The sequence below is a fragment of the Mobula hypostoma genome, chromosome 16 (genome assembly GCF_963921235.1).
Source record: "Mobula hypostoma chromosome 16, sMobHyp1.1, whole genome shotgun sequence".
Lineage (NCBI taxonomy): Eukaryota > Metazoa > Chordata > Chondrichthyes > Myliobatiformes > Myliobatidae > Mobula > Mobula hypostoma.
Window position 1 is genome coordinate 33436357 of NC_086112.1, and position 144179 is coordinate 33580535.

The 144179-nt window shown below is 40.2% G+C and overlaps 1 protein-coding gene across 8 annotated transcripts; it reads left to right on the plus strand.

Annotated features, from left to right (window-relative positions):
• Positions 1–26123: 26123 nt before the first annotated feature.
• On the plus strand, positions 26124–110161 carry znf608 (zinc finger protein 608). 8 transcript variants are annotated; one of them, XM_063068724.1, is made up of 11 exons: positions 26124–26469; positions 28434–29527; positions 50306–50558; positions 92144–92231; positions 93868–96358; positions 99368–99785; positions 100297–100469; positions 101087–101188; positions 106535–106694; positions 108196–108277; positions 109259–110161. In XM_063068724.1, exons 2-11 carry the CDS (start codon positions 28610–28612, stop codon positions 109263–109265), a joined length of 4692 nt encoding a protein of 1563 aa, XP_062924794.1. In that variant the 5' UTR covers positions 26124–26469; positions 28434–28609; the 3' UTR covers positions 109266–110161. The 8 variants fall into 8 exon arrangements, with proteins under 8 accessions (XP_062924794.1, XP_062924798.1, XP_062924799.1 ...); XM_063068725.1 differs by lacking the exon at positions 26124–26469 and adding an exon at positions 27083–27218; XM_063068728.1 differs by lacking the exon at positions 28434–29527 and having other exon boundaries at positions 26127–26469.
• Positions 110162–144179: the final 34018 nt, after the last annotated feature.

Consider the following 144179-nt stretch of genomic DNA (forward strand, 5'->3'; position numbering starts at 1 on the left):
GGAACCACTTTGGTCCAAAACTGAAGTTAAAAGCAAATTCCTCATCTGCATTTCAAACAAGGTCTTCATCTCTAGATATGAAGCTCCTTAGTATGATACTCTTTCATTTTCAATTGTTGTAGTTCTGAGTTTTATGTAGGGAATAAAGTTGACCTCAATTTCCTTGCTCTGTGGGATTTGTCCACTGTATTGTAATGCAGTATATGGATAGAAACTGAAACACTTTGGCTTCAGTGCTTCTTTGTTGCATTTTCTTGATTTCTTCTTTGGAGGGTCACTCTGTTAACCATTTTGATGTAGGAAGAACAGAGTAGATTTCACATCCTTCATGTCATCCAATTTTGCAAAATCCTCAAATTCCACATGTGAATCTACTTACATTGTCCAATAGTAACATGTTAGGTAAGCAGTGAATATTTGGTGTTGGTAGTGTCTCAGATGGTGATGGTGAGGTGTACACAAGTGAGATAAATCAACTGGTTGACTGGTGTTGCAACAACACCATCACACTCAATGTCAGTAAGACCAACGAATTGTTTGTGGATTTCAGGAAAGAAAAGTCAGGAGAGCACACATCTGTCGTCATTGAGAGGTCAATGGTGGAAGAGGTGAGCAGCGTCAAGTTCTTGGCTGCTAACAGCCTCGGCCCAGTACTGATCCAATCATAAAGAAGGCATGCCAGCAGCTCTACTTCGTTAGAAGTTTGAGGAGGTTTGGTCTATCATCAAAGACGCTTGCAAATTTCAGTAGTTACACAGTGGAGGCAATTCTGATGGGTTGCACTACAGCCTGGTATGAAGGCTTCATATACAGGACTGCAGGACACTGTCATCATCATAATCATGTGCCATGTCGTATGAAGTGGTCTCAAGACCATGATTGTTCTTGGCAAATTTCTCTACAGAAGTGGTTTGCCTTGCTTTCCTCTGGGCAGTGTTTTTACAAGACAGATGACCCCAGCCATTATCAATTCTCTTCAGAGATTGTCTGTCTGGCACCAATCGCCACATACCCAAAATTTGTGATATGCACCTGCTGCTCATATAGCTATCCACCACCTGCTCCCTTAGTGACACATGACCCTGATTGGGGGACTAAGCAGCTGCTGTACCTTGCCCAAGAGTGACTTGCAGGCTAGCAGAGGGAAGGAGCGCCTTATTGCTCATTTGGTGGAGACGTATCTCCACCCGGCCACCCAAAGAGACTATACAGGATTGTATATTCAGCCAGCCCCTTCATGGTACACCCCTCCCCACCACTAAGGACTTCAAGAGGTGATGTCTTAAGAAGTTGGCGTCCATCACTAAGGACCCTCACCACCCGGGACAAGTACCATCAGGAAGAGGGTACAGGAGCCTGAAATCCAACACACACTGATTCAGGAACAGCTTCTACCCCTCTGCTATCAGATTTCTCAATGAACACTACCTTGTTATCGCTTTTTCTTTCTTTCTTTTTTTTTTTTTGCACTATTTATTTATTTATTTATGGTAATTTATATTTTTGCACTGTTCTGCTGCTCACGTCATATAAGGCAGTGATAACAAACCTAATTCTGATTCTGATTTCAGCCCTTGATGTTGAAGTATCCATGGTACATACCCGTATGTTCATTGACTTTGAGTGATCATTACTTGTCAGCAGAAAATCTGTCCAAAGGAATATACAGTGTGGTCAAGATGAACTCTCTTTCAAGGTGCTTGGGCCACTCCCATAAGGATCCACAAGTACATAGTTGGCACTTGGTACTTGGCACTAAGACTGGACTCCTTGTTCCTTGTGAGTGTCTATTTCAGATCACCACATGACAAATCTGGCTAACCCCTTTACCCTAGTAATTCCAGAGTGTAACTCATGTAATTGTTTCAGAAGCAATAATGACCTCATTGGAGCATGACAAATCTAGTTCACCATGTACTGTATTCCTTAAACTCAGTTCTGCATTCACAATATTTTAGGGCATTAGCTTTGCTTTTTCCTCTCTCTCTCTCTCTGTGGGCCTCCATTTCGTGCCATACTCAAAGATTGAAGGAATGCATGGTCTTTGCACAGTACTAGCAAGCAAGGTGTCCAGTGAATCCATTTTTCAGCATTTGACTATGTGTTCCTGCTACAGCAGTTACCGGTGACACTAGAACATGACCCAGAGAGTCTGCATTTCCCATCTTTAAAGTCAATACCATATTCCTACCCTCTCAAGGTCAAAGCTCCTCTTGGAACCTTTTGGGAAACAACTTAAAGCTCTGGCTTCATTTCATGGAACAGGGAAATCAGGACTTTGTGATGTGGTAAATAATGAAGTGGCAACCATAAGTAGTATACTTATGGAACCATTATTCTACAAATATGGTGAGTAAAATTCCTTTATCCGAGTAAGGTTACTTGTTTTACAACTGCTCTCAGAGTCTATAAATAAACCTTTTAAAAAATTTTAATTAAACATAGAAACATAGAAACATAGAAAATAGGTGCAGGAGTAGGCCATTCGGCCCTTCGAGCCTGCACCGCCATTTATTATGATCATGGCTGATCATCCAACTCAGAACCCCACCCCAGCCTTCCCTCCATACCTCCTGACCCCTGTAGCCACAAGGGCCATATCTAATTCCCTCTTAAACATAGCCAATGAACTGGCCTCAACAGTTTGCTGTGGCAGAGAATTCCACGGATTCACCACTCTCTGTGTGAAGAAGTTTTTCCTAATCTCGGTCCTAAAAGGCTTCCCCTCTATCCTCAAACTGTGACCCCTCATTCTGGACCTCCCCAACATCGGGAACAATCTTCCCGCATCTAGCCTGTCCAATCCCTTTAGGATCTTATACGTTTCAATCAGATCCCCCCTCAATCTTCTAAATTCCAACGAGTACAAACCCAGTTCATCCAGTCTTTCTTCATATGAAAGACCTGCCATCCCAGGAATCAATCTGGTGAACCTTCTTTGTACTCCCTCTATGGCAAAGATGTCTTTCCTCAGATTAGGGGACCAAAACGGCACACAATACTCCAGGTGTGGTCTCACCAAGGCCTTGTACAACTGCAGTAGTACCTCCCTGCTCCTGTTCTCGAATCCTCTCGCTATAAATGCCAGCATACCGTTCGCCTTTTTCACCGCCTGCTGTACCTGCATGCCCACTTTCAATGACTGGTGTATAATGACACCCAGGTCTCGTTGCACCTCCCCTTTTCCTAATCGGCCACCATTCAGATAATAAATCTGTTTTCCTGTTTTTGCCACCAAAGTGGATAACTTCACATTTATCCACATTAAATTGCATCTGCCATGAGTTTGCCCACTCACCCAACCTATCCAAGTCACCCTGCATCCTCTTAGCATCCTCCTCACTGCTAACACTGCCACCCAGCTTCGTGTCATCCGCAAACTTGGAGATGCTGCATTTAATTCCCTCATCCAAGTCATTAATATATATTGTAAACAACTGGGGTCCCAGCACTGAGCCTTGCGGTACCCCACTAGTCACCGCCTGCCATTCTGAAAAGGTCCCGTTTATTCCCATTCTTTGCTTCCTGTCTGCTAACCAATTCTCCACCCACACCAATACCTTACCCCCAATACCGTGTGCTTTAAGTTTGCCCACTAATCTCCTGTGTGGGACCTTGTCAAAAGCCTTTTGAAAATCCAAATATACCACATCCACTGGTTCTCCCCTATCCACTCTACTAGTTACATCCTCAAAAAATTCTATGAGATTCGTCAGACATGATTTTCCTTTCACAAATCCATGCTGACTTTGTCCGATCATTTCACCGCTTTCCAAATGTGCTGTTATCACATCCTTGATAACTGACTCCAGCAGTTTCCCCACCACCGACGTTAGGCTAACTGGCCTATAATTCCCCGGTTTCTCTCTTCCTCCTTTTTTAAAAAGTGGGGTTACATTAGCCACCCTCCAATCCTCAGGAACTAGTCCAGAATCTAACGAGTTTTGAAAAATTATCACTAATGCATCCACTATTTCTTGGGCTACTTCCTTAAGCACTCTAGGATGCAGACCATCTGGCCCTGGGGATTTATCTGCCTTCAATCCCTTCAATTTACCTAACACCACTTCCCTACTAACATGTATTTCACTCAGTTCCTCCATCTCACTGGACCCTCTGTCCCTTACTATTTCTGGAAGATTATTTATGTCCTCCTTAGTGAAGACAGAACCAAAGTAATTATTCAATTGGTCTGCCATGTCCTTGCTCCCCATAATCAATTCACCTGTTTCTGTCTGCAGGGGACCTACATTTGTCTTTACCAGTCTTTTCCTTTTTACATATCTATAAAAGCTTTTACAGTCCGTTTTTATGTTCTCTGCCAGTTTTCTCTCATAATCTTTTTTCCCCTTCCTAATTAAGCCCTTTGTCCTCCTCTGCTGAACTCTGAATTTCTCCCAGTCCTCAGGTGAGCCACTTTCTCTGGCTAATTTGTATGCTACTTCTTTGGAATTGATACTATCCCTAATTTCTCTTGTCAGCCACAGGTGCACTACCTTCCTTGATTTATTCTTTTGCCAAACTGGGATGAACAATTGTTGTAGTTCATCCATGCAACCTTTAAATGCTTGCCATTGCATATCCACCGTCAATCCTTTAAGTGTCATTTGCCAGTCTATCTTAGCTAATTCACGTCTCATACCTTCAAAGTTACCCCTCTTTAAGTTCAGAACCTTTGTTTCTGAATTAACTATCTCACTCTCCATGTTAATGAAGAATTCCACCATATTATGGTCACTCTTACCCAAGGGGCCTCTCACGACAAGATCGCTAATTAACCCTTCCTCATTGCTCAAAACCCAGTCCAGAATAGCCTGCTCTCTCGTTGGTTCCTCGACATGTTGGTTCAAAAAACCATCCTGCATACATTCCAAGAAATCCTCTTCCTCAGCACCTTTACCAATTTGGTTCACCCAGTCTACATGTAGATTGAAGTCACCCATTATAACTGCTGTTCCTTTATTGCACACATTTCTAATTTCCTGTTTAATACCATCTCCAACCTCACTACTACTGTTAGGTGGCCTGTACACAACTCCCACCAGCGTCTTCTGCCCCTTAGTGTTACGCAGCTCTACCCATATTGATTCCGCATCTTCCCGGCTTATGTCCTTCCTTTCTATTGCGTTAATCTCTTTTTTAACCAGCAACGCCACCCCACCTCCCCTTCCTTCATGTCTATCCCTCCTGAATATTGAATATCCCTGAACGTTGAATAAATAAAACTTATAAATAAATAATTAAATAAAACTTTTAGAGCCATCTTTCATTTGATGGGAAAATAATTACAAACAAGAGACAAGCAGCAAATGCTGGAAATCCAACCAACACACATAAAATCCTGGAGGAACTCTATAGGCCAGCCAGCATCTCTGGAAAAGAGTGCAGTTGGCGTTTCAGGCTGAGACCCTTCAGCAGGATTGGAGAAAAAAGGATGAGGAGTAGAGTTAAAAGTTGGAGAGTGGGGAAGGAAAATAATTTGTTGGGTTGCACAAAAGCTTTCACATATCTTTTTCACAGCAATTGCTGAAATAAAATTAAAACTGTTGCTAGATTTGACAGGAATTTCTATCAACAGTTTAGCAATTATGACCTCAATTTAGTTATTTGAGCTGGAAGAGAAGTATTGGTAATAGCTTTTACCAGAGAGAGACTGACAATTGAGTCAAAAATGCAGAGCGGTTTCAGAAGCTTGAGATAAGTAGGAAAGAATTACAGGAAGCAGCAGAGTTGGCTGAGATCATGATCAGCCTTGATAATGAGAAGTTCACTAAAAATTTGGATTTGCTGTTTGAGGTGAACAATGTGAGGCAGTGTTTAGTGTTAAGAAGTAACTGAGGAACAAAGTATTATCAAGGTCACTGGCCTTTTGCCTCTTCTCATCTGCCTAACTCCTCCCCCGGGTCCCTTCTTCCTTCCTTTTTTCCTATGGTCCACTCTCCTCTTCTATCAGATTCCTTCCTCTCCAGGCCTTTACCTTTCCTATCAACCTGGCTTCATCTATTGTCTTCTACCTATCCTCCTTCCCTTCCCCCCCATCTTTTTATTCTGGTGTCTTCCCCCTTTCATTCCAGTCCTGAAGACCGGTCTCGACCCGAAACGTTGACTGTTTATTCACTTCCATAGATGCTGCCTGACATGCTGAGTTCATCCAGCATTTTATGTGTGTTGCTTTGGAATTCCAGCATCTGCAGAATTTTTCATGGTTATCGTTGTTCTATGCAGTGATACTGGAGTACCAGGCAGCATTAGTAGAAACAACAAAGGTCTACAGGGTTTGATGCATTCCATCTAGAACAGATGATTGTTATGCTGTATATGCACTAATATGTGGCTTTAGATGTTTAAGAGCAGAATATTAATACCTTACTCAAATAGATGACAAGGATGTGTGACAGTGAAGGTTCCAACGAAAATAAGCATTTTGAGAGCATTTTGAACAATTCTGCTTTGTTCCATTATGAGTGGATGAACAATGAAAGTTCAAAGGTTAGATAGTTATGAATTAGAGCATGCAGTCATAAAAAATGGCAAGAACTCAGAAAGGAAATTTCAGGCCACAGGAAGATGTCAATGGACTAGTTAAATGTGCTCAGAAGTGCCAAGTGGTTTTAAATCTAGAGGTCTATGAGGTGAAGATTCTGGGGAGGAGAAAAGAGATAACAACAGACACCTGAAATGTTAGGATACTATGAGGTCTGCAAATTCCTATATATATAGTCTAAGGTAGGATAAATAGATAGGATCTATTTGGCATGACAAAGAGATCTGCAACTTGGAGAGTGGAGGTGGAGGGGAGATTTAATATCTTTGATAGAAGGATGAGAGAGGAGTTGAGAAAAGAATTATTTGACTCAGTAAGTACCAAGGGTCCAGTACTATTACCTAGAAAGGATGGCGAAGTCAGAGTTCTTTATCATATTTTAGAAAATACCTGGATGAGCACTTAGGGAGCCTTAAACTCAGAGCCACAGAGTAAGCTTGGAAATTGGATTAACCTAAATTCCATTCTTAGCCAGCGGATACAATAGGTCAAACAGTTTCCTTCTATAATATATAATCTCCCATTTTAATGGGAAAAGTTCCTAAAGAAGTGAGACCGAATTTGGGAGAAGTATGAGAGCAATGTGTGAGTATATGATGATAACCGTAATGGAATTGAGAAGCCACAGGAGATCCTGAGAGTGGCTGTATAAATTAGTAGAAGGCTTTAGATGGAAGAATTCCATTTAATGATTTCAATATTATTCACACAATCACACTCTTTTAGAAATATATTGGAGTTTTTTAAATCTTAATTTAGTATTTAAAAATTTCAAGATCAATGCTTAATTCATTAGAAGTGACTTTATTTATGAATTTCAGCACCCTCCCTCTTGAACTATATCTATTCTGCCTGAATTAAATCAGTTCTCTCACTTACTGCAAGAATATAAAACAAAGCTATTAATATAGTAAAAAATAGAATACAATTGTAGGCCTTATCTCGGGTAATGATGAGTTTGAGTACAGAGAGGTAATTAAGAACCTGGTGGCATGGTGCGAAGACAATAACCTATCCCTCAATGTCAGCAAGACGAAGGAATTGGTTGTTGACTTCAGAAGGAGTAGCAGACCGCACGACCCCATTTACATCGGTGGTGCGCAAGTGGAACAGGGCAAAAGTTTTAAGTTCCTCAGAGTCAATATCACAAATGACCTGACTTGGTCCAACCAAGCACAGACCACTGCCAAGAAGACCCACCAGCGCCTTTACTTCCTGAGAAAACTAAAGAAATTTGGCCTGTCCCCTAAAATCCTCACTAATTTTTAAAGAAGCACCGTAGAAAGCATTCTTCTAGGGTGCATCACAACCTGGTATGGAAGTTGTCCTGTCCAAGACCGGAAGAAGCTGCAGAAGATCATGAATGCAGCCCAGCACATCACACAAACCAACCTTCTGTCCTTGGACTCACTTTACACCGCACGCTGTCGGAGCAGAGCTGCCAGGATAATCAAGGACTCGACCCACCCAGCCAACACACTTTTCGTCCCTCTTCCCTCCGGGTGAAGACTCAGGAGCTTGAAGACTCGTATGGCCAGATTTGGGAACAGCTTCTTTCCAACTGTGATAAGACTTCTGTATGGATCCTGACCCGGATATGGGCCGTACCCTCCAAATCTCCGGACCTGCCTCTCGGTTTTTTTGCCCTACCTTACTTTCCCTTTTCTATTTTCTATTTATGTTTTATAATTTAAATTTTTAATATTTACTATCGAGTTGTACTGCAGGGAGCACGAAGCGCAGAATCAAATATCGCTGTGATGATTGTATGCTCTAGTATCAATTGTTTGGCGACAATAAAGTATAAAGTACAAAGTATAAATAAGAATGGTGGAATGGGATAAATCACACCTCAGTGAAGCATGAAATGTCAGTGCATAGATAGAATACTAAATTTAAAGAAGTTGCTTATGCTTTATTATCATTCACAATTATGATAATTTAATTATATTCTACTCTACCAATCACAAATTAAGTGTAGTTGAGTATAAATGCACACGTGGGAAATTGAGACAAATATCAGGATGTTTTTTGGCTCAAAAAAAAAGAAATTCAGGAAAACTATTGCTAAATTACTGATATATGGAGATTTGCTAATATTGTATGTACAGTGCCATTTTTCTTAATAAAACAGTGATTAATAATGGTAGAGTCAGGGCAAAACAGGCATTAACCATAGTCTAGTGAGCAAAAACTAGTGCTTTAAGGTAAATTTTCCATAGAAACGGCTCTTCCTGGTTTCAGACAAGTGTCTTGGAACAAGACTATACCCCTAATCATATTTCGTAATGATGTGAATTTATTATTCTGACTTATGTACAAATGTGCAAATGATTTTTTAAATGATACTTATACAAAAGTTAAAATGAAGTGAAATTAGAATCAAAATCCGAATCAGGTTTAATATCATTAGTATATGTCATGAAATTCATTGATTTGCGGCAGCATCCCGTGGCAATATATAATTAAAAAACTATAAATTACAGTAAGAAATATGTTTTAACATTTTTAGTTAAATAGGTAGTTCAAAAAGAGAGCAAAAAAAAGTGGTAGTATGCATTGTCCATTCAGAAATCTGATGGTGAAGTGGATGAAGCTCTTCCTAAAGCGCTGAGTATCTGTGTTCAGGCTCCTGTATTTCCTTTTTGATGGTAGCAATGAGAAGAGGGCATGTCCTAGGTGATGTGGGTCCTTAATCATGAATGACACCTTTTTGATGCATTGCCTTTTGAAGATGCTGAGGAGGCTAGTGGCCACGATGGAGTTGGCTGAGTTTGCAAACTTCCTGCAGCTTTTTCCAATCCTGTGCAGTGGCCCCTCCATACCAGACAGCGATGCAACCAGTTAGAATGCTCTCCACAGTACATCTGTAGAAATTTGCAAGAGTCTTTTGTGTCATATGAAGTCTCCTCAAACTCCTGATGAAATATAGCCACTGTCATGCCTTCGTTGTAATTGCATCAATATGCTGTGCCCACATAGATCTTCAGAAATATTGCCACCCAGAAACTTGAAACTGCTCAGTGTTTCCAATGCTGTTACCTCAATGAGGACTGGTGTGTGTTCCCTTATCTTCTCCTTCCTAAAGTCCACAATCAATTCCATAGTCTTCCTGACATCAAAGTTGTTGTTACAACACCACTCAACCAGCTGATCTATCTCACTACTATATGCCTCCTCATCACCATCTAAAATTCTGCCAATAATAGTTGAGTCATCAGAAAATTTATAGATGATACGTGAGCTGTGCCTAGCCATATTGTCATGGGTATAGAGAGAATAGAGCAGTGGGCTAAGCATGTATCCTTGACGTGTGCCAGTACTGATTTTTCACAAGATGGAGATGTTATTTATGATCTGTGCTGACTGTGGTCTCACAGTGAGGAAGTCAAGAATCTAGTTGCAGAGGGAGGTACAGAGGCCCAGGTTTCGGAGCTTATTGATTAGTACTGATGGTATGATGGTGTTGAATACTGACTGAGCTGTAGTCAACAAACAGCAGACTGACATAAGTATTGCTATTGTCCAGGTGATACAAGGCCGAGTGCAGAGCCGGTGAGATTGCATCTGCTGTAGATCTAGTGAGGCAATAGACAAACTGGAGCAGGTCTAGGTCTTTGCTCCGGCAGGATTTGAATCTGGACGTGACCAGTCTCTCTAAAAATATCAGAATCAGAATCAGGTTTAATATCACCAGCATGTGATGTGAAATTTGTTAATTTAGTAGCAGCAGTTCAATGTAATACATAATATAGAAGAAAAAATAAGATAATAATAATAATAAATAAATGAGTAAATTTTATTCAGTATACTTTATACAGTATACATATATTGAACAGACTAAAATTGTGCAAAAAACAGAAATACTATATATTAACAAAAAGTGAGGTAGTGTCTAAAGTTCAATGTCCATTTAGGAATCAGACGGCAGAGTGGAAGAAGCTGTTCCTGAATCACTGAGTGTGTGCCTTCAGGCTTCTGTACCTCCTACCTGATGGTAACAGTCAGAAAAGGGCATGCCCTGGGTGCTGGAGGTCCTTAATAATGGATGCTGCCTTTCTGAGACACCGCTCCTTGAAGATATCCTGGGTCCTTTGTAGGCTAGTAACCAAGATGGAGCCGATTAAATTTACAACCCTCTGCAGCTTCTTTCAGTCCTGTGCCCCTGCCCCCATATCAGACAGTGATGCAGCCTGTCAGAATGCTCTCCCCAGAAACTTGAAACTGCTCACTCTCTCCAATGCTGATCCCTCTATGAGGATTGGTATGTGTTCCTTTGTCTTACCCTTCCAGAAGTCCACAATCAGCTCTTCCGTCTTACTGACACTGAGTGCCAGGTTGTTGCTGCGGTACCACTCCACTAGTTGGCATACCTCACTCCTGTACGCCCTCTCGTCACCACAATGGTTGTATCGTCAGCAAATTTATAGATGGTATTTGAGCTATGCCTAGCCACACAGTAGATGTGAGTGTAACTAGACATAGTTGTTGAGGCTGCTCACCCTGCTCTTCTTGGGCACTGGTAGATTGTCACCCTTTTAAAGGAGACGGGAACCTCTGATTGAAGCAGTGAGAGATTGAAGATGCGCTTGAACACTCCCAACAGTTGGTTGTCACAGGTTTTCTCTGTCCTACCAGGTAGACCATCAGGGACTGATGCCTTGTGAGGATGCATCCTCTCAAAAGATGTGCTGATGTCGGCCTCTGAGACAGAGATTACAGGGTCACCGGGTGATGCAGGGGTTTGCATAGGTGTGGTTTTATTCTCCCTTTCAAAGTTTACATAAATAGCATTGAGCTTATCTGGAAGTGAAGCATCAGTCATTCATAATGTTAGATTTGCCTTGTAGGGAGCAATGGCCTGCATTGACGTTTACTCAATTATATCTCTAACTTCAATCAGAATTGTTTCATTTTCACTCATAAAATAGCCTTCCATAGATTGAACCTGGACTTCTTGTATAGTTCTGGATCACTGTCCTTGAACACTACAGATCTAACCCTCAGCAGACTATGAATTCCCTGGTTCATCCATAACTGATGAGTATTTGAGCATCCTCTTGTTGAAACAATTGACATCACTGAAACTGTCACGGTCCCGACCGTTAATTCTTCTTATTCTCCTCATTCCCTTTTCCACATGTTCTCCTGGGCTCCTTGATTTCGGTAGCTGATTCTCATCTAAACCTGCAGCATAAAAACCCAGGCTTTGCATCCACTTGTTTCCAGACCATTGCTTCAGCAGTGTGGTAATGCACGTTCCCAGCCACCTAGAATGGTGTATTTTAAGTTTTGCTTCAGTACCAAGGTTTACCTGTGTAACTCTGTCTCTCCGTGTCAAAATAAATATTGCCTGCTGTTTGTCTTTTCATTTGCCTCTTCGTGTCAAGAAAAGTATTGTCTGCCATTTGCCTTTCCATTTAACGCTCCATGTCAAGATAGGTCTTGCCTGCCACCTGCCTGTCCCCTGTTTGCCGTTCAGCTCCAGCAACGCCCTGTGTCAAGAAACGTACTGTCTGCCATTTGCCTTTCCATTTAACGCTCCGTGTCAAGATAAGTGTTGCCTGCCACCTGTCTCCTGGTTGCTGTTCAGCTCCAGCAATGCCCTTTGTCAAGAAAAATTTTGCCTGCCTCCTGCTCTTCCGTTCATCCACGCTGTTTGCCTGTGTTAACCCTGTCTATTGGCCGCTTAGAATCGTGTATTCTAAGTTCTGTTTCCGCGCTGTTGTTTACCTGTGTTAACCCAGTCTCTCGAACTCTTAGAATTGTGTATCCTAAATTCTGTTTCCACGTTGTTTGCCTGTGTTAGCTCTGTCTCTCGGCCGCTTAGAATTGTGCATTCTAAGTTCTGTTTCCACGCTGTTGTTTGCCTGTGTTGACTCTGTCTCTGTGTGTTAACAGGGGCATGGCATGCCGCCCACCATTCTCCTCCAGCCACACTCATCCCCTTGTCTGCATCCCTGCTCTGCCTCATCCCGCCGTCCGTCTACACTCTCCGCTGACTCAGTGGTTAAACGCCGCGTTCTCACCGAAGCGACCCGGGTTCGATCGCCGGCCCAGCCTCGCTCACTCCTCGGCTTTCCTCAGCCTAATCCTCGCTCCTCGGCCTTCCCTGCAACTATTAATAAACACTGTTCTGATTACCCTACCTCCGTGTCAGTGTCCTGCGTTTGGGTTCACCCGTTCTCCTCGCGACAGAAACGGTTTGTCTGAGTTTGCTATGCCTATAATATTATGCATCTCAAATTTTACAATTGTGACAACACTTCTTTGGGTGGGAGGCACTTCAGAAGTTTTAAAAAATTGTAAGCCTTTGTTTCTTCAATGCTTTGAGTCCAAGGGCAGTCATATACCCTCAACAACAAGGCAGATACATGGGCATCTCAATCTCCAAAATCTGTCCTCTCTGCGAATTGAAGCCAAGTTTCTATACACTACTTCATAAAACTTGATGGAAAACTACAGACCCACTTTAAAAATTCTATTTCACTTTAATAATTTTTATAAAGGTACTTGAAATATGGATGCAGGCTGATTGACTGGATGACATGGCGAAGAAACCTCCAAAAGTATGTCAACCAGACACGGGGAATAAAAAAGTTTGTAGAACCCCGAAGTAAATCTTTACACAAAATCCATATAATCTCTAAGGAATTAAATAGACAGGTAATCTTCCACTAGAACCCTTGACAAGGCAAATTGATTTCTACAAATTTAAATGGATGGAAAATGACTTGCATTTATATAGCACCTTTCAGAACCTCAGGAAATCCCAAAGCAATTTAGAGCAAATTATGTCCTTCTGATGTGCAGTTAGTTTTGGAATGTAGGAAACTTCGCAGCTAATATTCAGCCCTGTGTACAATCTGCAGTGCAATAACCACTGTTTTAAATAATGATGTCTGAACAAAATGTAGGATAAATTTTTTGTGACTTCTTCAGACAAAGTGCTCTGGTTTTATATACATCTGAGGGAGCAGCAGGATCTTGGTATAATGTTTCATCTGAGAGATAGTACCTCTGCCAATGCATCATCCATTTGTACCGTAGAATTTTTCTGGATGTCAGGCTACTGCTAGAGGTGATGTAAAAGATGATTTGAATGACAATATGAAGAGTGATTTCCCGATCCACTCATGTAGATGTTAGAAATGTGGCGATATACTCAAGGAAGGAGGGCATGCACCACAATGCCCCAACAATTCTCATTCAGGAATCACAACAACGGAAGAACAAACGCAGTGAATACCCTGTCATAATTCTGTAGTTAAATGTTTTTAATGGTTGGATGTCTTTGTGCTGATAGATAAATAAGCTTTGTGTTTAGTGGCTCCTGACATGGGATAATGAATGAGAGTGCATTTCGGGAAAAAAAATCTAGCAGCCTGTGATTTTCAGTTCATTAATTTTTGAAGGATCACACACTGCTAGAGGTGATGTTTGCCTTGCAGGAGTTCTGTGCAAAGATTCAATTTTGACCCTTCCTGCATCTGTATGCTCCTAAAACATTGCTACATACCACTTTCATACAGTTTTCCAAGAGTCATCCAATTAGAGCAAACCTGTACCATGAAACAAAGTTAAAAAGGTGCAATAAGTAGTTGTGAAGAGAGAAATGTGCTTATGTCATGCTTGTGACAGAACTATGTTAGCACATAGCTAGAGTTCCTTAGGACAGCAGGGAGCTCGAGAGAATTACATTGGTTAATACTGCAGAAGCCTGTCCCACTAGAGAAATCTGCTTGTCGTAGGTGTGCTTATTTGTGTGAGCTGTGGCTGCTTTAAGTGGTCTTGGCTCCCTAGGAAAAGAAAACTTCCCAGCCTTGTCAGTGTCAGATATAGTACAGTTTAGAGTATGTGGGTGGTCAAGATAAACATGCCACAAAATGTGCGGACCCACTCAGACCACTTTAAGGTGCCAACCATCGGTTCTGCAACATAAGACAGGTTATAAATGCAACTTCAGTCAAAGCTCTTGAAACACCAACAAATTAAGAGGAATTTATCCAAGAATTTAAGACAAAACCGAGCAAGAATTTATGCGCTCAGGATATCCTGCAGATCCAGCAAGAGGATTGTTCTGATCTGAAATATTTCCAGCCATTGATTTCATTCCTATTTCTGGAAATTTAACCATACTTTTTACAAACTTGGTATCATGACCTCATATTCATATTCTTAAACAGCCTGTTCTCACTTATGTAATATTGCCTCACTCACTTGTTCCCTGATTCTGTTGAACTCTTCAGCCATTGGCCTAGATTATCCCAGCACACTCCTGGCTCAGCTTCCTTTTCCTATGTTCTGTAAATCTAAGGTCAACTCTTTTGTTCCTCTTCTAATGAAGGAAAGAAAGATTAGCTTAATTTGTCACGTGTGCTTATTGAAACATCAAAACATACAGTGAAATGTGTTGTTTGCATCAAAGACCAACACAGCCTGAGGATGTGCTAGGGGCAGCCCGTACATCTTTTTGGAATGTTTGAGGAAACCGGAGCACCCAGAGGAAACCAGTGGGGAGAATATACAAACTCCTTGCACAGAGCAGCAGGAATTGATCTCCAATCAGTCATTGCTATGCTACCGTGCTACAATGAATAACGTACAGCAAATCCTGGTCACCCAATATCCCATCTAAACATCAGCCCAATTTTAAAAGTCTCATCTTGTTCTGTTGTCTTGTTCACTTCTATCCCTGTGATTTCCTTTAATTCATAGCATACCAAGGTACGTGCTCTTCTCCAGTTTTCCAATTCTGATTTCTTTGGTCCTTTAGTATAATCTCTCTTGCGTTGCAGCCAGCTGGCCTAAACTGTGAAATTCCTTCTCCAAACTTCTCTTCCTTTCTTTCGTCTGTTAAGATGTCCTTTAAAACTAACTTTTTAAATCTGTTATCTTCTCCAATATCACTTCAGGTAGAAGGTATTAAATATTTAGTTTACTTTCCTGCAAATTTTGGAAAAATGGGTTGAGTAAACCTGCACGCCAAATTGTGGTAGTACCTAGAACATTACAGCACAGTGGAGGCCCTTCAGCCCACGATGTTCTGCTGACCCTTTAACCTGCTAGGTTATTGTGCATGAATCACAAAAGGTTGGTTTGCAGGTGCAGCAGGCTATCAAGAAGGCAAATGGAATGTTGGCCTTCATTGCTGGAGGGATTGAATTTAAGAGCAGGGACATTATGCTGCAACTGTATGGGGTACTGATGAGGCCGCACCTGGAGTACCGCGTGCATTTCTGGTCTCCTTACTTGAGAAAGGATAGACTGACTTTGGAGGCAGTGCAGAGGAGGTTCACCAGGTTGATTCCAGAGATGAGGGTCTTAGACTAAAGCAAGAGATTGAGTCGCCTGGGACTGTACTCCCTGGAATTCAAAATAATGAGGAGAGATCTTATAGAGACATATAAAATTATTAAAGGGATGGATAAGATAGAGGCAGGACAGTTGTTTCCACCAGTAGGTGAGACTAAAAATAGGGGACATAGCCTCAAAATTTGGGGAAGTAGATTTAGGACGGAGATGAGGAGAAACTGCTTTTCCCAGAGAGTGGTAAATCTGTGGAATTATCTGCCCAATGAAGCAGTGGAGGCTACCTCAGTAGATATATTTAAGACAAGGTTGGATAGATTTTTGCATTATAGGAGAATTAAGGATTATGGGGGAAAGACAGGCAAGTGAAGAGTCCATGGCCAGATCAGCCATGATCTTATTGAATGGTAAGCAGGCTTGATGGGCCAGATGACCTACACCTGCTCTTACTTCTTACGTTCTTATGTTCTTTAAAGGGCTAGATCAATCTAACCCTTCTCTCTTATAAAGCTCTCCATTTTTCTATCATCAAGCAGAATAGTTCTTATATCATCATGTAACCATCGGGTGCGAATCTCAAGATACTACTTGGAATCAAAATACACTTAAAAATATATGCACAACAGAAATAGGATTAGGAGTAGGCATTAAGCTCCTCTTCCCATGCCTGCTGCAATGTTCAATAAGGTTGCCTAAGATCACTTGGTCTTTCATAATTTCAGATTTATTATCACCTCCTGCTCTTTCTAACTCACTTACTGATGGACTTGAAGACTTATCATTTTAATTACACCATTGCACAGTTGTATATTGTATATTGTTTGATAACTTCCCTCTAAAACACCTTTGATGATTTTTTTGCCTTGTTAAGTACATTATATAAATGAAAGTTTTTGGTATTTGTGCCTTGTAGGTTATATCTAAATATATGTCCTGATGAAGATCGTGCAACCAAATGTCAATAGCATCAAATTTCCAGTCCCTATGTGCATCCCACAAACAAGCAACCACAGATTCTAATGCCTCCCAAGAAGCCTGATACTTGTGGCTTCCTATCTTACTGGCTCCATCAGTTTCAAATCCTAGTATGGTTTTCATTAATGAGTTTGACAGTGGATCACTGGATGACTCACGGCATGAATAAGCAGGAGCAGATGCAGGTAGATGAGTGGTGCAGAGATATTGCTGCTTGCAGCAGAGCTTCTAGCTTTCCATTGCTGAGCCAAAGATTTATACCTCAGAAATCCTATATAGTTACAATCTAAATAGCCCCATTTTATATCATCATTTGAAATAATCCGAGTTATTCTCCAAGTTTTGTCAGTGACTCTTGAGGAGTCCACTGTCAATACCAATGCAGCTGTGAATTGCAGCATCATAAAACTCAGTCACTTTTCAATAAATCTTCAGGCCTCAATCTCCAAATATTGTCTAATATTGTCTTAGGTAAATCAAAATATCTTGTGAGAAGGAAGGAACAAAATTGATTGTCATCAGCTCCCACATGCCTTCCCTCAATTCCTTGCTAAATAGTCTGCCGGCTTTCTGTGTTACTAGGTTAGAGCCAAGTTTACTCCCTTAACCGTTCATTTAAAAACTGCCCCTTTCCTCCCACAAAGCGCACCTAATACCACTTGTATCTCCTTCTCACTTCTACAAAGGCTGTAATTCATGCCCTTGTCACACTGAGTCTTGACTTTTTCTGTGTCTTTGGACGTGGCCTTTGCACTTCCGCTCATATTTCTAAATTCATTCATCAGAATCTTGATAAACCTCATTAACTCTGTGAGGCTCTTTGAATCCATTTAACAATAATTGACCTCCATGATTTTGTCCTATTTAATGTATTTTTAAGAGCTTTGGGAATTTGTACTGAGGTAAGGAAGGCACATAAATGCAAGATGTCGTTGCTGTTGTTAAAGTGTAATATTGATGTAAGATACTATTATTGGCTGCTTCATCCAATAGATCCCAGAGGGGTCATACCCCTTTTTTTTGCTTAGACCCTGGTCTACTCCTTTATTGCCATCTGTTTTGCTTCCAATTCTTTCAAACTTTCTCTATTCTTCTTCCTCCCTATTTTTGAAAGAATTGCAAAAATATTTCAATCAGATTGTTTGTTTGGTCGCTAATTCCCTTTTACTTCCTCTCCCTGACACAGTGCACGTATTCTACATTATTTGGTTAAATGCACTTCAAGACATCTCAGATTACTTGCCTCAGTTCTTTATTGCCTCCAGAATTAATACAGACTTGTCTCTACTCCATTTGAATTAGGGTTGATATACATTGACAAAATTCAGATCGTAACTTATTGTCAAACAACTTACAATATATTTCAAAAATCACATAATCAAGCATTGTAGGATGAAGAAAGCTACTGAATAATTAATTTCATTAAGATACAATGGTATAAAGCCCCTATCATTTACTTTACCACTTAGCAGATTAAAATGCTTCAGTGAAAGGAAACTAGTTTTCAAATACTGTTCACACCAGTCTACATCAAACTAATACATCCTTTTCTTTGCACATGCATATACCATATTCTTTATATCAGTATAATTGGACCTTGCTAACTGAGATAGGTCTATTGATTGGAACAAACACAAAATGCTGGAGGAACTCAGCAGGTCAGGCAGCATCTATGGAAATGAATAAACGGTCAACATTTTGTTCTGACACCCTTCTTCAGGACTGAAAATGAAGGGAGAAGACTGCAGAATAAAAAGGTAGGGGGAGAGGAAGGAGGATAGTTCAAGGGTGATAGGGAAAGCCAGGTGGGCTGGAAAGATAAAGGGCTGGAGAAGAAGGAATCGGATTGTTTGTATTGATGCTGGGAATAACAGAGTTGAGAGAAGGAGACTGTGAATTTGTAGTTAAGTTTTCTGCCAAGTTTGGAACTGCAGCAGGGATAAATAACTACTTCAGAAAACTTGCTATTTTTCAATGAGTAGTGGAATGTGGAGTAAGTAGATGATAAGGTGGGGAGAATAAAAAGCATTAGACTAATGTATGACTGGTGTAATGGGTAGCTAATGGTCAATGTGGACTTAGTGGGCAGGAATAACTGTTTCTGTGTTTTATCTCTCTATGACTTTTGGAAGTTTAATTGTCCTGGGCGATGTTTATCACTGGATATTCTTCATCCATATTTGTTCCAGAATGAAGGATACATCAAGTGTCTGGAGTCACCCATAGTCCAGATCTGGTAAGGCTGGCACTTTGTCTTCCCTCATATCTTATTATAACATTTGGGTAATATTATGGTTACATTACTGACATTAGTTGTCTTGGTCCAATCACGTAGATGCTATGGCAAAGAAAGCACACCAGCAACTCTACTCCCCCAGGAAGCTTAATGAAATTTGGCAGGCCCTCACTGACCCTCATCGATTTTTATAGATGCACCTTAGAATGCATTTTGTATGGATGCTTCATAGCTTGATATTGCAACCCCTCTGCCCAAGCCTGTAGGAAATTAGCAAAGAGCTGTGAACACAGTTCAGTCCTTCATGAAAACCAGCCTACTCTGTTTACTCTGTCTGCACTTCTCACTGCCTTGGAAGAACAGCCAGCATCCCCACCTTGCTCATTCTCGTTTCTCTAGCCTTCCATCGGGGAGAAGATACAAAAACATGAAAACACACACCACCTGGTTCAAGGACAGCTTCTATCCCACTGTTATAAGAACCATTGAACGGACTTCTTTTACGATAAAGATGAACTCTTGAATTCACAAATCTACCTTGTCATATCCATTGTATTTTATTGTCTACCTGCACTAAACTTTCTGTGTAATTGTAACACTATATTCTGCATTCTGTTATTGCTTTTCACTTGCACCACTGTGATGTACTTTTGATTTGAAATTACGTTTAAGGATGGTTTGCAAAACTAAGTATTACACACTGTACCTCAGCACATGTGACAATAATAAACCAATTCCAGTACATTGTGCTTTCAATTTACATTCCACCATTGCCATGGAATTCAAAGCAATGTACTAAAATCAATGGTCTAGCAATCTGGCTAACTTTCCAGTAAATATACAAAAGTATTTTTTTTTTTCAGTAACACACAAAGGAGCTGCAAGAGCTCAATGGGCAGGCAGCAATTATGGTGGAAAATGGACAGTTGACCTGAAACATCAATTGTCCATTTCCCTCCATAGATGCTGCCTGACCTGCTGAATTCCTCCAGCTCCTCTGTGTGTCGCTCCAGATTTCCAGCATTTGTAGTTTCTTTTATCTCCTCTTTTGCCTTTAGCCCCCTATGTTTTATAAAATACCTTGAAATTCTTGTTGCTTGTGTTACATCATCAGCAACAATGAATATATAATTGAGTCAGGTTTTATAAACAAACATAAACATTTATTAAACTCTGATCAACAATAGTGAAAAGTATTCAAATGACTAACTTAACCAGAAGTTAACTGCTATATGGCAACTCTGGAACAGTTCTTAAAGTGGTAAATTCGAAAGTGATTTATACAGTCAGTAAGGAGAGACTTTCCTGAAACTGATTTCTTCGAAGACATGATGTTACTGCTGATCCCAGCTGAGAGATGCCTTCCAAAGAATTCACGACAAAGGAAATAAAATGGCTTAAAGGAACTGACCTTTTTCTGGCATGTGAACACTACACAAACTTTCCTGATCTTGCTAGGGTTATTTCAGATGCAGGCCACTATTCCTGAATGAAGATTCAATAAGGTCAATCCTTTATGAAACCGCTGAACTACACCAACTTTACCCAGTTCTTCAGGTTCCCATACTTTAGTAAGGTCGTCACTCTCCAATACTAGACTGTAAAGGTAAGTCAAAGGGGCACCACACCTAAACTGGCAGCGATTGGCGAAACTGCAGGCACAATGATTTTACCTTACAATAGAAAGTAAAACTCCACTTTAAAACGAAACTGCGTCATGAGATGAATAAGCAGCATAATGATGTAACTGACGAACTAAACTGCGTGACATCAGGGGGTTCCCTTTATATACCTGTAGGGAACATGTCATCACGTAACCTCACATTAGTGGGAAAATTACATCATCCCACCATCACAAGATCATTACATCATGCTCACAAGATACTCAATTACATCATGGTCATAAGACAGTCACAAGATACCCACGAAGTATGTAACACTTGAAATGTGACACTATATTTGAAAATTGTTCGTCCTCCTCTGTTAATACATTTGTGCAGAGAATACGTGTGTTAACTTGACATCTTTCCATTTCTACAGCCCATGATTACTTACCCAAGTGGGCCTTAAGGAGAAAAGTCCCAGATTAAGAGTGAAAAATCACCAAATGTTATTGATATGGGAAGTTTAGATTGTGAAGACACGTAGTCCTCTTTTATTGTCATTTAGTAATGCATGCTTTAAGAAAGATACAATATTTCCTCCGGTGTGATATCACAAAACACAGGACAGCCTAAGACTGAAAAAACTGACAAAACCACATAACTATAACATATAGTTACAACAGTGCAACAATACCATAACTTGATGAAGAAGTCCATGAGCACAATAAAGTTAAAGTTAAGAAGTTTGGGTGGATAATGCTGAAAATTATTTTCTATCAATGTGCTGCAGCATTACTGAAACGAAGTAAAATCAATTCTGTTGTGTATTTGGCTGCACTGCAGTGTTCATGGTCAAGCCAAATAGCGGTAGTGGGAAAAGTAACACAGGCAAAGAAAGTATAGGTAAGAAAAACATTGGGTGTAATGCACCATGCAGTGTGTCAATGAATTCATACAGCAATTACAGGGCAACATGCGTTAACAATTTAAAATGTGGTTGGACGTGAACTGGCAGGAAGAAACGTGGGGTTCAAATACCATTTACACTGGTTTGTTTCAAATCAACAGACTTCAAGCTTGTTAAATTAGCTTTGCAATCCGCCTGATCTTTCTCAAAGCCAAACTCTGAATTTGCCTGTTGCTAACATTTCCAGGAAAAAAAATGAAATGATGTTTTAAAATATTCAACTGAAAAAATTAAAATTATCCCAGGAAAATATTATTTCTACTATTAAATATTTACATTATTCTGGAGTGACATGTATTAAAGCAGTGATGCATAAAATTAGACAGGTTTTTTATATTTTTATTTACCTGTTTAAAAGACAGCATTGTATTAATAAAAACACTTCTGGTTGCATCTGTCAATGACAGTTTATGAGAACGGAAGGGATTTTTTGTTTCAATTACATTGAACCTATTGACAAAGCCAGCGAGATGTGCTCAATGTAGGTGTCACTGGGGACGCCAGATTACTGAGTCACCCTGCTGGTGCATAAATCTGGTTTTTGAACTCTGTCCAGTGCATTTACTTGGAATCTCAACCACTGCAGGAAGCAAAACACAGACATGCAAATGTAGACTTTTTAATATGAATCAGGAAGAATGATATTTGGGCCTGAAACTAATATATATTGGCTTGGATACCTTGGTTCAAAGACTACAGCCCCAGTGCAAATGCTGGTACAATGACTTCAGACTCAAAGGAGGGGGCAGGGAGCCAGGACTTCAGTTCTTTCTCTGGCAGGTGCGGTGAAGCTCACTAAAAGCAAAGAGACAAATGAGAGCATATGATGAGTTACAGGCTAGTTTATGAACCATATTCTCTATAGAGAGGGTGGTCAGAATCTGGATCTGTCCGGCACAAACTATTGTTGAAATTATTTATGAATTAAAGAAAATGGCTGCCTGTAAAATAAAATATTATTAATGAATAAGGAGTGTGAGCAACTAAGAACAGAGATTAGACTGGAGACTTATATGGAGGAAAGAACTGATCTCCGCTGCTGAATGGAATTGTAATTTCCTTTAAACTACAGCATCCTTTGGTTCAATAATCTTCCATATTATTGCTGTAAACTTCCACATATATTGTGACACGTAAATATCCTGTGAGGAAATATGTTAGATGACCAATAAGAATCTGCTATCTATCCAGAATGAACATTGTTGAACATGATTTATCTTCATTTACTGTATATGTGAAGCATTAAATAAACAAAAATATGGTTATATTATTCTGGTACTTTGTGGTATATTATTTAAAAATTGTTAATGTTATATTTGAAAAAAATTGTAATGAGCAAATATAGTCTAGTCTAAGCGAATGGCATCTTATTTTCTGGGTCATGGAAACTAAAATTTACTGATTCATGTACTTCACAAATGATGTTTTATTGCTTTATTTTCTTATTATCATAAAGTGACCTATGCCTTTCTCTCAAATCATTATTGTCTCTATTCATAGTCAAACAGGGAAAGGATCTACGCCTGTATGATGTATAAGATAACTTTGTAATGAAGTAATTATGTTTTACACCACAGGTTGAATTTCATTGGCTAGACAAATATCACATTTTCAAATTAAAACCGAAAGCTTCAGATGTTCTTTTTTGCGAATGTTTTGTTTTCGGAAACAAGAAAGGACCAGCGTTAAAACCATTCTGGATGTGATTTTTCCGGACATCAGTAAGGTTATTGTGAAAGCTTTGTTGCTCCCCATCCCCCACTCCGCCGTCCTTTGTAGTAAAAACTCAGTGGAAGGAAATGATCGCTGTTTACTGCCGTGAGCTCAAAATAAAACACGACCAACACGTCCAAACAGAAACATTGTTATCAACCACACACATAGGGCAAAAAAACCTATTACGAAACAGACTATGACCACTGCAGAATGTGCTGATGACTCCATGTGAGTGAGGCATTAAGTTTGCACAGTTCGGCTAATCGCTAGCTGCCGTTTGGTTGCAGACATTGAGGGCGATCGTATGTTTGTGTATGTCCACACTCGCCGTATCCTGGCCACCAACCTCTTTTGAAATGTAAAAGGCACACGAAGGGCAAGGGCAAATAGCGAAGAGGGAAACACAAGCACACACACAAACACACACACACACACAATGTTGTCAGAGAAAAAACACCATATGACATGGGTTCACTTTGCACAAAAGCACGCACATTACACACCACAGATAGCTTACATTCTGCAGAGACGCAGACAACACACCATCCATCAGAGAGGCATTTAACTCATTACTCAGGTGATTGAAAACGTTCATACTTGATTCTCGGCACACTGAATTTATAGATTTAAATCAGGTTATCCTTTGCGCTCTGATAGAATAGGCACCCAAACAGGATACCAAAAAGGTGTAGCCACAATGGGATTGATCCCACTAGCAGTGAAAGGAGGGAGGGACCCTGAGAGAAACACGAGCAAAAAGATTTACATACATCAATAAACACATAGACATTTACAAAGACATGTACCAAATATAAATGCAAATACATCTTAGTCGAATCCACCAACACGCATGAAAGTCATCAGCCAGCTAGAGGAACAGAAACGTACACCACTAAAACGATACAGCACGGAGACCCGCACAAAAGTAAAAAAAAATGCATATACATATCAGGCACAAATATGATAAATGATGCATGCACAAAATAAATACCACAGCTCATACATCATTCAGAGACATAACAGGCACACATTTTCTATATGTATACACAAGGGAAGAAGTAACCTCCACAAATGTAAGCAGGCGTATTCACCATCCATACATGGACACACTTAATAAACATTGGCCCAAAGAAAGAAATATTGATAGAAATGAATAATCTGAAAGTAGTTCAGACAACTATATTTTAAGGCATCGCATAAATTGTTTCTAACGCTATAAGCACTGCTGAATGGCACACCGACTTGACCCACGAGATAATGTTTAACCTCTTTTTAAAATTCAATATCTTTTCTCAACAAAAACTATCTGAAGGAAAACATTTTAAAGAGACGTTTCCTATGGACTCTTGTTTCAAGCACTCTTCATTTTATGCTCTCCATATTTATTGCTTATTTATTTATTATTATTTATTTTTTCTCTTTTTGTATTTGCACAGTTTGTTGTTTTTTCTCATTAGTTGCCCGTCCTTTTGGGGTGCCGTCTTTCATTAATTGATTCTATTGTGTTTCTTGTATTCACTGTGATTGTAAGAAAATGCACCTCAGGGTTGTATATGTTGACATATACATATACTTCGAAAATCAAATCTACTTTGAACTTTGACTTTGCTGTTCGGATGCACACAGTTCCTTCTCTTCACAACTACTGCGCATTTAAATTAGGAACACTAAAGTGCTAACAGTTGTAATTTAGGGTCAACAAAAAATACCATAGAGGGAAATAATCCCATTACAAAGTAAAATGTATGCTTCCAGCCATTGTGGATTCAAAGTAGTTCCAATGAGTAGTCATTTCATAATGTGTTTACTGATTCATGAGAAATAGTGATTCGTAATTGTGACGTTCAACATTTAAAACTAAAATAATCAGAAAAATTGGGTAACACACATCAAAGTTGCTGCCTGGCCTGCTGCGTTCACCAGCAACTTTGATGTGTGTTGCTTGAATTTCCAGCATCTGCAGAATTCCTGTTGTTTGTGCAGAAAAATTGGGTGATGCATTGTTTTCATTGTGACATTAGAGCGGAGGGCAGTCAATCAAATCCTCATCAGTAATCATAAACACAAGATATTCTGCAGATGCTTGAAATCCAAAGTTACACACACAAAATACCGGAGGAATTCAGCGGGTCGGGCAGCATCTATTGGAGAGGAATAAACAGCCGACGTTTCCAGCCAAGACCCTTCATCAGGATCATCTGTAATCTGGATTTTCTGGATGAATAAGGGAAATAATCAAAAATGATTTGGGGAAAGTCAGTTTGCTGTTACTTTAAGAAGGTGTGATTACATACGATTTTGATGGAGGATGCATTTATTATAAATTTAAATACCATGACCTAAATCTTCTGGATGAATAGAGAAACAAATTTAAATGTGTGCTGCTTTGTACTAAAGTGTTTTGGGTTTAATCATTGTAACCCTTTGTTTTAAGCAGTGGTTGGCGGACTAAATACTTGGAACTGGTTCAGCTGGGTGCCTGGTTCAAGCTCTGCTGGCTGCCGCAGGCTGTGACGAGAGAAGGGTGAAAGTAGCTGTTTTTTCTGGCTGTGTTGGCTAAACGCTCTACTGCTGGGAGTTGAACGCTCCAGTGCTGGCTCTGCTGGAAGCTCCTTTCACACACACAGACTAACTTGACTCTTGTGCTGCAAGCTCGGCTCTCTCTCTCGCACACACAGATGCGAAAATGCACAGCCAATGGCTGGGCTGAGTTTCATAAAAGCTGCGCTCTGAGTGGCTGCAGGGCGAATGGCTGTGAAACAAAGGAGCGGAGCCGGGTCTGGAGCAGAGAGAGAGAGAGAGACAGACAGAGAGAAATGCACAGCAAACACATATACACATACACTGTGAGGACAAGTCAGTACAACCCAGCCAAACAGTGAGGACAAGCCAGTGCACCCAGTTAAACACATAGGCATACTGAGGGCTAGCCAAAGCACCCAACAAAACACACCGATAGTCACACAGGCACGAGGAAGAACAAGCCAAGCAAAATACACCGCCACAGAAGGACACAAGCAGTCACACCAGTGCAAGATCCGATTTAAAAACAAAACAAAAAAATATGCATTTCATTTCACACGAAGACCAGGGCAAAATCGAACCAGTACTGATCGTAAGTATATTATACAATAATATTTGATAAAGTTTTATCAATCACACCAGAGATCGCATTTTAGCAAGAGAATTCTCTTTTCATTTTACTCACCCTCCAGAGTTTTTATTTTTGGATAAGATGGAGCTATGATGGAATAGAAATTAGGTTTGATTCACTTTGCTGATTTAAAAGTTATATCCAGTGCTATTTCCCTATTTATTTTACGATCACGATTTAAATAAACGATTAAATACAAAATTCTTCGATTTTCGTTTTTGGTTCCTCGGGAAATTAATCGTGCTAACTTGAGCTTGTAAATAGCGACAAGTTTTGCTGAAGTTGACTTTAATAAGCAGTTACGACTGTCGATCATGAATGCTTCCCCCTCCCGTTTTATTGCTGATATGAAAGGGGAACGCAGCGCTTTCTAAAGATCTGTGCTTATTCTGACCAAGTCGATAACAGCCCCCTAAGAGATTTTTTTTCGCCCCTATTCAAAACTGCAGACCCCCCCTCTCTTTTTTTCTCTAAGGCAAGATCAGTTTTCTGATACGCTTGTCACCGATTTTTGTTCTCACGTCAAGCTACAGGGAATCTTGGATTCACGTGATTGAAGCTCGAACTGTAACAAAATAGCTGCTTTTAGATGGTTGGTTGTTGCAACCACCCCCTTCAAATCCATCAACAATTCATTACAGCTTTTAGCTCTAAACGCCAGCTAATTAAACTGTGTAGCTCCTAATCCGAGTACAAGATGACAGAAAATGGTAAGCAGACAATCGTCAACATTTGCAGCAAACCGGTCCTAGTTGTATAAGATATTTTTCCCCATTCCTCCTCCACTCCCTCTCCCTTCCCCCATCCCTCAGGTCCTTGCTTTGTTGTATTTGAAACTGTCGATTATGAAATTACCACTTGATTGACTGGCGTCGTTTCCCTCGCTTAATTTGTGTGTTTGACACTGTTTTGAGAGACGATGGTGCCACGTCCGGACAGAATGTGTAATCCAGTCCAGGTTTCTGCTATTTTTTTTCCCTTCACTAATTTATCCCAGGGTTAGCATATTCTCTCTTGTTTCAACCGGACGCCTGTAGATTTTTTTTCCTCCCCCCCCCCCACTTCTCTTTATGGCATAATTATTTACTGATCACGAAAGTGTGCGGTTAAAATGGAATCTGAAGTTTAAAAACTTTTTAATGTTTTTTTTGGATCCGTGCACAATTCTTGCAATTAAATTTATATTCCCATACAGTTTTTATGCTGTTAGTCGCGACGCGTGTGTGGACTTTTAAGATATATTTCGTTTGCTGGGAAAAGGGGAAGAATCCGTTCTGTGTGCCAGGAGAAAGAGGAGGAGGGGAAAGAAGTGAAACATTTATTTGGCGAGGAGGTTTAAAACGTTTCTTCTATTTCGTGTTACTCATATATGAGCATAAGTTGTACAGGATGTATGATGTACGGCGAAAAGATTTGCGTGTGGAGGGGTGGGGGCAGCTAATACGGGGAAGAGATGTTTAAATGAATGATTTAAAGGTAAGAGTTGCAGCTACCCATGATGCATGCTCTTCAGACTTTGAATGGCTACACTGATCTTTGTCAAATAACCTCATTTGCGGTCACTGGGGCCACCTTGGTGCAGGGCTGATGGAGCGCGAACGAGTGGTGATACATTTCAGCAATTTTTAAACGCGTCTATTTTGCACTATGATAACTTCCTCATATGTTAGTTTTTCGCAAGGAAGATTTCAGCTCCGAGTTTTGCTATTGCTGTCGACTACCATTTGGGTCGGTATGAAATTACAAAGGTCAACAGGGGAAATGCGACTCGAAAGATCTACATTTTTTTAGAAAAGCATGTAATTGGATTTTTTAATTAAAATATTGGAAAGTTCAAACCAGACCTACATGCAGAAGGATTTTTTAATAGAAGAAAAATGTTGGTCGTACCCAACAACCGATTTATTAGTCTTATCTTTTTACAGGAAGTAATTTATTCGTGTGTGTGGATCGTGTGACTCGAAAGTAAGGGGAATATAGATATAAATATATAAAATAAACATTTGAAAGGGGTGAAACACGTGGCGGAGAAGCGAATGTCCTCCCAGATCCAAAGCAGTGAAGTTCATCCAATTTTTATCCAAGAGATCTCATCTTCAGGATGTCAGTGAACAGTTCCATTGCTACTGGTAAATGTGTTGATTCAAACGCGGTTGATACTTACGACAGTGGCGATGACTGGGAAATTGGAGTGGGAAATCTGATCATCGATTTGGAGGCCGATTTGGAGAAAGACAGGCAGAAATTGGAAATGAATAATTCGAGCAGCAATAACAACACCATTGCAACCAACACCACCAAGGACTGCGGGGGTTTGGCTCCAAGTGGTGCTAGTGCAGCGGCAGCCCTTTCCGATAGCCTCAAATTCACCTCCTCTTCCGTCCAGCCTCCCCAAGGAAATTCCCACAAGGAGACTGGCAAATCCAAAGTGAAAAGAAGCAAAACTTCCAAGGATGCTAATAAATCTCTCTCCTCTGCCTCACTGTATGGGATTCCTGAAATTAGCAGTGCTGGCAAGAGGCAGGAAGTTCAAGGGCGCCCTGGAGAGGTTTCTGGCATGAATTCAGCCCTAGGTCAAACAGTTAGCAGCAGCAACAACAGTGGTTGCAATAATATTAATAATAACAATAACTGCAACAACACAATTGGCAATTGCACTAAAAACAAAGAAGAGAAACCGGGCAAGGGCTCGGGCAGGGGAGGCTCTAAACGGGATAAAGAGGGTGGCAGATCTCGCAAGGATAACACTAAACACGATGTGGGGGTGCACTCGGTACCGGGCCAGCCCCCCATGTCGGTAGCGGGTTCAGCCGCCGCGCACCTCTTTAATTTCGGCCCCAAGGGCGGCAGCAGCTCCCTGCAGTGCGGCGGAGGCGCCGGAGAGCCCTCGCCCCGGGTACAGGACATCAAAACTACTCTGGAGCCGGGGAGCCTCAGCAGCCCTATCGTGGCCAAGAAAGAGGATGCAGAAAATGACGGAGACGCTGCCCGACCCATCAAGAAACTGAAAACCGAAAAGGTAACTCATATTTACTTTCCCCTGTCTTGTTTGTTGGTGAATTCTTTGCATTTAAAAACAAAATTTTTGTGGATGTAAATGATGTATGATGATGAATAATGCAAGAGGAATGATAATGCTTGCCTTTTACATATCTGCTATAATTTGAACGCACCTCAGTAATAAACTGCGGATGACGACGGTATGAAAAGGGTTTGTGGCTATATTTCTTAATTGTTGACAACTGTCTTAACACGAATTATGAGCATTACTTTGCGTCGGTTTATCCAACATTGCTTCAGAGCTCTCCAAATAAGTGAGAAACCATATTTTCGCTCGTTTTTGTGAAATAGCAGGCTGGTGTTACGATCATAACACACAAACAATGGAGTAAGATCCGCAGCTGGAGAGAAATGAGGTTATTGTGATCACTGCTGTTTGCCTAAAGGGTGGGGGAGGTGCTTTGTAATCAAATAGCACACTAAACGCCTTCATAAAGGCTGCACCAGACTTGCCTTTTATGAATGCAGGGTTGGCCGAATGGTGCCTGATATTTTATTAACATCAGTGCGGGCACGGTGATCTCTGTTTTGTAGATTCAGTGTGAAAAGGAAGTTTGCCCTTGCCTTGCATTGTTGGTGTGTAACCAGGCTTCTGGTATGTTGATAATTATCCAAAGACTGTGGAGTTTCTCAGGAGGCTCGGATCTATTGTTTGTTGGATAATTATGAGGTCAGATGAATTATGCCATTTTAAGAAGCTGACTGATTATTGTTGATGCCGGTTTGTGAAACAATGTCTGTGCCATTCCTGAAACAAAATCCTAACAATTCCTTATTTCTGATAAGATATACAAAATGTTTAAACCACTGTTCAGAACTGCTTTTTGATGTGGCGCCTAGCGAAGGTTTTCTGCTCTACTTAAGTTTTGGTTTTAAAAAATTGAATAATTTAGTCCTTTCAGAGTAATTACTTCCTTTTAATATAGTTTGCTGAGCACCTTGTGATCTACTTTTCAACGTTTCCCTTCCCATTCAACTCAATAAATTGATTCCCTGTGCTGGAAGTGGTCAGTTGAGCTGGAGAGGATTTTGTCTCAGTGCATAATAGAGTAAAGTGAATTCCCAGCTTGTTGAGGTGGTGACCTTTGCATTTCTGCTGATGCTATTGTTGGGAAACTTTAGACAGCAACAAGACTGGCTGGTGTGGAAGACAGTATTTTATCTGATTAATTTTATTGCTGGGGAAACAGTTCAAGGAGACATTGAGATGTTAATAAAGATTTAAACAGCAAGGAGCAGAGGCTAATGTTGATAGTCTATTAGTCACGAGAAGGGTATCTAAACAGATTTAGAATTAAAAAGAGGATCGGCAAACTGTTTGACATGTTTGACAATTCTCCAATCAAATTGCTTTACCTTGGTTTCCAACAGTAAGCAAATTGGGAACAGTTTTAATCTCCTTTAAATATCAAGATAACTTGTTCTAATCCATCCTACACAATAGCTGTGGTTAAGGTTTCAGGACCATTTGATTGGATTCACAGGCTGTATGCAATGCAAAAAGACATTGCTACCTGCACCTCTAAGCTTATTTTTAATCTTTCAGCCAAATGTTCAGATTCAACAGTTTTGTTTAGCAGGCAGCCTGTACACTTTCAAATCTTAGAAGCAGGTGTCATGGCAACAGAGATTAGACTGGTGTGGTTTCACTACTCCAATTTCTTCCTTATTTATACCTCAAATAGTCTCTTGGGGAAACTATTTCAATGTGCCTATTTCTCAAAAACAATGGAGAATATGTGTGTATATGTGCTTGTACAAAAGCTGAGTCTGCTGATAATCAGTGAGTCATAGAGAAAAATGTCCAGTATGGTACTGCTGCTTGCTTGTCTTGATTCTTCCCAGATATAATTGACAAGCAGACTCTATTCATTCTAGCACAGCCTGTTTTCCTGTTGACTGCTCCAGAGATCGTTCAGACTTAAACCTTCAACATACACAGCATATGGCTTGAAGGAAATGAATTGATATCTGATATGGAACCCATGATATTAATGTATACACTAGTGTCTTGCACTTGTTATTTATTTGAAAGGTGAAGGCACTTTCTGTTAAACAGGCTGTGAAATATTTATATAGTTGTCTGGTTTAAATGAGGTTGAAGACAAATGTGTCCAGCTGTACTTGTTTGAGTAGCAGGATGCTAAAGGTGTAAGTTAAATCCTCAAGAGTCATAGTCATTGTTTAATCTCTGCAGTGTGTTTGCAGTTTTAGTCTTGATGTGGGCATTCTATTCGTTTGGTGCAGTTAATCATGTAAAAACTTGGTAAATTAGATCCTATTAAAACCAATTATTTTTCCGACTCTGTTTTTTCCCTGTCTTTTAAACAGAGAACCGCAAGTATGTTGTAAAACTTGCCACTCCCTGCATGTATGGTACGCGTAAAATGCAGACTATAATTTGAGTTGTTTGTGCTATTTCTACGTGGCCCATTTTTTGTGGTTTATCTGTTACTAACATGACTGACTTATGGAGACTTGGCAAGACAAATAACCACTCCTAGGAGTTTGCAAAAGCCTTCCAATGTAGGATTACCTAACAAAGGCTTGTTAGCACCCAATCCATCACTAATATCAAATAAGATTTTATGATTTATTTTGTCCAATAAATGAATCAGAACTGAGTTGAGGTATTAATGATATAACCAATTGGATTCAATGGTTTATCTTGTAAATTGCTATTAATTGATTTAACTGGTATGTTGCAGGACTAGAAAGTATAGTACACACTGGCAACCCTATTCATTGCTTGTTATATTTCGTGCTGGGCTACTGCAAAGAACATGCTGCTGATGTAGGACTGAGAGCCCTCATCAGACCTGTTAATATCCCAGGGAAGAATTTGTCACCTTTTGAAAATGATGCAGTGATAAATTTCACAGCTGAGAATTGGGTCCACAAACCATTTGATGGATCATTAATGCTAGCAACTATTTTCAGTCGCAACAGGCCAATAAATAGAAAGGAATTGCACCGAAAATGAGTAGCAGGCAGAACCACATTTTCTGCTGGGTCTTTTGTGCTTGTTTTTGGTCATGCTGGCGATTTGAATGGAAACATCCACATACCTTCCTGTTCTTTGTACTTGCTTGTCTGTTACAGTCGATGGTAAAAGACTGTAAGTGGTAAGCAGTCATTAAAGAAGAAAACAAAGGGCAGATTTGTACGAGTGTGAGCAGTTTAAAAAGCTGACTCAAACTCTGCAAGATGAGTTTTGGCTGGTGAATGGTACCACAAACTAGCACGAGTCCCAGTAGAACAAAAAACTCTTCAGTCTACTTAATGCTTTGTAACTTTGAATAGTGTTACCAGAGCCCTTTCAAAGTCAACGAATGAGCTGCTGCCCTTTGACTGCTGAGAACTTTCTGGTCGAACTTGTAGTGACCTCCCAGGAACTGTGAGACTAGAATTTCTATTGATTTTTTTAACCAATAACGAGTTGAATTACTAATCTCATTTGTAAGGCCATATAGTTCTAAAGGCCACTAAAATTCTTTCTTGAATTATATTAATGTGTGTACCTTGAAAAAGACTCAAGACAACAATATAATCAATTACTTATGTTTTCATAAAGCTATTTTACTTGTTTAGTATTTGTGTCTTAATGTTTATTTACAAAAATTTTAATGAAGTCATTTTTGGGATCTGGGCATTGCTAGCAAGGCCAGCACTTACTGGACGTCTCTGATTGCCCCTGAGCCACTTTCTCGACGGTCTCAGGCCCTTTTGGTGAAGATAGTCCACAGTCCTGTTCAGATAGGAGTTCCAGATTTTCATTGTGACAGTAATGAAGGACTGGTGATCTATTTCCAAGAAAGGATAGTGTATGACTTGGTGGAGAGCTGTTCTTCTTTACTATCCTTGTCTTTCTTGGTAATAGAATTCACAGGCAATGAGGTGCTGTCTTGGCATTTAACAGTTGATGTTACCACACTACAGCCACTGTGCACTGGTGGCAGAGGGTATGATGCTTAGAGTGCTAGATGGTGTTTCAATTAAGTGAGTGCTCTGAACTAGGTGGTGCCAAGGTTCTAGAGGGTGACTGATGCTGGAGAGAAAATTTAGCAGACTCCTGATTTGTGCCATGTAGATAGAGGAAAGGTCTGGATTGTTGGGAGGGGAGTTACTTTTGCAGGATACCCAGCCTCTTACCTGATCTTATAGTCGTGGCCTGTCCTCTTTGAGTTTCTGGTCAACAACAAGCCATAGGAATATCTATGTTAAAAAGTGCTCTTGGCTCTGGACTCCTTTGGGATGTCCTGAAGTAGTTAAGTAATACAAATGCAAGTTAATCAAAATTGTGACTCCAAGAGTTCCAAACAGAATGTAGGAGAAAGCAAATCATATTGGTAGTAACACACACAAATCATATTGATAACCTGCAGGACAAGATGAAAACATACTTTTTAAACATAATTGACTTTATGAACATTGGAATGCAAATACTGTGAATGTGGGACCATTGGGCTTGGTAAAGGATTTCCTTGTATAAAGTTAACATGTTAAAGGGAGAACCAATATGATAGCTAGTGAGCATTTGGCACATTGTATGTGAGTGTGTGTATTTACATTCCAAAGTGCACAACAGAGATTAGGAGATGCAGAAACAGTTAGGATTCTTGTGGAGATTTGTTAATGGAATATTGTGCTGCACATATCTTTTACCCAGGGATAAACCATCATTTACATGGACAAAATCTTAAATTCATTCAACTTAGCTGATGAATTATTCTCAGATTTGTTAAAACATCCAAGCTGGAGAAAGCCATTTGGTTCCGCAGTTGTCCTTTTCCACGACAGTACCTTAACTTCATTTAGTTGTGCACCTTTTATTTTGCATCTCTTCAGACCATCACCAACCCAAGACAATATCTATTTGTGAAAAATGTTGTACTTATCAAAAGTAATTATAAAATTAAACTGAAAAGCAACCAGACTGGAGATGCTTTGTAGGATTGGCGGATGAATGTTTTTTGCTTGCCCCCTTCATCAGAATGCTGACTAGCCTGTTTTCTCCAGCAGTGCTGACTGACCTGCTGAGTATCCCCTGCATTATATCTTCCTGTTTAAAATTAAATTCTATTGACTGGTAAAGTGTTTAAGGCCAGTGCTTTATGTGGTTGCCTTAATCATCTACAGTAATCATACAGTAAGTCAGGCAAAAATCTTGCTTCTGGTTGGAGTGTGTATAAATAGCACTTCAGCATCTCCACATCCCCTTTCCCTCAATGAAATTAGTTTTTTTTTGGCTGTAGACCCTGAGCAATGGATAGCAATCACAGCTCTTTGTTCGAGGTCTTTTTATTGAGGCTAATGACTGGTCTTGTGCCGCTTAGAGATAAATGACATTATCTCTGAGTGGTCTGACAGGAAACAGACATGTTAATAGTGAAGCTGCAGGGAGGATCTTCCCTGTTCCTTGCAAAAGAAAAGCCAGGACCTCTAGTTGTGATCATTAAGACATAATGCATTCCTGCTTTTCCCATGTGGGTCAAGATAATTAGAAGCATAATGGTGTGTTTTCATATGGATGTCAAACCACAGCAATGACATTCTTAATTCCAATTTATTGTGGATCGTTTTTGGAATGGTTAGTAAACCACTTTTTTTTCCTGTAGGATGGATCAGTTTGAAAAGGATATTGCAGGTCAGTTAGTCACCTCACACTTCTGTTTTTATCAAACTGCACAAATAATTCTGTTAAAGAGCCTTAGTTGACACCCACTCTCAGTACAATAACTATAGTTACACCCAGAGGAATTATTTGATCTGTAAAGTTTGGAATTTCCTGTGTTATTTTAAAGACGATTCTGTGTTTAATGATTTATTTTTCATGACTTACACTTACAGACTAATTTGTGTCCATTTTCATGCAGTGTGTATTTGCTGTCAGTACAAGCTGTAACTTAAATGTTGCAGAAGGTGGCCCTGATGGAAGAAACTGCAGTTTTAGTTGAACACAGGATCTGAAATGAAGTGAGATAGGAAATCCATCTGTGTAATCAAACCTCGTAGCCATCTAAGCATAAAGCTCGTCCTTGAGCTTAGATAAACCCTGTCAAACACGAGTTTTCCAATCCCTCTAGAAAGCCGAAGGCTGAGACTGTCTTTCAGTACTGAGCTTAACTCCATAAGTAAAATAAAAACTGTCAAGTTTTCAAGTACGGGAATGGTAATCTATTAAAATGCCAGAGCTAACTGTTCACTATCATTTAACTGTATTAAGTTAACATAATACATGATTTATAGTGTTTCAGTTTTTCTCAATGGACAAGTTCTGTTTCCCAAAAACATGATGGAATTGCTCGAGGTCTTCAGAAATGAATGCTGTGGTTGGCTTCGTTTTTAAATCAGCCTTTCTTCTACAGTGAGACTGTGTGGGGGATAAAAACACTAGAATGAAGAAAGCACTGTGCGTGTGCTTTTGACCAGCTGAAATGCATGAATTCTATTTTTAAAGAAACCTCAAATTAAGCATTGTGAAAAATGTGCCCAAAAAGCGTATTCGGTAGGTTAAATAGATGCTTGAACCAGCATTTTAATTCAGCAGCTTGGAACATTAACTGGGACGAGATCCTCAAATTGGATAACCTTTGTTAGTGAAGAACAGAAGATCAGGCCAAGCGATAATTTGCCACTAAAGGGTATTAAAGGAGAAGGACAGCAGTAATACCAAAGGCTGCTTTGTGCCTGTGATGGTTTTTAGTACAGTGTGTCTGTTGCTTTTTTTCCCCTTTAATCCAAACTAAATGGTCTTGGCAAGTTGAACAAAGCCTTTGCATTTAAATGAAGGGTTGTAAAACTATTCAGACATTAATGCATGGATTAAACGTGGATTGGCTGACAATAGGACTGTTTGTATCATTTTTGAGAGCTGAAAGCAGATTTGTGAGGGGAGGGGTGATGCATTTCTCCAGGGTCACATGTCAGGATTGCTGTTTCATTTGGATGTCAGAACTAGAATAAGGTTTATGTGAATTATATCTATTTTTTAACTGAATTATGTCCATTTGTTTTGATAAATTATGCTCTTTTTCTGGCACTGGTCAATTTTTATATGCTTATTTAGAATAGAAACCTTGTGCTCTGCCAAAAACCTATAATAAAAGTAATAAAATTCATAAGGAAGCTATGTTAAGTCACTAAAAACAAAAGTAGAGAATATATTTCCTCAGGCATTCATTTCACCACTGCGACTGCAAATAAAAATAATATCTTGACATTCTTAATTTGCTTTTTCTGTAAGAAATGGAGGGCTTAGTTGGTGGCCCCTTAGTAACCAGGCACGTGAATCTTTCTGCTTTGTCGTCTTCCTTCCATTTCCATGACTATTTAATGGTATCACGAGTGCACATGAATCCTTGCTACATATCAGGGTATGGTCAAGAACTCTGCTGAACTTCCTAAAAGCATGAAATCTAAATTAACTCTCTTCTACCATTGAATGGCTCGCTTTCCCCTCATGATTTGTTCTTTGTAAAATAGCCTTTTCAAGCAATTAAACCCTTTTAAACGTAACAACATTAGGAGAGGCTGATTTGGAATAAAATATTGTTGTAACATACTGGATAGTGTCTTCCTTGTCTTCATTGTGGTATAAAGGGAGGTGTTTCTTCAAAGATAACAGGTTTGCCTCGTAAACATCTTGATAGCTGTAATTTTTCTAATTTGACTCCTCTAATTGAAGCAGATGGGCTTGCACTGGTTTAGCTTTATTAAAGGGTGTATTTCATTTTTTTTCAACCTTCTCCTGAAGCTTTCACATATGGTACACTTAGCACTGAATATTGACTAAGTGGATTTGCATTGACAGGTGAAGCATTTCATTAAATCCTTATGTAGGCCACTGCTTTCAGGGTAAAGGCAGGGAGTGTGTGAAGTGATGTACCTCTGATGTTGTAGTTAGACTCACCACATCACACCGTGTATTTTTAAAGTGTGTTTGTTATTTCTTGTCAGTGCCCCTCTACAATACCCAAACCCGACAGAGCATTTTATTTCAATCCACAGCCTTCCAGTAGCATTTCCCAGTTACTGCATCAGAACTCAGCCCTGCTGGAATTTGTTTTCTCATTCTTTCACCATATTTCTGAAGAGATCATCCAGCTCTTTGTCCACATTCTGCATCCTGCTGCTTGGCTAGTTGTCTGAATTTATATTTGTTGTCGAAATCCTAAACCAACCTTTCCCATGATGCTGTAGCAGATGCCAGACAACGGAGTATAAAACAAACAGCTGTTTCCATTACACCGTTGCTATATTATCCTACACAATCTGTTTCCTCTGTAAGAACCTTCCTTGCTGACATTAGCATTCTTTCCTGCCTCTCTGTCTTTGTAACTTGGGGAATGTCAGTGTATTTCTAATCTTGATAGCAACCCTTCTTTGATTAATAGTCTTCATGCATTTATTTCAAATAAACAACTCCGGCCTCCCGTCTTGACTTCCAATGTAAATTCCTTCTTTGTCCTGCACCTCTAGCTTTGGGACAATCTTGCCTTTGTAGAGAGCAATGTCAGAAGTCTTCTGAAAAGCCTGCTTGGTTTTTATCTTTGCACCCTTGATCTTTGCTTACTAGTCTTCTATTTTAAAGTAATAGATTACTAATGGACAAAGAAAACTGTCCCACTGAACAATTGCATTCCAGACAGCAAAATCTTGGAGGAAATTCTAATAGTCTTTATAACAATTGGAGGGAAAAATAATCAGAGAATTGTATATAACCTTGCTTTAAAAAAACTAGTTCTTGAAGGTGAGCTCATGTCACAATAGAAATAAATCCTATTTTCTGTTTCTGACTTATACGAAATAGTGTGCAGACACTTGACTAGGGAACTAGAGCAGCAGTATGCAGTGGTCAAACATAAACGGAATTAAAACAGAAGCAGGTAACCCTGCAGGTCAGGCTCATCAGAGAGGTCCCTGACCCAAACTGTTGACCCTGTTTTGTCTTCCCACAGATGTGGCCTAATCTGCTGAGTATTTCCCGCATTTTCTGTTTTTGTTTTAGATTTCCAGCATCTGCAGTTTTTTTTAAAATTTTCAGAAGTGAAATTTAAAACGTTTTGTCTTAAACACAAGAGATTCTGCAGATGCTAGAAATCCAGAGCAACACACACAGGAGGAACTCAGCAGGTCGGGCAGCATCAGTGGAAATGAATAAACAGTCGATGTTTGGGGCTGAGACCCTTCATCAAGACCAGCTTTGTCAAATCTAGAGTTTGTCTTTCCTGTTTTAAAAATCAGCCATTGTACCTTTGTAGCAGAGCACTGATTCCTTTCTAACGCAAATGCACTCCATCTTTTACCTGCAACATTTGTACTCCATTTCTAATTTTATGGAACTAAAACATCAAAAGATGAGAATCCCAAATATTGCATCAACTCCTGCTAAAAGGTGAAAGCTGAGTTGGTGTGCAGTACAAAATATTGACCCTGGAAGTTCCTGTACTAATACAGCTTCAGAGATAAAAGCCAAGGACATCAATTTTGATAAAATTAAAGACTACGTTGTGCAATTGATGTTCCAAGGTTGTACCACGAAAGTCAGATTAGACACTGAATGCTCATCAGGAGGTAAATGACCGACATGTTCCTTTTTAATAAAAATATTCAAACAAAACATAGTTATTATTGGTCTGTAATGAGAGAAGTCATGTGTGATTAGTGTAGCATTTTTAATTCCAATCCCAGGGCATTTCAATTGCCTCTGGGCCTTTAACGCTGTCAGTTGCCTTCTTCCCAAAGCATCTTCTTTAATGTCACCGGTGTTGCTGTCTTTAAACTCCACTTACATATACGAATAAGCTCCGTTTACATATACGAATATGTAAACGTCTAAGGTGCACCGCTGTGTGACAGGAGGTGTAGGTAAGGAATGGAATGTTGGCTTGGAAACTTTTATTTCTAAGTATAACATCTATATCCGTGTGAAATAAGAGTTTTGTATTGTGCTCTTGTAGTTTGCAGCATGCAAATTTGGATTGTTGATGCACCTCTAAACAACAGCGTTTTGGTTAGTTTGATGCTTCACAGTGCCAGTGACATGGATTCAGTTCTGTCTCTGTCTGAAAGGAATTTGTACTCCGTGACTGCGTGGGTTTCTCCCACATTCCAAGACATATGAGCTCGTAAGTTGTGGGCATGCTATGTTGGTACCAGGATCAGGATGACACTTGCAGGCTGCCCCCAGCACATATGTACTGGTTGTTGTGGTCGTTGATGCGAGCGACACATTTTACTGTATGTTTCAACTTATATGTGACAAATAGAGCTAATGTCTTTAAAAGATCAAAGTCTGGACTCTTTGGAGTCATTAGATTCCCATTGACATCAAAGGGAAGATAAAAGGTCCTTTTGATATCACTTCCCTAAAATTGTACCTTGGAAATTAGTAGGTCTTAGGTCATCTGACTTGATACAAGTTGAATTGGCCAAACCTGCTTAGGACTCCTGCTTTAGTGTATTGTAGGGAAGCCCATGGACGTGTCCCATGGAATAGAGAACTAAGGATTTAACTTCTAAGACAATCCCACAAGGGTGAGGATGGCTTGACTCTATATGACTGCTCCATCCATGGGTTCTAAGTTGGCTTATTGGAATCGGTTTATTATTGTCTCAAGTACTGAGGTAGAGTGGAAAAACTTGTGTATTGTTCATGTAGATCAAGTCATTACACAGTATAAGGTAAAACAGTAACAGAATGAGGTCATTGCGTGTGTGGGCATTCTTCCTGCCATTTGCATGGGGCTTCTGAAGTCATCCTGACTGTATCCCCATGAGCTGGTCACCTTGTTATACTTTTACAAAGAAGTTTTGAGAAGTGTTTCCTCTGTCCACCTATAATGTGTTGCTGTAGTAAGACCCTGGAATAGAATGTCTGCATGAGAGGACAGCAGAATTCCAAAGGGCTCAATTTTATGACTGTTAAGTGTAAGGCCATTCTTTACTGGCATGCTTCAGTGAATGAGTTAATGAAACCTGCAGCTGGCGCCCAAAACGTGCACGTAACTTGTCATTGTCTGTACATTGTAGTTTGATGACTCAAGTTGGAGAGACTTTGGTCCTGCAGTCCACTTAAGTTGAGCAATTTTCTTTTTCAACACAAAATGCTGGAGGAACTCAGCAGATCAGGCAACATCTATGGAAATGAATAAAACAGCATTTTGGACTGAGACCGTTTTTCAAGACTCAGTTTCTATTCGTCTTCTTGGGGATGGATTACAGTATTGTAGCAAGTTTGAGGATAATGTTGGGGATGACGTCGCAGCCTTGCTTGACACCAGTCTTCACGAAGGTGGAGTCGGTTGTGAACCCAGTAGTTAAGATCATAGTTTGCATGTTACCATAGAGTAAACATGAGATGGCAACTTCTGTGGACAGCTAAATTTAAAAAGGAGTTCCCCTCAACGTAACGGAATCAAAGTCTTTTAAGAGGCTGTATATAGTGGTTATTATTGCTCCCTGTATTCTTCTTGACGTTGACATGTGGTAAAGTTGTGTTCACCGTGCCTTTAAATGAAAAGGTGTGATAGACTCCTGCTTATTAGTTACCTACGGGTTTTGAACATTTTTGCTGATAAGTCTATATATACTTAGAAAGCTGGGCGCCATGGATATCTGTACCTTTGTCTTGGCTCACTTGAGATAATATCACGAAGGAATGAAAGTCTTGGCTAAAAATCTTTAGAGAGCGATGCATTTAATAGTCAACACAATTGTGGTCATTACGTGGATGCAGTTCTTATCGCACTGTTGTATGTAGCTGAAATTCAGTTATTACAGTTTTAACCACACTTAATATTGGTAGAGGCAGTGAGTTTGTTGTTTGGCTTAGAGCCAGCAGGAAAAAAAATGTATGACTGGTTTAAATGTCGAACAAATCATTTATTTATAGAGAGAAGGTGAAATTTGTTAGCCAAATGTTGGCTTGGGGTATCAGGCGAAAGAATTAGATGCTGTAGGCCAGAAATGAAATAGCATTTTCTTATTTCAGTTAAATTGCCTTGTCCTCCACCCCTCAGTGAAACAGAGGTAAAATGCATTCTTAATAGGGAAAGGCAACTCTGCTGAGCACAATAAGTGCTTAAGGCAGGCAGAGGATGGGGGATGGGCAGTAGCAGACTGTCAGAAATTTGACAAGGCAAACTGCTTCCAGCTATTGGGCACCAGTTGTTGGTAGAGTAGTTTTACAACCACTGTGGGCAGCATGGTGGGGGAAGGGACAGAGAGAGAAAAGCATTTCACTAAATCAAAGCAAAATCCTTAAGATTTGAACTTTGTGTGAGTGGGAAAAAATTTGCCTAGTGTGCTGCAAGTCTGCCATTGTTTCTGCATCCTAATTAATTAGTGACCTGTGTTAATGGGTAGCGAGAATCTGAAGCGATTAATTTGCTGTTGCCTGGCATTTTGTGAAAGGTTGGGCTGGTGCGTTCTGAGGGACCATTTGCTTTGTCAGGTGGGCAGTTACTAAGATTGTTAATGACACGCAGAGGCTCGAGAAGTGAATACTAGGTAAATTCTGAAATCACATGGATGCTAGACTTCACTGCCATGTTAAGCAATTTGGCCTTACATCTCTGTTACCCTATTTTATTTACTGATTGGGGTGGAGTGGTATTTCAGTGGCGGTGTGGAAGCTGAACTGCAACGATCTATTTCCCACTTGATGTTGCTCACACAAACTCCTGCTCTAAATTTTCTTACGCATAGTGTCACCTGTGCAATTTTGCATTTTCTAATTGGTTGCACTTGGCTTACATTGCCATAAATCAATGGCTTACTTACTATGTAAACATTAATTTGTGTTCTGAAATACTACTGAGCATTTGTGCAATTATCAAACTATTAGTACAGTGCTCTCACTTTAATGTTTTTATTCAAAAATCCCAAAGGCAAAGTCTCATTGTTACAACCTACTGTGCAATTGTTGATGCTCAAATGACTGGTATTTTAACCTTAGCTGTTATGGACAATTTGAATGCTGTGTCTGTAAACAATACTTCTTTCAACGTGCCCTTCAACGCTGTGTAGAATGTTTTTTCTTGTGTTTGGGTTTCCAGGTGCTGTTATTCATTTTAAACACGATTGTTGCCAGTTCAAGAGAAATGACAACAAATTAAACTGTGCTGATGACACAGCTGTGAGGCAAGATTCCACCATTACCAGGGTTCAGATCGACAATGGAGACCTGCATGTCATTCTTTGAGACCAAAGCTTATCCATCCATGCAAGCAAGAATTTCTGAGGCCAGAGACCTCAGAGATTGTTTCAGTGCCTAGATCCTACAATCATAAACAGGAGAAATTCAGCAGATGCTGGAAATCCAAAGCAACACACAAAATGCTGGAAGAACTCAGCAGGTTGGGCAGGATCTATGGAACTGAGTAAACAGACAACATTTCAGGCTGAGGTCCTTCTTCAGGTCTGGAAAGGAAGGGGGAAAGACACCAGAATAAAAAGATGGGGGGGAGGGGAAGAAGGATAGCTGGAGGGTGATGGGTGAAGTCTGGTGGGTGGGAAAGGTAAAAGGATGGAAAGGAAGGAATCTGCTAGGAGAGAGAATGGACCATGGGATAAAGTGCAGGAGGGGCACCAGAGGGAGGTGATAGGCAGGTGACAAGAGGTAAGGGGCCAGAGTGGGAAATAGAAGGGGGTGGGGAGAGGGATTTTTTCCACTGGAAGGAGAAATCAATATTCATGCCATCAGGTTAGAGGCTACCCAGGCAGAATATAAGGTATTGCTCCTCCATCTTGATGGTGGCCTCATTGTGGCACAAGAGAAGGCCATGGAACATTCTGCAATGTTTGTGCTTGCCCACTGGATTTAGTGATGGCTATATAGCTGGGATCTTAATTTGTGTTGTGTTACTTCTACTCGTGTTAAATTCCGGAGTTCCGTTTCCGGCATCCTCCCCGGTAATGCTTGGGTTTTCTTTGGGTGCACCGGTTTCCTCCAACATTCCGAAGACGTACCAGTTATTAGGTTAATTGGTCTTTGTAAATCGTCTTGTGATCAAGTTAGGATTAAAGTGGGGTGTCAGGGGTAGCTAGGACAGAAGGGCCTATTCCATGCTGTATCTCTATATAAATAAGATAAGCAATAGAATCACATTTGGGCATTCCTTGGCTCTCTCATTCACTGTGCTTTTTGTACCCTACTATCGAAAATTGATTATGACATTTAAACTGGCATAAGCTGTTGTCAAAGTAGCTGGTATCAGAGGAATTAGTGACCTTATTCTGAAGAGTCAAAGAATTTCACAAAGAGAAGAGGGTTTCTTGTTCAGTTATTTTTTTCCTCTTTTATTGTCAGTGGTTGTGAGTGACAGGATTAACGGGATATTACGCCATTGGATCAAGTTTTATGATTGACCCTACCTTGGACGCTGGTAGGATCCCTTGACTTAGGTTTGGGGGAAGAGGGCATTTGCTTCCACCAAGACGTGTACTGTTGGAGTGAAGACGTAAGAGAGACTGCTGGAAACCTACATCAACACACAGAAAACTGGAGGAACTCGGTGAGTCTGGCACCATCTATGGAGGGAAGTGGACAGTCGATGTTTTGGCTGACAGGTCTCGACCTGAAACTCTGACTGTCCATTTCCCTCCATAGAAACTGCCTGACCTGTTGAGTTCTTTCAGCATTCCGTGTGTTACTGCTTGAATTGAACTCCCACCTCCTTGAAGGAAACCTGCCCACCCTCAGCAGATATAGAAAACTGGCCACTCTGCCCTTGATTCATTAAGAACTCAACACCTGTCATTCTCTGGAGTTTTATCACATCCCCTGAGACCTTCTATAATTTTATTTTTAAATGCCTGCACAAAAACAGATATGTTGAAAAAAAGATTGATCTGCCACTTGGCAAAATCTGTCAATTGTAACCGTGCAAAATTTGCATTTGGGCATTTTACTTAGTAACATGCACGAGAGGCAGTGAAACAATGATAACAAGCATGAAACAATTAAATAGCTTAGATCTGCTTTAAAGATGTGTCCCATGAAATATTGGTAAAGCAGGTTAATTGAAAATGTCTCTAGTTTCTTGTCACGAACATTTATCCACTCTGTCTGTTCCCTCCCCCCACCAAACCAAGTAACGCAGAATAAAGGCAAGTAACTTTATATGTTATTTTAGTGTGCACAGAAAAGGCCATAAAGGGATCAGGAAGAGAGGGTTTGGTGGCTTTATTGACCTTTGAAGCTGAAACAGGGTGGCAGAGTTTGCTTTAAATAAAATCCCACTAAAGAAATATGATTCATTTCTAAACAATCTTCCAGGAAATGTCCCAAATACTGTATTAACTCAACACAGATATTGAAAGTGGTATTATTAATCACAAAGTGGGCTGAATGAAATATTGGAAGACTTGCTGGCTGACTGCCAGGAACAAATAAAACCATTAGACACCACACTGCACCCTCAATAATGTAGATACTCAGTGTTTGGAGTGTAGTATTAAAAAAATGAGAACAAATATCTGCAACGTTATCACAAGTTTAAATATCCCTGAGTTCAAAAGGCAGTAGTGTTATGAGAGACCTTGTAATCAGTGGTTATAATGCATTACCAAGGACAACAGAGCTTAGTTTTTTTTAAAGTTAATGAACTCTGGACCCCATGGTGTACTTTCTCCTGATGTGGGTGGCTGTGTTTCCTAGAAGTGTTATCTTTTCAAATACATGAAAAATGCTGGAAACACTCAGTAGGGCAGGGAATATAGAGAGAGAGAAACAGAACTTGTGCATTAGGTTAATGACCGTTCCTCAGAACTGGAGAAAGTTAGAAATCAACCGTGTTTTCAGTTGTGGAAAGAAAGGGGGAGGGACAGGGAGAGAAGAAGAGTGACAGGAAAAGGAGAGGGTAGTGAGAACTGAAACATTGGTGGTTTCTAGAGGAATTGCATATAGCAATTAAAGATATCCCTTTGGCTCAGAGGCTTCAGTTCTCATTCCAGGCCAACACTGACCTTGTTTAATTTGGTCGGGTACTTTACCATAGTTTCTTTCAATGTCCGTAAAGAGAGGGGAAATCACTTGAGGCTTCCATGCTGAATGAGACTTCCCCTCTTTCTCTCCCAAGCCCCCCACACAAGACACCACAAGGATTAGGTTCAATTGTGAAGCCTTCCTCTTCCAATAGCTGCTTTAATGTATGAGCACTTGAGAAGCACGGTCTGTAACCCTTGTAACCCTGCAGGAATCTGGAGGTTTGATAGGTGGGGGTAAATTTAGAGTAGTGTGGTGGCAGCTCTTTTTTTTCTTCTGTAAACTAACTTTACAGAAATTTTTTTAAAAACTCAGAATAAGCTACACTTTCATTCCGCACTTTAGTTGGGTGACATTTATATCGATTTCTTTTGTGGCATGAGTGAGTCTTTTGCCGCATCTCCATAGCTTACAGGAAACATGAAACTGGTTGGACTAATTATGCCCAAGTACAGGTGCCCTGAAAGACATTATTGTTCTTGATTCATTCCTTTTCTGACAGTGAGCTTACTTGAAGGTTTTATGCTGAATCCATTCACATTTGGAAGAGGGAGAAGAGGGGGTAAAATAGGTTTGTGCTTACTGGCTGTGCAAGCATAGTGGGAAGAATTGAGTTTGTGGTGTGATGCTTGTGACTGTAAATCCTTGGGATGAGCAGCATTTGCTTTCTCAGCTTACCAACAACGTCTGTGACTAATTGAGTGAATGTGAAGATTGCATCCATATGTTAATTACAGATACAGGAGCCATCTACTAGGCACGGACTAAACGACACTGCAGCTCACATTTTTTACCTGTTTTGAATATTTGCTGGTCTAACCTAATTGAAGCTTGTTCATAGTGAGCAGGCTGGACCCATAGATCATCCTTTGCTTTAGTGACTTATGGATGGAGCTGGAAGAGGAGAGGTAAAGTTCCTCCTTTAATGGAACATTGGGGATTGCCCATTTATTTGTACAATTATTGGTTTGCTAATGAAATTTAGGACTGCTTGATTGAAACATATCATGTTTGAGAGTAGTGTTTTCGTTATGTGTTATTAATTGCTGAAAGGAAAAAATGACATGGTTATATTCTCTGTTAAAGGAAAGAAATAGCTTCCTTATACATAAAATATGAGGATTTGTTTTTGAAATGATTCTGTAACTACATGCCATGGGAAATAATGCACTCCATTTTATATAGTTCTTTCTTTTAATCCTCCCCCTTTGGCTCGATTTATGCTTTTCTATCTGTAGCATTCCAGGCCTCTTAAAATCTCTGCATGTTTAATGCTGACTGATGCCATTGACCTTGTAAATCTGTTGCAATGAATTCAAAACAGGAGGTAACTGTGCAGAGCAGGTTTTTTCAGTCCAGGTCATTAGAGCTGTATTAGTACTAGGATTTAGGGCAGGGAGTGGAGAGAGGGAAAAAACACAATAGTGTGTGTCCTGCTGGGAATTACCGCTGGTATACTGCTTGACAGTAATAGATTTCCAGAGATTTTGATAATACTGTATTCAATAGTTTACATTGTACTACTTGGAGTTGTCTAGAAGAGCTTTAGTAGATCTTGAGGCTATAATTATAAAAAAAAGTCTTTCTGCATTTGGAATTATTGTTTCAAACCAACAAAAAAAGACCTCACCTTTAAACCACCCTCTTGTGTGCATGAGACAAGTAATTCTGCATGTATGATCCAGTTTCAAGTATAATGGACGCATATCGGTGATAAAAATATCCCTTGTGTATTAAATAATAAAACTTCAGCACTGTAATGCATCTAGATCTCAGCACACCCTGTGTGGATTCTGCTATATTTGTACATGGAAGAATTTTGCTTTGATGTAATTCCAGTTGTCTTGCAATATTTAAGGCTAATTTTGATAAATTTGGTTGCTTTAGTAACAGAAGAGTGGAAATGAGAAGATATTGAACTGATGCTTTTAAAAGTACCAGGGGCCTAAATACTTGTCAGAACAGCAGGATGAAATTAATTCCAGATTTCTTACTTTCCTAAATGTTACAGTGATCCACAACAGTGCTTTTGAAAAGGTAGCGGCAAGAGACTTTGTATTTGGTGCCAGTTTCTTTCATGGAATAGTTTCATGAAAAAAAAGACTGGAAGAAATGCTTACATCCATGGCTGAATCAGCCTGACAAGCTCTCACACCACCCCCTCCTCTTATTAATATTCTTTTTGATGTATGCTTGTAAAACAGAGGATTGCCTGTTAATCTGCTGGATCTCTGGAGCTTTTGGCACTTGCCCATAATTGATGTGTTCACATGACTGCTGCTGGAGTACTAATGATTAGGTTGGTGGCGGTGCTGTAATATCTTTCCGTAAATCAGTGTCAATTTTTTAGAATTCTTTCTACATAGGGCTTGCTGGTATATACTGGAGTAATTACAAAATGCCCAAATGCTTTTCTAACACTCAGAACGCAAGAATTCAGCAGAATAACTTTCTTGATTTGAGAGAAACATTCAAATCAAGCAAGTTAATGGAGAATTCTGACAATATCTGACTTGCAGGATTAGTAAGGCATAGAGTCAGATCGTTCTATAAATAATTACTTTTGTAATGTTTCTGGGATTTAATTAAAAAAAATCTTCCCTCTCTGGAAGTCTTATTGCATTGGAGCATTATGAGCACCGATCAGCATTCATCATACAGTCTATTGCAAAAGAAGCTGAAAAAATATGCACAGAAGATTTACATTGTGAACATAAATAGCTAATGGCCAACTGCCTTTGAAAAGAGCTGGCTTGCATATAAGAGTTGGGCACAGTTTTAGTTATGTGTGTAAATATCTTTGCAGAGTAGATAGTACGTTCTTTCTCCCTGCTCTGCTTTCTGTGATGAATTGCCAGAATTCTGATCAGCACACATAAACACCTGGGAATAATCACGCTCGAGTAACGCTGAAGAAAGCAGAGCGTCTGTTTCTGACATATATTTTCCCCACTCTGACAGACTGCCATGTCCGGCTGTTAAGTCTTGTGCACCCACTGTTTTCTATCCCTTTTTCAATGTGCTCCTTCTCTGCCTGAAAAGACTGTGCCTTTAATTCCCATCACAATAGAATGGGCATGAGAGTAGGTTGTGGAAAAGTGTGTGGGGGAGGAAAGCAGTTATTTGATCCTCCAAAGCAAATACTTTATAAAATAAAATTGGTATCTTCCTTCTTTTAGTGTGATATATGATTTTGTGAGGGCTGGGGAAACAGATGGTGTCAGAGCGTTGCTTAATGGAAAGAGGCTCATTGGCGTCACATTGTTAGCCTTTTAACACTGAATAAGATTTTGTGTCTCTTGTTTTTATTCTCATTCAGTTTGAATTTTTGCTACGTGCCGAGGAAAAATATATCCTGTAATGTGCTCCACGGGGCTACATTTGATTACAGTCTTTTGCTTGTGGTAAGATTTGAAATAGGTTTTCAATAAACAACAAAGGAAGGTTTCATCAAAGAATGTGTCTTTCAGTATTAAAGCAGTCACTGTCTTTCCCTGGAGCTTTATGTCTCAGCAGATCTTGCATTGTTAGGAAAGGAGAGATACTATCCTGTTATCAGGGCTTTTTAAAGGTATTACATTACAAAGTACAGGATTGGTATGGTGAGAATGTAATACCTTTTGCCTATCAGCAGTTTCATTTCGTGTGAGCCACATGAATTGGATTCTAGTGATGTGCCCAAATATCCACTGAGCTGTTACCCACTGAAGTCCTGACTCTTGAAAAGCTTCCGAATCTGAGTGGGCAAGTAGCAGACCTACTGGCTGATCCATTAAATAGGATGTCACAATGCTCTTCATTATGTGTTATTCCACGAGATGTCGAAATCTATGACAATGGCACTGGTTTCACTTCTTTAATGCAAAAATATAATGACTGTGTCAGAGTAGTGGAATGATAATGGAAAGGCACATGCTGCGTTTTCTTTGCCCAGGTGCGGAGTCTTTGCCTGGCAGTCAATGGCAGAGTTAAAGCTGTGTCGCATTATGATTGTGTGCTTATCCTTTAGGTGATTATTGTAAATCATTTGAAAGTATTGAAGCAGTTAGGCTGTGCTTAGCTTGCAATTTGGTGCATGTGTTGCAGCTGATTCAAACGCATAACAAGTAAATCAGTCTTGTCTGTGTGCATTTTCCTAAGGCTTGTTAAGATGTGCAAGGCAAGTACAAAAGGATGGTCTAACCATTACCTACAAAGCTCACTATCACAGTGTAGACTAACAAAATGACCAGAAAAGGGAACGCCTTGTGCAGCAGGTTTGTTCGAAGCATTAGTTTATGATGATCACCCAACAGTTATCCCCTCCTCAAGATTACAGTGTGCCTTTGTAACTTCCTCTGCCCTCTTATGCAGAAACCACATGGAGCCTATCTATAGCAATATTAATTTTTACCCATTGAACTTTCTCTGGGATGATTAATGCTTTGCACATGCTCATTAATGTGTGACATTTTGTACAATATCCTTTTCTTTGTTGAAGGATAATGGATTATTTCTAATAGCTCCTATCAATATATTGCACATTCTTTCTAAAGGCATTCTTAAATGGCATTTGTTGTATTATTAAGGGCTTAAACAACATAATGCTTGACCAGAGGTATTCACTCGTAATGAAATTAAACTGAAGGTTGAATGAGATTTCAGATTTTGTTTTACCAAAAATTATTATGGGAAAGATATTGAGATTTAATTTATTTCCAAGGACAATGAAGGTTATAACGTTTTCCCTTTTTTTTTGCTTTGCAGGTTGATCCTTTGTTCACTGTGCCTGCCCCTCCGCCCCCGATCTCTGTGAGCATGCCACCTCAGATTCTGCCTTCCTACTTTCCTCCTTCATCTAGCATTGCTGCGCCAGTTGAACAGCTGTTAGTAAGGACTCGTTCAATGGGAATAAATACTTGTGAGGTTGGAGTAGTGACTGAGCCAGAATGCCTTGGACCATGTGAACCAGGAACCAGTGTAAACCTGGAAGGGATTGTGTGGCATGAAACGGAGGAAGGTAAACACCTAAGCAAATATTTATGTGTGTGTGTGTGTGTGTGTGTGTGTGTGTATATATATATATATCATTTGGGTAAAAATATGAATTGCAATGTTTAGTTACCCCTATGAGGTTTGAGAGACATTTGGAACAAATAAACGATGGATCTATTAAAAAAAAACTAGATAAAGCACGATAGGATCAGGGTTACGCTGAGAAAGTTAGATTGAAGTGAAGTACGATACTAGATGAGGAAAAGTTTTCCCCAGTTCAACATTATCATGACAGAAGTAATTTTCTTCGTCCCTCTGCATTTTCGTGATGCATTTCCAATTCTGCAATTATCCAAGTAGGCCCAATGTTTCAACTTGTTCTTACCCAACTGAATTCGTATCTCTCTCTCACTCCAGTTGCCCACGTCCGGACCTGTTTTGTTTCTGGTTTTACAGTCATATCTGAACCCATGTTGAGCACAGACCTTCTGCCCATTTCATCTTTTAAAACCACTTCCACATTTGCCAGACTACCTTTTGTCGAGAGCTGGAACACACATCATATTCACAGTCCTAAACCTATTCCAGGGCATTTCTCCAACTGCGTTAATGTTGTTTGAGGAGAAGTTGTCTTCCTGACAGGGTCACCTTAGTTAGTTAAATCTAGCAAGTCGATTTTCATTTGCCCTCATCTGGTTGCACCAACAGCACAACATTAGAGCAGAGAGAGTCCTGAGGAATGGTCTTGCATAAAAAAAAATGTGAATCAGTTTCTCTTTCCACAGTTGCTGTCTGGCCTGCTGAGTGCTTTTAGTATTTTCCGTTCTCATTAGACCAGATGAAACACAAAACCTGCATCAGATGGAGAGCCCCTACAGTGTTTAAGGACCATAACTAAACCAGGCTGTCAACTCTTGACATTTATCATTCAAGTATTTTTGGTGACTTTGAGTAACTGAGAATTTGAACACCTGTGGGGTCAGGGAAGGTTAAAATTCAGTTTGTCTGAAGAGTCTTATTCCTCCCCTTTGCAGTTAGGGTTTCAGGCTGAGATGGAGCAGTTTTATTTGTTTACATTGAAAGTCACTGTTAACCATTGAGTTCCCTTTGATTTTAGCTGGAATAGTAATTTTTATTGCTGCTGGTCAGGAAATGAATGTTCCAGTTCTCCCCAATAGGTTTCAATGGCAATACAATGGTGGAGGAAAAGATTGCTATCAGCACTACTTGTTTTCTAATTTCTTATGTTTCCCGTTTTCTTAATGAGCTTGAAGAGTTAATATTCATAGAACATACTCATGGTCATTCACTCTAATTTAATGCTTGATTTTCTTTCAGCACTTACTCCTTCGTGTAACAAATAGATAGAAGTTTTCCTTTTAACCAGGCAATGACTAATGCTAAAAATAGCTGGGGGCTTTTATGAATTCAATACAAAATGTGGTGAAGTGTATGGAATAACTAGGCTCCTAGAAATGACTGCCCTCCAGCACCAGAATGTGTGGCTGTTTGTGATGCAGTAAGAGAGCCTGTGGTGACCTTAATAGAGTTATTCATGGTGAATCAAATACCCTTCTGACCCAATGAATATTTTATGCCTGAACGGAACAAATAGTTCAGGAAAAAATAATTCTTGTTTATTGCTGTATTTCTACCTAATTTTGTTACGTTTTTCTCCCAGTTGGCAGCAATTGAGAATATTTTCTCATAAAATATTTGCCGAATCCCCTTTGCACACACAAGGTTGAATTGAAAACCATCTAAATCAGTGGACAAATAGTAATAATCAAGAACAATGTTCCCTATTTTTAACAAATGATGACATTACATACTTAGCTAATTAAAAATTGCAAGCGTGAGGTCTGTTCTCAGTAGAGAGCAGTGATTTTTAAAAATGTGAAACTGGTGTTTAGGATTCAGTTGCAAAATAAAGATGTTCTTAGCTTTGTTTTTATTCAGAAAAAAATAAGGCCAGGAAGCTGAAGGCTAAACAAAATCAGGTGTAATATACTAGTTACAAAATTGGTGCATATTTCTGTAGACCCATTCTGTTTTTACCTCTTCCCCCCTTCTTTAGAGTAGAATGGAGTGCCTCTCTGGGATTGGTTAAGATGTTGCTAACCCTCTTGATTGTTTGTAAGTGGCCATTCGCTTTCCTTTGTGCTAATGGGTCCTGAGTATTTGCTCATAAAAAGTGCAGTGTAGGCAGAAGAAAAGGGTGCCAAGTTTTATCCTGTTAACAGTGGAACAGAAAAGAGTCCTGCATTCGAAATGAAAAGATGATCACTTCTTTCCTAACAGCAGCAAAGCAGGGTTTATTATTATGTGAGAGTTCCAATCATCAGAAGTGATAATTTGAAGGCTGGTTGAGACTATTGCCTAAGGGTTGAATTGCTAAGAGAGCCAGAACAATGGACACGTAGAACCAGCTGAATGAAAGGCAATTCTTTCTGCAGTGCTGTCTGGTAAACTATTTGCACACAGCAGAAAGGAAACAAATGGGCTACTAAGCTCCTGAAGATGGCTAATATCTGGCGTGACAAATTGCCTCAGGAGACCATTACGTAAGCTGTCAGAGTTTTTCTGGCTGTGATTATCTAGCATGAATAGAGAGGAAAGGCAGGATTTTCAAAGGCATTTATAAAAAATAAAGGAAGAAAGATCAGGGCTTACTGTAGGGGCAATCTATCCACAGCACAGACATACCTGACTATAGCAAAGGATCTTTTATGGCATGCTAAGTTTCGCAATCCCCATTAATGGATTTAATTGGGTCAAAGAAGGAGCCGCAATGTGTTCATGGAATGAGAATTTAGTCTGTGCTTTACCATATATAAAACAGATTTAATCTGTAATAAATTAGTTGTGTATGTTAAACTCTTTTGCTGCTAACATTTAAACTGCTTACCGGACTTAAATGTATAAAACTTATGAGAGATACAGGGGTTGGAGGTCAGTGTGATGAGGTTAGAGGGAAGTTGAATTTTCTTTCCGTCACAGTGTTGATACTATTTGAATCTGTCTGGTTTTCTGACTCTAAAGTCGATAGACCAGCTCATGTTTCTGCCCAGGCCAATTGATCAAAACTGTAGTTGTGCTCATCAGTGCCTGGGGGATGATCTTCAAGGTTTAAATGTAACCTGCAAATCTGAGCTCCTGCAGCCAGGTGCTGACGTCCAGACACAGCCAGTTCGGTTTATTGGAAACAGTAGCTTGTGGATTTTCATGATGAGTACAACTTCCTCCAGTCACAACCTCTTACCACTGGTACAAGGAATGCTACCTCGTGTAGATGCATATCATAATAGTTCTATTTGTACACAAACATCACGTGAATGAAGGGGGAAGCAAAATTGAGAGGGCAGGGGTGGCAATAGTGTGACCATCTCTTGCTGCAAACCCTCGTTGTTTTTAGCTTGAAAAGAATGATAAAAGCTCAGTCGGGGGCAGGGGAGGAGGGAAACAGAGAGGCTCTAGTCTGAAAATAGATTCAGAATCGCAAAAGCCCAAAATTAAATAGGCAGATTAGGGTGCTAAGTGGTGAAAGATGAGACTGCTAGCCTGTTGTGAAGAATAGTAAATGGGCATGGAAAGATGTAGGGGGAATTTGCTGCTGAAATTATAGCTCAGAGTTTCTCACTGGCAGTTGAACTAACAGAACCCTGTCTTGAATAATTTATGGCTGATGTCTGAATTGGTTTACAAATGCTGTGATATTATTATAGCTTCACACTGTGGAACGTATCTGGTTATGCTGATGGCACAGGAAGCCAAGATGTCAAAAGGCAGAGGTCAAAAACAGAAAACCTGGCGTCTTTATAACAACAACAAAAAAAATCATTCTGCAGTCTGCTCCTTTACAGATGCAAGAAACCCTCCTGGGAGCCCCAGCCAAATTTGCTTTGAAATGTAGATAAAATAACAGGCAGTTAATGGCCCCTGCCTAGGGAAGGCCAGTTAGAAAGAGGCAACACAAGGTCATTGAAAGCCTCAGTGTCATTTGCCAGCTTGCTTTCAGAAGGAAAGTGTCGATTGGCTGATTTGCTGGAAGGCAAGTTGATGTTCAGTTTACAAGTACAAAATTCTTCACTTTTTCTTTTTATTAATTTAAGAATTTGAGATATAATCTATGGTCATCAGTGTGAAAGATGACATGCTATTGATCACTGGCGGGCCTACTTTTCTAAATTGGAGCAAAATCACATCCAGCTACTGATGTTACGATTTCAGGAACAATGTATGTGTCTAAGTTCCCGGTTCGATACTTTTGCTAAGTGGCCACATAATTGGTTGTGAAATGAGTGGTGGATGGATATCGAAGTTGTATGCAGCTTTTCTCTTTTCCGTTATGCTTATTGTGATTATTTTTTACGCTGCATCAGATCCAGAGTCAGAATCATTTCGTTCTACTTTACACCCGCGTGCTAAAGAATGATAATAAACAATTTTGTATCTTGAAAATGATGTTATTTTGAACCTTGTGGCTCCCCTTCCCCTGTCCACTTTTCCTTCCGTACCTCAAGCTCCCCTATTTTGAGTAGGTAAGTACTAGTAACAGCAAAATGATATACGTTGAGTGGGTTAATTGGTTTAATAAAAGCAGTTTGAATATTGCCTCAAACAACCCCTTGGTCTTTTGCACAAATGCACTGTCCACTTCATTGCTCCCCCCAGCTCTGTAATAAGTTGAATGGACTGTTGATCGTGGTCAAACGCAGCAGAGCAGTGTTTTTGATTTGAATTCATGAGTTCACCTCCCCTCATCAGGGATATATGTGCATGTCTGGAGACTTTAGGGATACCATAATTGTGCCCACCTTCAAGAAAGGAAACTTTGTTTGCTTGCTGGAGGTACAGAAGGGCATGTTGTGCGCCACAGGAAAAGGCATAAGGATTCTCTTCAACAATCTTCTACCAGTTCCTTCCCAGAGTCACAATATTGGTACACTCATGATTGATGCAGTGAACATGGTCATCACCGCACAGTAAATCCATACATTGGAAGGGTCATGCGAGGACCCAGTCAGTGTCACCCCTCCATCTGTTTGTCCTCTCAAGCTGCTTTTGCCTCACCTCTGGCAGAGTCCACAGGCTTTGCATTGTTCTTAGTCAGTCACCATGTGGAAGAAGCAAGTCATCCTAAATCCCAATGGGCTTCCTAAGAAGAAGTGTTTCCAGTGATCCTGTGTTTACAAATGTTCCACAGCATTTTTCATGTGAGGTTTGGTGAGCATTTGGGCTGTGGCTCTCAGCAAATCGATGTTACAGCAATTCCAAAATAAAGTTACTGACTTTGTAACAAGCTGCTACAAGGGTACAGTGTAAAAGAAGCTGGTTTTTCAGTTGAGCATAGTGTGTGTCTTACTATCTCTTCTTTCAGTTAGTCCTGACGAAGGGTCTCGGCCCGAAACGTCAACTGTACCTCTTCCTATAGATGCTGCCTGGCCTGCTGCGTTCACCAGCAATTTTTGTGTGTGTTGCTTCAATTTCCAGCATCTGCAGATTTCCTCGTGTGTGTTAAACACTGGTTTGATGTTCCTGTGATGATTATAACTTCTATAAGCAAACAAACATGATATGTGGACTATCCAAATAAATGTGAGGGATTACATTTTGGGAGATCAGACCAGGGTGTGATTTATGCAGTCAGAGGTAAGCTCCTCGGCAGTGTTATGGAAAAGAGGGACTGAAGAGCATAGGTGCATAGTTCAGTGAAAGCAGCGTCACAGGCAGATGGGTCAGTGAAGGATGCGTTTGGCACGATGGCCTTCATCAGTCAGGGCACCGAGTATAGAAGTTGGGAAGTTATGTAAGATGTTGGGAAGGCCACATTTGGACTGTTGCTAACTGTTTTGGTCGTCCTGTTTTAAGAAAGGTGCTTGTAAACTGAAAATAATATGGAAAAGATTTACCATGATATTGTCTGGACTTGGACTTGGTGGGGGTGGGGGAGGTGAGTTAAAAGGAGAGGTTGTGTAGATAGGGCTTTATTTGCTGGAGTATGAGAGATTGAGGGAATGACCTGGTAGAATTATGTAAGATCATGAGGTACTTAGCGAGTGTGAAAGGTCATAGTCCATTTCCGGTGGGGGTGGGGAGAATCTGAAACAAGAGGACATAGATTTAAGATCAGAGGCAACAGATTTTTAAAAAATCATCAAAGGCAAAGGGTGGTGTTTATTTGGAATATGCTGCCGGAAATAGTGGTTGAGGTGGACTTATTAGCAACATTTAAAAGCCATTTAGGAAAGCACATTGATAGGACATGTTTAGATGACTATGAGCCAAATATCGGGCACCACAGTGAGCATGGACAAGTTTGACTGAAGGGCTGCCGCCCATGCAGTGTAAGTCAACGATTCTATACCAAATCGCCGATCTGCTAAAAATGTAGCCGCAACAGTCTGCCCATTGTAAATCGTAGCCCTGCATTTGAAAGACCTGTGAAGAGCTTTCAGGTTGCCAGCAGGATCTCAGAACAATGCATTAAAAGCAAGTAGATGCGTACCTTTGCAGCCCGCTCTCTGGCCACCCACCACCTGCCTCATCTGTGATTCCCGTATTGGCCTCAGTAGTCACTTCAGTACACACAAAGCAGGAGTGGAAGCAAGTCTTCCCATTTGTGAGGGACTGCCTGAGATAAAGATTCTGCAAAAAGCTGAAATTTGTGGAATGATTCTTGAAATTTTTAGAGACCTATTTATTTCAACTCTTGCATTTCTCATCCATTTTGTGCAGGAATTAAGGCATGGGCAAATCGACAGGATTAGCTATAATGCCTATAAATGCAGGAAACGTAATTTTCCACAGATCGTTTTGTTCACTAAGAGGTTTGCAGATTTTTTAATGGAGATTTAATAACTTATTTAGGTACACTGAAACACAGTTCTTCAAAAACAGTAAGAGATGCTTATTTTACTGCATTGTACTGATAACTTGGTGTAGGGTTGACACTCTGGCTGCTGATTTTAAGAGGTGCCAAGGATATTTTGATGTATTCTGTTAAATAGCTGTTCATTGAACAAATCCTTAGTCAGGGACTCCCAGTATGTCTGACCACCCCTTGCTCAGCACCACAGACCACCACTTTGAAGCTGGCACTTATTTTTCTGTTAAGCTCTTTCATTCAATGAATTTGGAATCTGCAGATAAGAGTTCTTAAAAGGCCGAGGATGGAATTTTCTTTTTTCCAAGAAGGTTTATTATTGTCCATCTAATTTTAAGTCATTATTTCCTGTGAATTCCCACAGTACTTTGACGTGTAGTGCACTGAAGCTTGGTGGATATAGAACAAATTGCAAAGGGCGTTGCTTTGTAAACCATGAGTTTTTCAATACAAAAACACTTAAAAGCTCATTTTCAAATGTAGACTGTGTTTTCCAAATTGCAATCAAAATATCTTTTTTTTTCAAGAACTGATTTTCAGATTAAACTCATTATTTTACGTTATGCTGTCCCTATCTTCCTGTGGGATTTCCTTCATCTCAGTTGCATTTTGCCAAAGTCCCTTAATGAAATCAGAAATCAGCTCTACTGAGTTAAATACATTTTCCACAATTGTTCCTGCTAGCTTTCATAATCAATTTAAGACGTTGTGTAAATTACTTAAAAACAATCTGGAAAATAACTTTTCTGATCGCTATCACCAGCCACCTGTAATACTGACACAGTAGTTAAAAAAAGCATACGCACACACTAATCTTGGGGTTGAGGCTCTGAATTGCTGAAGAGTACCTTATAAGACTCTAGTGCAGGTGACACAGGTAGGGACTAACTGGGGTATGTGTGAAGTTTGAGATGTGGGATCCTTATGCATACACTTGGTGGCCATTTTATAAGTACCTCCTGTAGCTAATGACGTGGTCACTGAGTGTATGCTCGTGCTCCTCTGCTGCTGTAGCCCATCTACTTCAAGTTTCAATGTCTTGTGTGTTCAGAGATGCTCTTCGCACACTTGGTTATTTGAGTTTTTGTTGTCTTCCTGTCAGCTTGAACCATCTGGCAATTCTCCTATGATCTCTCTCATTAACAAGGCATTTTCATCTACAGAACTGCCGCTCATTGGATGTTTTGTGTTTTTTCACACCATTTTCTGTAAATTCTAGAGACTGTTGTGCATGAAAATCCCAGGAGAGCATCAGTTTCTGAGATACTCAAACCACCCTGTCTGGCACCAACAATTATTCCACTGTCAAAGTCACTTAAGATTACATTTCTTCCCCATTCTGATGTTTGGTTGAGCAACAACTGATCTTCTTGCAGACATTCCACCCTGCAAAAACTCATTTCAGGAAGGTTGCACCATCAATTTGCGGGAGACTCCAGGAACTTCTGAGAGAGTTGGGATGTCTGCAATAGAATAACTCCTTAGCAGCTAGCCAGCTAGTTTAAATAACGTTAGCTATGCTAATGAATGGATGAGACCTGTTAAACTCGCCTCAACACGTCTTTTACAGTCTTAACCCACCATGGGCAGTAGAAAAGTCACTGTTGCAAACAGTGCTGCGAGCAACACTGTCATTATTTTTGACCCCTATTAGGCAGGGGTATACTTTAGTGTAGTCTGGGGTGAAGTACGTTTTATATTTTTTTGGAACACTCTGCCATGGCATGCTCTCTCTCTCTCGCTTGGTCTAAAAAAAAATCGATTTCCGGGATATTGTATATAATTTGCGGGCGTCAGGGAGCCGCTATCTATATGTGGGGAGACTCCCGGAACTTCCGGGGGAGGTGGGATGTCTGATCTTGATTATGTCTGCATGTTTTTGGGCATTGATTAGGTATTTGCATTAACAAGCAGGTGTACCTGATAAAGTGGCCACTGAGTGCACTCAAGATCCACCTTAAATGTTCCTCTCCACATTGAGTGGTCCCATGAGTCAGTGAGGATGTTGCGTTTTGTCAAGGAGACTATGAGAAGGTCCTTAAGATGTTTTCGCTGTCCCGGAAAATGCTTGTCGTCGTTTAGGCAGATGTATGTATGTGACTATCAACTCGACTTTGACTCAGTTTTGACATTGACAAAGTACACCCTTTGAACTAGAGTCTGAATGACATCACGACAACCTGACCTTATCTGCATATATGCAATCCCTAGTAGTAATGACTTGACTGTCTTAGCTCACTGTTCCCCCTTACTCCATACCCCAGCAAAACTGAAGCCAGCTAATATCAGTAAGTCCAGAACAGACTGGAAATTGAACCTGGAGCCATCCTGATTTTTTTTCTTTATTTTGGCTAATACATTTATTAAAGTTCAAAGCAAATTTTATTATCAAAGTGCATATATCTCACCATATTCAACCTTGAGATTCATTTTCTTGTGGGTATATTCAATAAATCTATAGAATAACAACCATAATCGTATCAATGAAAGACCACCCAACTACGGCATTCAACCAGAGTGCAGAAGACAACAAACCGTGCAAACACAAAAATAAATAATAATGATAGATAAATAAGCAATAAATATCAAAAACATGAGATGAAGAGTCCATGAAAGTGAGTCCATTGGTTGTGGGAGCATTTCAATGATGGGGCAAGTGAAGCTGAGTGAAGTTATCCCCTTTGGTTCAAGAGCCTGATGTTCCTGAATCTGTTGGTATGAGTCTTGTGGCTCCTGTACCTTCTTAATTGAAACATTTGAGAGAAATAATAGAATTTAATCAATGGAGTATTTTCCTTGCTAATGACACTAGTTCAGGACAAAAGAAGAGTGTTGAGATTAAGATTAGTTTTACTTTTGTTGCTAGTCTGGGTTTTAGCGATTCGGGGTGGCCTGCAGATATTGAATACTGAGCTGAACTGAATATGCCTTTTGATTTTGTGTTTTTTTTTCTCTCTGTGTTATTTTGGTTTTATTGCAGTGTGCACAATTTGTTTTTCTCGTGCTTGGGGGCGGGGGTGGGGGGGGTCGATCATGCTTTTTTTTTCTTTGAAAAGATTCCATGGTTCTTTGCTTTGTAGCTGTCCATGGTGAGGATGAATCTTAGAGTTGTACATTGCGTACATACTTTGATAATAAATGTACTTCGAATCTTTGAATTGTCACATGCATTTCGAACCATCGAAACACACAGTGAAATGTGTCTTTAGTGTTGCCACATAGCAGGCCTGCAATTTACTAATCCAAACCCATGTGTGGTTGGAGTGTGGGAGGTAATGGAGCACCCGGAGGAAATGCTCATAGTCATGGGGAGAACCTACAAACTTCATACAGACAGCGGCAGGAATCGAAACCCAATCAGTGACCCCCGGCACTGTAAAGCAATTGTGCTACCATGTTGCCTGTATAGCACGTAAACAACTAAACGTATGGAACCACCAATGCTCAGAAATGGTAAAGGCTACAGAACGTGTTCAGCACAGTCCATCAAAAAAGCAGCATCTTCACCACCCACTGCACCCTCTTCTCACTGCTACTATCAGGCAGGAGGTACGGAAGCCTGAGGGTCCTACCCTCACCAGGCTTAAGAATAGTTAATGACCCTACAACTATCAGGCCCCTAAACTGGCATGGATAATTTCATTCACCACTACTCTAAACTGATTCTACAACCTACAGACTCACTTTCAAGTACTCTTCACAACTCGTGCTCTTAGTATTTCATGGTTTGTCATTCTTGGTTTATGTATAATTCTTCATATAACTCTTTTGTAAATTTTCCCGTAAATGCTTGCAAGAAAACGAATCTCAAGGTAGCATACGGTTAACATCTATGTACGTCGATAACAAATTTACTTTGAACTTTGAAATAGATGGAACATTTGCTCTGATGTTATCAAGGAACATTCAAAGTCTGTTAGGTAGTGAGGAATCAAGAGGCTCCCAGAAGCACACGTGTGGATTTGTCCTGAAAGATATTTAGAAGATTGTGTATCTCTCTTTTCCTTTCGAGTCATCGAAGTTGCCAGATTTGAATGTTTATCATCAAAGGAGAATGTAGCATGCATGGCTAAGCCTGGTGGACTTTAAACCACTTTAGTAGAATGGGAGTGAGCACACGAATGTATTGTTGCTGTGGGGGAGGATAACAGTAAGGTTTTGAGGCTGCTGTACCAGTCTAGACAAGAAAGTGACAGGAAATGAGCTACAGAAAATGTTTTGGTATCCCTGAGGCAGATTCTTTGAGAACTGCTGTCTTCTCGCAGTTCGAGTGAAGTCTTTTGTGAAAGCAAGCTCCATCTGCACGGACAGCTTGAAGCCGGCAAAGCTGATAATTTGTTTTCAGTTTTACAGAGGGCTTTAGAAGGCTTTGCATGATTGAGCCTGGTTCTTCCACTGTCCACTTTGGAACCCCTTGATCTTGAATCGGATGCAGGATGTTTTCAGCATCCTGTAAGAAAAACTCACCATGGATGTCTCTATGCCCCTTTTAGTCAGGTTCATTGTCAACTAACTGGGTGTTAACAGGACTTCTTTACCAGGGATTACAGTTTGGTTGGGAGAGGGACACCTGATAGTCCGAGGGGGGCCTCCCATCCATTTCAACCTTTGAAGCTTGTGCACCTTTTGAACTAGTGCCAGTGACAAAGCAGACGTGTGAAGATAAGAAGTTGATAGATAAATATGATGAAAAGTGGGAAGAATCACTTCATACAGAAACCAAAAGCAGTTCACAGCAGGGGCATTGTGCAGGATGAAGACTCTGATGGGTTTCTTCCTTCATGGATAAAATAGGCAATTATTTCACTATTAATAAAATGAGTTCATACAAAGAGAGGGCAGCGCTGTTGAACAACTTGAGTTCCTGCTGTTGTGGCTGGTTTCCCTGAGTGACGCTGGCTCCTGTGCTGGCTTCTGCCTTCCTGCTGTTTTTTGTTGGTTTTACTGCTTCCTGGACTCACAGACGTGTGTGAATGATCTGTTCTAATGTCTACATGCGGGGCGATCGTTCCTAGTATTCGTGTGCTCTGTTCCTTAGCTTGTTGTTTTTTTTCCTGCAGCTGTTGTGTTGGCTGAGCCTGATCCATAGAAACAGACAAATAATGGTTTCACTTTAACTCATAAGTGACAATAGGGGATGGGTAGTGGTTTTTTAGCAGCTTAAGCAGTAATACACCATGAAACCTGTGCCTTTGAGGAAGAACATAACACACACAGTTCAACAAGGAATGTCGGAGCACAAGTTGAATATTAGTAGCTTGTACACGTATGAATTCCATTTTCTGATGAAGTCAGTGCAGAACCACTGTCTGTAAGGAGCTTGTACATTCTCCCGTGACCGCGTGGTATTCCTCTGGGTGCTTTGGTTTCTTTCCACAGTCAAAAGATGTACCAGGCATTGTAAATTGCCCCATGATTGGGCTAAGGTTAAATCGAGTTGGTGGGAGGTGCGGCCCAAAGGGCTGGAAGGGCCTTCTCTGCGCTGTGTCGCAAAAAATAAATAAGATTACTGTTGACATTTCATAAGGAATTCACAGTGCCTTCCTTTGACGAAACCTTGCCTTGTGATCAGGATTTTTCTTTATTTGCCCAAGAGCTGTAAATTTCACTGACAATGCTGGCCTTTCTTGTCCATCCCAAATCATTTCTGAACTGAGGAGACAGTTAAAGATCAAATGCATGATAGTTCTTGATCTTCTGTGGTAACCAGGAGTTCAGCAGTCATCTGTCTGAAGCTAATACGCCTTTCCAGAATTCTGGAGGTTTGGCGTTGCACTTTGTGTGAATGAGGTTTATTGGACCCAAGATAAATCTGGATCTCTGCATGCCAGCAATTACTGATTAAGGTTCAATTCCCGCCGCTCTCTGTAAGGAGTTTGTACATTCTTCGTACTATGTTGGTGTAGGAAGTGTGGCGGCACTGTCTAGTCCAATCCTCACTGATCTGATTTTGGTGCACTTTTGCTGTATCTTTCAATGTACTGCAACAAATAAGGCTAATCTTTAGATCTTTATCTTTTAAAGTTGAGAGACTATATATTTGCAAGAGATGCTATAGTGTATGCGGACCTAGTGAGAACTCTGTCATTGATAACAGCATGCAAAGTTGTAGGTAACAGTGATACAATAGTTTAGCGTTCATTTTGTTTTGAGGCTGGGATCACAGATACCTCAAGTATCTGTTCGCAATGCTCAGATAGTAGAGGAATTGCATGATTGCATGTCTTGCCCTTGGCACCAGCCAAGCTTCCAAATTACTTTCATGGCCTCACTTATTACACCACCTTCATGAAGCTCCCATGGCTTGTTGAATGGTGACAGGGAACAACCTGCCTGCAGAGTTGAAATGATGGGAATAACAACAGGTCCAGAAATTCCTCTCGCTGTCAAGGACAGAGATATCCACAAGATGAGGGGAATGAGTTCTATGCTTGGCATTGGTTGGAGAGATTCCAGTGGAATTGGGAAAATTCCTTGTCCAGCAGTTCTGGTGCAGTTGAAAGTTGTTCCCTGATGACGGTTTCCCCAAGCTGAAGACTCCAAAGCTGCACCGAGGCTTTAAAAGCTAGTGTAGGACTCCTGTTGTAAGTGTTTTAGTAACCTACTACCTACTGTAAGTTACGGCACAAGCTCTCTTGTAAGCAGCCAGGATAATCTTTGGTCAGCAAGTCAGGTTCTTCTTTTAGTGTGAACAAGGATGGACAGAAATCCATCCCAGTGTCAGGCTGCAACATTACTCCTGGGATCAGTTTACACTATAACTCTTAACAGCTATAAAAAGGAATGCATCACCTCCCTTGCCAATTAAGTTGTTAGTTAAACTCTTTGTATAAATGACACAGTGACTGCCAACTTTCAAAGAGGCATCTGTGATTGGCACAGATGTCATTTAAAATTAAAACCTGACTGCCTCTTTACTTCAAGTAAAGGATTTTATGCTCAAAGTCCTGTTTCACCATGGATGAAGTTCATTAACTTGATCATAAAAAAATAATCTGAACTGAAGAGCATTTTCAGCATTCAGTAACTTAAGCAGTTGCATTGACAATAACGCAAGAATGTTGGCTGTTTTTATTGCTTGCCAGCAGATTTGCCACCATGTTGCACATGTGAGACAGAGGACTCACTGTGTTACAACAATAGGAGCATTTACCTCAGTAGGGGATAACATCAGGGTCACTTGGTAAATGAATAAATCAAATTCCCTTCTTTGTTGTTGCCTTTTGGATCAAATTTCAAATTCTGAACATTACCTTTATTTTCTACGTACATCTCTACCTCTGCACGTCATCATTAGTTTTAAAGCTGAGAAAGTACTGAGCAAGGTTACCAACACAGTATAGTGGAAGCATAGAGAGAGTTCTTTGCTGGTGTAACTTGAGGTTAGACACTAGTGGGTGGGAATGTTCGGCTCTCTTAGAAACTTAGCTTTAATTTTCTGTGCAAGGATAGTGACAGGATCCCAGGGGTTCTACATGTAGAAAAGCACCACAATTAAGAGGAGAAATCAAGTGAATGGAGCTGAGAATGCTGCAACCTCCGTAAAGTCTGCAAGTTCTTTGGAACTATATTTGGTAGTTCATGAAGTTCGTCTTTTTGTCTATTGTGCATTCTCACAAACATGTTTTCCTCCTCCCAATAACAGGCAAATAGAAAGTTAGAATTCAAGGTTTTTTTTGTTACATTTTAGGGACATGTCATCACTAGTAAGGCTAACATTTATTGCGAAACTGATTTCTCTTGAGAAGGTATTCTCTTGAGACACTATTTAAAAGCTGTTGGCTTTAAGCATGCTGTCGCGTCTAACGGTCGCACAGATGTGCGTGACTGATGATAGAGCCTGTTTAGCAATAGTCTCCTGCCCCAATTAAGCAGCATCGTGTCCCAAATAAATGAAGGGAATCCGGAAAGTTTCTTGATTCGTTTTTGTGCTTTAAGATGTGTTCCAAATAAGCGGCTGCCCCGATTAACCGATGGTCCAGTTAACCAGAATTCACCGTATTTATTATTCAAAACTGATAAAAGCTTCACTATAAGAATTACTGATAGTTTTTAAATGCAACTTTTAAGACTTCTGAAAATGGTCCCAGCCAGAATTTTGGGATAATGATTTTGAAATTGTTATTGCACTTCACTTCCAGTAATAATGAATAGAATCAAATAGATAATGTTAGGTGCTTTGAGAGGGTATAGTTTCCTGATTAGTCAGGGCATCAAAGGATATGGCAAGCAGGCAGGTGTACGGGGTTGAGTGGGATCCAGGATCAGCCATGATGGAATGGTGGAGCAGACTCGATGGGCTGAATGGCCTAATTCTGCTCCTATATCTTATGCTCTTATGGTCTAAGAGTAGTCATCAGATAATATGGAGTTAGTTATGAATCCTAGCACGTAGACTGGTCAAGTTCTCTGATGGATCAGCAAGGCATCTTTTTGGAAGATTAGCTTCAACATAGGTGCTTTTTATTTTTCTTGTTGTTTTAAGTTTCATCTTTGATTTAGCTTGATCCTGTGTGTGCCTAATAGATCATATAAGAATGAGATTAGTCCAGTGGATCCAGTTATCAGGAAGTGAACAATTGGTGAGCAGTGGTCCTTGAATCTAGAGGTCTAGATTGATGCTGGAAGAAGCAGAGATCCAAACTAAACTTCAGGTTTAGAGCAGGGATAAGAAAGAAGTTTGCTGGGATAACATCTATCAAAATATTGCTAGTTAAAACTAAAAGAACAAAGGACGATCAGATATGGGTTTTTCTTGGGGAATTGGTAACGGAACTGATACTAGAAATCCTTGGTGGACGTCTGAGATAGTGAACATGAAGAAAGATAAATGCAAACCTGTATGATGCATTTAAGCAAGTATTAAGAGGAGGGGTGGAGATGTTTACAGATGGAAATAATCTGTAGAAGCAGAAGTAGCTGTATTACTGATAAGTATTTATTGTCTTTAAAGGCTTCTTTAGAAAAGTAAAAAAAGGAAAAAAATCAGAAAAGTAAATGTGAACCCCTTATAAACTGAGAACAGTGAAATTATATGGGTGAATAATGATTGATAAAGAAATTTAACAAATATTTTGTGACTGTCATTGCAAGATTTTGTTAATTTGCTGTTTGTAAGTCTTTGTGTGTAATTTTTTTTCATTAATTCTGTTGTATTTCTCTGTTATACTGTGAATGCCAACAAGAAAATTAACCTCAAGGTAGTACATGGTGCCATATGTGTAGGTACCTTGATAAAAAATTTATTTCAAAATTTGAAATGAAGAAAACATCTCAGAAATGGTTAATTAACTGATCAAGAGGGAATGAGGAACTGAAAAAAAAACCCATTCGTCAAGCATCCAACCCAGACGTGGTGCCTGGCCAAGTACTAAAGACTGGTGCTGATCAACTGGCTGGAGTGTTCACCGATACCTTTAACCTCTTGCTTTAGCAGTCTGAGGTGCCCAACTGCTTCAAGCAGGCTTTAATTATACCGGTGCCAAAAAAGAACATGGTAACCTGCCTCCATGACTATCGTTCGGTAGCACTTACCTCGACGGTGATGAAGTGCTTTGAGAGGTTGGTGATGAAACATACCCACTCCTGCCTAAGAAGCGATTTGGATCTGCTGCAGTTTGCCCACTGTCGCAACAGGTCAATAGCAGGTGTCATTTCATTGGCTCTTCACTCAACCCTGGAACACCTGGACAGTGAAGATGCATACATCAGAATGCTCTACTACTGCTTGGCATTCAATACTATCACCCTCTCAAAACTAATTAACAGGCTTAATGACCTTGGCCTCAGAACCTCCTTGTGCAAATGGATCCTTGATTTCCTCGCTTGCGGACCCCAGTCGGTTCGGATTGGCAACAACATCTCCCCCCATAATCTCCATCAGCATTGGTGTACCACAAGACTGTGTGCTTAGTCCCCTGCTCTACTCACTTTATACTTATGACTGTGAGACTAAGCACAGCCCCAATGCCATATTCAGATTTGCTGATGACACCGCTGTTGGAGGCCAAATCAAAGATGGTGGCGTATCGTCATATAGGAGGGAGAATGGAAAGCTAACTGAGTGACACTACAAGAACAACAACCTTTCGCTCAACGTCAATAAGACCAAGATGCTGATTATTGACTTCAAGGGTAGGAAACTGGAATTCCATGAATCAGTTCTCATTGGCGAATCAGAGGTGGAGAGGGTCAGCAGTTTTACATTCCTCGGTGCTATCATTTCAAAGCGTCTGAACTGGGTCCAACACGTAAGTGCCATTACAAAGAAAGAACGGCAAAACTTCTACTTTCTTAGAAACTTATGAAAATTCAGCATGTCACCTAAACCTTCAGCAAAGTTCTATAGATGTGTGGTGGAGAGCATGTTGACTGGTTTCATCATGGCCTGGTATGGAAGCGTCAATACCCTTGTACCAAATGCCTACAAAAGTAGTAAATACGGCCTGGTCCATCACAGGTAAAGCCCTCCTCACCATCGAGCATATCTACATGAAGTGTTGCAGGAAAACAGCATCTATCATCAAGGACCCCCACTTTCGAGGCCACTCTACTATCAGGAAGAAGGCACAGAAGCCTCAGGACTCATAACACCAGGTTCAGAAACAGTCATTACCTTTCAACCATTATGTTTTTGAACCAGAAGGGATAACTTTGCCTCATCACTGAACTGTCCCAACAACCTATGGACTCACTTTCAAGGAAGGACTCTTCATCTCATGTTCTCAATATTTACGACATTTTTATTATTATTATTATTATTATTATAATATTTGTATTTTATCTCAGCTCAAGCAGGTAAAACCTGAGGTATGGGCATAGTCAAGCATGCTCATTTGTCAATTGTTAGGAACTTTTGGACTATTCTAGTGGTATTTAGCATTGTTGGCTTTCTGGAGATTTACATAAATATTGCATACGTGTTGGCCTTGTCGTTTTGTGCTATCGTGTCATGACTTTGGGATGATACCAGTAGATATTACTATTGGGATAATGTATATCCTGTTCCCGTTCCATAGTCTTTCAATCTCCTCTTTTATTTCAGCATATTCCTGGTGTTTTTGACTTCCTGATTTCTGAATGTTATGTGTATTTGGAATGATTATGTCATTTAAGTGAGTTATTCTTGCTTGTTTATCCTGTAAATTTTATCTGAACAGTTTTTATGGATTGTCCTATCTCTAGTAGTAATAATAGTGATTATTATTATTATTATTATTATTTTCTATTTGTATTGGCACATTCTACTGTTTTTCTTGCATTTACTGTGAATGCCCACAAGAAAATGAATCTCAGGGTTGTATTTGGTGCAATATATGTTCTCTGATAATAAATGTACTTTGAACTTTGAACATTGAACCTGTATCACAAAGTATTTGAAGAGGTTTCTAGAAGAGGTATTGTTTGCCGTGGTTGTCATCTTCCAAAATTTCATAGATTCCAGAATATTTTTCATCGTTTGGAAGATTGCACTATTTAAGAAAGAGGACAGAGAATACGGTTTAATTCTGCAGACTAATTGGCCTGACATTCTCAGGAAAATAGCAGGTTCTCTTATTAAGGAATAGATTAATAGATGAGCACTCAGAAAATAATGATGGTATTGGGTAGAGTCAGTATGCATTTATTAAAGGGTAATTATGTACAATAAGTTTATTAAGTTTTGAGATTGTAATCTGAAGAATAAGTGGATTGTTTTTAGATTGGCTGCTACAGGGATCAGTGCACAGTATATGCCAACAACTTGGATGAGGTAAACAAGTGAAAAATATCCAAGTTTGTTGGTTGAGAGGATAGAGATTTCAGGATGATATTGAAAGGTGAAATATATGGGCAAAGTAGCTTGATCAATATAAGGTGGAAAACCAGAAGACCATCCACTTTAGTAGAAAGAATAGAAGGGTGGAGTAATTTTTAATAAATGGTAAGAGATCGAAAAATACTTAAGAGGAATTTGTGTGTCGTTATCAATGACAATTAACTGCAAACATTTAAGATGACAAATATTAGCTTTTATTAAAAGAGAATTTGAATACAAAAGTAAATACATCCTTTTGCAATTACATTTAGAGACCTGGTGAGTTACACCTGGAATATTATGTACAGTTTCTGTTTCACTACCTAAAGCAAGATACTTAAGCTATACATGAGAGCAGGGAGGTTCACCAGATTGGTTCCTGGGATTGGTTTAACCTCGGAGGAGAGATTAAACAGGTTGGTACTCAACTCTTCTGAACTAATTAAAAGTGATCTCATTGGAGAAAATTCTTACAGAGCATTTATAGGGATAGATTTTGACTTGGTTGAATGTTGTGGCCCTGGGTCACTGTCTCAAAATGAGGGGTTATCGATTTAGTACTTGGATCAGAAGAGGATAGTCAGAGTCATAGAGCATTACAGCACAGAAACAGGACCTTTGGCCCAGCTAGTCTGTACTGGCTTGGTCTGCTGCCTATTCTTATCTACCTGCTCCCAGACCATAGTCCTCCATATTTTCTCATCATATACTTACCCAGACTTCTTTTAAGTGTTATTTTAAAAAAATACTGTGCTACAGTGCCCTTCGAGCCATGCCACTCAGCAATTTAATCCTAGCCTAATCATGCGACAATTTACGTTGGCCATTTAAGCTCCCAACCAGTACGTGTTTGGACTGAGAGGAAAATGGAGCACTCAGAGGAAAACCACGGGGTCATGGGGAGAACGTACAAATTCCTTAAAAGGAAGAGGCGAGAATTGAACCTGGGTTGCTGGTATTGGAGAGCGTTGTGCTAACCACTACACTACCGTGCCACCAATAATTAAATTCATAGCTACCACCTCCACTAGGAGCTCATTTCATACACATACCACCCTCTGAGTGAAGAAGTTCCCTTTGAATGTTTCACCTTTCACCCTAAACCTATGACCTCTAGTCCTAGTCTTCCACAACCTGAGGGGATCTGTGCGAATCACAGGAGTTCTCTAAGAAGGTTATGGAGGCTCAGTCACAAGGTACATTCATGACAGAGAGTGATAGAGTTTTGATTACTCAGGGAATCAAGGGGTATTGTATTAGTGCAAGAGAATGGCACTGAGGTCAAAGGTCAGCCATGACTTGAATGACAGAGCAGGTACTGGAATGGGGGCGGGGGAGTTCGAATGGCCTATCACTGCCTTTATTCTTGAATGAAATAGTAAGGTGAAGAATAGACAGGAATGTACATTTCGGGTTTGGCATGGAAATCATCAGCAATATTTATGATAATGTGTGAGCAGGTACAGTAATAGAACAAGTTGAAAAATAAGGTGACTACTTAGCACCTTGTGTAACAATATTGTTTTGTTCCATTGAAGATCTATGGGTGTTTTTTTTAGTTGTTGCTTCCATTGTTGCTTTTCAGAAGGTTGCTATGGCAGCATCATGATCAATCATTTGTCAGATTGTAGTGCGGTATTTACTTGCATGTTCAAAAACAGCTTGTCCACTGATAGAACTCAGGAACATTGGCTAACTAAGCATGCAGCTAGGGACATTATAACATTCTGCTGCCTTTTATATCTGCTATTCTTATTCTGAAAATTGTGTAACTTCATAATCATTGCTTTCCTGTTAAATCAGCAGGAAAGCTGGTTGACTGGAGCTGCTATCAGATCACCAGTTAAAGCAGGGGGAAAAAAATTGGCTCCCTTTTCACAATGTGGATCTTGGGCCGCTGGGCATCATTAGGAACAATACAGGAAGAGAAGTAAGAGTACTGCGCATGTAGAGTGTTGAGAATTGCACCCTTGGGACCGTCCTATAATAAATGTAAAAAAGAGATGGATATAGTGCGAAGAAGAAGTACTGCAGATGTTAGAAATTGTAACATGAATGGAAAACCTTGGGAACATACGGCATGTGTCAGTCGGCAGCTGAGGAAGATCAGACAAGCTGCAGAGGTGGACAGGCACATTAGGAGAATCAGAAAGAGGGGAGAAAACACAGGACAATCGTGATTGGAATGTCGGAGTGGGCAGGGTGATTAGTGCAGCCAGCTCAGCACTCTGTAAATCTTGTGCTCAATAATAGAAAAGTACATTTTTCTCCGTTCATTGAACAGCGTTTCAGTATTCAAAGCTGTTTTGCCACATGCAAATCTTGCATCCTGAAAGCAGAAAATTAGTGGACATATGCTGAAGTCATTTTTGCGGACGTGACAGAAATTATAATAATTGACCACCTCCGATGCACAGCTACAGGGGCAAGTGCTGGTGAACCACGGCAGCATTAAGAACGAGGTTCACTTTGCACGTGGTAACACAAATGCCAATGGAAAGCCGTCGCATTTCCAATGGGAATATGTGTATCTTGTTTTCTTCTTGTTCTGTGCTTTAACAGAATGCCATTTTCAGGGGGTCATCATGATTTGTTGCTATGGTTGCCCTGGGTCAGTGTGTAATATTTCTTCCCCCACAATTTCCTCATGAGATGAAAGCAACCTGGAAACTAATTGGGTTAGTAACTAATTGTTTTTTTTTAACAACGTCCTGTAGCCTGAATTGCTCACTAATAAATAGAAAAACACAAATTAACTTTTTCAGGTTCAGCTGAAGTGATTTTAATTAGTAGAATATAAAGTCTGTGCGATCTGCTTATGCAGAAAGAAGCTGGCTGCACTGATACTCCACTTGCTGATGGCGTCAAGTAAACGCTTAGCACTTCATTAATCTGCAGGACTAGAATTTGTGGACAAAGATGCTCAGTATTTATGTATGGTGTAAACCTCCAACTGCCTTTTAAGAACTTATGAAGAGATAATCTTTTTATTTTCAAATGTAGTCCTTTTTTGCTGCATTTTTGAGAAACTACATAGTATGGTTCAGATGGCAACACAAGGTAATATCTCTGTTAATTTTAGGATCATGAGAACAGTTTTATTGTTCAGTACAATTTGTTTATGACTTTTTATTGTAGCAAATGATGTTGCTAAGTTTCGTTTTCTTTGAAAGTTTTGTGCATATTATATGATCATTTTGTTTGTACTATAAGACATTCCATTGATTGAAATTCCAGCCTGTCTTTCATTATATTCTCAAACATCAATTTGGTTCCTATTTTCGTGCACTAGATTCTATTTTAATCTTATAAATATTACCTGAGAACCATCTGCCTTTCTGCCCAACCTGGAATAAATGATCCCATTACTGAGGCCTGATTGTATCTTTGCTGAATATGCAGATTTCCCAAATTAGTCTCGTCCCGCACGAACTTGGTCTTGACCATCATCTCACTCTCCCTTTCTCACAAACTAGCTGACTCTCCCATACACTCCAACTCCACTCTTCCAGGTGGAGACCGAGAAATGGCAAATTACCTGCAGGGGAACAGAATCACTAAGGGGAAAAGCACACAGGAGGTTCTCACACACAAGGCCAGCTGAAGGATCGGTAGCACTGGCCAGAGTGCAGGCAAACGGGTAGATAAGGTGATGAACTATGGATGTATTGGGGTTAATTGACCAGTCAGTGATAACTTTTCCCAGGATGGGATATATTGAGTGAAATGTTGGGACTGCATTTGCCCTATCCTTGGTGTAGGTTTTTTGTAGTGCACTGGTCAGCAATCATTGATCGGAGTTCAATTCCCACTGCTGCCTATAAAGAGTTTGTACGTTCTCGCTGTGACCAAGTGGGTTTCCTCCAGGTTCTCTGTTTTCCTCCCACAGCCCAAACACATATGGTTAGGGTTAGTGAGTTGTGGACGTGTGAATTCTACCATCTTCAGTATAGGGATAATTAAGGAAGAACATTAATTAGTGTCAGTATTGATGGTAATGTTCACATTTTCTGATGAAATAAAACAACAGAAGTTCTTTCCCAAAACACCAAAGAAGAAATTACCTGAACATTTATCCCAGTACCAGTTATGGAATGTTATAAAATGTAGATTAACTGCTGCAGTAACACTGACTAAGTGGGATTTAATGAAGAGACCAATGCCAAGTCACAATATTGTTGTATTTCTTGTAGGTTAATGACAGAACTATTGTTAATCTATTCCCATCTTTATTGTAATCTTGCATCACTCCTGATTATTTTTTCACGCCTATTGGCTTCTTTCCATTGAAACCTGTTACCTGTAAGCAAATTTGAAATCCTATCACATTTCAAGTCTTGAAGGGACTGACAGGTTAGACAGCAGAGAGCCAGATCATGCTGTCATCTAGCTTAGATCATCATCATTGGTCTCTGGTGCCGAAGGTATAGGGCTTCCTTCCTTGCTAAGAAATGCTGCTGCCTCAACCCCCCACCCCCCCACCCCCACACTCACACATACCCTAAACTCTAGTAGAATGAGGTTTGAACAATGACTGAGCTGTGGATGAAGGAGTATGGAAGCCCCACACTCAATAGCCCTGATACCCCTAACAAGTGGAAATGCTGAGGACATATCAATAACTTTCAAGTTTCAAGGAAATCTCAAAAAATTTTTTTACAAAAAAACTCATCTTAAAATAAATTAAGTCACATACATAATTAAACATTCTAAATTTAAGCAAAATAATAAAACAAAATGTCTCTCCCTTTGTCTCCTAATGCATTGGTATGTAATTCTCATTAAAATCACTTCTCTCTTTTCCTGTGGCAGGTCCGATCATTTCCCCAGTGCAAAGCAGAGGGGCGACATCTTCATCCTAGCATCTGTTTGACATTGATGTTAAATTCATATATCTGGAGGATATAGCTCTTTTATCAGTCCTTCTCCTCCCCACACCCACACCCACACACACTTTTTTTTTGACACAAGCAGTGATGTATTTTGTTTGGAAGACTGACTGCCTGTAGCAAAAATACCGGTGCTACCTTCTTAGCTTTTGAGGTGAATTTGAAGGAGGATCTTTGAGGTAGTATTTGTTGCACGTGTTTCCTAAAGCATGTTATGTAGTGTGAGGTTCAGCAATAATTTCAGAGGAAATTAATCAATACCTGATGATGCCAAAGGAGTCAAAGGGTTAACAGAATTCACTCTTTTCTGAATTGGAAGAACCTTGTGTGATATTGAAATAAAATGTATTCAATTTTATAATGTTGGCATTGAAGACACAGAATGAAAATTTGCAGTCATTTTCTAGTGAAATTGCCTCAGGGCTACTACAGTTTTATTTCCATTATGGTGTAATAGCTTTCTGCTCTGTTGGTTTTGTTTTAAGAAGATCCTTTTTATAGCTACTCCTGTAGAACATCTGCAAATGTATTTAAGAAAAAAATGATAACTCCACCACCAAAGCTCAGCTTCAGAGTGGAACTCATGCACTACTGATGTCAGCTTGCTATTATGAACAACATTGAACCTAGCTGTTCATTAAATCCAAGGTATCCACAGGCAAGATCAAGTGCCTGAAACTTGCTGATGTGACATTAAATCATAAGCTTCACTCCATGTGGATCGATTTTTGTTTTTTGTGACTACTGATTGCAGCACAGTGCCTCATCATTCCCCTCTGTCCCAGTGGAGGCTGCTCAGAGGTAACTTTTTCTCCATCATCCCACCCCCTATTTCCATCCTTCCTTTGTAAGCTGTGGCTTGACGGTTAAATAGGGAGGCCAATCTGACTGGGGGAATTTAACAGATGGGAAGCACTTGTTCTGCAGGCCAGCTGAATCTCACTAATCTATTTAAATACCTCATCAGCCCTGACCGTTCTTCAAGGAGGATAATACCGAGGACATGCAAAAACCACAAATCAAATTGCACTTTAATGCTAAACACACTCAGCAGAAAGTGCCTGAAAATGAATTGTAGATTGCTGCAACCTTTCAGCATTTCTGAGGACAGGCTGGGATGGAGAGATCCTACTGTGTAAATGAAGTGGAAAATCTTTGGATTCATTTCATCTGATCTGATGCAGCTTGTAAATTATTGTACTCTTGTGTGTTGGTGAAGCCTCAGAAATGATGCTGTAAATGAAACCGACAATCATACCAGACTGAAAGTATTAGTAATTAATTTTTGTCTTGTAACTCCAGACTTTGTACGCACACTTCAGCACTCACCACAGGACACTGCTTTCCTGACTTAAATGCCAAGATAAACAAATGTTTGATTCAGCTGGGCAGGATTTGGTAAGCCGTCCTTTACAATCGGTTGCGGTGCAGTCAGTTAATGTTGGACAGGCGGTCTGAAAGCTGGGATGGAATTGGCATGCAGTTTCCCACTTTTGGCTGCCCGTGATTGCCGAGATTCAATGGCTGACAGGTTTGCTGAAATGAGCTGTCATGTCTTATCGGAGGACTCGGTCACAACAAATGGAGCAGGTGTGACAGGCACTGAAACAGGGCTGGATGAGAACCGTCAGCTGCCTTTAGCTTTTATTGCATGCAGCATCTGCGTCCTTTTTAAATACTTCTGATTGTCGCTTTAAAATTGAGCAATTGAAGATTTTTAATTGATTAGTATTTTGGTAAATAATTGCATTAATTAATTTTTCATTGTAAGTGACATAAGCGAAAGAAACTGGATGCATCTTCTTTGAAACAACATGAGAATTTTTCATTAGTGTTCTCTTTCTCACATTTCTTTCTCTTCCCAAAACACACATCCATCACTGATTTCCACAGGTGGCCATTGACCTTTATTTAAACCATTATTTAATAAGAACCTTTCTGGGTAAATACCGACCACAATCCTATGCTCAGTCGGTCACCAAATGGTATAGTGGTCAGGAGGAGTTTTCCCTACTTTAGTATTCCAATCAAAAGGAACATTTCCTGAAAAAAGACAACTCTAATATTATAATTAATAATGGACATTTGCACAGTGAAGAGTGTAGAGGTGCTGTAACTAATGGTTACAAGCCAACTGAAGATCAGCGAAGTCAACACAGGCTTGAGATCAAACTGAAATCTTTACAGTGATCTCTGACAGCCACATCCAGTGGTACTTTAACTCTGTTTTCTCACAAAGCAAATGTTTTGGGTAGTGAGGTCCTGATCATATCTGTTGACATCTCTCTCGTTACACTGCTTTATCCTTTCCTCATTTGCTGCAGGTTAGTGTTCTTGAGGACGTAAAATGGATTGGACTACATTTAATTTTTTCCGAATGCCGATCATGAGAGAAATTGTTGGGGGTAAACACTGAGTCCGTCCTGTTGAAATGCTCTCATTCCCAACTGCTTCACGTATTGAAGCATGTCACAGAACAAATTAGTTTTTTTTAAATTGCTGGTATTTCCAAAAGTAGAGAGAAGAATCAACATTAAAACAGTTCAGTGATTGTTGCCATTTTGGACAATGAAATAACATACAGTTTGTGGAACACTAGTCTTTGGGCCGATTTCACAAATAACTTTTAAAGAATTCTGCTGTATACAATGGTGCTGTGTCTCTGCAAATCACCACACTGATTGACCTTAGTGGAGTGAAAGGAGAAAAAATGAACAAAGAAGCCTGCAGGCCAAATTGGGCTGCGTAAAGAGGTTGTAAAAGCTGTCACAAGGCTGATTGATTGGCTCTCGTGCTGTCGTCTCTAGTCTAAGGCAATAATGTTCTTGCCTTTTCTGTTCGAGTTTGATCTGCCATCGCGGGTTGAGCATATCAGCAGCAGGGCCCAGTGTTTGAGATAAGGGCAAAGTGTGATCAATAATTTACACAGAAACTCTGCACTACACTTGGATGATATTCACATGGTTGTTTTTTTTTATTCTATAAATTACTGTTGTCAGAAGGAATGCAATCTGCCTAGCAGTTAAATGTGATTATGCAGATCTTGCTGAGAAAGACATTTATTAGACTCATAATGGTAGGTAGATCTTAAACTGCACCATCAATTTTGTGAAACCTCATTACAATGACCAAGCTAACTGCTGTGGGAAAATCAAAAACTGAGACATTATCAGCGTACTTGGGCCTGAACAGTATAATTTTATGGTATTTATTCAGCTACCAATATTGGGAGAATTTAAGTGGGAAGGAAACAAGTGAATGGAAGACCAGTTATTAGTGGTGTATTGTTCTCTGGTCTCTGGAGGTTGAGCACTCAGATCAAAGTCCTCTGACAACTTTGTACCGCAGCTGTTGTTAGAAAGGTTCATGTAAGATATTATTGTGCTGATTTCTACAAAAACCCTGCCATAGTGACCACATCCTGAAAATGAAATAACTGGCAATATTTATAGTTAAATTAATTGGAATGTTCAAAGTTCAAAGTAAATTTATTATCAAAGTACATGTATGTCATTATATACTACCCTGAGATTCATTTCCCTGTGGGCATTTATAATAAAGACAAAAAAAAATCACAATAGAATCAATGAACTACACGCAAACAAAAATGAACACACAACTAACGTGTAAAAAAGAACAAATTTTGCAAGTGTGCAAAGAAAACAAAATAATAGATACATAAGTAATAAATAATAATACTGAGAACATGAGTTGTAGGGTCCTTGAAAGTGAGTCCATAGGTTGTGGAATCAATTCAGTGTTGGGGTGAGTAAAGTTATCCACTCTGGTTCAGTAATGGTTGAAGGGTAGTAACTGTTCCTGAACCTGGTGGTGTGGGATCTAAGGCTCAGAATGTAACATTGTAACATTTTCTTAATGTCTTTTTAGTTGAATATTTTTGAGCTCTGTGGTCCCAACTGATTGCAGCTTTGGGTTTATGGTGCCACTACTGGTGCCCACAGGAAGGAAAAGTTCTTTCAGGGGACATGTTTGGGCTTCATCGTGAGATGGACATATAGAATATGATTATGCTTGGCTGTGTCTATTATAGGGTTTTATGCAAAATCTGCTGTTTACATTCACCTGATGTGATAAGCAGCCACTGGAGGAATCTAGTTTCAGTGGAATTCTACTTCACTCCCTTGGGCTAAACACAAGGAAAATTGGATTAATAGTAGTTACAAAACACAACTGTTACCCATTGAACACATTCTCATGTTTACATCTAAACTATTAGTTAATAGCTCAGAGTTTCTGCTGGTTTGTGATGGTATCTTCAGACCAATTTGTACAAATCAATCAAAAAAAAGAATAAAGTGAAGATGAATTTCAAGCGTAGACAACGTCCACATGTTAGGTTTCCATGATCATTCGATGAAAAAAGCTGTCTGGACCTCACCATGACGTATTTCTAACAGCGACAATTTACAGGCCTATTAAAAAGTACAACAACTTGCCTATTAAATTTGCTGTTGTAATTTAATTATTTATAATGGTCTTCAGTGAGAGTGACAGAATGATTAAGATACTTGTTTTTGAATAATCTCCATCAGATTGTCATTCTTATACACATTTTTAAACAAAATTTCTTTAATAAACCATACTCTAAACCACTGTCTTTCTGTGGTAGTTTACAGGTGGTTTTGCTGGTGGGTTATTGATTAGATTAGATTCAACTTTATTGTCATTGTGCCGAGTACAGATACAAAGCCAATGAAATGCAATTAGCATCTGACCAGAAGTGCAAAAGAATAGTGTTATTTACAAAATAACGGCAAATAAAAAGTAAGTGCTACAGTGCTGGTGTGGGAGCGGAGGCTCCTGTAGCGCCTACCGGATGGGAGGAGAGTAAAAAGTCTATGGTTAAGGTGAGATGCATCCTTGATAATGCTTTTCATCCTGCCCAGGCAGCGTTTATGGTAGATGTTCTCAATGGTGGGCAATTGGGTGCCGATAATCCGCTGGGCAGTTTTCACCACCCGCTGGAGTGGTGAAAACAAAAGGGTTCCAATAGGGATTTGAACAAATAAAATGTCATTTAGAAATTTGGTCATTTTCCACCAGATCGTTGATTCTGAACAATGTGGAAATGATAGATTAACATTGCCTGGATTTTTAAAGTTTTGCAGATGTATTATTTAATCTGTAACATAAATCAGATAAGCATATTTTGGAGTTGTTTCTTATCCTAGATTTGTAGGCTAATTTGAAAATTCCAATTTCCATTAGAAGGCAAATAGCACTTAAATATTCTGTAAAAGAAGGTCTTTATTCTAACCAATGGAAATAGACAGTGAGGAATCACAAGGTCCAGTTGCATGAATGTAGGATGTGGTACCTTGAAGGAGGTGAAAAAAATCCATTTGCTTTGGACATTAAGTACTGGTAGTCTTTTGGAGTTAGCAAGCGACAAAAATAAATGTAGATTTCCAGAAATAGAGCCTCTGGAGTCCATGGCAATATGGATGATAGCTTTAACCATACATCTTACAGAAATCCAAGTTGTTTCACCAAGGCTGAGAATATGGCTGAGATTCTTTGGTCTATAGTACAAGACTAGACTCCTTTCAACCCTATTGTCTGTCTGTACTGTTTCAGGGATGTGATGGTAAATTCAAATCACAAGCCAAGAAATGTACTGCTTCTGGAAGATTCAGCCAGAACTCAGCATTACCTAGAAGATTAGACTAAAGTGGGTTGGACGTGCACAGTGGACAGATGAGAAAAACCTCTTTCAGAAATTGCTACAATGGACACCAGCAGAAACCAAAGGGTGGCCTTACAAGCAATGGATAGACATCCTTGATCAAGACTTGTCCAACTAGTTGGCACACAGGAAGAAATGGGAAAGATCTGGTAGCATGCCAATTCACTGATAAGTGTGGTATTGATCTATCATACTTCACCCAAGATCTCTAATCCTTGGTCTTTTACTGCTAAAGTTAGGGTTAAATAACTGACTGTTGTTTCGCAAAAAATAATTTTACCTAATTGCATCAAAAAGGTATAAAGGGTCAATTACACTGCAGAATTATATCGTACTGTCTGTGAACTTGAAGGAGGAGCTGGCAAATAGAGCTGAGTTTTTGAATTGAATGTGTGCTTGTAAGGAAGATAAGGTGTTGATTGTATAATGCTGACACATATTCAGGCAAGTCAATCTGTAACCAGTAAAGTGAAGGCTTTTCTGGGAATGGTGATTTTTTTTCTGCTATCCAAGCAAAAGGCGACTTTGCTTCAGTGACTGCTGACAAAGACCCTGTTAACTAACCATACTCCTGGAGAAGTCTATTAGTTGCACTCCATTAGTCTTGTTTACAGAAAAGCACTGGTCTCTAAGCACATGATTGAAGTATTTGTGTTTGAATTATATGCTGAGGATAAAGAACATTGGAATGTAAGGCAGGCAAGAGAGAGTGTGAGGCTGGAAGAACCAACGCAAAGTATACGCACCTAACCACTTGCTTACCTGAAGAAAAAAGTAGCAGAGAAAGAAACATTTTATATTATTCGAAGTAAACTCCTCACAAAGTTGACGTGCAAATCCGTCAATGAATGAAAGCTAGGCAAGATATGTATGGTAACCATTTTCAGTTTAAGCCTTTGTTTGAAACCACAGAAGTCATGGCTGTCAGTGGGTTTCGTCAAATTGTATCACTAATTTAAAGTTATTGCTTAATGAGTGGGGCGATGAAAATCTTAGTAAAATGAACTACGTTTTTTAAAATAAATATGCAACATCTCAGAATTAGCCTTCCAAATCTCTGCTGCTTTGCCTGTTATTTCCTATTTTGATAATTGAACAAACCTGTAAGTGTGGGTGGCATTTCTAGCCAAACTCCAAAGCATGATAGCAGTGTAAAGAAAAAGGATAAATTTGTATCCCACCTTTCACATCTTTGGGCTGTCCCAAAGCATTTCACTGTCAATTAATCACATTTGAAGTGCCCGTCACTATTGGTACATAGGTAAACATGGCAACCGATGTATACACAGAGGTCTCACAATTGGCAGTGTGATAAATGACCAGTTAATCTGTTTTTTTTTCCCTCTGGTGGTCTTGGTAAGAAACAACTGTGGCTAGGACATCTGCAGAATTCTTCGGATGTCACAGGGTCTTCTCCATCCACCTGAATAAGCCCTTGGTTTAAACCTCCCCAGCCACTGAGCTCTTTCACCATAACTAACACACAGAATGTTTTTGGAAGTGTGGCAGACCATTTTTTTGGCATGATGAACTTAAATATGATTTCAAGCCTGTGGTTAGCAAGGCGTTGCATTTTAAAAACAAGTTATTTCTTTAACCATGTTAATAAAGAGCTGGTTAAGAGAGTGCTGATTTAGGAAGACAGCAGCTGGGTGCCAAGAGGGCTTATGAATGCTTTTTGTTTTACTTGGAACTGATTGAAAAAAGCCTGGGGCTGGCACAAATTGTACAGCATTTTTAAGAAGACATTAATGGGCTTTCAGGCATGTTGGAAGCTATGAATCCTTGTAATGTTGCAACCATAAACAATTTAGTGTTCCAGAATTTATTTTTGTTAAATCAGGCTTTCAAAAGAGTTTTATTAAAAATGTCTTAATATTAAGATTGCTGAAACAACTCAATTGACTTATTGGTTTGGAGAGGTTGTTGCAGAGATGCAAGATGCAAAGGCATCTTTACAAGTGGTTGAAGAGCTAATCATTTTGTGTCGACTGTTACCTTCTCAAAAAAAATTATATTCATGAAGCACAAACTATAAAATATTAAAATAGTAAGGTCAGATTGGCAAATTCGTAAATTCTTAAGAGAAAGAAAAAACATAATTTCTTGATATTTGGATTGATATTTTGCAGTAAAACTTCAATCATGGTATGAAAAAGGAACAGAAATGGTTTAAAAAGAGCATTCCATCTCCCCCCCATATTTCGAATATGTGTTTGTGCATGTGTTCATGTACAATACTGTGCTAATATCTCAGGCACACAAGTCTGAGGGTATGCCTAAGACTTTTGCATAGTACTGTATATTATGTCTTTCCAGTTAACAAATAACACTTAATACTAAGAGAAGATGATGCAATTATCAGAAATTGAGATCCAGGAGGCAGTTGCCAAAAAATGTGTTGCTATTATGTAAAGATACGTCAGTGGCTGTCAGTCAGAAGGATTTGAAAGAATTCACAACTGAATTTTTATTTGCCCTTAAAGTAACCATTTTAGCTAATTAAAAATTGTTGATGTTTGTAATCCATGACGAAAATGTGTGCCATTGCATCCCAGTTTCTGTTTTTGAAGTTCAAGTCCATGTTTTCATTGACATGCACATATTTCACATTGCTGATACTGGGGAGTTTTGATTTATGCATCATTCACAAGATCTGAATGATGCAAAGCCGCTTTCCAAACCTCTAGACCAGCAAGATTCAAAAGGAGCAATCTAGCAAGTATAACTGGATTGCTTGAACTATTGAGTGTTGGATTAGCACAGTTCAGAGATCATGCATAGCTGCAGACTGAAGGTTAGCCTTCTAAAGATACAAAGAGGGGACGTCTCTGTCTGTATTCTCCTCCAGCCAGCAACTGCTCCCACCACCCCCCACCCCCGCCCCACTTCAGCTTTCCTTTTCTGAAGGCTCAGCACTGCTTTATTATGAACACACATGTGGTGGCAGTCCTCGTTGTAATACTCCATCCTTCAGTTCTGGTGTGCAATCCAGCTGGGAGGGTTTCACAGTCAAGCCTGACTCCATAGTTGGCTGGTAGTTGTGTGAGAGGCTCTGCAGTGCGAGGTCACTGTAAACCCATTAGGAACTGGAACCCTGGCCATTGTATTCTTTCCAGCTCAACGATTTTGACGTCGATCATTGTGACCTGTTGACTGAATCAACTGTGTGTCTGAGGCTTTAGAGGACAGCTGAAGACATCCAGGTTACCTGTTCATTTTGTGTTTATGAGACCTTGCAGTGGCAACCACATTAGCCAACAAAATAACTGAACACACATGAAAAAGGGTTGAATCTATGGCTGGAAAGCACTTTTAGGGTATACTAGAGAAATTAGAAGAACCCATGTAAATTGAAGCTTGTCTGTTTATGAAGGACAACATCATTGTATGATATGGTGGAAATCATTAAACATAACATAGACATTTTGCCAAACGTGCTTGTCTTATACTTAGCAGGGGTCCAAAGTTAATTTAGAATGCTGACTCAAGCTGTACTTTAAAGTTGCTGGTAAATAAGAGCGGTGATTGTGCATTTGTCTAGATAAGGCAGCTGAGTGATTAGGGATTGAAGATCTTGTAGCTGAAAGGAATGATTTAACTTGGATCTTATCTAAACATGCAGTAAATTTCTGCACATTGTTTCCAGGCTTCAGCTCCATACCACAGAATAATTGGCCGTAAGTGCACGTGTTGGGAGACCAGTAGGGTTTCCGGGGCCTTTTGAATTGTGCTGGCTATCTATTCATTCTTGCCGTTTTGCTTTAAGCAGTGAATATGTTTGAATGTACTTTTTGTTTAGGACAGCAATGATTTTTTTTTGGATCAATACTACACATCATGTGCAGCAGAACAAAGGCTGCAGAGATGTGACAGTGATGGAAATCTTGGTGCATTGGTACACACAGTCCCCAGTGGCGTACATTTTTGCTTTTTACACTGGAGTTTGTTTCAGTGGATAGTGTTCTCTGTAGCCAAGAACAAGTATCATTTGATAATCACCAAATAAAAATGGGCAGGGTTGACAGTTAACAAAATGTTGCTTTGGTGGCCAGTGGCAATTTTTCATTATGTACACGCTGTAAGTGTGTAAGAGATGGGTGGGGACTTTGGTGAATGCTGCCTTTTTCAAATAGATCTGTTGATTGTCCTGAAGAGCTGTTAGAATTTTAAAATAGTAGAAAATACTGGTGAAATAAGTAGCTAGTGTGCTGACCAGACGTGACAGAACACTGCTTTTTGGTTCTTGAGTACTTGTTGACATTTGAGCTTGTTATCCCTTGCTGTTTTTCCGATGAAGATATTGACTTTGCTCTGATATTATCATCCCTTGCTATTCAGCTCAAGTAAATAGTATTCAACTGTACTGACGGGCTTTGAGAGTCATTGATACCACACTCCATGTAAATATTTTTTAAAAATGAACTTTAGCTGAAAACACTGACTATGAAGCACAATGAGGAAAGCCACCAATTAATATTTCCTCTTCTGAACCAAAAATCATTGAGCCCTGGGACATAACTTTGATCTGAAGCTATCTAGTTAAAATTGTGAAATCCTTGTCCTGATCATGAACAGAATACAAACATTCATTTACCTTTTGCAACCCTTTTAAGAATGTCTCAAAACACTTTACAGCTAATTAAATATTTTTACTCACTGTTGTAAGAGTGGCAGACAATTTGCAGTCAACAAGCTGCCACAATCAGTAAGCAGTGGATCTCCTTCAGAAGCATTGAGTGAGAAAATGGATCCGCAGTGACTTTCTTTGAACAACCTTCTTTTGAGAGAAGAGTTTTCTACCTAAAACTATTTTTCCCATATATGCTGCCTGAGGTATCAAAGTATTGTACAGGTATGTCACCACATACAACCCTGAGTTCATTTTCTTGCTGCAAACACAGTAAAGTCAATGAAAAGCCATACCCAACAGGATAGACAAATGACCAGTGTGCAAAAGACAAAAAGTATGCAAGTACAAAAGTGAAAAAGATAATAAATAAATTTCAAGAACAAGTGCCCTGGAAAGTGAATCCAGTCCTGATGAAGGGTCTCGGCCGAAAATGTGTACTCTTTTCCATAGATGCTGCCGGGCCTGCTGAGTTCCTCCAGCATTCTGTGTGTGTGTTTCTGTGGATTTCCAGCATCTGCAGATTTTCTCATGTTTGTGTTTCCACAGGTTGTGGAAACAGTTCAGTGATGGGGTGAGTGAAATTGAGTAAATTTATCCCCTCTGGTTCAGAAGCCTGGTGGTTGAGGGGTAGCTTGAACCTGGTGGTGTGGGACTTGTGGATCCTGTACCTTCTTCCCAAGGGCAGCAGTGAGAAAAGAGCATGGCCTGGGTAGTGAGTGTCCTTGATAATGAATGCTACTTTCCTGCAATAGCGCTCCATGTAGATGTGCTCAATGGTGGGGAGGGCTTTACCCGTGAAGGACTATGCCATATCCACTATTTGTTTGTAGGATTTTCTGTACAAGGGCATTTGTGTTTCCAGGTACTGAGTGTTTTTTTTAACACCTAGTTCAGAGAACAAAAAGGAGCTTTTATCATTACCTTCCAAATTTAGCACCTCGATTTTTCGAGGCAGTCTCGATTTGTTTATTTTTCTAATATTGGAGTTAAACTCAAAACCTTCTGGCACTGTAGAAGAGCTATCAGCCAAGCCACACAGTTGACACACCGTATTGCTGGTGAAGTCTGCTGGGCTTTCAAGGATGTTGTCTGATTATCATGGTGCTGCCCTTCCTTTGGTACAAGGCTCTTTTTTGTTGGTTTATTAAGAATCTTCAGACATGTGGAGTTGGGATCCTTCTGTTTCCATTGAAAAGCACCCAAATTGCCTGAATGCCAAATGCTGCATGATTCGGAAATTTTGAATTAAAGTATGTTTGAGTACTGGGTAAAGAGTTCTAAATTGCACAATTATCTTTCAATACTTTAATCACACATGGGAAAAAAAGTGGATATTGAGCACCCCCCCCATTATTCTCAGAGGACCTTTCCTCAAAGCTTCCTTTTCCATTTTTGCTTCTAACAAATGTAGTCATGAGACAATCAGTAATAATCCAGCAGCATTTATCTACCCCTTCACAAAGACAAATGGCAGAGTCAGCCCTACAATTTATGGTACAATGTGCTGCAAAGCATAAAATGTTTCATTCTCTTTCTCCCCGTGTAGTTGCCCTCCACGGGACTGCATCATGTTATTTGTACAGATAAGCTTTGTCCTTCCCTCTGCAACGGTTTACTAATCACCATTTGTACTCAAAGTAGTACGTCGCTGGATAATAACTAGTGATTCTCTAACCAAAGCATTTCGACAATGCAGCTCAATTACTTCTAGCAGTGTTATGCTTTTATTGGGGACTCCTATGGTACTCAGAGATATAAGGCTGCCATCTGTACCTACGTTAAGCTTTCACCATCTTTAACCAGCTTCACAGTATTTAGACCTCCTTCTTGTGCTTTTGGTTTGTAAGTAATTGGGGTGACTGTAAGGAACATCAAACGGTGAGGTTCGCAGACCTGATTGTGTGATTGATCCCAGATGTATAATCTCCCTGCTCAATTTTCTGCTATGCGTTTTTCCCAGGCAGTTATTAATACTCTTTGGCAAAATAGTAAACATAGTTTACATGGTCAGTAAACATTGCTGGCACATGGATGGAATTGCAGAGTTCCCTTCTTTTGTTTGATATTTTCAATAAATTACTATCCCAACTATCACCAAAGATTGAATGTAACCACCAATATGGCTGCTTTTAAGAATGGTAGAGCACAAAATGGAAACTCCAAAAATCCACAGCAGTTTCAGAATTGCTTAACCAAGTAGTGTCAAACTTGGGATTGGACCAGGACACGGTGGGTTCCCGCCTTCCAACAAACTTGCTTAACATGTTATTTCGGGCAACTGACCCAGAATGGCGTTTCCCAAAACGAACTCACCTCGCCCTCTATGAGATCTGATGTTTGGTGAGCAGAAAGTATATGTGCGGCTGGATTGTGGAAGGAAGGTTAAAATGCAAAGTATTTTATTTACACTAAAGAGTGAGATGGGGTGATTCAGAATGGTGTTGCTGCTTATTTCCAGATTTACGGACTAGTGGTTAGAATTCAGCGTTCTTACCTCCATAGGCCGGGTTTGATTCCTGGTCAGGGAAGAGGTCCTCTGTTTTGGTTAAGTGCATGGATAGGAGGGGAAAGGAGGACTATGGTCCATGTGCGGATTGATGGGACTAGGCAGAATATTAGTTTGGCACAGACTAAATGGGCCAAATGGCCTGTTTCTGTTCCTTAGTGCTCCATGACTTGGGCACTGCTGTAGGCCTTCAATTGCTGTGTATTTTAGGAGTAATCCTCATATTCTAATCCCTTACATTTACCGTCTTTAGCTTCAAAAAGTGAGAGGATGCAGTTTAAAGTGAGTTTGAAATCACACCAGGTTACATTCTGTGTAGTGTCAATTTATGTGAAGTCAGAGAAGGTGCAGAAGAAATTCACAAGGATTTTGCCAGGACTTGGGCGGGGGGGCGCGGTGGGCTTGAGATACCAGGAGAGATGGGAAAGCCCAAGATTGGAAAAAAAGTGAGAGGCGAGAGTTAATCAAAATTTATTGAAACATAAATAAGGTAGGAAGCCAGTGTCTGTAGCCCATAGTAGGGATGTCTAAAACTAGACATGGTTAGGTGAGAGGAAGAAAATTTAAACAGGATCTGAGAGATAAATTTTTCACACAATGAGTGGCCAGTATCAGGAATATACTTCCAGAGCAGGAATAGAAACTGCTATTTAAGAGGCATCTTGACAGATACTTGAATGAGCGAGGAATAGGAAGATATGGAATTATGCAGTCAAGTGGGATTAGTAAAGATAGGCATGATGGCTGGAACAGATGGAGGGGCTGAAGGCCCTTTTTCTGTGCAGTACAACTCTGTGACTAAATAATGTTTCCTAGGAGTCATGCTGGGCCCTCCATCCAAACTTAAACTGGAGCAGTACCACTAGAGCAAAATCAATCACTCTAATGCCCTGAGAGTAAAGAGTTGCTGCAGCTGCTTCTCACCATTGTGTAGCTATCCCCAAATCCACTCATGTTATTACTTGTGAAACCTCACGCAGCCGCCTCTCCCAGGTAGTGCCATTCCCTGGGGCTTGGAATATTGTCCAAAACAAAATGCCTAGCCGGCCTTTTGAAGCTTTAATAAAGGAAAGAAAGACTTGCAATTATAAAGCGACTTAGTGCTTTACAGGCAATGAAGTGCTTTTGAAGTGCAGTCGTTGCTGCAATATAGGCTACATTAAGCAGCAGGAAATATGTTGCTCTTTTGTACTGCAGAACAATGTTTTCAAATCTTTCCACCATCCCAATGGTGGCCAGGTCAGACCTGTGAGAGATTGCTCCTTGTTAGTGGCCTCTGGCTACACCTTACTCTTCCTTCTTAGGCAGTTCCTTGAGGTCGAGCATAACTTGCTTCCATTCCCATCGTTGTGGTTTCTGAGCCAACTGATGGGTCCCATACCTTACTACACCGTCTGCATTAAAAATCGGCCTTAAGATGGTATACCGCAATTTCTGATTGAAGGGAAAATTTAAGGAAAGAAATCTTTTCTGACGTCAAAACTTTTAACTGAAAGTGTCAAAGACATCCAACTTGCCCACTGCCAGATTACGAAGAAGTTTAGTTCAGTTAAATTTGAGCAGAAGCTTCACTGTTCATTCAGCAAGATGTCCCCCACCCCCGCCACACACACACACACACACACACACACACAAAAGTATCTTTAATCTAAAATTAAACCATGATTTTCCTGCAGTGAATTTACTGGGGTTTTTCCACAAACAAAAAATTCTGCAGATTCTCACCTTGGGTTCAGATATTACCTTGTGCAGTCCCAAGAAAAAACATGTTTTTGTAGTCAGTGATGTTTGTCTTTAAGAAAGCTGGACAGACTTGGCAGTCTGCACTTTCCCATAAAGCTTTATTTGTCTTGACATTATCTAAATACTGAGAAGCGTTTACAGTTGTTTGGTCTGCAAGCTACTAAAGGATTCTTTACTGCGCTCGACTACTAAATTTGTCAGAGGTAACAGATTGAAAGTGTTGAGTGGAGCTCTGACAGGGCCTCAGTGTGCCGTGTTCATGGCTGTAATTTAACAGTGTAATTTTTTATGAGTCCTGTGGTTAAGAAGGCATGGCGCTTTGCAGCATGCTTCACTAAACCCCTTGCAGTTTAAGGAAAAGGTCAGAGGCTGTTTACGTGAGGATGTTTGGAATTCCGAAGCTGGCACCGCTTCTCCGACAATAAGTTGCTGCTTCGCTGGTTTCTATAGAAAATCTTTGATTTGGATAAGGTCCTGGCTTGCGACCTGGGTGTTGATTTATCGTTAGCTGCGACTATGAGAGAAAAGGTTAATTTGATTCACAGTTCTTGGCAGCAGTTCCAATTGATCAAGCCTTTTTTTTCCTCCTTCTCTGGTCGATTGAACTATCAACCATTAGACTCATGTTTGATGTGATTCCAGAAGGGACAGGCTGGCCTTTATGTCAGGAGCGAACATTGCCATTTTTTAAAAAAAAAAGCAATGATCCCTTTGCTAAGCTCCCATTTGAATTCTTTTAAACCATTGGAAACATCTTTCATTTGCTTATGGTGCTGCAGTATTTTCTTTCATGCACCCATCTCTTTCAAGAAACCTTTTTCTTTGTGCTCTGTACTGCAGAGCTGAGAAAGGACCAATCAGCTTACAGTGCTCCCAGCAGGAGTGAGCCAATGGAGTGGCTTCTTTGGTTTGGCAATGCGTAACCCTGAAGGGAGATGCTTAAACAAAGGCTTTCACTGCAGACAAATGTTAAGTGTCTTCACTGGTCTTTCGTCTTCACAGTTTTATTGCCCTGGCTCTTGAATGGGCTTGCTTATCCTGTTCTCCTTTTTTAAAAAAATGCTTAGGTTTTTTTTGAAGGAAATTTTAATTATATATACATTTATGTTTAGCTTTCTTTCTTTTGGTACAGCTGAACGACTGCAGTTAATTGTGACTAGATCTAGCAATTTCTTTCTGGGATGGGTCGAGGAGAAGTGGCGGGGGGACCCTCTGGCGATACAAGTGCATTAGTGATGTAAATATTGTTGATATGTTCAGGAATTTACCACGGCGGATAGCTCTGTTCTACCATAGGCTGCTGTGTAAAAGGAGGTGAAAACCAACTGATATGAGAATCCCATCATTCCATAGATTTTCCAGATGGGTTATCTATTGTTTATTAGGGGTAGGACAGTTGCAGGAAAGCTGATCGCTGACACATTATCAGTGTATTGTTTTGTAGCTGCAGCACTTTCTCATCCAGTGTCGTTTAAGAATAAAACACTGCTGTGTTTAGATTCCTCCCCACAGTAGCATTTTGTCAGCTCTTAAGGGAATTAAGTCACAGGGTTGTTCTGTTTATACATCCTTGGGGACCTGAGTTAGTGAAGGTTTCTTCCTTCCATGTGGCTGGCAGGATGTTTTGTGGTTTAAGTCAGTGTGGATGGAGCTGTTGATAATTGAAGGTTGTGAAGGTAACGGCTTTGACGTACATCCTGACAAAATATGTGCAGAAAAGATCTGGAAGTTCAAAATATCTGTTTTGAAACAAGCAATTTAGTTCACATTTCCCACTGTAAATTAAACGCAGCACGTTGTGTTAACATTTTTTTAAAAAAACAAATTGCAAGAGGAACTCAGCAGTTCAAGGAGCGTGTGTGGGAGGAAAGGAATTGTCAGTGATACAGTCAAGACGCTGCACTTGGACAAATCGGGAATTATCCTTCCCTCCCCACAGGCGCTGCTTGACCTGCGGAGTTCCTCCAGCCGTAACACAACACAACGTGCTGGAGGAACTCAGCAGGTCAGGCAGCATCTATAGAGAGGAATAAACAGTCACCATTTCAGGCTGAGAGCCTTCATCGGGACATTATTGTTTATGAGTTCCGTCAGCAGCTTGTTCAGTGCTCTAGCTTCCAGCATCTGCGATCTCCTGTCTCTCCATTTTATTTTAATCCAGATTTTCGCACATATTTCTGAAAGTATGAAAATGCTGATATGAACTGAATTGGTCCTTGAAGAGTTATTGCTTTCCAGTAATTCCCAAGGGGAAGAAATTAGCACTGTGCATTGAAAGGAATGTGAGAAATAAACCATAATGGGAATGATATGTAATTCTAACTGATTAGACAAAAAATAAGCCTGCAAGTCAGTTTTAATGCAGGACAGCCATTGCATATTTTGCAGTTAAAATAGCAGGAGAAGGAGAAGGGATTTGTATAAAAATACTCACAGGTAAACTAAAATCACACACAGGGTATCCAATGGATAAGAAGCTAATTTTGGAGAACAGCTTGAATAATGATTTTAGTTTTTTTGAGTGCTGCTAAATCACTTTATATATATATATATATAATAATATAATGGTGCTCACCACATTCAATGGATAAGAAGCTAATTTTGGAGAACAGCTTGAATAATGATTTTAGTTTTTTTGAGTGCTGCTAAATCACTTTATATATATATATATATATATATATATATATATATATAATAATATAATGGTGCTCACCACAATAATTCTATTATATAATAATATAATAGAATTATATATAATGGTGCTCACCACATTCAACTTTCAAATCTTAGTTTGAACACTGTTAATTTTACTTCATCCAGTGGGCAGCAGCAATTTGTGCACAAGATGCCTTCAAATTATTTTACAGCAGAAGAAATTCCATTGATTTTGATTGTGGAAAGAAAACCTTTTGTCTGGCAGGATTTCAGTGGGTGGTTCAAGGAGCTGTGAATGAGAGCCTTGAGAAGCAGCTAGATTGACTAATGCAAATCCCTGTAAATTTTTGCTTTCCCTCCTCAGTAGCTAACAAAGCCCCCCAACCCTCTCCCCACTACCTCACCTTCCAATTCAGCGAAGACTGAACGAAGTTCACAGATTACCCACGGCCAGCTTGGCTTCTTAGTTCTGTAGCGTGTGCTGGCGGCTTGCCAACCAAAAGCAATTACGTGTAATAATAGCAAAAATTAAGAGGTGAGTGTTGCCGTTTTACAGCAGGACGTGGCAAGAACCATTTCCTTCTGTCAGCCGTATCTCGATTACACACTTAAAAAAAACAATTTCCTGTGGTCTTGACTTGAGGTCAGTGAAGCCAGAAAAAGGAAGAAAGCAAAGCCGCAGTCTTGAAAAACAAATGTGTGTTAAGTTTGCTTTGAGGGACAAGATAAATGGATCCCAAGTATAAGAGTGATTTTTTTTAAAAAACATTTTCTTTTTCTGGTGTATGTTGCAGGTGTCCTGGTGGTAAATGTGACCTGGCGAAACAAGACCTATGTAGGCACTCTGTTGGACTGCACTAAACATGACTGGGCTCCACCAAGGTAAACCCACGTACTGTGTGTTTTAAAATCATGCTTTAATTCAGGATAATGTTGGGATGACTTCTGGCCTCCGTGCAGAAGAAGATGAAATAACCGCAATTTGGAAAATAAAATGTCCTCACAGAAAATACATCAAATGGGGCAAAATATGCTTTGCGTTCATTTAGAACAGGGGCTCTCAGCCTTACCATTAACCGAGGGGTCCCAGGACTCCTGGAACCCCCCCGATTTAGAATTTTTTTTCTGGTTCAGCACATTACCAACCATGTGTTTTTGAATCAACAGTAAGTAGAGAAAGGGTGTTTGCTACTTCTAAACAAGCTAGGGAGGCATTTCATCCCATTGAACTCCTTTTCCATTGGAAGCTTCTTTCACCCTATCACATTATCCAACTGCCTTTATAAAGATGACTTTTGATTGCTTCCTGAAATATGGTTGCATAATGAAAAAAACATAGTTGCCTGCATTTCTCTGAGTTGTGATTGTACACAAAGGTGTGCTAAAGGTTTGCCTTTTTAAATTACTTTAATTCTTTATACTATCCATTTTCCTACATTGAACATTGATTAGTCCCATGACTTAGGCTTTTAACATGTAGATTTGCGGCTCTTCATCTCAAGTACCAGTGCCTGGGTGCAGTATTCATGGTGTTGTACACTTCAGCATGTCAATTTCTAAGAATATTCTTCAAGTTAATAATACAGCTTGACACTTGCCTGGAGAAAATCTGCAGATGCAGTCCTGATGAAAGGTCTCAGCCCGAAACGTCAACTGTTCACTCTTTTCCATAGATGCTGCCTGGCCTGCTAAGTTCCTCCAGCGTTTTGTGTGTGTTGCCTTGACACTGTGCTGTTCAATTTGACTGTCAGATTCCACTAATTGTCTCTGATCAATCTCTGCTGGTTCAGCTCCACGTAAGGCTTCTGGTATTTAACAGCATGTGTTGTACTTTTACATTCTGAGGCAGTCCCAATGTTGAACTTAGCCAAACTCATTTGATGCAGGAACTTAACAGCAAAGAGAGATTCCACCTGGATCGATTTTTGAATCCATTTCACAGAGTCAAAGAGCTATTATCTCTCAGCCTTCATATTAGGAAACTGAACAGTCTTTTGTTCTACCATATCTTTTAAAAGATTGTAGAATCATTGCCAATCAACTTTCAGAAGAAGGAGTGGTTGGTATGTAGATCTGCTCCCTGTGACCTGGGTTGACACCTGACCTCTAGGATTGTCAATATGGAGTTTGGACATTCTCCTTGTCACAACACATGTTTCCTCCCCCATTCCGAAGGTTAATTGACCACTGTAAACTGTTGTCAGTGTGCAGGTGAGTAGTGGAATTTTGGGGGGTTGGGGGGTGGGAGGTGTTAGCAATGTAGGAAAAATAAAATGAGTTTTGTGTGGGATTAGTGTAAAGAGGTGCTTGATTGTTGGTGCAACTAGGGGGCTTGGTTCTGTGTCTCTGAATGTAATCAAAGCACTTTATAAAAATATATGGGATCTTCTGGCCTGAGTGAGCTTTGTTTAAAGTTCTATCAGAAGCCGCTCTCTCTGTTTCCTTTCCTTTTGACTAAGTTCCAATATATACAAACCAGTTCATGCTGATACTGATTTGAAATGTTTACATTCCACAGATTTTGTGAATCGCCCACAAGCGACCTCGAATTGCGAGCCAGTCGAGGCCGAGGGAAAAGGGCACGCTCTGTTGCTAATGCTCCAATAAACGATGCCGGCTTTACAGAGTCCAGAGGCATGCAAAACAAGAACAGGGGTGGCGGTGCCAATGGGAAAGGGCGGCGGGGAAGTCTCAACTCGAATGGTCGCAGGACACCCCCTAATTGTACAGTGGAGGACGTGAAAACCAGCCCCTCACCCATCAACAAAAGGAAAAACAAGCCTCCCATGGAACTGGACCTAAACTCCAGCTCGGAAGACACCAAGTCAGGGAAGCGTGTCCGCACAAATTCCAGAAGCACCCCAACCACGCCGCAAGGGAAGCCGGAGCCCATGTTTGTAGAGCAGGGGTGCTCTTCGCCGGTACTAATTGACTGTCCCCATCCAAACTGCAGCAAGAAGTACAAGCACATCAACGGCTTGCGTTACCACCAGGCCCATGCGCACTTGGATCCCGAAAATAAACTGGAATTTGAGCCTGACATCGAAGACAAAATGTCAGATTGCGACGAGGCTCTGAATACCGTGCCAGTTGGCATTGAACCGGTTGAAACTGGAAATGGCCCTTTGCTTCCTGGCGCGGGGTTGAGTTACGAGCAGGTAAAAGCACCACCGTCACCCGTTTCTGTCAGCACCCCGGGGACACCCAAGGGGCGTCGGGACATTGCCAGCAGTGCTCAAAGCCCTGTGGTCAACACTAAATCTGGGAAAAACACGAGCAAAAAGAAGGGTCTCAGCAGTGACTTGAGTAACCTGCCTGTGATTTCTAATATGACAGCTGCTCTGGAAAGTTGCTCAGTCCCGGATGCTGCCTCCGTTTCAGAAATGCCAAAACTTGAGGTTGAAGGGGTGATAGATAAGAAAGGCTTATCTGAGAAAGAAAAAGGCAAAAAGAACAGCAGTGGAAAGGTGGACAAAACATTATCGAAGCTGAAAGCAACTCGACCTATTGCTCCTGCACCTCCCCCGCCACAACTGATTGCTATTCCCACTGCTACATTCACAACCACCACGGCGGGAACAATACCAGGGCTGCCCTCTCTTACTACAACAGTTGTCCAGGCAACACCAAAGAGCCCACCACTGAAACCTATTCAACCAAAGCCTACAATTATGGGAGAGCCTAGCACGGTAAACCCAGCTCTGTCCTCGCTCAAGGATAAAAAGAAGAAAGAGAAGCGAAAACTGAAAGACAAAGAGGGAAAAGAGACAGTCAGCCCAAAGATGGACTCTAAGCTGGGGAAACCTGAGGATTTAAAGGCTTCGGCAAAAGAGCTGGCTGCACATTTTTTGAAAGAGCATCTCAATAAGAATGAAGTGCTTGTGAACGGCTTGCCTGACTCACAGGAGAGCAGAATGGCCAGCATTAAAGCTGAGGCTGATAAGGTTTATACATTCACTGACAATGCTCCCAGCCCTTCTATCGGCAGTGCCTGCAGGCTTGAATGCAGTAGTCTGGTCAATGGACAATCCCCCATGACGCCATTACATGTTTTAACACAAAATGGTGGTGATGGAACTGCAACTAAAACTAACAGTCCCGCTTACTCGGACATTTCAGATGCAGCTGATGACGGAGGCTCTGACAGCAGATCAGAGAGCATCAGATCAAAGACTAATTCTCCTGCAGATACAATTTCCACCAAGGACACTGTTGTAAAAACTCACTCCTCAGCCGCTTCTCAGCCAGTGCAAAGCAAAGAGACCCATTCCCCTTTTTACCACGGTTACGAGCCTTACTATTCCCCGAATTACATGCACCCTGGTCAGGTCAATAACACCACAACAGCGAACACTTCCTCATCCCAGACCACCAAAGTTAAAAAAGAGACAGAGGAAGAGGCTGAGAAGAAGGACAAGGTGGAGGTTTTGGACGTTAAGAAAAGTGACACGAATACTGTAAATATTCAGGCTCAGCACCAATCTGTTATTACGCAAAGACACCCAACACTTGCTCAGTCGCTGTATTATGGACAGTATGCATATGGGCTGTGTTATGTTGACCAGAAGTCAATAATGACAAATCCGTCGTACAGGCAGCAGTATGAGAAGTTTTACGAAGAGCAGCGGTTTGCAGAGCAGAAACTGCAGCAGATAGGGAGGGACAACGAAAGGAAAGGGGAAGGCCAGCAGAAGGAGCTGGGAAAAGAGGAGCTAAAGCAGAAGAATATCCCAACTGCGACAATCTCAAAGGCTCCTTCCACCCCAGAGCCAAACAAAAACAGCATAAAGGGCAAGGACGCTTTCTTGCTGTCAGATTCCTCAAAGCCCGGGATCACAAACAAACCCGATGAGGTTGTGAAATCACAGATGCAGCAGCAATTGGCAACTGATGGACTTAAAGCCAAGCAAATGGAGAATCACCAGCTCATCAAGGAAGCAGTGGAAATGAAGTCTGTCATGGATTCTATGAAACAGACAGGAGTGGATCCCACCTTGCGTTTCAAACAGGTGCGCAGCTGATGGTATTGGAAGTACTTGGGTGGTAATGTTATCGATGCTAAATTTTGATGTAAAAAAAGATACTGCTCACCAAGTGGTGACTGGGTAAATGTCTCTCAAGTGTGTGAGATGAGGTTTGTAAATGTAACAATGTTTTTGTAAAATATTCTGACATTTCTGAAGAGCATTAACATAGAATTTGTCGAACAAAGCTCTGCAGCGGGATAAGGGAAAAAGTGAAAACAGACAATTTGGAGGTCAAGGTAGTGCCTAGAAGTAGAAGTTTAGAAGTCTAAAAGTTTAAGATGAGATGAAAGATATTTAGGAAGTTCTGAAACATACAGTACTGTGCAAAGTCTTGGACACATATATATATATATATACATATAGCTAGAGTGCCTAAGACGTTTGCAAATTTATCCACATGGGGTAGAGGGTGAGATTGTAAATCTGCTGGGAGCGCTGCATGAGGGGTGTGGGACATGTAGAGAAAGAGTGCTGACACACCCAGCCCTGAGACACCAGATGAGGTCATTTGATTCCAAACAGTTGGTTTATTGATCATTACAGAATGCCTGTCTGGTGCTTCCCGCTCCCTCCCCCTTTTCCCAACCATGATTCCCCTCTCCCTGCTCGCTTCCTACTATAAGTCCACAATATCAGAATCCAGTTTATCATGTTATGAAATTAGTTTTTTTGCAGCAGCGGTACAGTGCAATACATAAAATGACTACAGTACTGTGCAGAAGTCTTGGGAACTCCTATATATAATGTGCCTAAGTTACAGTACTATAAGTTTTTCATAGGGAGTGGAACAAGTGATCAGGGGAGGTGGTAAATCCAATTACAATGTTTAAAAGACAGTTGGACAGATACCTGGATAGGAACGGTATAGAGAGATATGGGCCAAATACAGTCGAGTGGGATCGGGTATATAGTCATCAAAGTCAACATGGGCGATGTGGGCCAGAAAGGTCAATTCTACGATCTATGAAATGATAGTCATTAAAGGTGGAGTGTCAAATGAGGGGGAAAAAAGCATAGAGGAAGTTCTATAGAATAAGAAGTCAGGTTTATTGTCATATGCACAAGTTTGGTGAGGTACATGTGCAATGAAAAGTTTGCTCGCAGCATCATCAAAGGAACATAGTTTCAGACAATACAGGAAATTAAACCTGACTTCTGCAGCCAACAATGGTGGAGGCATTGTAGTTGATACTGTGAAGGAAGAAGATGAGGGAATTCTGAACTGTGGTTATTTTCTGTCTTATAAAATGTGAAATTTGTTGTTTTGTGGCAATAGTACTGTGCAAAGACATTTTCTCTCAATTATAAAATAGATAAAGAGTGGGGGGAGGGGAGGAATAGTGAGACAGTGTGGGTTCGTGAACCATTCTGAAATCTGACGGCAGAGGGGAAGAAGCTGTTTCTGAACCATTGAGCATGGGTCTTCAGGTTTCTGTACCTCCTTCCCGAGGCCAGTAATAAGAAGAGGGCATGCCCCAGATGGTGAAGGTCCTTCGTGATGGATGCCACCTCTTGATGATGTGGGGAGGGTTGTGTCCATGGTAGAGCTGGCTGATTCTACAACCTTCTGCAGCCTTTTGTGCTCCTGTGCATTGGAGGCTCCATACCAGACTGTAATGCAGCCAGTCAGAATGCTGTCCACTATACATTTTTGGGAATTTGCGAGAATCTTTGGTGACATATCAAATCTTCTGAAACTCCTAATGACAGAGAGTTGCTGGGTTGCCTTATTCATGATTGCATCATGGTGTTGGGCCCAGGAGAATTCCTCCAAGATGTTGACATCCAGAAACCGAGACCTGTTCACCCCTTCCACCACTGACCCTTCTGTGAGGACTGATTTGTGTTCCCCAGTCAGTTCTTTGGTCATGCTGACGTTAAGTACAATGTTGTTGTTCCACCATTCAACCAGTCATAGTCGACGTATGTCACTCCTGCATGCCTCCTTAGAATTTTTTTCCCAACAATAGTGGAGTTACAGAGGCCCAGGTTTAGAAGCTTGATGATTCATAGTAAGAATAATAATGATGATATTGAACACCAAGTTGTAATCAATGAACAGCAGCCTGATGTATGTTATGCTATTGTCCAGCTGCTCCAGAGCAGAGTTGGGAGCCAGTAAGATCATGACCTATTGTGGTGGCAGGGAAATTGCAGTGGGTCCAGATTTTTGACTTAATTCTAGCCACAACCAACCTTTAGAAGCACTTCATTACAGTAGATGTGAGTGAGCCTGGGTGACAGTCACTGAGGCAGTTCATTTTGCTCTTGGTCACTGGAATGATTGTTCTGCTCTCTCGACTGGAAAAGCTTGAGAGTGAGGTCGTAATGAAAATATGTTCAGGTTTTGGTTCAGAGTCTTCCAAAGTGAACAAGCTGCCAAGTCTAAAGGAACACAAATTTCTAAGAATTTTGAAATGAAACTCAATGTGTAGATTATAGAATGGAAGTGGCAATAGACCAAGTTATCATTGAAGTGACTGTTTAAAATATGTGCTACTTCTGTAACCTTTTCCAGCAAATGCAGATCAGGAGCTTAGAGTCAGTAATTGATTAACTGTGAAAGGACATTACCTCACTTTTCCAGTTGCAAACTGTTAATTCCAAAATACATGCAGAATGTTTATAGTCTGTTATACATTTTAGGGCATTGTCATATCGAGCTAGTAATGGAAGTATAATTGGATTCCTCTTGGTTCAATTCTGCACAGAACAAAAAAATTAGAAAAAAATTGCCAAGACCTGTATTTCCTCCAGATGTGACGGAGAGTGGCTTGAGGAATATCTCCCAGTCATTGCTCTCTCTGTGAGTTGCCAAGACTCTTTAATACAGAGTAGATAATCAGGATTGCTTTTTATTTAAAAATCAGTCTGATGATCAAATTCAGCTTGCCTGATATTTGCACATGTAACGTGCAGTGTTGTGATTAACTGCATAGGTTTTATCAGGTGTGGAAAATGAATTCTAAGTGACATGTTCTTCCTACACAGGAGACAGACGCAAGGGGATGGCATCATTATGTTTACCAACCTAAATATATAGAACAGCAAAAACCAGATGACTTTGAGCGTGAGAAAAAACAAAAAGAAGACAGTCCAATTAAGGCCTCCAACAAAGAGGGAAATATATCGAACATTCCCGGTTCAGTAACCAACATAAAAGAGGAACCAAAAGAGGGCAAAAGGGCTGAATCCCAGTCACTCTCGCTGGACGAACATAAAAGTAAAAGTGATGATCGCAAGACTCCAGTCATTGCAAAGGATTCCAGAGGAACCCGTGTTGCTGTCTCGTCGCCAATGAATCAGCATCAGTCATACATTCAGTATCTGCACGCTTATAATCCTTATTCACAGATATATGACCCAGCCTATCGAGCAGTGTCTCCAGTGCTAATGCACAGTTACCCAGGTAGGTCATTATGCTGTTTATGGAATCAAAAGAAATAAAGAATAGTAGCTCTGAGGATTGATAATAATTGATGTGAAGCATATTTCTTTTGAACATTGAAACTCTGTGGAAGTGCAAAACTGACAAGCACATTCTTTCTATTAATATTTGTTTATTAGTATTAAGCAGGGAATGTGCAGTACTGAATTTGGTAACAGGTTTAAAAATAAAACAAATGCCTGGTAATAGAAAGCACTGCACAGTGTCTAACTTGTAAATGCAAACAGGAAAATCAATTACAAGTTTTAAAAAAAAAACTGCAGATGCTAGAAATCTAAAATAAAAGCAGGGAAGCTAGAAATACTCAGCAGGCTAAGCCGCATATGTGGGGGGATAAAAGTGTTAATGTTTCAGGTCAAAGATCCTCTATCAGAATTTGGAAGGTGAGAAAAAAGCTCATGTGAGCGCTGCATTCCCCCCCTTTCATAACCAAGCTGGACAAAACGCAACCATGTCTCTTGTCAATCCACAGGGGCATACCTGTCTCCAGGCTTTCACTACCCCGTCTATGGGAAGATGTCCAGCCGAGAGGAAACAGAGAAATCAAGCACAAGTCCCAATGTAAGCACTAAACCAGCGGCTGAGTCCAAGGCACTAGATCTACTTCAGCAACATGCCAGTCAGTACCGCAGCAAGTCTCCAGGGGTGAGTAGGATAAATGCAGGCCTGCCAAGAATGTTCAGGCTTGGGGAATAGCTCAGGCCAAAGGCTTGTTGCATCATAAAAATTCAGCCAATGCATAAACTTAGAAAGGATATAAATCAAGTCATTTACGATTGATTTTCATATGTCTTGCATGCTGTACTACATTTGTACGACTTGAAGATAACTGCATCCATAGTCGAATGCATGAAAGAAAATCTGGACTGGCCACGATAAATTATTAACACATGGCTCTGTTACATTTTCCTGATTTATTTTTGTATGCTTTCCAAGGCTACACTTTTGGAGGCAAATTATTAATGAACGCAAGCTTAGAAATTGGATTGGATAGTCCCTGTTTTGTACGCTACACGGTCCAATTTCAAGTTTATCCAGAGCAGATTGGGTTGTGATCGTTTCACGCCTGACACAAAATTGGTGCTTTTCAGTTGAGTGGCTGTGATGTTTTCCTATCATCAGGCGCACACCTAATGATGGCATTACTCACATAACACACATTTTGGCTCATCCCAACATAAATTGGAGCAGAAGCCTCATTGAACAGGCGAGTAGAACCCGGAGTACATGGCGATAGCTTGTTGCTTTTTTTGCTATTCAAGGAACACTCTGCTGACATGAGGAGACCTGACTGGGCACCATCAGAAGTGGCTACAGGTTGCTCAAACACCTTCCAAAGTCTACAGAGTGTGCTGCAACTAACAGTGAGTGTTTTCTGTTTCTGGCTTTTAGCTGCTGAAATACTTATTCCACAGGTGACTCAGCAGTGAAACCCTGGGCATTGCCCTTTACTGCGGCACTGTGCTGCCCATGGCTTCCCAGGGTAGGTCAGTAACATTGGGGCATGAGGTAAAACCATGCCAACAGTCTGCTCACACAGTGACTTCAGACATACTGCATCCTACCTGGACCTCTCTGATGAGCAATCCCTTCACAGGCAAAGGCTTTCTGAAACTGTCATCGCAGAGAGATGTGGCATTCAGTGGACTGGTATTACTGTGGAGGCCTAAGCCACGTTGACTCTCAGTGTTCTTACCATAGGGCTTTGCCAAGTGATTGCAGCAAAACTGTCACACACCTCCCAATTTGCTGCTCAGACAGATCACTCAGATACCCCAAGAGGGGCAATTGAAATGATCTTGATTTAAGTGAAAAGTTGGCAGCTTGTCCGTCACTGGAAGTTGCCAGCTTTGCTCACTTCACAAGAGGGCAGGCAGCCGTTGTCTGTTCTCATGTGACCTCAAGGACTTCATAACCCGAGCAGGTTATGGACCGAGAAAAAGTTTCCATTCACTCAAATATGCATTTGGTTGTGAATCACAAGAGTAATTTTCTTGTGACGTGTGTCATGTTTGTGGAAAGCAGACCTGACTCCTTCATCCTGAGGAAATCTGCAGTGCAGGACATTTTCAACAACTGGCACTGACCAGAAGGATGGATCCAAACACAAGGACTACAGTCTGCTTCCTCGGGCATTCACACCAGCGCACAGTCCTACCACAGTAACTGCAAGTGAGAGAGGAACTTTTGTACCAGGATTGGAGTGAAAAGCACCATATTCATCATAGTTGATATTTTGTTGCCTGCATAAGGTCACAGGTGCCCTGACCTTATGCCAAAGAAATGCAGAAGATTCAGCCGCATTGTCTTGCATGCTAAAGGGAACATTTGGTGCCAGAAGAAGAGGAAGGAGTCCCAGAGCCCAAGGACCATGAAGAGAGCAGCAGGAGCAAGGGAAGGAGAAGATGACTACAAGTTGGGAGGAGGGGCTGTCATTACTCAGCTTCCACACCCAACTGTGGCATGCAATGGCCACACGGAACAAATGTTAAGAGTCCCTGTTAAAGAGATAACTTTTCATAACAACAAAATGAAAGAGAACAGACCAAATCATCCTCTCAGCTGCAGCCTCTAGCTCCAACGTAACAAACAAATTCGTCATCCAGATGACCCATGAAATCTCATTACATCTACACCTTGCAATGATGCAACAATGAGCTTTGCACAAAAACACTTTTATCAGATCACTCCCACTTTGCAGATCGAAACAGTGGTGAAACTCTCGAACCCCTTTGCCTACTTCCTCGGTAAATAGTTTGCGTTATCCCCCAGCAGATGAGAATACAGCATATCACAACACGTTGATCAGTTTGGTAAGGAATTGTATGTAAGACACTAACCTTTAAATACAGTGAACGCCACAGTCACTCAACAATGGGAACTCTCGTGAGTCTCCATTTGAGATTCATGTTAAGCCGTAGCAACATTGGCTATTTCAAGATACACAGTGAGGTATCAACAGTAGAATTGCAACAAGTGATTGAGGTGAACTTAGTGGCACATTTATTTGCACAGCTATTTTTTTTCTCACTGATGTCCTCTTACCTGATTCTGTCACTTTCAATCCATAAAAGGGATTGAAAGGGGATCTGAGGGAAAAGTCTTTCACACGGAGTGGTTGATATCTGGAACATGTTGGAGGCGGGAGAGGCAGATACAATCACTATGCTTAGGAGGCAATTAGACAGCACCTGCATAATATGGCAAAATGATTGTCATGGATGTAATGGCCCTTTATGTGCTATACAACTGACTCTTTGAAGGGTCATCATACAGCCTACCTCTTCCCTCATATTTCTGTGCTCTCACAGGGGACCGTGGTAAGTATTACAAGAAGTAGAGCAAGTAAGGCAATGTGAATCACTGTTTGAAGGTGGTAGGCAGCAGCTGTGCAACCATGTGGTCTAGTGCACTGAGGATATGGTTACTAAGGGAGAAGCTTCACTCAAGACCTGGCCATAATCAAGCTTTAGCTCGAGCTTTCTTTTTAACAAGGTATGACATTAGTAATCCTTCCTGGGAAGGCATGGTGGAACATACAACAGTGCCAGCAGCTGCCACATCATGGTGACTTTGCATAGTTGAAGTGTGTTATTTGTACCAAAAGACGATGCTTTTCTGCTGTGCTAGTGTTATGAGAATACCTTACAAGTCCAATGAATAGAATGGAAAGATAGCTTTCAGTTAAATAATACGCCCATGTGCATTCCTGTTTCACATCTTTGTAAGTAGGTCTGGAAGCACGGTGTCACAGTGTCCCTAGTGAGACAGCTGTCTGGCTGCCCTGTGCCCAGAGAGTTGGTCTTGGTGGCCCAAGGAAAGTTCTTGCCCTGGATAGGTTGCCTTCAGGCTGCTGTTTGGGGTTAGCTGAAGGGGTGTTCTGTAGCTACTGATATTGAGAGCATACTGCCTGAGTGGCTGCATCAGGAGATGAGCTGCTGAGCTTGTGAGGGGGGCAGCATTTCCTTTAACTGGGACCTCTCTCAAGGGACTGAATGGGCAACCTGCTCAAGATGAAGAGATGTATGAATTGCAGTGATACATCAGTACTCCTGCAGAACAGAGAGAGAGAGAAAGAGATGGATAGGTTATTTTGGCTCCTGTAGTCAACTCATAGGCAGAGTCTCTCTGCACCAGTAAGAGATCCACTCAAATGTTGCATCTGTGTTGTGCAGAAGAGCTGGTCACCAACTTGCACTACCTCTTCTGGAGAACTAGGAGCTACTGCAATACATCCCATTGCATGTACCAATCTGCTCAAAAATGATATCTCACCTCCCAAAGAGAACCACGATACTTCAGGCAGTTAGGGATGGACAGTGATTTGACGCCCACAGTAAATTCACCTGCCCTACGATGATATCAAACTTCTTCTTGAAGGCACTTGGCTGTTTTCCTTCAGAGCTTCAAAACTGGCTCAGGCTGAGTCTTTACAGAGGTGGAGAGGCTCTGTCGGTGCTACCAACATCAGTAGGTGTTGTGTGGCAGGATTCCCAGGGTGTCTTTATAATCAGCTGCCTGACAGAACCTCCTACTAAATCTCTGGGTAGGGAGTCTTCACTGCACCTGTCACTTCCTGCATTCGGTCAAAATGGTTTAACAATATGCTTCATCACGGGCACACCATCAAGGACATTTTCAAAAGGCGGCGCCTGAGAAAGGTGGCATCCATCAACATCTGGAACATACTCTCTCCTTGTTACTACTAAAAGTGAGGAGAGACAGGAGCCTGAAGATACACACTCAACATTTTAGTAACAGCTTCTTCCCTTCTGCAGTCGGATTTCTAAATGGTTTGCAAACACTCTCTTGCTCTTCCTCTTTTGCACTATTTGTGTATTTATTTGTTCTTTTTGTTTTGGCAAATTAAAGTAAGTTTTTATGATTTGCACTGTACCGCTGCCACAAAACAACAAATTTCACGATGTATGTCAGAGATAAGAAATCCGATTCTGATGGCTTGAGGGTTCATCAACACTGATCTGGCGATGTAAACTCACAATTGAGGCCCTCATCTGAGTCCTGTAGAGCTATATGGAAGCATGGTCTCCCCAGTACCCGTGCCTGCTCTGCACTCCAGCTCAGTGCCTACCTTATTTCCCTGTGACCTCCCTCTCGCTTCATCTGCTCACTCCAGACAGTGCAATGTTGGAGATGGTTTATCAGGAATAACTCGTTGTTGCTTTTGCCTTCTTTACCCAGCCTCTCCTCCAGCTCAGAGTGATGAGGTTCTGATATTCAGAAGGCTCCATTCGACAGCTTGTAAAGAGTAAACAATGCTTAGAAGCTAAGTCATAAATAATTAAAGTAATGGCACAATATAGATGGAAACAAAGATGCCTGCTGGAGGTTGAATCAAAGGCAATGTAGTCATCATAGTGATGCTTTACTGTTTACACTCCCTTGAGGTGCTCAGCAAGTGTTGTGGACCTCTTTGGCTCCTCTGCCCAAAAGAATAATGCAGTCTCTCCCCCACTTGTTAAATGTTGATCACTCCCCTCATGATCCTTCTGGTTTTGGCTTGAAGGGAAGACAGAACAGACACTGAATAAGCTATTGATTCTCTTTTCTTTGAAACCTTAATGTCTTTACAGCAAGGGGTGGAGGGGGGAATGTGTGTGTGTAACTGTTTAAGTGTGAGGCAGTGTAAGTGAGGCTAGCTTTGTCTGTGCAGGTGGATGAAGTCACACTTAGTGTGGGTTTGTTTAGGTGTTCCTGAAAATGTATTTTTCTGGATAAATCTGTGAACAGTGTTTTGATGTTCACAATAATGTATCATGTAAGATTGCAAAATGTCTGGTTACCTCACTCAGTGGCTTAGGATTCAGTCTGAGTAGAAATGCTGAGGCTCTTGCTGAGTTTTTCAGTGGCCCAAGTGGGTCTCCTCCTTTCCTCTGGCATACACGACACCCCTCCTGCCATCTTTCTCTGCTACAAGGATTTCAGTTCCCCTTTCAGAGAATCACAAAACCTCCTACTTCTTTGAAAACATTTTCTCTTTGGCAGCCAGTGTTGCTGCGGCTTGATTGTCGCTAAGAGGATGCCCTTGTGATTGCAATGGAGTGTTTTCAGCTGCACTGAATTGAGCCTAATCTCATCACTAACAGCACGGGTCACATATTAGCACTTGATTCTGGATGTAATCCTTGATGCTGTTTCAAACTTAATTTTGGCCAATTTTGCAATGTGGTTGTAAGTGAATCGAGTATGTGTTAATATTAAGAGCACACCTAAAACAGGTGTCACCCAATTTCTAAGGAAGATTTTTAAGCATTAAACGTAACTTCTTTTTTTCATATAGCTGAATCAGAAAAGTATGTATTTGGGAGCACCATTTATAGTTAAGGTTTTAGCATAGTAAGATTTGAAATATCATCACACTCTACAGAGCCACTAGCATATGCATCATAATTCACAGACAACTGCTCCGTAAATGGGTGCCATCTTTTATCATTTCATTTAAATAAATTTCATTCTCTTTGCATGTTTCTTCAGAAGGGTTTTGTTCAAAGAAAGGATTGTGTGATTTTTTTTCCCAGTTTGCTCTCATTCCAGTGGCACGAACAGAGAATGTTAAATTGCGCATCTTGATTTATGCGTATGATCTCAATATTTAGCCCAATGAGTTGGAAATGGTAATTTATATTTTAATTAGTCAGATCTGCAGAACTGTACATTTTCTGAATTGGTGCAATATTTTCTCTCTCTAGCCTGCTGAAAAGGCTCCGCCTGAACGTGAAAGGGAAGCTGAGCGAGAGCGAGAGAGAGAACGCCATTCACCTTTTGCACAACGACACGTTCACACCCATCACCACACCCATGTTGGAATGGGCTATCCACTAATACCAGGCCAATATGACCCATATCAAGGTATTCACCTAATTGAGCCACTAATTTTTTTTCAATTTGATGAAGATAAGCTAGCGTATAATAAATATGTTGTTGATAGATATCAGTTCTTGTAAGTTAAGCGTATGATTCCTATCATTATTAAGTAAAACATGCTGTAAATAATAAATCAGACCGCACCCACGGAGAAAGAAGCAGGGATGACATTTCAGTTTGATGACCCTTCATAGGAACTGTGAGGATTTATTTTGGATTTTCTTGTGCTTTTCTTCACTTCCTACTGACGTCCTTTTAATTTCATGTCAAGTTGATTATAAGACATGATTCCTAATTATTTTTAATTTAAAATCTTTAAAATTTATTTTTGTATGATTCTGAAGTTGTTCTTTCAGAACCTCACCATAAGATAAGCTCCTGCAATGGAAAGGAAGCTTCTTTTTTTGCTCTTTACTGTGCTGGGTTTCTGATCGCAGCTTCCCCACTGTACAGCACAACAGGCTGTGGGCAGCAAGTGTGATGTTGACTCAGAGGTCATGGCAAATGTCCAATTCTGTTTTGTGGCATTTTACCTTTTTAATTGCTTTTGACTGGTGGTTAAAAATAGGCCTACTCTCAATTTGGTTTTGAAGTGTGTTCCGACTTCCTGGTGGCATCTGGGCAACTTATCAGAGGATGACTAGCATCCATGGTAAAGTGCTCTGGAGAAAAGGTAGAGAGGAGAAACAGGCTAAATAGTATAAGATGTAAATGACAACATAACTTTGGACCGGTTTCAATAGGTACACTTAATGTCAGAGAAATGTATGCAATATACATCCTGAATGTATAACTTAAAAACAGCAGGAGTGACTTTATTTCCAGATATATTGACTCATTAAATGTCCCTGATTTGAAACCTCAATCTAAGGCCAAGAGCAAATACCATGAAAATATTGGGGAAAGCTGGTGGACTTCATTCAGGATTTTCATTTAGGGTGGATCTGTTCTGGATGCGCACGTGAACACTTACCTTTTAGAAGTCCATAGAATACAATCGTGGGCACGTGGCCAAGTGGTTAAGGCATTGGACTAGTGACCTGAAGGTCCTGAGTTCAAGCCCCAGCCGAGGCAGCGTGTTGTGTCCTTGAGCAAGGCACTTAATCGCACATTGCTCTGGGACGACACTGGTGCCAAGCTGTATGGGTCCTAATGCCTTTCCCTTGGACAACATTGGTGTCGTGGAGAGGGGAGACTTGCAGCATGGGCAACTGCTGGTCTTCCGTACAACCTTGCCCAGGCCTGCGCCCTGGAGAGTGAAGACTTTCCAGGCGCAGATCCATGGTTTCGCAAGACTAACGGATGCCTTTATTTATTTATTAGAATACAATCACTAAGCTACCAATGTTTCCTTTTTTCAGAAGATGCAATGAAACATTTATTTATTCCTGATTGGGTTCCCTTTTTGGTTAGTCTTCTGAATTACTGCTTTCATCAGTTGACTACATGTTCCGCTAATTGTGAATTCTGTAAAATTTTGTTGCAGGGCTGACATCCGCTGCCATTGTTGCCGGTCAGCAGGTGGCTGCGCAAGCTTCTGCATCTGCCATTTTCCCTGCACAGAGAAGGTGAGGTTTCTACTTACCAGACAACCTTCCAATTGAAATACAGTCTGCAGGCATTTGAGGCTTATTCTAATTCACTCAACTTGTTGCTTGTAACATACGAGAGGGGACTGATAAGTTCGTGGCCTAGGGTAGAAGGAGTCAATTTTAGAAGACCAAGCACATTTATTTTTCAACATAGTCCCCTCCTACATTTACACACTTAGACCAGCGGTCGTGGAGCATACGGATCTTGGACCTCCAGAAAGTGTCCACAGCAGGGGTGATTGATAAGTTCGTGGCCTAAGGTAGAAGTTGATGAGTTATACGGCTCTCATTACATGCACATGTAGGTCAACTCTTTGAGTGATTATGCAGAAAGTTTGAAGTTAATAACACATCTCCTTCTACCTTAGGCCACAAACTTATCAATCACCCCTCATAAGCATGGACTTGCATAATTCATGCTCAAAATATTCTTGTCTCTACACATGCAAGTAGGGCTAAGGAGAGTGAGGGGAGATTTGATAGGTATACAAAATTCAGAGGGGTATAGATGGGGTAAATGCAAGCATGCTTTTTCCACTCAGGTTGGGGTGAGACTAGAGCTAGAGGTCATGGGTTAAAGGTGAAAAGTGAAATGTTTAAGGGGAACAGAAGAGGACACTTCACTGAGAGTGTGGAACAAGCTGCCAGCAGAAGTGGTGGATGCAGATTCAATTTCAACATTTGAGAGAAATTTGGATAGGTACGTGGGGAGGAGGAGTGTGGTCTAGGTGCAGGTCAATGACGCTAAGCAGAATAATAGTTTGGCATGGACTAGATGGGCTGAGGTGCCTGTTTCTTTGTGTAGAGTTATATGACTCCATGGCTAAATAGGCTGCTAGCCACTCATTACCCTATGTTAGGGCAATTAATTCTAATTATGATCTATTCATTGCTCCCTAAGGGGACTAGCGGACTGCTTGTAATTCCTTCTAATCCTTTTGTCTTGGTCTTTGGCAGGGAGTGATGGCATCTTGAGTGTATATTGAATTATACTCATGTGACTGGATCACGTGAAGAAGAGGTTTATACAGACATCAGTTCCATGGTGTTGAATTCAAATGCCTTGATGTCAGGCAAAACCAGTCATTTCATATTTGTAAATTGCAAATTTTATAACTGAGTTACAAATGTTGCTGTAATTAAACTTTTGTTGAGATATATTCTTTACCTTTTGTTTTTTTTTGTATTGGTAACCAGGCTCACAACGGCAGGGTCGGTTATTGTTGGCAATTGTCACAGTACGTTTCTGTTTCCTGAAAGTGTTATCAATAAAAGACACAAATTGCTTGGTTTTATAGAACATACTGTTCTGGGTAGGTGTTCCCTTGAACTGTGTATGACATTTTGACAGATTCTGTAGACCCGGAGAGGCTAACTGTAACAGTGACACTTTGGTACAATGTTTATGTGTACTTGATGGCTCCTTGAAACACTATTTAAATGCATCTGTGTGCTAACTGTTTTCACATGTCCACTGCATTGTTGTTATTGTGAAGATTATACAAGCAGAGGGCTCTGAGGGTCATTAGATTGTGTATATAATGTACAGGTTTGAAATGGAAAATAATGAGCATCTGTGAATAAAAAAATGTCTTTATGATATTGAATGGCTGATTACCCCATAGCCTACATAACCCCATCCACCCACCCATACAAGAAGACATCTGTGATTGTTTATTACTTGAACTAGTTTGGCAGTTTTAAATGTTTACAATTATCCAGATTTAGGAAGAACTTGCGCAGTTGCCTGGTTACTTATTTTATGCTGTAATCTAGTTTATTTTATGTAAAGTGTATATTGAATGCTTTCATTTTTTTATACTTGCCTTAAATAATTCGGCAATCAGAATAAAAACAATGTTTTTGGTACTTGTGTTGTTGAGTCTTTTCTTATATGCCATTTTAATGTTGGAGGAACACCTGCTTTTCCTGTAACAATGGAGTTGAGGGTGTAGGAAGAAGCAGGATGCTGTTGTCTTTTCTGTGACTGGGTTTACACTACCAGTTGCATAGTTAAAGTTCACATTTTTTTTGACCTTTTTCTAAAATGTCACAACTCCAACTTTCTTGGAGCTCCCATTGCTGCCAATATGCTGCCCAGAATGGTCAAGAGATGAATAGTGCAATTCTCCAAAGGTGAAGTCTTTTTGACATTTTAGGCCTTGTTTGGGCAGTGTTAATGTTAATATCAGACCCGCAAGGGCGAAGGCAATGAGAACTGTATCAGAGCTGCAACAATGTGAGAGGCTTGCTAGGTCGATATTATGGAAAAGGAAACAGACCACAGCAGTCTCACCTTGTATTTTTCTTTTCAGCATAAAATAAGTTGTACTCTGTGATTTAATATATGTGGAGTGAAGTTTAAACTAATTGCATTTGCAGCAATCAATGCGATATTATTTTCTAGGGCCTGTATGTGTTCGAATGTGCAGTGCCATTTCCTCTGATGTATCAAGTAGATGGGAAGAAACAGCGACAAGAGCTCTCAGTATTGATTTTTGTTAATTATCTTTGCTGGGTTAAACCTTGGGCTGCTGTGTTATTTATATATGCAGAATTGAAGCCAGAGTTAAATACATCATCAGTTATCCTTGCCTGGAACTGCTGACAATAACAGTACTGTTCATTTTAAATTAAGACTTTGGTGAAGCTTTCAGCATTCCATCAAGTTGGCACCTAATTCTTCATGTAAGACGTACTGACAGATTAAATTAACTGAACAATAGGCCCAGCCTCATTGATGTCCACGAACCACAAAAACCATTAACTTTTCTTTTATAGTCTGGTATTTCAGAATATTAAAAAAAAACAGCCAGTTGCTGCTGGTTATACCAGATCTGAATATTGTTGAGCCCCATTGCTATGAGTTTTTCTGAAATTTATTCCTGTCACGTATATTCAGCAGTTTTAACCATGGCCAAGCAAACTGCTGGAGCATGTTTACTTGCAGGCAACACAAACAAAATGCTGCTGATTATGTTTTCATTGGATATATTAACAATTGTTAATACAGTAATTTCATCAATATTTATTCTGGGGTAGTTGGGAATTGTGTCATTCAGAAAGAAGAAAAAAGAAATTAAATGTCATTTACCACAGCAGAACATCCTATTAAATACATTTTAGCCAGTGAAGGTTGGGCACTTTAAATGTAGTGTGTAGTCATTGCTATGTGGGAAATACAACTGCAAACTTGCACTTCGGTGTGTCTCCAAAACAACAATGCAATAACAATCGGGTATTTTACACAACATACACAACAATCAGGTATTTTACACAACATATTGGACAGATACATGGATGGGAGGTGTATGGAGGGATATGGTCCGTGTGCAGGTCAGTGGGACTAGGCAGAAAATGGTTTGGCACAGCCAAGAAGGGCCAAAAGGCCTGTTTCTGTGCTGTAGTTTCTCTGGTTTCTAACACCTACCCTAGGATCACCATACTCAAAAACAGTTACCTCCTGTAAGCCATCAAGTTGATCAACACTTTCACCAATTAACCCACCTGACCAGCACTGCATCCACATCACCCAGCAATAATTTATGTCCGTATATCAGTCTGAGTATATTGTATCGATCTAAGTATACTTGCAGTTACTTGTACATGTGTTTTATAGGATTGCTTTTATATTTATTGTGTATTTTTGTGTTTTTTATTTTCTTTATGGTTAGTCTTTTATATGCTGCATCACATCCAGAATTACAATTGTTTTGTTCTCCTTTACACTTATGTTCTGAAGAATGATAATAAACAATCTTAATTGTTATATGATCATATGGTTAAATCTTCATCACCGTCCAAGAATGAAACATCAGCTGTTTACTCGTTTCCACAGATGCTGCCTGGCCTGCTGACTTCCTCCAGTGCCCTGTGTGTGTGTTGCTCCAATCTTATATTTCTTTATTTTCATTATGTTATTTGAAAGATAATATTACTCAGAACTCTGAAGAGAATTCCTGTCCTCTGAAATATTACCTCCATTGAAACCGGTTCATCTGGATATCTCATCTGAAAACAATACCTATTCTTCTAGCTTAAAACAGCAGTAACTGTGTTATTCAGAAAAGTGGTGGGGGACGGGGGAGAACTTGATTCCATTTGTCAAAGCAGGACATCATAAATAAAGCATTGATTCCCTCAATGATTGGTTCCCAACATTGATTTTGTGCTCTGATCTGAATTTTTTACCCTAAAGATTCTGACTCATACAAAAAAAGCATTTTCGTTTTGACACCAGTTTCAGTAAGAAGAGAAGTCTATCTGTGTTCTGAATATTTCCAGTGACTCCAGCTTAGGTGAAAGTGTAAGAATGAATGTTGGGTGATGTTCGCATCAGTTGCAAGAGTGATAGATGTATTGTGCTAGAACGGCTGGCCAGTGCCAACCTCCTGAGAAGAATTCCAGCCTGTTGGTGGAATTGCCTCCTTTTTAACACCAAAAAGGGGAAAATTGTAAAGCATGAAAAACTAAAAGTTCAAAACCTGGAAGACTGGCTGTTCATCCCCCTTTGCACAGTACTTAGTTGAACCACCTCTCGCAGCTATTACAGCCAGTAGTCTTTTTAGATAAGTCTCTATTAGCTTTGCATAATGTGATGGCGCAAAATTTGCCCTTTCCTCCTTGCAAAATTGCTCAAGCTGTGCTGGGTTAGTTGGAGAGCGGTGTTGGACAGCAGTATTGAGGTCTTGCCAGAGATGTTTGATCGGGTCAGGAATCTGACCGGGCCACTCAGAAAGAATCAATTTTCTTCTTTGAAGCCACTCCATGTTTGCTCTGGCAGTGTGCTTTGGGCCATTGTCCTACTGAAAGATGATCTTCCTCCCCAGTTTAAGCTTTCTGGCAGAGGCTAGCAGGTTTTTATCTCTGTATTTAGTGGCATTCGTGACCAGATTTCCAATCCCTACTGCTAAAAAAGATCCTATAGCATGATGTTATCTCCATCATACTTTACAATAGGGATGGTGTTCCCTGGCTGATGCACAATGTTAGATTTACGCCACTCATATCACTTAGTGTTGAGACCAAAAAATGCCACTTCAGTCTCATCCAACCACAAGATTTTCTTCCACATCTTTACATTTTCTTCTAAGTGATGCTTAGAAAGTCTTTACAGGCAAGGATATGTTTTTATATTTTAGCCAGGGCTTCTTCCTTGCCACTCTTCCATAAATACCCTTCTTTTGTGCAAGGCCTTAGAAACTGAGGAGCCATGAATTTCATCTCCAGTTGCAGTTGCTGATTTTCACAGCTCAGAGTGACTGTTGGTGTCACAGTAGCCTCTTTTACAAGTGCCATTCTTCTCAGTAAGTAAATTTAGAGGGACAGCCTGACCTAGGCAGTGTGGCTGTGGTTCCATATTTTTTTCCGCTCTTTCACGATGGACTGCTCTGAGTTCGGAGATATATTCAGTACCTTTGAGATGATCTTGTACCCTTCCCTCGCTCTGTGCTTCTCTATTATAATTCCCCTGACTTGTCTTCATTTTGGTTTGTGTTAGACCTTATAGAGAAAGGGGTTATTTATTCCTGTGAATTAATTGAAAACAAGTAATCCTCCAATTTTCTACATCAAAAAAATTGTATGAGTTGATAAGGTAATACAGCATATTTCACCTAAGGAAAGTTAGCATAGTAACCACAAAGGGGATGAATAGTTTTTTCAGCCTTACAATTTTGGTTTTAATTTTTAATAAATTGTTTCAGAATTCTTCTTTTGATTTGACATGCTGTACAATGTTTTGTAGATTAGCTGAAAAAGTCCTACTTAGGTATATTTTAAATTTACAGGGGAAAAAGAAATGCAATAGAATTTATGAAAAATTATATATAAATAGACAAAGACTGGCTTTTCAGGTTAGCTGCATGGCCTGCTGGGTTTACTTGTGTTTATTTGAAAGTGCCACATGGTAGGATAGTTTCCATTACTATGCTAATAAATCGGAGTAGATTGGTTGTGTGGTAAATTGGATTGGAATTGCCTTACATTTTATGAATAATTTCTATCTGGACAATTTTCCTTATTATCAAGCTGATGCTGGTGTTTTAAGTGTATTGGAATGTGCAGTTGGTTCTTGAAGACAGATCCTCAGATGTTGTCTGGTTCCATGGCCTTTGCCGTTTCTTGTGCTCTCAGCCATTTTTTGACATCACATGGAGTGAATCAGCTTAACTGCTGAGTGCCTTCATGATGATCACTATCTCAGGAATAAGCCAATATATCCTCATGTAAGGGCTCAACCCAAAATGTCAACCGTCCTTGGCATCCACAGATGTTTTACCTGCTAAATTCTTCCTGCATTTTTTTTTGCTCCAATTTCCAGCAGCTGCGGTTACTTATGTCTCCAAGATAGATAACCATGCGCACATACAGTTGATCATGGTTATGAATACTTCAGCCTTGTCTTTAACACTCACATGCTGGGGCCCACTTTCATGGAGAAGGAGAAATTTCTTGGAGCCCCCTTTTCTGGTTAACTGATTAAATGTGCATTGCCATTTCAGGGGCGGACATAGGAGGACAGCAGAGCTATGACCATGTGCTTTGGTTATTTGATCATTTAGCTCTGTTGCATGTTGCTTTTATTGTTCAATATGCAAGTAGACTTGCATTGACCACAAGACCACAGGACACAGGAGCAGAATCAGGCCACTTAGCCCATGGAGTCTGCTCTGCCGTGGCCGATATATTATCCTTCTCAACCCCATACTCCAGCCTTCCCCCCACAATCTTATAGGAAGGTTGTGTCTTTGTTCATAAAACATTATTCATAAAACTTAAGACAAATCCAATCCAATTTACCACACAGTTTGTTCATTACTATTTATTTATTTGTATTTATTTGCATGGTAATGGAAACCATCCCACCACGTGGCACTTTCAAAAATAAACAAGAAAACTCATTGTGGCTTAACTAAGCTGGAATAATATCATTTTTAGATACACCTGGTTCTACTTCCCATATGCCCTTTTGCACTCCTCGATGAATTAGGGTTGATTCTTTGGTTTGAAAGTAATGGAGTGTGAACAATACACTGAACCAGAGGATTCCAGACTATGGTCCTTAGTGCCTTGTGAATTCCCAGTTTTTGAACTACCAGATCAGTTCTCAATTGATTCCATTTAGCACATTTATAACACACACAAAATGCTGGAGGAACTCAGCAGGCCAGGCAGCATCTATGGGAAAGAGTAAGCGGTTGATGTTTCAGGCCGAGACCGTTCATCGGTCCTGATCGTGGCTCATCAATATTAAAATATTAAATCCCACATAAGTGTGCAAATGGCAGTGGTGGGCAGACTGCCCAAGGATTCTTGAAGTGATGCCTTTACCTAGAATTACTATGACAATTTTTATTTAATTTTCAGGCCATAGAGGGGGAGTGCCAGAAATTCTGCTTTTTGCCAACTCTCAACAACTACAAAAGTCTAGTTGGTACAAATAACACTGCACTAGGATGGAGTAGGGATATTACTTTCTTCTGGAGCCATGATCCCTACATTACTGTCCTAAAGAGTGGCTATTTGGTATTTCTTAACTGAGCTACTGGCTGTCCAATCTTTGCACTTCTTGCACTTTGAATTTTGGTTGAAGGAATAAAGGCACGGGCTATTTTCTAAATGGGGAGAAAATACAAAACTCGGAGGTCTAAAGGCACCTGGGAGTCCTTATGCAGATTTCGCTAAAGGTTATGTAAGTTGAGTCAGTGGTGAGGAAGGCAAAGGCAATGTTAGCAGTCATTTCAAAAGGACTAGAATATAAGGACAAGGATATAATGCTGAGGCTTTATAAGGCATTGGTCAGGCCACACTTGGACTTTTGTGAGCGGTTGTGGGCCTCTTATCTAAGAAAAGAGTGGCTCTGGGCCTGTCATTGCTGGAGATTAGAAGGGGGAGGGGGTGGAATCTCACTGAAACTTATCAAATCTCGAAAGGCCTAAACAAACTGGATGTGGAGAGTATGTTTCCTATGGTGGGCGAGTTTAGGACCAGAGGGCACAGGCTTAGAATAGACAGATGTCCATTTAGAACAGATGAGAAGGAATTTCTTCTAATCTGAATCAGTGGAATTCACTGCTTCTGATGGCTGTGGAGGCCAAGGCTTTGAGCATATTTAAAGCAGAGATTGATAGATTCTCAGTTAGCCAGGGCCTCAAAAGTTAGAGGGAGATGCAGTAAAATGAGGTTGTGAGAGATAATAAATCAGACATGATGGAACGGTGAAGCAGAGTCGATTGAGCCAAGTGGCCTAATTCTGTTCCTATATCTTATGGTCTTTTTATAGCACATATGCAATCTAGAAAGTGTGGAGAGGTTTATTTTCTCCGCTCTCTATTTCTGGTTTGTATTTTTTATGTGATCCCCTAACCATGTGGGTATAAATAGAATGTGTCAGGACCAGCACGCAGTGATAAATATCTCCACTTGTAAGGTTGATCATGACTCACTCACAAATTATCTCGATAGTTTCTCTTCTAGAGGTACTTAGAAATCTCTGCTGGTCATGACATGATATCTATATATACATCAGAGTGTTCTCTCACAGTGTTGATATGGGGAGAAATGGTCTCATTAATGTAGAGCTTAGCTAAGTGTCCAGTTCTACAGATGATAGTTTTTTTCTTGTTCTAATAGAGCCAAATTCTAGCATTCACTAGAGGGTAGTGAAATCCTCCAGTGAATGTTTTTTATTCTTGTAATTAATGGTCCAGTAATTAAGCAGTATTTCCAGTAATCACCCCGCTCTCATAACTTTCTTGTAGCCTCCATAATTTTTTGGAGGAAATGGAGTTCTGGCCTTTATTTGGAGGTATTTCAGCTGATGGCTATTTAACATAATAGCCTCATTCTGATATTTACAAACAGACAAATAGATTCAAATTTGCTTATTTATGAACAAGACACTATAACAGTTTTGAAATAAGTCCGTGTTGGTCACCTAAACAGAATGCATCATGATAAATGCAGTCTGGCTAGTGAGTATTTTCAGATAGCTCCAAGGATAAATACATATGTGGTGTAATGCTGCGTCATCTGCCAAAGAATTGGTGAGATCAGTTAATTCCTTCTGCATAAGACTCTATGTCAAATTCGAGACCTTCCTGCTCGTATCAGCTGAATACCAGGTGTTACAATAACCCTTGAAGTCTCAATATTAAACTATCATTGCTTAATTTTTCATACCCATAATGTTATAAGTATCCCCGCAAAAAAGTTAACGAAACTATGTGAAATTAAAAGATAAAATGTCACAAAATAGGTTTTGGAACCTAAAGACAATGTTATTTGCCTGTGAAATATCAGATTTATTTAATGAAATGCTATCAGGAAAACTGAACTGTATTGCTATTTTATAAATGGCATTAACAAATTTCCCCAATTACAGAGTCCATTCTGCAAGCAATGAATGTGTAGCTTCCAATTAATCTAGTACACCTCCAGGCAAAGGTCTAAATCAGCTGGATACTGCTAAAGCAATTTGTGCACAGCTAAAACCAAATTGGAGAATAAGTGTTCCACACTACTGCCTATATTTCTGAAGCTAATATGCAATCTGTGTTCTAGTAGTGGATTCATGCCAAGTTATTTGCTGCTATCAATTTTAATTATTACAATTATTGATTACTTTGAAAAGTGAATAACGTTATGTTCACGCTACCTAATCAGCTTCTAGAGTGAAGTTGCTTATTAGCCAATTCTCAGATAAAAATTTCTTCTGAGATCAGACTTTGTTTAGTCAGCTAACACTTGTTTCCCTTTGAAACTTTTTTTTTTGTTTCTGTTTTTTATTATTTTACATCTGGAATTTTTTTGTGGACAGCAACAAAATTTCAGATGTTCAATATATTTTCATCCACAGGATAAATTCTGCAGTCACACACTCATTAAACTGCTGCCAGAGTCATGATGAATAGGTAGGTCTAAAGAAATATAAATGTCAAATTCTGAGGAAGGATAATTCTTTACTCAACCACTGAATAAAATAATACAAATATTATTGTACAATATTAGAAGATAATATTTTCTAAGTGGGTTGCATATGTAAACACAATACAGTAATATATATACACTTAGCATAAATCTTACATTACAAAATGTCATCAAGTTTTTCATAATGGCTTTCAGCAATGCACCACCAAACAGCTAGTACATACATGTTTTTCTATGTTGCAACATTACAAAATGAACCAATTAATTTCCAAAACTTCTGAAAATTAAATCTAGCAACACATAATGGGAAGAACAAAAATAGATCTGTACTATAAAATATGCAGTGCCTATAAAAAGTATTCGCACCCTCCTCCTCCCCTGCCCCAAAAGTTTTCATGCTTTATTATTTTATAACATTGAATCCCAGTGGATTTAATTTGGCTTTTTTTGACACTGATCAACAGAAAATCTCTTTCTCATCAAAGTAAAAACAGATCTCTACAAAGTAATCTAAATTAATTACAAATATAAAAGACAAAATAATTGATTGCATAAGTATCCACCCCCTTTAATATGACACACCAAATCATCAACTGGTGCAGCCAGCTGGTTTTAGAAGTCACACAATCAGTTAAATGGGAATCTGTTTTTGGAGACCTGTGTGCAGTCAACTGATTATAGTAAAAATACACCAGGATCTGGAAGGTCCAGCTGCTAGTGAGACAGTATCCTGGCAAGAACTACACCATGAAGACAAAAGGACACTATGAAAAGGTTTTTGAAAAGCCCATCAGGAGATGGATACAAGAAAATTTCCAAGTCACTAAATATCCCTTGGAGTACAGTTTAGTCAATCATCAAGAAATGGAAAAAAAAGGCACAGCTGAAAATCTAGCTAGAGCAAGCTGTTCTCAAAAACTGAGTGACCGTGCAAGAAGGGTACTAGTGAGGGAGGCCAGCAAGAGACCTATGACAAGTCTGGAGGAGTTACAAACTTCAGTGGCTGAGATGGGAGTGACTGCGCATACAACAACTGTTGCCTGGGTGTTTCACTTGTCACAACTTTATGGGAGAGTAGCAAAGGGGAAGCCACTGTTGAGAAAATCTCGGCTAGAGTTTGCCAGAAGGCATGTGGAAGACACCGAAGTCAGCTGAAAAAGGTTCTATGGTCTGATGAAACTAAAATTGATTTCTTGGCCATCGGGCTAAACACTATGTTAGGCATAAGCCAAACACCGCACATCAGCAAAAATACACCATCCCCACCGTGAAACTTGGTGGTAGCTACATCATGCTGTGGGGATGCTTCACTGCAGTAGGCCCTGGAAGGCTTGTGAAGGTAGAGGATAAAATGAATGTAGCAAAATACGGAGAAATCCTGATGCAGTCTGCAAGAGAACTGTGACTTGGGAGAAGATTCGTTTTCCAGCAAGACAATAACCCCAAGCATAAAGCCAAAGCTACACAGGAATGGCTTAAAAGAAACAAAATTAATGTCCTGGAGTGGTTAAGTCAGAGTTCAGACCTTAGTCCAATTGAGAACTTGTGGCTGGTCTTGAAAAGGACTGTTCCCTCATGATCCCCATGCAATCTGACAGAGTTTGAGCAGCTTTGTAAAGAAGAATGAGCAAAAATGTGTCCAGATGTGCAAAGCTGGTAGAGACCTATCCACACAGACTCAAGGCTATAGTTGCTGATTGGAACGGGGTGAACACTTATGCAATCAATTATTTTGTGTTTTGTATTTGTTATTAATTTAGATCATTTTGTAGAGATCTGTTTTCACTGTGACATGAAAGAGTCTTTTCCTGTTGATCAGTGTAAAAAAAAAGCCAAATTAAATCCACTGTGGTTCAATGTTGGAAAACAATAAAGCATGAAAACTTCCAGGGGGCGGGGGGGGGAGGGGCGGAGAGGTGAAGACCTTTTATAACCACAGAATGGCAATACATTTAGAATCTCCCTTTCTTCAATATCTTATACTGCAAAGCATTGGGAAGAAAGAAATATTGGTTTCTGGAAAGAGATTAATGAGTCAGGACAAAGTGGAAGGCAGAATCTAATGGAGTCTAAGCAGCTTTTGAATGTATGTAGATGCTGTAAGGTAAGTCCTGGAGAGCAAATTCCTAAGATTAGGAATGTGGCAAATAAAGTAACAGTGGCTATATGGGGGCATGCGAGGGTGAAGTAATACAGCAAGAGAGGCTGTGAGATTTGAAAGTAACAGGGAGAAACTTTAAATCAAATCACTGGGCCATGAAAAGCCAATGGAGCTTAGGGAGGATGTGAAGGAGTACAGGACTTTGTGGCTGGAGATACAGCTGTGACCACTCAGACTTGTCCTGATTTGAAGAGATTGATGGGGAACTTGGATGAGAGAATAGCGGACAATTTGAGTAAATTTTGTAATCTAGCACTATAGGAGGCAAAGCCTGAGTAAACTTGCAAAAGTATTGAGACCCCTGATGAAATAGAGAAGTCTGTGTTAGTCAAGTGACATCACACCAAGCATAAAGGAGGAACGTTGAAGGTCAGTTAATTAACAGGGTTAAAATAATGCTTATTTTTAATATAACTCATATTCATAACATTAATTCAGATTGTCAGTATATCATAAAATAAGATTAATCAACAATGACAAAGCGAGTTATGTGTCAATGCTACAGTGAGAATGACTGAACAAGAAGACTACTTCAGATTTCCACATGTCATAAATGTCTCTGTCTTCATTCATCCTTACCCACAGCCGTTATATTGCAAACAAGTTAGACTCGATGAAAGATGAGAGAGGGGATATTCTCTGAAAGGTACCCGGACAGGTACACGCATGTGCCAGTTATTGAGGGATATGGACCAAATACAGGCAATTGGGACTAGCTTAGGTGGGAATTTTGGTTAGCATGGACCAACCACATTGAAGGGTCTGTTCCTGTACTTGAATTATCTAGAGCAAAATGACACCCTAAAAGAATGCAGAGATTTAGAGAAAGGTGAGGATGGATTGTCAAGGAGCTGGATGATGACTTAGGAGGAATCCTGGAACATCTGGCCTTATTCATCTGGTGCATTGTATTTGCTCTGGGGAGGATGAGGAGGAAGACAGCAGAATGACTGGGCACAATGGAGAGAGGCCCGGATATCATGGTTCGGGAAGCTGGTAAATGAATGGAAAAAAATAGAAAACTGGTAATGTCAGGATAGTTCTCTAATTAGGTGAGAGGTAGCATTCCAGCTTGCCATGAGCAATAATATTTAAGCATATGTTGCCTACCTGATGTTAGAGTGAGAAAGACCACAAGACAGCAGGAGAGGAATTTGGAAAATCTAGATATCACAATCAAAACGAAAGAAATGGCAGAAGAGGGATTAGGGAAGATGTCCTGCTCTGAAAATATCTTGAGTTAAAAGCAATGTTAAATTAGGGTATCAAGGAAAACAATCTTACAGCCACATTTTTATAAATGATTTACTTAGATGTCAGTAGCAAGACCAACATTTATTGTCTATCCCTATTTGGCTATTGAGAAGATAAAGGTGAGTCATCTTGTTGAACTGCTGCTTTCATTCTGGTGAAGCTACCCCCACTGTGCTGTTGGGTAGGGATTCCAGAACTTAGCCTCAGCAAAGATGGAAGACCGCCAATATACTTCCAAATCAAGGTGGTTTGCGATTTGGAACAAATATTGTAGCAGTGGGGGGGGGGGTTAAAGCAGTGCAGGTAAGCCTTCCTACTTGCAAGATATGTTTGTAAAATGAAACAAGCCTAAAATATGAACGAAATGGGAAAGACCAAGGGAAGACATGATTTTCCCAGGAATAAATGCAGTTCCAGAATAGAAGAGTGAAAGATGGTTGAAAATAAAATGGAAGGAAATGCAACTTAGAATGAGTTCAACTGTTCATCATGTAATGCTTATGGATTCTGTGATAAAACAGTGGAACTGGAGTCAAAAATACTTCTGCTTTGGAAGAACCAGATATAGAGATTGCTGAAAATCGGCTACAGAAAAATGGGAACTGATAATTAAACACTGTAGGCTACAGTTCTTTTAGGGAAGCAGAGAAAGAAAAGGGGAGTAATTGAGCTTAATATAGTGATAACATAATAGAAGTCGAAAGAAACTATTAGTAAGACAGAAATATACTTCTAATGAATAGAGATAAAAGATAATAGAGTATTAAATGTACTAATGGTAGTAATCTACAGAACACCTAATTGTGGGAGGAAGGTAGAGGAAGAACTATCCAAACAAAGTAAGTAAAAAGCAATGAATAGTAAACATGGTTGGTTAATTTGTTGGAAAACTTAGCTAAAGGCGAAAGGGAAAAGTGCTTTTATTGTGTGGACAGATCCCATTCTGACCCACTATGAAAGGAATTCAACAAGAGCGGATAAACTATTAGACCTAGGGAAAAGAAGTAGAGCAGAAAAGTAAAACAAGGGAATATCTAAACAATTGCTGACAAAATATACCTTAGTTACCATAATATGAAAATATACAGTCCTGTGCAAAAGTCTTAGGCACTTATATATAGCTAGGGTGCCTAAGACCGTTGCACAGTACTGTATTTGTCAACGTGGAGCGGAGAGCAAGTTTGTAAATTTGGTGGGAGCAACAAATGTTGGGAATGGTGAGGGTGGAGTGTCAGGGGAGGGGTGTGGAATAGAAGGAGTACCAGGGGCAGGGGGTGGCATGATGCAGAGACAGCAGACAAGGTCATTTGATTCCAAACAATTGGTTTATTGATCATTACAGAATTATCTCTCAGGAGCTTTCCACGCCCTCCCCTCTCCTTTCCCCTTTTCCCAACCATGATTCCCATCTCCCTTCCCCTTTCCCACTCTCAGTCCACAATAGAGACCTATATCAGAATCAGGTTTATCATCAATCACATATGTCTCAGAAAGGCAATGTCCATTATTAAGGACCTCCAGCACCCAGGGCATGCCCTTTTATCACTGTTACCATCAGGTAGGAGGTACAGAAGCCTGAAGGCACACACTCAGCGATTCAGGAACAGCTTCTTCCCCTCTGCCGTCCGATTCCTAAATGGACATTGAACCCTTGGAAACTACCTCACTTTTTTTTAATATACAGTAGTTCTGATTTTTGCACGTTTGTTAATCTATTCAATATATGTATAACTGCAATCTATTTATTTATTTATTTATTTATTTATTTATTTATTTATTTATTTATTTATTAATTATTGTTATTATTAATTTATTTTGTGTTTTTTTCTTCTATATTATGAATTGCATTGTACTGCTGCTAAGTTAACAAATCTCACGACACATGCCAGTGATAGTAAACCTGATTCTGATATGTCATGAATTTTTTTTTGCAGTAGAACAGTGCACACATAGAATTACTGCAGTACTGTGCAAAAGCATTAGGCACCCTACCTATAGGTATGTTCCTAAGACTTTTGCACAGTAGTGTAGTAAAATATTATAAAGGCCAAAATGACAAAGTCTGAAAAAAGCTGATTTTGCGGGGCTGTGAACCGAAGCAGGGAAATATTGGCAACAATGTTGTAGAACAGCACCATAAAACATTTCAAAACATTGTTGAAAATGACAGGAAATGGATCATTCCGTACAATTCAGGAGAAGCCTAAACCTGGATGAAACAGCATAAACTAATAAAGGAAACATAAGGGAAATATTGAAGGTGAAGGAAAAAGTCATGTAATAAGCAAATGGTCTTATAGGGAGCACATGGCACAGGAGAATGGAATAAAGTCGAGAGGGAACTGACAAAAAATATAGTAAGGCAACAAAGAACCTAGAATTTAAATTAATAAAGGAATGTAAAACTGGTAAAATGTTCTACAGACTCATAATAAAAGTAAGTCTGTACAGAAATAAGACAATAAGATATGCGTAGGATCAAATCAAAGGCAACAATCTTGAAATGGCAGACACGATAAATAATTTAAGTATTTATCAAGAGGATGTAACTTCAGAAATTGAGATTAGAAGTGCCAATTTTGATAAAATTAATGAAAATAATTCCTCTGGGTTCTCTGGTTTTCTCCCAAATTCCAAAGATGTACGGGTTGGTAGGTTAATTGGTCACATGGGTGTAATTGGGCAGCGCAGACTCGTTAGGTCAGAAGGGTCTGTTAGCGTTCTGTGTCTCTAAATAAACACAAATAATTTTTTAAAAAAGGACTGACTCCAGCATTACATCACATATGCAGGCAGAACCTCAGAAAAAAATAACAATCAATAATTCACTGGTAAAATTTGACAGGGCATACAGAATCAGAGGCAAGGAGCTGAATGGGAAGCTTTACAGCAAAGGATAGAGACTGGGGTAAACGATAGTCATTGAAACTTGAAAAAGTTATAAATTCAAAGAATTATTGCTGGGATCACAAGTGTTAATCAGTTATCTTCAATCAAAAACACAATTTCTGCATAAAAATACATTTTCTGAATTTGTAAGATCCCAAATTGTGGGGGATGGTTAGTACTGAATAATGGCCTCAAAAAATCTTGCAGAGCTTTCATGAATGTGCAGATATATGTTATCAATTAAGCATTACATCTTAGCAATAAAAATATAATCGTCACATATATTATGACCAGTAAGTTTTTCGTTGGGGCAGAGGAAGGAATTGATTGTTGAGTGCAAGTGTACATTTGACTAAAGGTAACAATCAGAATGAAATCCCAAGTAAAAGAGAAAATAGAGAAAGAAACGACAGAATCATGGTGCTTTCAGCAGAAATTTTGTGTTGAATTTGTTTAGACCACACATGAACAGTGCTGGTCATCTTATTACAAAAAGGATATGATGGCCCCAAGAAAGGAATGTGATATTTTTCTTCACCCATGTACAAGAACAAATCACACCAAATCAAACCACATTGTTTACCTGTAGAACTTTTGCCAGAAAGAAAGGATGAACAGGCTGAACTTTTTTAAAGGACTAACCCAGTGGAGGTTAATAGAGGGTTTTTGTGTTAGTTTTGATAGAATAGCCACAGAGAGAGAAAGCCTCTCCACATGTGAGGAAGAGGAAAACCAATGGCTGTCAATACAAAATGGTTGATTGTCAAGTAATCAAACTGGGAATTAAGAAGAAATGTCCTTATCTGTCAATTGTGAGACTGTGGAACTAACTGCTTCAGCAATCTATTGAAATGATTACTGTAGATGTATTGGGAGATGGGTAAATAAACATATGAGGGAAAAGAGTCAGAGGGCAATGCTCACTGAGTGAGTTGAGGAAGGGTGCGAAGAGGCTCAAATGTTGAGTGAACTCTAAGGTGAATGGGTCCAACTGAATAGTTTCTGTGTCCTATATTCAATGATCACTTTTCCATTCCTTATCAATCTACATCACATTACACAATTATTTCCAATTTAGCTTTCTTTGTATTCTAATGATTTAGACATTTAAGCTATATTGAGTGACAATTTAAGTCTGCTCCTTGCTTTAGCGAAGTACAATTCACAGCTGATAAAGCAATTCAGAAGTTAAATATTCCACCATATACTGAAGCAAAGGATTTAATCAATCACAAAAAAAATCAACTTCTGCTATAATGCATTTTTTATATAGCTCTTCCAGCCACATTATACACAGCTGGCTGCAGAATGTGCTGTTTTGGAAGTCTGCCAAGAAACTAGAAATACTTGTTTTTCTATATCTAGGCTGCAAAGAATTCCCCAGTAGCTAGACAACAGAGCAAAGCAAAATATGTTTTCATAGTAGGTTTGAGTGATGGTGCAGACTTAGGAAATACCTACAGTTCAAAACCATAGTATGATTGGTTGCACAGCTAGTTGGAATTCTCAGTGCTGCTCAAAAGCCTGGTTTCTTGTGTGAATAAGAGATTCAATCTGAATCTTTATTTTGTCTCAATCGTCCACTTTAGTTTCATTTTTGTGCACTAAGCCATCTGCCAAAGACAAATAATGTTTATTATGAGCTCTCCCAGTGGCTTAGAGAGTTATGTAGTGTAAAGGCTGAGTTACAGAGATCAGAAAGCTCCTAAATTCAAAGTGCATTCAGTCCATTTGAGGCACTACATGGACTCTGGAAATGTCATGGACATTGATCATGTTTCTCATTGCTTTTGCTAAGTTACAGCCATACATGTTTTAGAGCTTCAGTCGTTCATCTCTACAGTCAAAAAATATGAAATTCTCAATGATCCTTGCACACATTTGACACAAAGGTCTGGAAAAGCAGTATTATGTATTTTTATTTTGCATTTGTCCTGGGTACCTCAGCCTTTTCCCAAATAATTAACTTTGCTCCCTATTTAATTATTTATTGAGCGCAAAGTAGGCCCTTCTGGCCCTTCAAGCTGCACTGCTTAGCAACCCTTGGTTTAACTCTAGCCTATTCATAGGACAATTTACAAAGACCAATTAACTTACTAACCGATAGGTCTTTGAACTGTGGGAAGAAACCGGAGCACCTGGAGGAAAACCATGCGGTCACAGAAAGAACGTACAAACTTCTCGCAGAGGGCAGTGTGAATTGAACAGGAGTAGCTGGTACTGTAAGGTCTTGTGCTAATCTAGAATCAACTCATACATGAATAATTATCATTCATGTGAAGTCTCCATAGAAATCTGTGGAACTGTACTCCAGTAATTAGCTTGAAAACTGATGTGAGTGAGATGGGAACTAGGTGATGGATGGCAAATTGTATAGATGGAAACTAATTTATAAGGCACTGTCATAGTCATCAACAAATAAATTCGCAAGGTTATCTTAACTGTACCTCTTCCCACCCTACCTCCTGTAAAAATGCTATTCCCTTTTCTCAGTTTCGTCACTGCCAGGATGTGGCTTCCATTCCAGAATATCAGAAATATCCTCATTCTTTAAAGAATGGGGTCTCCCCACCTCCACTACTGATGCTACCCTCAACCACATCTCCTCCATTTCCCCTACATTGGCATTTACACCATCTTCCTGGAGCCTTAATAGTGATAGGATCCCTCTTGTCCTACCACTCTAAATCCAACACATTATCCTCCGCAACTTGCACCATCCATCCTACCATGAAACGTATCTTTATCTACCCCCCACCACCCCCACTTTGCACAGGGATTGCTCCCTCTGCAATTCCCTTGTCCATTCGTCCTTCCCCACTAATCACCCTCCAGGCATTTATCCCTGCAAGAAGCCAAAGCACTACATCTGCCCGTATGCACTACCTCCTCCCTCACCACCATTCAGGACCCCAAACAGTCCTTCCAGGTGAGGTAACATTTCACCTGTCCATCTTCTGGGGTTGTCTATTGTGGCCAGTACTCCTGATGTGGCCTCCTTTACATTGGTGGGACCTGTTTTAAATTGGGGGACCACTTCATCAAGTATCTCTGCACCATCCACCACAAGCAGGACTTCCTGGTGGCCAAACATTTTAACTCTGATTCCCATTCCTCTTCAAACGTGTCAGTCCATGGACTCCTCTTGTGCCAAGATTAGGCCGCCCTCAAGGTAGAGGAGCAACATCTTAAATTCTCTTTGGGTAGCCTCCAACTTGATGGCATGAATATTGCTTTCTCCTTCCTGTAAACACATTTCCCTCTCCTCACCTCTGTTCCCCATTCTAACATTTTACCTCTTTTCATCTGCCTATTACTTCCCCCTGGGTCATCTCCTCCTTTTCTTTTTCCTATGATCCACTCTCCTCTCCTATCAGGTTCCTTCTTCTCCAGGACTTGACCTTTCCCACCCACTTTTCAGCTAGTGTCTTTCCGTTCCCCCCACCTCTTTATTCTGGCATCTTTCCCCTTCCTTCTCAGTCCTGAAGAAGGGTCTCGACCTGAAACATCATCTGTTTATTCATTTCCATAGATGCTGCCTGATCTTCTGAGTTCCTCCAGCATTTTGTGTGCATTACAATGAATAAATTTATGGTCTTTTTAAAAAGTGGAAACCAAGCAATATATAAAACTGCTCTCTGAAGTGACAGCATTAGGTGGATTTCTCAGTGACATCATCTGTTGGTATATTTATTAATATACATATCTTTTCCTTTACCACCATCGAAACAATTTAAATCAAAAACCTGTCTGGTGAGTAAGAAATGGGAACTGAGAAATCTGTCTAGCTCACATTACATCACATAGCAATGTCCACCAGGTCACAAGGCAAGTTAACTCAAGTCATCAAGGAAGTCATTTCCAGAGTAAGTGGGACTTCAACTTAAGAGTTTGGGTAAAAAAATTCTTTTACAGAGGTCACGTCCTGTTAAAAACTTCAATACAACTTTATCCGAAACAGGAATCTGTAATTTGAACACCAGATGTTTGGGTAGAAGAATGCATGACATCAGCGTATTAAAGCATGCCTGTAAGCACTTACCATTCTCTTGACATTTGTTTGACATCAAAATTTGTCAATGTAAACAATTCAGTGTCTGGCAAAGTCACAAAGGGTTTACTGATATCCATTTTGCAAACATTTTACTGGACTAAGATTGCTGTAATGTGAATGTGGATTTTGAGTCTTAAAAAGACATAATGTCACATAAATACTTCGAGTTCATCATAAAACAGAGACCCAAAGTACATGATGGCTCAGTTATACAATATTTTGTCCTGTGTCAAATGGAAAGGTGCAAGCTAGGAGGGTTCAAGGTTCAAACTGCAGTGTGTGCAGAGTTATTTGATCGTTGCTGCCGCACTTGGCCTTAACACCTTTGACCTGGGGCAGAGGAAAATCAGACGTGGTTTATATTCTATATTGATCTACGGATTTTAGTGGATAAATAGTGAATGCCTGCAGACCAGGCATGACTGTAATCCTCTTAAAATTGGAAAGCCTGGTTCACGCATAGCAACAATCATTTGAGTACAATCGCTTCTGATCACTATGAACGCTACCTATCACAGGCACACGGAGGTAAGGAAAACTGAGGGAAAGAGTAACATTAAAAATCAAGTCCATGGAGGAGATGAGCTGCTGTAACAGCTAGCTCAACAGTTCATCACTTTTATTGCAGAACATTGTGTCAAACATTTTATGGATTCCATTATCTATTATGGAAAGATGGCAGGCTATTATGGGTGTGTAACTCAGTCTGATTGTTTAACTGAATTTTGATATAATTTATACCGTTGTTATAATGATATAGGTGGCAGCCTTCTCTTGCTCCCTCCTCTTTGTTCTCCAACTCTAACTTTTCCATACTGCACCCTTCTCAGTACTCTTGCTTGATAGAAAGTTTACAACACGGAAAGAGGCCATTACTTTTCCTGCAATTGGGGCAAGCCCTCTTTTCATTACTACCACCGGGGAGGAGCCTGAAGTCCTACACTCAACATTTTAAGAAAAGCGTCTTTCCCTCTGCCATCAGATTTCCGAATGGTCCATGAACACCACCTCACTGTTCCGCTTTTACACTATTTATTGATTTATTTGTAACTTAGAGTCATTTTTTTATGTATTGCACTGCATCTCTACTACAATTCAACAAATTTCCTGACATACGTCAGTGATAATGAACCTGATTTTGATACTGAAAGAGTTTCTCAAACAAATCTCCCCTTCCAGCACTAGATTAGAATGTAGGACATAGAACATAGAACTGTAAAGCATAGGAAAAAGGCCTTCAACCCACCATTTTGTGGCAAGCAAAGAAGTTTAGTAATAGTTGGATGCCCAGTTAAAGTAACACACATAAAGTTGCTGGTGAATGCAGCAGGCTAGGCAGCATCTCTAGGAAGAGGTGCAGTCAACGTTTTGGGCTGAGACCCTTCGTCAGGACTAACTGCCAAAGTAATCCCTTTTGCCTTCAAGATACCAATATCCTTCTATTTCCTACACAAGGTGCTTACCCAAGATCCTTTTGAATAGTCTTATCACACTTGACTCCACTATCACCTCTGGTTGTCAATTCCAGGCATTCACCACTCTCTGTGCAAAAATACTTGCCCTGCACATCTTCTTTGAACTTTGTCCTTCTCATCCTCTGGTACTGGGCAATTCAACCCTGAAAAAAAGATACCAGGTGTTTATCTATGCCTCTCATAATCTTATAAACCTCTATTAGATCTCCCCTCAGAGAAAACAAAGTTTGTCCACCCTCTCCTAATAACACATGCCCTCTGCTTTAGGCAGCATTCTGATAAGCCTCTTGTGCATCCTCTCCACATCCTCAACACCCTTCCTGTGGAATGCATGCATTTTCTACAGGTTCTCTGATTTCTTCCCACAGCCCAAAGATGTACCGGTTAGTAAATTAATTGGTTAGTGTAAATTTTCCCATGATTAAGCTAGAGTTAAATCAAGGGTTGCTGGGTGGCACGGCCTGCAGGGCTTAATCTGTGCTGTACCTCAATAAAGAAATAAAAATAAATAAGTAATTGGGTAACCAGAAAGGAATGCAATATGCCAAATGCAACCTAACTAGAGTTTTTCAAGCTGCAACATAACTTACTGACTCTTGAACTCAGTTCTTCAACTAATAGAGGCAAGCAAGCAATATGTCTGTTTTACCACACTCTCAGCTTGTGTAACCACCTTCAGGGAACTATGAACTTGGACTACACGATTGCTCTGCACATCAACACTGTTAAGGGTCTTGCCATTAATAGCTTACTGTCCCTTTACATTTGACTCACTGGTCCATAGCTTCCAGGTTATCCCTATTTCCCGTCTTAAATAATGGAACAACATTATCTACTTGCCACTCTTCCGGGTCCTCATCTGTAGCTAGAGAAAACATAAAGATATTGGTCAAGGACCCAGCAATCTCATCTCTTCCCTCTCCAATAACCTGGGGTATATCTCTTCAGGCCATGGGGACTTATCCGCCTTACTATTCTTTAAGAGACCCAATGCTATGTCCTTCTTTATCCTGAATCCCATAGCGCAATAATCTTCCTATTCTCCACATCCTACTTCTTGACAAATATCAATGCAGAACACTCATTAGGACCTCACCCACATCCTTCTCCTCCAAGCATGTGTTTCCTCCCTTATCCTTGAGAAGAAGAAGAAGAAGAAGAAGAAGAAGAAGAAGGAGAAGAAGAGGAAGGAGAAGAAGAAGGAGAAGAAGAAGAAGAAGAAGGAGAAGAAGAGGAAGGAGAAGAAGGAGGAGAAGAAGAAGGAGAAGAAGGAGGAGAAGAAGGAGGAGAAGAAGAAGGAGAAGAAGAAGGAGAAGAAAAAGGAGGAGAAGGAGAAGGAGGAGAAGGAGAAGGAGGAGAACTTCTTCTCCCAAAATGTATACAGGACTCGTCCCAGTCCTCTTCCTCCTAAAAGCAATCACCATCTCCCTGGCTTTGGCCACAATCAGGAGCAGTTGAGATGTAAGGAGACTAGGCAATAACGTACTGCATTCAAGAATTGAAGAAATCCCCTTGTTTGATCCCTGCTCAGTGCTAAATACATTAGCAATCATGATGATACAGTAACTTCCACAGTAAAATCAGAAAAAAGGCAGGAAAGAATATTTCATTCCTGATTATGATCAGGTTATCCTGCTAGAAAGGGAACATTAGCTGAAGGCAATATGACCCTATGATTCTTTTCACCCTCCCCACCGCCAACCATCACTTGTCTATGTTAATTCTGCAATACAACTAATGCATGGGTGAACCTTTATCAGCTATTACTTTCAAAAGAACACGGAAGGTTTTTTTTAAAAACTATGAATTTGAAAGATGGGTTATTGGAAATGATCAAATTTCATGTAAGTGGCAATAAAGAAGAATAAATTTTTCTACAATTCTAGGATTTTATGGAGGAAACCTGTTTAATTAACAGAGAGAAGGAAGGTTAAGCACTCTGTCACAATAATTATCATTACTGGAAAGGTGTAGAGCAAGTAAGGAATTCTATTTCTGTCTCTTGAATGTATCACTGCTGTGAAATAACTCTCACCTGTCTTCAGAGGGAAAAATACAGACTGTTTATTCTGTTGATTATCATTAACTGTTTTTGTCTGCCACTGGTTAATTTGATCACCAAATATGCTTTAGTGGGGAAAAATCTTCATCTGTTAAACTGCTCACTTCTTGACTCAAAAGCAATAGACCAGCAGTTGAGACTGGGGTTTGAAAAAGGCAAACGCTTACCAAGCTGAGGCAACTACTGTCCAGTTAGATGGATGAGGGCTACACAAATCATGTAAAATTGGGTGATTTCCCTTTCCAATTAGTGAGCTGCATCATCCAGGAGAGTTTTATTGATGCCTGCAGTTTTCCAGTGGTATTATAATAAGGTCTGAACCTAAGCACAGTCCTGTCAATGGACCATTCAAATAAGCACTCTACAGATTATTTATTAGTTATTTGTTTAGAGATACAGCACGGTAACAGGCCCTTCTAGTCCGACAAACCCGTGCTGCCCAATTACACCCTTGTGAGCAATTAACCTACTAATCTGTACATCTGTGGAATGTGGGAGGAAACCGGAGCACCCAGAGGAAATCCACATGGTCACAAGGAGAACGTAAAAACTCCTTGTAGACAGTGGTGGGAATCGAACCCCGGCTGCAGGTACTATAATAGCGTTATGCTAACTGCTCCATTACCATGACACCAACTATGCTACTGTGCTGCACACAACAGCCATCCATATTTTGTGGGTTAATCATTATGCCCAAGTTTGGTCCCATTTGCCTGGCACAGTATGGACATTTCAAATTTCCTCATTGCCCAGAGATAATTGAACACAAAATAAGTCAAATAACACCACATGGTTATTATCTAACAGTTCCAATATGAAGCTAACAGGCATGACTTCATTCTGAGATATCTATAAACCATAAAAAGCATCCAACCTGAATCATGTGAATACTTGATTCCAATAATGTATTGTTCATTACTTCTGTATTTTTATCTGTGAATACTGTCTAACTCACTGAATTGTTTCGTTTTTATTCGAGAAGTAAGAAGTCACATAAAGCTGAGGCTTTATAAGGCACCGGTGAGGCCTCACCTTCCGTATTGCCAACAGTTTTGGACTTCTCATCTCAGAAAAGATGTGCTGCCATTGGAGTGTGTACAGAGAAGGTTCACAAGGATGATTCCAGGAATGAAAGGGTTTTCATATGAGGAATGTTTGATGGCTCTGGTTCTGTACTCAATGAAATTTAGAAGGATGAGAAAGGAATCTCATTGAAACCTTTCGACTGTTGAAAGGTTTAGACAGAGTAGATGTAGAAAGGATATTCCACATGATGGGAAAGTCTAGGACAAGAGGGCACAGTTTCAAGATACAGGGGCATCCATTTAAAACAGATGCGGAGAAATTTCTTTAGCCGGGGGCGGAGAGTTTTTGGAAACTATTACATAGAACATAGAACATAGAACATAGAACATAGAATAGTACAGCACAGTACAGGCCCTTTGGCCCACAATGTTGTGCCGACCCTCAAACCCGGCCTCCCATATGAGCCCCCACCTTAAATTCCTCCATATACCTGTCTGGTAGTCTCTTAAACTTCACTAGTGTATCTGCCTCCACCACTGACTCAGGCAGTGCATTCCATGCACCAACCACTCTCTGAGTAAAAAAACCTTCCTCTAATATCCCCCTTGAACTTAACCCACCCCTTACCTTAAAGCCATGTCCTCTTGTATTGTGCAGTGGTGCCCTGGGGAAGAGGCGCTGGCTATCCACTCTATCTATTCCTCTTATTATCTTGTACACCTCTATCATGTCTCCTCTCATCCTCCTTCTCTCCAAAGAGTAAAGCCCTAGCTCCCTTAATCTCTGACCACAGACAGTTGTAGAGGCCAGGTCGTTGGGTGTATTTAAGGCAGAGCTTGATAGGTTCTTGATTGGGCATGGCATCAAAGGTTATGGGGTGAAGGCTGGGAAGTGGGGCTGAGGAGGGGAAAAGAGATTAACTGTGATTGAATAGCAAAGCAGGCTCGAAGGGCCAAATGGCTTAATTCTGCTCCTATGTCTTATAGTCTTATGGTTTTATAAAGTGACTTTGCATGCCAATTCAATTTATAAGGCCCTTAATTCTTGAGTCAGACAACAACATTTTCTCTTTCCTAAGGATTGTTGAACAATGCTGAAAGCATCACCTACAAAAGTAGTTTCACTCCTTTAGACTACAATACTAACCAAATAAAAATTTGCACATATCTTGTATCTCCTCACAGCTCTCAGAAAGATCTAGCCATTTTGCTCACAGGAAGGTTAAAGAAACAATAAAGATAATTAAGCAGTTAAGTCATCTAATAGTGAAATTGATACAGTAGGAAAACAGAAAGATGCTCAGATTTCAAATAATGTTACAAGACTTTTAATATCAAGCTTGATCAACTGAACATGGCTTTAGTTTAATATCGCATTCGATGGATAGTCACTAAAAATATCAGTGGACGTTATTCATTTAGCACTCCTTCCTCACGCACAATTCATCTAGTCGTGGAAACAGAAGTCTACTTTCACCCTTCTAAATCTGCTTTGATGATTCTATTTGCTCTAGAAATTGACTGTTAGGATGAAAGGTCTCAATTTATAAAATGTTTTCGGAGAGTGTTACAACTAAGTAAGTTTTTATTGCACATAATGTTTCCCCTAAAGAATAAAGGGATAGTATTTTATTGATGTTTTCTGGAGGATATTTACTCACTTGCCCAGCTAACAAACTGTATTTTGAGCTGTGTCATGGGAAAAGACAACTAGCTGGTCAGAGGAAAAGATCAAGAACGTGTTCAAAGTTTGCATGAAAAAATGCGACTTCCCTGCTGATGTTTGGGAAGCTCTGACCCACAAATGATCAGTTAGAGAAAGGGTATTCAGGAGAACCTTAGATCCATGTGGCAGGAGCACATTAAAGTCCACGTTCAATGGACAAGGGAGCAGATCACCTCACAATCTACCCCACCCACCTATAGAACCCAAGTGCATCTTGATCCCAACCAAATGCCTAGGATGAAATATTTAATACAGAACTCTGGGAAGATCTTACCTGGTGCTAGACTGTGTTTTAAGTCAACTTGAGACGATAGACAAGTTCTCAATTATGTTCCAATGGAAGAATGTGCACCCCTTCCTGTATCAGACTGGAATTTGTGCTTAGGTAGGGTTTGAAATCATATGCTCTAACTCAGATATGAGACCATTCTCTGCCACAATTGACACCTTTTCTAGGAAAATTATCCTGATATAATTTCCTCTGAGACCACCCAATCGATTAACACTAAACTCAAGCTGCACATAGGCAGGGTACTGACAATGATGTCCCAGCTGGTATCTGTGATTGTAGAGTAGCAGAAGGCAGAATTTCACACACACACACACACACACACACACACACACACACACACACACTCACTCACTTGATCTCAATTCCCACCAGTCTGGTAAGAAGTTTGTCTGTTCTCCCCATAATCGTAAGGATTTCTTCTGGGTGCTCCAGTTTTCTTCCATATTCCAAAGCCATACTGTTAGTAGATTAATGGACCATTCAGATGTAATAGGATAACGAGGGAACTACGGCTCATTGGACTGGAGGGTCTGCTGTGGCACTGTATCTCAAAATAAAAATCACACACATCATGCATGCACTCGCATATTTCCCAATGCCTGTGCAGATCCTTATTTGTTGGCCTTGGTGGAGTTGGTTTCTTCTAATCTCTTTGTAAGCATGAATAATTGAAATTGATCTTATTAGTTTAGATCCACGCTGCTTTGTGGTCTTGAACATGAGCTACCAGGTTTGCACTCTGCATTGTTAGCCGCCCTCACCCAAATCAACCCAATGGTTGACACGTATCTTGAGTAGGTAAGCAAAAAACAACCAGGTCTGTGGGGAGGAGCACAAGGGTACAGCAGGTTGTGCTGCTGCCTCAAAGCTCAGTGACCAGGTTCATTCCTGACTTCTGTTGCCATCAGTGTAAAATTTTGCACTCCCTGTAATTCCATTGGTTGCTCCCATGTTCTTCTGCACATACTTCACAACCATGTTCTGGAAACCCAGCTTTGGCTTGCCTCCGCCTCTCACGCTCCCTGCACTGTCTCTAAAACTTTCAGATCCCCTGTCCAATGCTGAGTTCTGTTTCTAACCCTCTGTCACCTGCTTCTGGCTCCATCAGAAATTTTGTAAAGTGCCAAAAATTGATCCAACTCATTTGCAACCATGGTGTCAGGTTTAACCCCAGGATTTTGAGCTGCATGCCCAGAGCATCACCAAGATTGCCTATCCCTTCTTCTGTGACATGACATGAACCTGATCCTACTTCACCTCACCTGCTGCTTTATTACTTCCAGACTGACTATGTCAATGCATGTTGTGCATTTAATATCTCCATTAGAGTAATATTGTAAATATAATGTTCGATTAAGCATTCTTGTTTGTTTAAATAATTCATTCCAGATTATATGTAAAAGTATGTGAATCATTGTACATCATTGCAACACCTCATCATGTGCACGTGCCCCATTTAAAGTAAGAACTAAAACACGCATCTCTTGGGCTCCCTTGTTTGTGGGTTGATTAATTTTATGTTTTGGAGTTGCAAAACGTAACAGTGGTGATGAGTATGATTTAAAATAAACCCAAGACCACTACATACCTGTTGGAGAGCAGTGAGAATTTCGAGTTTAAAGAAGTGCAGCAAAATGATTGAGTAAAAATAACAGGACAGGACTTGCATCTTTGTGAAGAGACAGATATGGTTGTGTTTTAAAAAAAGGCAGAAAATGGACAAATTCACGGGTTCATAAATGGTGAGTACCAGGTAATAATAATCATAAATAAACAAAAGGAGCAGAAATATCTGGCTACATCAGAAAGATAGATGCAATCAATTGCACAAGAGATAATTGGATATTGTTTACTGAATGAATCGAGCTGTATATTGAAACAGATGAAACAGCCAATGAAAAGTGAGTGGTAGTTTTGCTGAGTGCATTGGTCGGAAAACCACACAGTTTGTTGAGAAGTTTGACTGTCCCCATCAAACCAGCTGAAATGAGTTTTGCTGATATTGTGAATGTAATGCTGGAACATTTGGAACTGAAACCATTGTTGATTGCATAATGCTTTATTTTTCATAGCAGGAATCAAAAGGAATATGCGTCCACTTCAGATTACGTGGCTAAATTGAAGAAATTCTCCGAGTATTCTCAGTTAAGTAATGGGCTTAATGATGCACTGAGAAATTTTTAGTTTGTCGAGTATTAAGAGAAAGCATTCAAAAACAGCTCTTACATGAAGCACAACTTACATTTAAAAGAGCAGTTGAAATTGGTGTATCAATGGAAACAGCAGAGAGAGACACAATTGAGTTGCAGTCAGGAATGAGAATGAGCATGAACAAAATTGCAACATCTAAACAGAAACCTGCCTGGCTGAACAAATTGCATTACCATTGTGGCAGGGACACACATATACCAGACCAATGCAAATTTAAAGTTGAAACTTGCGGAAAATGCAACTAAATGGAATATATGCAAAGAGCATGTCAAGCAGAAATGGTCTGCAGAGGGAAGAGAAAAAGATAAAAGGTCAAGTTGCAGCTTCACAGAGAGCAGCAATCTGCGGGCTGTTATGATTATGAAGACATGTAGTCCTCTTTTATTGTCATTTAGTAATGCATGCATTAAGAAATTATACTTTTTATACTTCATTTCCTCCGGTGTGATATCACAAAACACAGGACAAACCAAGACTGAAAAAACTGACAAAACCACATAATTATAACATATAGTTACAAACAGTGTAACAATACCATAACTTGATGAAGTCCATGAGCACTGTAAAGTTCAAAGTTTCTCTAATGTCCCACATCTCACGCAGACAGGCAAGGAAGAAAAACTCTCCCTGCCATGCCGACCACAATCCAACTTTGAGTCATCCAAAAACTTCAAGCTCTGATCAGCTGTCCGGCACTGAGTACTGAGCACCATCTCTGTCCGAACCATTCGACCTCCTTCTCGGTCGCCAAAAGCAGGCAAGGCCGGGGATTTTGAGGCCTACCCGCCGAAAGATTCCCGACCACACAGTAACGACAGCAGCGAACAGGCGTTTCAGAAATTTCTCCACATGTTCGTCTGTGCTTTCACGTCCATTCTCCATCAAATCAGAATTGTCCACGGCCCCTATTTAACAGATACAATATCATTTTTCACCAGAGGGCTGCGCACACGCAGGCAGGCCGCAATCTTCTCCTCCCACCTATTCCCTTGTTGATGAAAAATCTGATGATGGTGAGTGTGATACAGGACGGCGTAGCCTGGAGATGCATAATGTGAAAGCTAGCAAGCTTTATGGCTTACACCAGAAGTAATTAAAATGGAATTGGACACTGGCTCGACTGTTTCAATCATCTCACAATATGAGCTTGAATGGCATTTCAAAGAAACTGAACTGAAGTCTGCAGATACCCAGCTAAGAAGAGATCATTCATTTGGGAATGTTATTTGTAACAGTGAAATACAACAAACAACAAGCCACATTGGTCTTGTATGTGGTAAAAGCAGAAGGGTCAGTATTGCGGGCTTGTGATTGGCTGTGACAACTATAACTTGATTGGAGATCCATCCACCATTTGCATGCTCATTCCCTGTAATGGAGTCAACTAAAAGCCAATTAAGCAAGATGCTGGGTGATGTCACAGCAGCGTTCAAGATTGGCATTGGAAAACTCGAACATATAAAGGGTAAAATAGTGTTAAATGAAGATGCCACTTCCAAGTTTTATAAAGCCCATCTGGTTCTTTATACCATCATGATAAAGTAGCCAGCGAGCTAGATCACATGGAGGTGGAAAGAATTCTTTCAAAGGCTGAGTGGAGCCCTCAGGCAATGCCAGTATTCCCAGTAGCCAAGAAAAATGGGTCTGTCAGGATCTGTGGTAACTTTAAGCTCACCGTCCATCAATACTGAAAGTAGATCAATACATTTTGTCCAAAATTGATGATATATTTGCAAGCCTTTCTGGAGGAAAACACTTTCGCAAAGTGGACTTAGCTGAGCCTACCTGCAACTGGAGATGGAAGAAGAGTCCAAAGTGTTTTTCACCATAAGCACTCACAAAATACGTATTTTATTGTTAAAGTAGGCTTAATTTTTGGAGTGGGCTTATTTTTCTGGCAGAAAGCTATGGACCAGGTGCTACAAGGATGCCCAGGCACTCAGTGTTACGTGAATGACTTCGCTGTTACTGGTAAGGATGACACGGAGCACCTCTAAACTCTCGCAACAGTGTTAAAAAGATTAGAAGATTTTGGGCACAGAGCGTGATGCAACAAGTGTGAATGTTTTAAACTAAGCATCACTTATTGTGGTCACACCACTGACACACAAAGTACCAAAATGTGCTGAGAAAATTTGAGTAGTAGTGGATGCCCCAAAGCCAAACGACGAGTCACAGTTGTGGTTCTTTTTAGGATTTGTCAATTATGATAACAAGTTCCTACCAAACCTGGATACTGTGCTCCACCCCTTGAATTCATTACTACAGATCAGGAAGAAATGACACATTATGATCCACATCATCTAGTGAAGCTTTGCTGTGACACCTCGCCTTATGTTATATGGTGCAGTCATATTTTATGTTCGGCATGATGGAAATGAAAACCCTTTTATCATGTTCCCTTACCACTGCAGAAAAGAATTATGCACAGGTTGACAGAGAAGCCTTCAGTATGATTTGGGGTCTAAATCATTTCAACCAGTATTTGTTTGGGAGAGTCTTTACCCTGGTTATTGTTCATCAACCACCAATGTCCATTCTCAACCCACAGAAGTTGGTTCCGCTAACAGCAGCAGCACGAAAGCAGAGACGGGCTCTGTTTCTTGGAGGACACAATTACAAGATCGAATTCAAAAGGACAACTAATCTTGCAAATGATGATAGATTGTCCCGTTTACCCTTGGAAAAGGAAATACCTGAAAAATTTACTAAAAAGGACTGAACGGGACCACTCTCCTACATAGTGGAGGTTCTGTATGATGTCATCTGGAGACAACACATCAATCAGTTGAGGAAAGCAGAGTCAATTGTTAGTGAGGCAAAGTGTTCAGAGACGTGGGAACCACTTCCTGAAGTCCCAGAGTCAACTCCAGAGCTGTCAGAACCACTTCTTGCAGTCCCAGAAACAACTCCTACAGCAACCATAGAGGAGACGCCAGAACCTAAGATCATTTCACAGGCCAGAAGTCTCACCTGCCAAGCAGAGTGACCACCAACACCACCATCCCCCGCCCACCCCATCAGGAAAGACGTTATCCCACAGGAGTATGATTAAATAATTAAATCTTTAGGACTGAATGGAACAATTTAAAATGTATTGTGCTGTGGATGTCTAAATAGTCACAGATAGTTATACAACAGTTTTATATATATTTATGTATAAAAGCTGGGATGCATTCTTTATTAAGTTTGAGTTTATAGCTAAGCAGGGAAGAGTGTTGTGTTTTTAATATTTCAGTAATATTATAAATATATTGTTTGATTAAGCATTGTTGGTCATTTAAATAATTCATTATGGGTTTTATGTAAAAGTACATGAATAGCATACACCAATACACTACCACATCATATGCATGCCCTCCCTTAATATAAAACTGGAACTAAGACACAATTCTCTCAGGCTCCCTTGTTTTAATGTTGTGGAGTTACAAAACATAACTGCACTCTTGGCCAATCTCCTTCAATTAGTTCTCCATAAGCTTATCTCTCATGTCATAACAAGCGCATTAGCTAATTATTGCCTTATACTCCTGTTTAAGGCAATGACTAAATTTTAACATTTCTGATCCCACCATGGCCTCATTCCTTCATATCTCAGTAATCACCTGCATAATGTATTTCTACTTTGTCAATTCTGATTCTTACATTTTTTTTTGAGTTTAATTGCTCCATCAATCGTGGCTGTGCCTTCAGCTATTAGGGCCCAGCATTCTGGAATGTCCTCCCTTAATCTCACTGCCTCGCTAGTTTACATTTCTCTTTAAATCTTTCCGCTTAACCAATCTTCTTGTCTACTGACCTAATTTGTCCTTATATGACTTAGTATCAAAATTTGTTTGATAATACTAGCTGTACTAAAGTCAAACTTTTTTTTATACTTTGGTGTGGTTCCTCAAGCAGTTGCATTAATACCCTGGAATATTTACTTTTGCTTCAATATACAGTATAGATGGGTCTCAAATTAAAATTAAACTTCAACCTCAAACAGCAATTCCAAATCCAACCCTCTACCCATTCCCACTAGGTTTGAATTGTATAATTGCATAAATTCAAAAATTTCTGATTCAGACAGGTGTGTGCTTTCTTTCATCCAAGGATATTCCATTAAGTAGATCTTACAATCTAGTCCAAACCCATCCCTTCAATGTCAGCAAGATAAAAAAGGTGGCCATTGACTTCAGCAGGGTGGAGGGATATGGTGCACATGCTCCTATTTGTATCAACATAAGAGATTCTGCTGATACTGAAAATCCTAAGCAACACACATAAGATGCTGGAGAAACTCAGAAAGCTAAGTAGCATCTATGGAGGAGCATATACAATTGATATTTGTGCCTAAGACCATTCACCAGGACTTCCAGTCAAGATGGCATCTGAATACAACACTCCCAGAGTCAACGTCTTCTGTATAGACCATGAAACAATATATTTCACTTCCTTCATGTCTTTTACATTTTTTTTTGTTTTGAATGTGATTCTGGAACTGTTAGAGCCTGTGATTTGCAGTTTGGAGATCACCTGGGTGTTTCAGCTCTCTGCAGTCTCCGAGAGGATTCTGGGAGACAGAGACAGTGTGTGAGAACCTTGTGGCGAGAAGGCCTTAGGACGGGGTGCAAGCTAATGTTTGACTCTATTTTGCTGATTAAAGCAATGAGGGAGTTTGAAATATTGAGGCGAAGGTGGAAGGAGAGCACCAACTGCTTACCTTTGATCGCTGGTGGGATCACTCTGCTGTTGGAGAGGGGACAGCCAGCCACTGTACCCATAGAATGTTACCCAGGTTCTCTGTGTTTTGAATATGGACTTGGACTATGGACTTCTTTTCAGTCTTATCACTTATATATATATAAATATACACACTGTGTTTTTCACCTGATTTTTCTCTTTTTTGTGTGTGCAGGGGAAGGGTATTTGGGGCTTGATGATCGTGCCGCCATTCTTTTCTTTCTTGGTTCCATGGCTATCTGGGAAAGAAGAATTTCAGAGTTGTATACTTTCATAATAAATGAACCTTTGAACTGTTGAAAGAAAAGGGTGATGGGAAGGTGTGCAAGCCTGCAGGTGTTAGTTGAGACCAGAGGTGGGGTTGCTGGGTTGATGGGGTTTGAGGATGAAGTAAATAGTTGAGAGATGATAGGTGGAAGAGGTAAAGGGCTGAAGAAGAAGGAATCTGATTGGACAGTACAGTGGACCATGGAAGAAAGGGGAGGATGAGGGGAACCAAAGGAACGTGATGGACAGGTGAGTAGAGGAGATGGCATGAGAGGGTAACTAGAACAGGGAATGGAAAAAAGAGAGAAGGGGAAGAGGGGTGTAACTACTGGAAGTTAGAGAAATTGATATTCATGCCATCAGATTGGAGGTGACCTAGATGGAATATGAGGTGTTTTTAATATTCCTGCTGTATATTCACCTCCATAGATGCTGCCTGACTCTGTAGTTCCTCCAGAATTTTGTGTGTGTTGCTCCTGTTTACATTAATGGTGTTAAGGTTAGATGTTGGAGAGATTCAAGTTCCTAGGAGTGCACATCCCCAGTAGCCTGCCCTGGTCCAATCACATAGACACCATTGCCCACCAGGAGAGTAATGAAATTTGTTATGACCCCTGTGAGTTACCAACTTACTACATGCTCATAACGGTTTTGTGAACTTTCCTCCCTTGAAGCATTTTCAAAGGTTCAAAGTTTCAATTTAATACCAGGGAAATGTATACAATATACACCCTGAAATGCTTTTTCTTCGCAAAACATCCACAAAAACAGAGAAGAGTCCCAAAGAATGAATGACAGTTAAACGTGAGAAACCCAAAGTCCCTCCCCCAGATCCCCCATCTCATGTGTAAACGGCAGCAAGCAACGATAGACCCCCCCCTCAGCAAAAAAATGCAGGACTTTCACTCTTACCAAACTGAAGCACAGACTTTGATGTATTTTATATCTACATACACTATGCTTTCCATTTAGATAACTAGATACACCATACTTTTCTTAATAAATACAAACACTATACTTTACAAACACAATAATTTCACATTTGTAAGGTTAAATGTTTTTTTTTCTATCTAAGAGGATTCATTAGCCAGATATGTGCCATCAAATTGGAAAGCATTGTACAGTATGTTTTAGTATCAAGTGATACAAAGTCGATTTTACCCAGGGAAAATCATGTTAGTAAACATTTTCATGTGAACTGAGGGCAATCACAAAACTGGTTTGGGCACTCCTAGTTGCAATCTATGTTAACATCCTTGTCAGGTGCATGTTTCAGCCAGTTTTGATATAAATTGCTCAAAGCTCCAGACAAAAGCCATTATCTGGCAATCAGGAGAGTGAAGGCAGAATGTGCTAAGTTCCTGCTTTCCTCATGATTAAATAGGACACTGCCAATGCTGGGTAAGCTCACAGGAGGACTTCAGTAATGACTGACAACTGCTCAAACACCTTCCAAACTCCACACAGTACCAAAGCTGGCTGGGAAATCTTATTGCAATATTCATTTGCTGAACAGCTCTTTTAAGACATCCCTCAGTGATAACAGCATTGGCAGCACTCCACTTCTGACACTTTAGGGTTGGGCATTACAGGCTACTAGGGAGGGATTAGGGAACATGGGACAAGAGGCATACAGATATCCACCTGTAATGACTCAATGCACACAGTCTTTAGAGACACATGATTGCATTCAAGCATATGTGATAAACAATGTCTTGATAGGTACAAGGTTTCAAAGACTATAATGACAGAGATATGTGATATTTTGCAGGGCAATAAGTTTGTTCCTGAGGACTGCAGGCAGTTC

Coding starts and splice junctions, on each gene's coding strand:
- znf608 (XM_063068724.1), top strand. CDS start 28,610: ATGTCAGTGAACAGTTCCATTGCTACTGGTAAATGTGTTGATTCAAAC. Junction 101,189..106,534: donor AGAGTGTGCTGCAACTAACA/GTGAGTGTTTTC, acceptor TTCTCTCTCTAG/CCTGCTGAAAAGGCTCCGCC. Junction 106,695..108,195: donor CCAATATGACCCATATCAAG/GTATTCACCTAA, acceptor ATTTTGTTGCAG/GGCTGACATCCGCTGCCATT.